This window comes from Mesoplodon mirus, assembly GCF_964341445.2.
Source record: "Mesoplodon mirus genome assembly, chromosome: 1".
Taxonomy (NCBI): Eukaryota; Metazoa; Chordata; class Mammalia; order Artiodactyla; family Ziphiidae; genus Mesoplodon; species Mesoplodon mirus.
The window spans coordinates 212,784,501-212,928,679 of NC_138976.1; positions in this window are offsets into that span (position 1 = coordinate 212,784,501).

Below are 144,179 nucleotides of genomic sequence, written 5' to 3' on the forward strand. Positions count from 1 at the left end.
TTAGTGGGTGTTTGTTTGGCCAAGGAGGGTGGCCTGATTCGGGAGGTCTTAGGGGTGTGGACAAATGGCAATGCTATAATAAGTCTGGCAGGCAGCTGAAACCACCTTATGGCAGGAGCATCTATAGGGTCCTCCAGGCAGCCACTGTCTTTTGGCATCCTTTCCTCTCACTGGCCTGTTCTAGCTGCTCCTTACTTGTCCTCTGGGCCCTTCCCCCTACCCACCCCCCCACACACACACACACTGAAGTCTATCACCAGGTAGCCACACTGTGGGCTCCTCCTAGAATATCTGGTTTTTCTCCTCACTGCTTAGAAATGTCTGCTCCATCCGCGCTGTCAAAGAGGAAGATCCCACCCCCTTATCTGCAGGACATTCTGCAAAAAAAAGCCCGGCTGCTGAGCTTGGGAGAGGCTGGCTACCACCCTGCCACTCTAAACCCTCCTCCTCAACTTCCATGTATCCACAGTCATCTCAGCCACTCTCTCTGCTCTCCAACTGCCTGCCGGCATCCTCTGATCTCTGCCACTGCCCACCAGTCTGCTATCTTTCCCCCCTTTCCTGCTCATCCCTCCCCATGGCATTACTCACTTCTGGACGTCTGCACACAATGTCTTGGCTTTTATTGTTATTTCCTCCAAGGAGTATGGGGATTTCCTGCATGACCAGCCTGTATCCTGTTTTGTGTTATCTCTGGCTCTTCAGTCGTTTCCGGATCAGCTTCCTACTTTCTCTGGGGCCAAATACCTTTCTTTTTTTTTTTCCTTTATTTAGAAGTTTCTGGCTTCTGAACCCTTGGGTTTGCTAGAAAGCTGACTTCCAGACGGCTGGGGGGATGATAATAATATCTCAAATGTATCTGGTTTCTTTCTCTTAGAGGTTTGCATGCATTCCATACGTGTGATCTCATTAGCCTCCCAGCATCTCTGCAAACCAGGGAAGTGACAGGTGTTTACAGGGAGGGCACCAGCCTTAAGTAATATCTGCTCAATCATGGGGCGAGTCACAAGGACTTAAATAGAAACTGCTTGAGTTGCACTTCAGTTCTTTTTCCACTCAGTTGATGGGCAAAGGGTTATAGCTGTTTTTTTGTTTTGTTTTTGTTTTTTAACCAACAAATAGATGTTTACACTACCCAGATAAGCATGTTCCAAAATCTCCAGTGGTTCACCCACTGGGACCAGATGAAATCAGCATTCTTTTGCCCGGTAGAGTGGGTTCCCTACATAATAGCTGCTTTGTGCATGACAGGCCAGCCCATTTTTCTTGGCCTTTCACCCTCCGTTGAATTATGTGTAATTTTCAGGGCTTGTTGATGCATATAGATATGCTGCCCCTGGCTTGGGAGAGTGGCAAACTTCAGCTCCAATGCTAAGTATGACCTTTCTCTTCCAGACTCATTCTCCTTTTCTCCCTCTATCTACCTCTGTACATGATCCCCAGAAAGTCACAATGATTTTATTTGATTATAATTCTTTCTTTCCATTGTTCTAGTTATTAAGCTGAGAGGAGAGAATACACCCTTTAATCTGTATTTCCAGCTTGAGTAGTGTTCAACTACAGCTGTATAACAAAGTACTTACATGCTTAAAGCCACCATGATTTCTGAGGCAGGAGTTTGGAAAGAGAGGGTCTCTTGTGGGGCCAGAGTCAGATGTCATCCAGTGGACTGGCCATTCATGAAGTCTCATTCACATGGCTGGCAGGTGATGTTGGCTGTTAGGTGACAGCTGAGCTGGGTTGTCAACTAAATTGTGTACTCATGACCACTTTGGCATGGTGGTCTTGGCATAATCATACTTCTTACATGGAGCCTTCCTGTAGGCTACAGACTTCCTGTAGAGCTAGGGTCCCCGAAGAACCAGGCAGAAGTCATGGCTTTGATGGCCTCACCATGGGAGTCAAACAGCATCACTTCTACCACATTCTATTGGTCACAAGTGAGTCATGAGGGCAGCCCAGATCAAGGGCGGGAATTAGACTCAACCTCTGGACAGGAGAAGTGTCAAGTTCACCTTGCAGAAGAGCACATGGGATGGGAGATATTGTTGCAGCCTTCTTTAGTAATACAACCTATAACAAGTGGCATGGTACTTTTGCTAGGAACTACTCCATAGATAATATTGAATGACCATAAATGAAGCCGATTTCTACTCTGGCACTCAAAATGACTTAAAACCATGGTCACAGCAGTCCCAGAAGGTGCTTGGGCAGCATTTCTCAGTGTTGCTCCTTGAACCTCCATCAGTAACCCCAAGATGCTTGTTAAAAAGGGAGATTTCAGGGGCCCTATCCAAATGGAATCTCTGAGGGTAGCATCAAATGTGTGTATTTTAAGCAAGCCTCCACCCCAGGACAATACTAAAACGCTATACAAGGAAGTTGGAGAAAAAGGTCTTAAGGGGTTCTATTAGTTACCATACATAAAACGTTCCACCAGAACTCAGTGATTGAAAGCAACAACCATGTATTACCTCACTGTGCCTGTGGGTCAGGACTCAGGGTGCGGTGTTGAGGTGTCTCTCACTCAGGATCTCACACAGGCTGCAGTCAGAGTGTTGGCTGGGCTGTAGTCACCACAAGGCTTGCTTTGGAAAGGATCAGCTTCTGACATCATGCATGTGGCTGCTGGCAGGTCCACACGCAAGTTGTGAAGACCGAAAGAGAGAACAAGATGTAAGTCACTGTCTTTTATACAACGTAATCTCAGAAGTTTCATCCCAACACTTTTGCCGTATTCTATTTGCTAGAAGCAAGCCACCAGTCCCGCCCACACTCAAGGGGATGGGATTACACAGGAGTGTGAAGAGCAGACGGTGAGTGTTATTGGGCCAACCTAGAGGCTACCTGTCACAGGTTGCAGAAGTGGGGATTGAGTGCAGACCATCAAGATGTTGTTTGTAAGAGACTAGAGGGATGAGCAAAGGAGGGCATGACCGAGGGTGCACTTGATCAGTGCTGATAACAAAGCACTGAGGATCATAGAAACTGCCCCATCCAGGGCCTTCCCACAGCCTCAAGTTACAAGGAAGTCTTGACTATGATTTTGAGAAGAAGTAAGGACTGGAATAGGCAGAGAGGAGAGGGAAGAAAAAGGAGCAGTCTCATTCATCTTATTAGGACTGCTTTCCAGATCATAGGTGGGAAGTTTATTAAAATGGAAACATTTCACTGAATTGTGACAAATATGACCCAGCAGCTCCTTGGCCAGGAGGAGCCCATTGTATACTAAAATTTGTGGTCCAAGTACCCCCCCCATCCTCTACATTCTAAAATAGATCCCATGAGGAATTTACTATTATAGGGTAGGAGAGTAAAGTGAAGCCAATCTCAAATTTAACCCAACCTCCTAACCTAGCACCATGAACAGCAAGTGGCTTCAGAAAGAGAGACGAGAGTCAGAGAGAGAGACACAGAGAGTGCAAAGAGAAATGGCTGTTTCCAACCTGCCCAGCTTGAATTTTTGGAGTTCAATGCAACTCTCAACTTTTTCTCAATATTGTTCTCAACATCATTAAAATATTATTATAATCCCCAATTGGAGAGAAACAGCTCAACATGCCATTTGTTCAAACTTTCTACAGAAGAGGATGGAGAAAACCAAAGGGAAGAGCAGAGGGAAAGGAAACTGCAGGCCCAAAAAACCAAAATAATCTAATCTGGAAGAAAAGACAATCTGAGGACAGGCTGTGTCACGAATATTCTGGACCACATTTAACACATTTCGTTTGCAACGAGGATTCAGAGAACACACACCTTGCACCAGGAACATGTCAACCATCATGAGGAATAAGAATTATACAACATGGACCTGTGCTCAATGTTAAAACTCCACTTGACCTAGCCCACCCCACAGAGTCCTGAGTGAGAGCAGAGCCTGGCTGCTGACGGCAGCTCACTTCCTTCTCAAGCTCATCCAAGAGAAGAAACTGTTCTGTGACTGTCCCCATGCAGAGAGAGGAACTGGAAGCCAGGGATCATGTAGGTGCTTCACACATGAACCCCTCTTAAGCTTTGGGACCCTTGGTCCTCCATCCTATACACTTTGACCTCAGAAAGAACCAGTGAGGAAATGTAAGGCAGCACATGGACCTCACCGACCTTCCTCAACTTACTAATCATTAAGAATGACCAACTTTCCTCAGGGGAAAAGTGGACCCCTTCCCTCCATCTGCATCCCCCACAAAGCTCCCACCTTTCTGGAAGATCTATCATAGATTGCAAGCTTCTCAAGCATTCTCAATCAATATTCAATATTAGGATCATTCAGACTCCCAAATGAGTTCTTAGGATGTGCCTTCCTCCCTGCAGATGGATCATCCAGAATAACAGAGCTGCCCACCACTTTCCCTCGTGGCCTGAGATACCCCAGGTCAGGAGCAACCTCTGTGGCATATGTCAGAGGAACAGAGAACTGCTGGGTAGCCCCAGCTTCCTCCAAGGAACAGGCACGGTCCTGGCTCCTCACCCCTCTGATGCCTTCCTCTGCCCTCTGAATCCAGGCCACCTGCTCTCATAAGAGCCTGGAGGGATCTTTCCATGTCTTTGCCTATGTGGTGATAAATTATACTCAATTTCCATTTGTTCTTTTCATCACAGTACTTGACTTTCTCCAAATAAGAAACCTAAGGTCACTTCAGTTTAAAGCTGATGAAAAATTAGCTCCAAACACATGTCATCCTTTATCCAACAAGCCACAACCAAGGTTCAGGAATAAAGTTTCCCTCCTTGGTGAGAAAGGGTCAGTTAAGATGTGTTGCTTGGCTCATGGATGGTGTCAATTTATGCCAGGGGTGCATTCTGTTGTTTAGAATGAACATTGTTTCAGAAGACAGCAAACTGTGTGTGGTTTCTAGCGCCCAGTGATGGAGGGAATGCCTGTTTCTCTTCAACTCCGCGTTCCCAGCACACACCTGCTTCAGGCAGAACTGCCATCGCCTCGGTGTTTGTCCCCACGAGGCAAGAATTAAGGAAACGGAACACTTTTCTGCACATCTTAGGGACCCGCCCCACATTCTGTTTCATCTCCAGTGTAAAATGGAGACATCTTAAAGTGCCTCTGCCACTCCAAAGACAAGTAAAAGGAAGAAACATGAACTGGGAGTAAAAGACTCTGTAAACTGGAGTAAAAATGTCTGTGGATACCTTGCCATTTGTGTTACTTTGAGGATCCAATGAGGTAATTGGGTAAATTTGCCAGGGAACAATAAAGCACCACACAAACAAAAGCTAATGTGGAAACACCACCCGGATTTTAGAAGAGCTGGGCTTTGTCCTAGTTTTGAACCATCATGTGATCTTGGGCAAGGTTAGTACAGTCTCCAGGGCCCCAGTTTTCTCAGCATGTGGTTCTCCTGGCTGCATGATGCTCACCACGCTGGTCTCGCTGGAGTGGGCTCTTAACACATCTCGGCTTTGGCACTTGGCTCTGAACCGCCCTCTGTTTTCCAGCTACAGATTTCCTAGACCACGTGGTGCCCATCAGAGGCCCTCTCTGGGTGCTGGCACTGACAAAGAGATTCAGCTCCAGGCCCCAGTGTCCTTGACCATCTTCATAAGGTCACGAAAGGAAGCAACATCAAAGAAAGGGTCCATTTAAAGAGCTGTTGCTACTGACTGGAATGGGTCCTTTGGGATAGAAGCAGACTTTGAAAGCAGGGTCCTCACCTGACCAGGCTCCCTGTTAATGCATGTTTCACTCATGCATTAACTTGAGTTACTCTCTTAACCTGCTAGATCTCTTGCCTTTGCAACTAATTTTTTGCTCTCTTGGGCAGTTGCCAACTCTCAAAGCACATGGCTCCCTACCAGGTGTGATCACAGACAGTCCATTTATTTCAGCGAGGGATGGAAGTAAAACATCTCCTCCCACGAGATTTCAACCACAGGCGCCTAAAGAATGAAGACCTCTCAGTCCAGTGGGGTCCAGTGGGGTCCAGTGGGGCATCTTGGCCAAAAGAGCACCTGGGGCCGGGCCATTCCCAGAGCAGGCTATGGACCTGGGAGGGCCAGCAGGGAATGGCTCCATGATATGGAAACTGGCAAAATCACAATTCAGGTTTGTGGGCCCTAAAACCCTGACTATGATGACTTGGTGATGTGACCTTGAATCTGGGGTTTGGAAGATGACATTCCTGCGATACCTCACAGAGATATGCCTCCTTGTGTTAGCATCACTCGCCCTCTCTGTCTCCTTTCCTCTCTTCAAACACTGCCTGTTTCTTGTATGCTCAGGGCATCAGGGTTCCCCACAATGTGGACAGTCCCTGGAACAAAAGATCAATGGGCATCTGAACTTAGAGTTGAAAGAGCCCAGTGGCAGGGAGATGGGGTGGGGGTGTGTGATGCGGCAGCTAATGCAGAGCTAAGCAGGGAGGATAAGCTCTCCCCACCCCCCAGAGGGTGTGGGGCTGCCGAGTTCACATGTGACCCAGTGCTCCTCTGGGGGGCCAGGTGACAAGGAGGAAAGTGCACCGAGCAACAGGTAGAGGTGGAGGATGGTTGCATTTCCTTGGATTTCTCAGGGTCTCACCCATAAGCCTTTCCCTGGGAATGATCTATGCTGCATTTCTGTGTGTAAAATAAGTTCTGAAATTGGAGGAGTTCTCCATCACCAGCCACAGGTATGTCTCACAACAGCTTCCCCCGGCCATGGAGAAGACCCTGCAGGTAGTAATGCCCAAACCCACTCAGCTCACAATGCAAGCAAGAATGTGACTTGTTCCCTCCCATTTAGGACACCACAGTGCAGTGAGTAGAGTTCCCTGTGCTATACAGTATGTTCCCCTCAGCTGACTATTTTATACATAGTATCAATAGTGTTTTTGTGTCAATCCCAATCTCCCAATTCCTCCCACCAAAAGGGTGGAGATATATGTATATGTATAGCTGATTCATTTTGCTGTGCTAGAAGTAGAAGCTAACACAACATTATAAAGCAACTAGAAATTAATTAAAAAAAAAAAGAATGTGACTTGTTCATTCAGGTTTTACAGAAAAATCCCAGAGTCATTTCCCCCTGTTGTCACACCCTTTTTAGAAATGTTTCTCTGTACTTGGCCACTAGTACAGAAAGTGAGCTTCAGTCTCAGACAAGAAGATGCTCTGAGTACCAAAGTCTTTTTATATTTGGACAGTAATAAACAAACAAACACCAATAAGTAAATAAATAAAGTAACCAGCACTATAAGTTACGATAAGAGCAAATTGCATCTCAGTCAGCACGAGTGCAAGCTTTTGCGGTCAATGACCCGAGTTGTTAGTAAAACAGAAACATTTTGTACCAGCACATGCTCAGGCCAGCTCAGTCCACTCACTTGTTTTGAGGAAAATTTGGTCAGAGCACAAACCCCTGGGCTCTGTGTGTGCTGCTTCACTAGAAATGTGCCTTGGCTTGAAACCAAGGAAGAGATTAGGGCAAAACCTTCTGTTGAATGAATGTGCTTGTCAAAGCTCTACAAAGCATGAGAGAGGAAAAAAATGTCCTTGCTTGAGGCTTAACTTCCCTGCCCTTCTCCAAGGCTGCAGTGTTCCCTTTCTGATCACCAGCACACTACCCCATAGCCTCAGGCACTTCTTTCTTCTGTGAACTTTCTCTCCTCTTCCCTTTCTTAAAGTGGCTGTTCCCTGAGAACACCACTCCCCCTGCATCCACTTCCAGTTGCAGCTGTGAATGTTCTCCCTCCTACTCGTGACCATGGGCTGGGAGGTAGAGCTGGTGTTTTCCAAGCAGGTGCTTTGGCTCTACTTCCAGATGAGTAGTTAGCCTTTAGCCTCTTGGGAAAGCCTTTGATTCACACCCCATTCATCTCCACAACCCTCCCCCCCCTTTTTATGGCATCAGACACCCCTCCTTATAGTATAATCTAAACAAGTCCACCTAAGGGCCTTGGTTGGTGGTGGGAGGATAAGGAAAGGGATAAGAGAAGGATGAGGTCAGTGACTAGCGCTTTCTGTGCCTGGCTCAGGTCATGAGGCCATTTCTCCCTCCCCGGGTAAAGCCCCCAGAGCTCCCGCACGCTGAGAAAACCCTCAGAAAGAGTTGATTTCACTGCCAACCAAATAAAGACAATGAAAGCGAGGTGTGGAGCCAGCGATACCACACACACAAAAGGCTCCATCCAGGGATGAGCCTGCACGCACGTAGGTGAAACACACGTCTCATCTGGTGTGTCACCTCCGGTAGGTAGGTAGTGGTTGTCCAGTGTCCTATGCTGAGGATTCAAGGACACCATGGCCTTCAGAGGGTTCAGGCAGTGAGACTGTCCTCTGGTAAGATAGGACAATGGGGACATATGGGTTTGTGGTTGCTATTCCTGGTTTAGAGACACATAAGAGATGTTCCAGACTGATGGTGTATCCCGCCCACTCCCCGCAGTCCCCTCCTGCCCGAATCCATGTCAGTACGCATTCCCTTCTTTTCCACTCCCACCTCATCTGACTCCAGGCTCCCCACGTTCTGAAATATGCCTACTGGTGGGATCAATAACTATTCTTCATTATGACTTCAGCTATTTATAGTAGAGTGGTTGGCTGTATGGGACGATGACGACAAAGCTACTCACCATTGCCCTTAACCCGTGTCCGTTTAGGGAGAGGACACGACTCCTTCACTTGTTCCCAGTCGGTCTGGCCAACATGATTCCAGAACCAAGACAAAGGTAGGGCAGGATGGTGACGGGAATCCCAGACACATAAGAAGCATATCCAGGACAACCTGTGAGTCTAGCCTCCACCCCATCACAGGGCCAATAATGCTGCTGCCCTGGCCACCCCCTGTTTCCAAAACAGAAAGCTGGACAGGGGCTCCTCATTTCCCACAGGACAAATCACCATGCTGCGGTCTGTCATGCTCTGACCTCCAATCGCCTTTTGTGTGCACTGCCACAAGACCAAACTGTCTGAAGTGACACTTTCCCTTGGCCTGTCTGTGCCCTTGATGCACACCTCCATGGCTTTGCACAGAGTTCCTCTTTCCACTCTCCCTCTTGACCGTCCTCTCTTCTCCTGTCTGAGAAATGCAGACCTTCCTCTTGACTCCTACTGCCCCTGTTTATGTGTCTCCCTGTAGGGGACTTAGTTTATCTCTTTACACATCTGTGCTCCATTGGCCTGTGATGGCAGGGGCTATGGAATTTTCCCTCTCCATATGACCAGAGTGCTTGATATCTAGTAGGTAGCCAATGGTTAAGTAATTGGACAAGATACTGAATGCATCAATAAATCAGTCTTTTCAGTTGTGGAAGAAACAGATGCAAAATTAGGCCATGTTCTGGTATTAACTTCCTGTGAGCTTTCTCCCCCAGGTGCCCGCACTGTGGAAGGGAACAGCTCTGGGATGACCGACAGGTCTTTATTGGTACTTTCTAGGGGACCGTACAGACATAATGGTGGATGAAAACAGACCTGGTCAGGGGGGTCATGGCGATTACTACCTAGGGGGAAAGGCTAGCATTAATAACAAACTTTAGATCGAGGAGTAGAAAAAGTGCCAGAAGAAAGGAGGTTATAGCAGAGAGCAGAGGACAGGCAGTGAGAAGGAGAGAAGGTAAATTAGAGAGAGATTTCCTAGGATGAAGAGAGAAGGAAAAGGAGACAATAAGGACAGTGTCTAGGTTTCTATTTGCATACTTGCTGGGCATGGACACCACTCACTGCAGTACAGAAGGTGCGAGAGTAATAGGTTTAAGGGGACAGATTATAACGTAGCCTTTATGCCTATTGAATTAAAGGAGTCCTCCAGATAACTGTGTAGTGATTCCAAGTCAGCCCTTAGCTTTATGAATCTGAAACTCTGAGGATTAGTCGGGCATAGTGACATTGAGGTGTGTATACTTTGTAAGTAAACACTACTTGAAGCCAAGAGAGCATAGAAATATCTGCAAGTAACAAAAACCTCAACTTAGAATGATGTTGACAATAAAAGTATGTATTACCTCACATTACAAGGAGGGTGATGGCAAAGCAGTTACAGAGCTGGTTAATCTCACCATGGCATAAATAACCCATCTTTCTGTATTTCTGTTCTGCAGTCTCAACCCTTTGACTGGATTTGCAGGAGGCAAAGGAGGCAGGGTGGCCAGAGTAGAACAGGCTTCAGATATCAGGTCAACTCGTCCTGGTATCTCTTACTAAGAGTGAGAAAAAGAGCTCTCAAAACATACCCAGCAGAAGGATAGTCACATCTCATTGGATAAAATCAGATTCCATGCAAAGAGAAGGGAATTACTGTGACTGCCTTGATTGAATTGGAACGGACTGCCAAGTCACTTGAGGGGGTGGACCAGTTTGGAGCCCCAGGGAAAAAGAAGAATGAGGAAGTGGATGTTAAGGGAAAAGTGTTTGCTCCATCTAAGGAGAATATGCAGAGTGAGTGAAAAAGGACTTGAGAAATACACATGCTTCATGGTTGGAGGATGAACCTGCAAAGGGATTAAGGTACAGCCAAAGAGCAGGAGGAAAGCCAGGAGAAGGTTTTTACTGAACCTGAGGGTAGAACAGGTCTCATGAAGTAGGTCGTGCTCATTTGCAGAATGCAGCTGAAAGGTCAGACGACAACATGGAGATCATGAGTTACCTGAGTCAGAGATGTTTTAATGACATGGTCAGGGCAGAAGCTGGATTAGAAAGGCTGAGAAGTGATTGGGAGGTGAGAAGTGGAGACATAAAATATAGGCAAGTCTTGTGAGAAATTTCTATAAATGCAAAGTGAAATGATAGACAGTAGCTGTAGAGTTTTATATTTTCGCTCATGTTTTGGTGTGTAACAGAAATTTGAGGCTGTTTTATATTTTACTGCAAGAATTCATCTGATAGGGTGAACAGAAAAGAGATCCAAAGTGTCTGTGGATATTCGGTGGAATGGAGCTGTGATTTGCTTTAGATAGGGAGAGGGCAGCTCTTCACTGGATAGCTTGGGAAGAAGGGTAGGTTGTGAAGTTTATATAGAAATGTGTGTTGGATGTTTAGGGGATGGAGGATTTACTGTCTGCTGGCTTCTATTTTTCTCTGTAAAGGGGAATACGAGGTAATCAGCTGAGACCAAACACTGTTGTGTTCTTTGCTAGGGCTCCCAATAAATGCCATCCACGTTTCCCACCATGAGTTCTGAGTCATTGAGAAATAAGTCAAAGGTATAAGCATATGGAAGCCAAAACATCACATGTATGACTGATACAGCCAACCTTGAGAATGTGGTGTGTATCTGCAGTCAAGTGGGCTCACTGATACTCAACCCAAGAATTGTTGACTTAAGGAGACAGTGCAGTGCTGGCCAGGACAAACACACACCAAGATAGTCATCGCAGACAAGAAGACCTCTAGTCATCCAAATGGAAAAACCACCTCAATAAATGACAGAAACAGAAAAAGTTTGCCCCCCCAACAAACTCTAAAATGGTTAATTTAATTAACTTAATTAATGTATTAATTAAATTAGCTCCAAGACCACCCTGTATCCAAGACAGAACACTTGTTCTTGGATCTGTTTTTCTTTCACCAATTATGTACACTTCTATCATTCAGTATAGTTCAGCAGGAGTCCTCAATAAGAGTAAATGGAAAAATTAAATGCCCCGAATAATTTGAAAAAATCTAAGCATGTCTCAAATTTAAGGAAATATTTTCTCCCATTGCCAAGTCCCCAGAGAGAAATTAAATTCTCTGGTAACTTCAAATTCAAAGACCAAAGGAAGTAAAGGCCAAAATCAAATGAGCTTGCCCTTGAATGTTAAAAGTTTAAAGAAGTGAAAGGCCCTCTTGGTTCTTACTCTGCTTGGTATCAGCATCACGGCCTCTGGATACCTGGGTGGCATTCATGTTTTTGTAACCTGGGCTGTCTTTCATGGGAAATGGGTAGAACCTTCAAGACCTCAGAATTTGAATCCTCCCCGTGCCACACCTGTGATGTGGCTCCCTTGTTAAAGAGGACGAGTGTATGAGATGCATGAGATGATCAAGAGCCTCACACAGCCCACTTTAGTAATCCAGCCAATTGCCAGCACCTAGTACAATAATATGGGCAAAAAATAATAATAGCAGACTTGTTATTACCAGGAGACGTGAGTCACCCAGATAAAGCTTGGTTCTCACCTTACCAGGAAGCCAGTCAATTGATACCAGCTGCCCCTAACATACATTCTGTGAACTTCGATCTAACTGAGAGAAGTCTCTCAGCAATTTTGGCACAGTGCACTTATCCTATCTGGGAGAAAAATTCACCTGTGTGAAAGTAGCAGCGAGCCTTCAAGATGCCCCTGTGATCTTTACTATGTACATTAATAGTTCCTTCCCATGATGAATCAGGTCTGACCTATGTGACCAATAGAATATTTGTAGAAGTGATAGTATGTGACAGTGACGGTGAGTGACTTCTGAGTCTAGATTAAGGACATTACAACTTCTGCTTGACCTCTTGGACTATTTGCTCTGGGGGGAGCTAGATATTGTATCTATTAAAATAGCTGAAATCCAAAAAACTGAATCTATGACATGCTGGCGAACACGTTGAGCCGCAGGAACTTTTTTCCATTGATTGCTGGTGGAAGATAACCACAGAAACATGGTATTCCTGGGTACAATTTATGTTTTATTGAGATATCATTTACATGGAGTAAGATGCACAAAACTGAGTACAGTTCCATCAATTTTGACAACTGTATACACCTCTGTAAGTACCACCCAACTCGAGTTATAGAACATGTCCATCTCCCCAGAAAGTTGTCTTATGGCTCTGCCCAGTCAACACTCACCCTGTTCCTCTACCAGCAGTAACCATCCCTCTGAGTTGTCTATCCATTTGTTCACCTGTTCTTAACCTTCACACAGTGGACTCATACAGGGCATGCTGCTTTGTGTTTGGCCTCTTTCATTTAGATATTTATCCATGTGGCTGTTGCACGTATCAGGACCTTATTCTTTTTTTCTTCTTAATTTTGCTTTTTATTCCATTGAGTGAATTGGTTTATCCATTCTCCTGTTATTGGATGTGTTGTTTCCAGTTTTTAATTACAATGAATAAAGCTTCTGTGAGCATTGTTGAACAAGTTTTCATGAAAATATATATTCTTTTCTCTTAAGAATACACCTTGGAGTCAATTGCTGGTTCCCAGGATATTCATGTGCTTACTTTAATGGAAACTGCCAGAGAGTTTTCCAAAGTGGATCTAGTATTGTCAGACTCCCCGTGTGAGATCCATTTTTTTTCCACCCTCACCAGCACTTGGTACTGAAGCCTGTTTTATTTCAGCCACACTGGCAGGCATGCGATGGGACCCACTGGGGCTTCATTTGTCTTTCTCTGATGAGTAGCAATGATGAGCACTTGTTCATATGTTTATTGTCCATTTGGATCTCCTCCTGGATGAATGACTAAGTCTTTTGCCCATTTTATAATTGGATTTTTGTCTTTCATGTATTGAATCATAGAAGTATCTTGCCTGTTCTGGGTATGATCCTTTATGAAATAGATGGCAGGGTGGATTGAACCTCCAGGAAGACTCCCTGGAGGGAGCAGCCCCTAGGTGGGGGTGGGTGGGCTTTATCTCACTCCACAGGCATGTGGGTGGGCCTAAAACAGAGAGGAGAAAAGGACAAAAACCCTCTCTTGTCCCACCTGCCCCCGTTTTCATCTGCTGTATCCCTGATCATCCTGGCACAGGCCCGGTGTGGGGACAGGCTATCTGTGGGGAGCGTATGTGAGGCTGGGATTTCTGCATTCTCCCAGATGGCCAGCCTCACCCCTTGGTCTGGCTGCAAGTGGAGTCTAAACAGGTTTATTCCTCCAAAGCAGTCTTAGCCTTTGCCCAAAGCAGATGGACAGTTGTGTATCTTTATGGATCCTATTGATCATTAATGGCACTTGGTGGGAAAACTGGCAGGTCCTTCAGAAGAGCTACAGAGAAATGGCTCGTGTCCTGGCTCCTTCTAGGAGTGCTCAATCCCAGAAATAGGAGCTGGGGAGCCCAGCCTTTGTCAGATGTGGCCTTTGAGTATCTTCTGAGCGTCAGCACAGTGAAGAGTGGGGGCGAGCAACATTGTGGGGGGGCAGACCCAGTCTCAAACATCAGTTCCCCAGGTCACCATCCACGGGGCTGGGACCATCTACATTCTCCAAGCCCTTGTTTTCTCCCCTATGCAACAGGAAGAGAAGCATTAACAATGTCTAGTATGAAAGTTGTTGTGCCAATTCCATGAAATTAACAAGGTCGTATGCATGCAAGTTGCCTTGACATAGAGACATGAGGAGCATCCTGCTCCGTCTCCTTGTTCATGCATGCGTGACCTCTGCCTCCCTCAGATCTCAGTGGAGTTCTTATCTGACCTGAGGCTGTGTGAGTGAAGGTGGTGCCAGCCTGAACCCACGGTCACTCCAGCTGTAAATTCTCAAAGCAACAGCAGGTTTCACACCCTGAGCCCTCCCTGCTGATCCCAGGATCACATGGAACTGACCGCCCCTCCTATAGACTTCTCAGGAGTGATAGATTCTGAACACTGCCTTTGCAGTAGTGCATAGAGTGGCAACAGGACAGCCGCTGTGATAATGTAGTTTATAATAAGAAATATATATATTTCTGTCTTCATCTCTGTTTCTGGCACAGTGCTCCTAAAACCCTTGGAATTTCTGAAGTGAGGAAAGCATGAAGATGTCTTTTGTTGTGTTAATAAGGTTATGTTTTGGACCACAGCTAAGCACTGGAATATTCAGCAGAAGAACTTGATAAGAGGGTTGGAACTTTCAGTTCGACCTCCACCTTCCGGGAGGTTAGAGGGGCTGGAGTTTGGATCAATTGCCAATGGCCAATGGCTTCAATAATCACACCAGTGTCATAAAGCTTCCAGAAAACCCCAAAGGGAGAGGGCTCAGAGAGTTTCTGGGTTGGTGATTTGGGGAGGGCGGTGCACTCAGAAAGAGCATGGAAGCTCCCTCACCCTTTCCCCAAACCTCACCCTATCCACCTCTTCCATCTGGTCATTCTTGAATGATATCCTTTTATAATAAATCAGTAATCTAGTAAGTAGAACGTTCCCCTGAGTTCTGTTGAGTCATTCTAGCAAATTAATTAAGCCCAAGGAGGGGGTCATGGGAACCTCTGATTTATAGCCAGTCGATTAGAAGCCCAGGGGACAACCTGGACTGTCAATTGGTGTCTGGAGTTGTGTGTGTGTGCGGTGTTGTTCTTGTGGGGCCAGGATCCAAACCTGTGGGATGTGATGCTACTTCTGGGTGGGTAGTGTCAAAATTGAGTTGAATTGCAGGACGTTCACCTGCTGTCAGAGAACTGCTTGGTGGTGTGAGGAAACCACACACACATGTTGGAATGGGGCACGGAACACTGAGCCACCCACCTCTCTGTGTTTACATGTTGGTGGAGGAGACAATGAATCACCAGAGGTCACAGTTTAAGAGCAAGGAATATTAAGAGCAAAGACATACACGTCTCTGAGGACATGGCATTTGAGAGAACCTTCCAGAAGCCTGAGGGAAGCATTCCCACCTGAGAGCTGGGACACAAATGAGTCCATGGTCTGAAGAGGAGCAGGGAGACGGGCGTTTCTGAGAAGGAGTAGATAATGGTTGGAAGACCGGTCAGCAGGGCCAGACTTCAGAGTTTGAATTTTATTCTAAGTATGAGGTGGAGCAGGTGAGGCTCCAGGAAGGAGGGGGCCCTCGGGCTGCGGGGTGGGTGGGAGTGGACTCTGGGGGGCTGTGACGAGTCTCTGCAGGGGTTGGGGGCTTTGGAGGAAGAAATGGTGTCAGGGTGATTGGGGTCTTGTGGCAGTGACAGACCTAACACCTCAACAGCAGAGATGACAAGGTGCATCTGCTGTCCACACTGTCTATTGCCATCAGCAGGGGCGCCACCCTGTGTCATCTGTTCTCTAGGACATAGCTGACAGCAGCTCAAATCTGGAACATGCCCAGTGACCAGATGAGGGGTCCACTGCTCTCCCATTCCCTGAGCACTGGCCAGAGCTAATGATACCACCACCCCAGGGGGGCAGGAGGTGCCCAGGAGCGGGACTGAATTCATGAAACCCCATCTGTCCTGGTGTCAGTGCTGAGGCCAGAAATGGGGGGAGATGAGGTCCCCGGTGAAGGCAGCAGTGACAGTACATGCTGGGCCTGGAGTTAAGCCCCGGACTCCTGAGCATAAATGTGGGTGTTCGGAGGGGTTGGGTTGCAACCCCCGATTGCAAGGAAGGTGTCTGCGGCACCCACAGACCCACACGGGGTGAGTGTTCAAATGCACCAGGAGTGACAGCCTTGTGACACAGAACTGCTTCCCAGGAACACACGGCTGGTAAAGAATCCCTGCTCAGCAGGTCAGGCACAGGCCTCTGTGTGTGCTCGTCCCCATTCAAATGAGGCCCCTTTTGGTGAAAGCAGCCTTGCCCAGGACCGCGGCCCCCTGGGTGGGTTCCACGCACTCTCTGGAGGTGCCTACTGACATCTGCTCCCAACATTCTACTCTTCTGGGAGGTTTCAAACTGCTTCAGGTGAACCATGGCTTCCCTCTGAAGACACTGTATTTAAGTTGTAGTTAAATGAAGTCATGACCATTTCTAGCTGGAGACCCTTCCCTTTCTAGATTCCTCGAGAACCTCTGTGGGCTAGGTTGTCCGAAAAGGAGGAGATTTGGCCCAAGCATCTTGTTGTTTCAGAAAGACTGTGACTTCCTCTGCCTGCTTGGAAATCAGTAACAAGCCCATCAGAACTTCCTGTTACGTGGCTTGAACCTGTGACCTCTGGGTCCTGCATCAACAAGGGCTTCTCCAACAAGCATCCTGGGGGACTCTGAGGGAGGGAAGCAGACGAGGGGCTGCCGTGGCCCAACTCAGACCAGGTCACCTCTGTCCCCTGAGCCTCCTCTGAGCACAGCACACGCCACAGGCTCAACCTTTATTGTTTCCCTGGACCCATCTTCAGAGAACTCTCTTGTCTGCACACCTGAAACATGCAAAGTGAGCATTTCCAGGGAAGCACCAGGGTCATCCTTTGGAAAACATTTTTGTTGAAGTTGTGGGTGCAGTGGCGGCTGCAGGGGCAGGGAGGTGCAAAGCATGACATGCTGAATTTTCACAAACTGAACACACCTGTGAATCCAGCACTAGATAAAGAAACACAAAACTCAGAGCCCCCGCCTGCCCCCTTCCAGGAACCAAGCCCAGAATAATAGCTCCCCTGACTTTGCACGGCATGTATCTGCTTTGCCTGTTTTGCAGTTTATATAAATAGACTCATAGAGTATGTGCTCTTTCCCAACTGGCTTCCAACATTACCTTTCAACGCAATCTATGCTGTTCCCTTCTTAAAACAATCCACATCTTGATTCGGGAGTGGTCCCATGTGGGGTCTTGCTGTCCAGGTGCTCAGGCTCTGGGGGCACCACCCACATCCCCTGCATTGCAGTCCATCGCCCCTCAGAGTAAGGTCCTGGCGTGACACTCTTGCTCAGTCACAGAGAAATCTGGATAGAGTCTTAGAGCCAGGGTGGCTTCACTGTTTTTTCAAGACCCGAGGTGAGACCCTAGGGCACTGTAGGAGTTGGAACCCAGAGAGGAAAATAGTGAATATAAAAGGAATATGCCCAGCCCTCCGACGGCCCCCTGGACCACAATGTTAGAACAACCCGGAACCCCAAACAGGAAGACTCACCTCTTTCCCTCCCTCCTTCCAGCTCAATCCAGTCTCCTCCTGCTCTGTGCCTTCTCCCTCCTGACTTCCTTCCTTCGTTCATGGTCTCCCTCCTGGCCCAGCTGCCAGAAGCCCTACACACAGGCTGCCCTGCTCCAGACCTGTCCCTCTCCGGTCCATTCTCCACAGTGTGCCCAGACAGATTTTTTGAGACAAAAATCTTACCATGCTACTAGACCATTAAACACTTTAATAGTTCCCCTGGCCCTTACTTGTGACCTCACCATCTTTAAGTGATCAGGTCATCACGGCTTCTGTGCTTCCCCTGCCTCTTTCTCTCCCAGATGCCCCTCGTGCTCTATGCTCGGCCACACTGAGCTCCTTGGGCCCCATTTTGGGCCTTGGAGAGGCCACTTCCTCTGCCCAGCAGTCTCCCTTCCCTCAGCTCCTCCCTGGGAAGCTCCCTGCCCACCCCACCCCTCCCACGGTCTCTGCATTCTAGGGGCCCCGAACCCAATGCTCACCATGTGGGGCTATACCTACTCGTCTCCGATGGACCACACACTCTGTGAGGGCAGGGACTAGGCTTCTATGGCTCATGGATTTTTCCTCCAAGAAAATTTCTGATGTATATTAAACAGGAAAGAAACATTAATTGAATGAATGAATGAATTACAATAACCCATTGTGGTAGATCAGTACCAATCTATGCCCAATCCAATCAGACCTTACTCCATGGGCCTTCTACCTAAGAAGGATTCCATAAGATGCACCTAATTGCACCAAAAGTTATCAGAGTAAAATCAGGACCTTGGTAACAGAAAAAGAAGTAGTCTTGAGATAGCTGCTGATTTCCAAGAGACAGAGGAGGCCCTGGGTGCTGAGATAAATGGAGTAAGGTTTGTTCCATGATTTCCAAAGATGACCAGCCAGCCAGTATCTGTGGGCACCCTTCCTGTGCAGCAGCACCATAGACACAGGCAGAAAGGACATCACACAGGATGACTGCCAGGGACAGTCATCCACTTCTGTGGATGAGGGAGTCAACTGCCCCTATATTGTGCAGCAAGTGGGGCATGAGCCCCAGAGAAGCTTCAGGGAAGAAAGGGCAAGAACAGACATGCATTTCTACAGTTGCATGCCTGTGACCAATGGTAGGTGTCTGACCCTATCCTTTTCCTAGGATTTCATCTCATTTTCTCCAATTTTCTCCATTCCAGGAAGCAGGACTTGCAGCCAGAGGGGGTGGCACCTTTGGCATTTCTTCCACCCAGCTCTTTTTTTCCCCAAGGATGGCATAAAAGCAGTGACTATTCCAGCAAATAAGCTAACATCAAAAGTCGGATAAATGTCTCAAATTCATAAGCAAATTCATAGATCACCCGTCCCGGAAGGGCATTGCGGAAATCGCAGCTGTGTAGCGGAAGGCTGAGCGGTGACTTCTGTGCTAATGCTTCTCTCCTCCCTTTACCACCCCCTGCTCAGTTTGACCTCTGCTGGCATTTGAGACCTGGATGTAATGAATCAATCGCTTTTGTAGACAACAATCTTAGAGTCTTTGCTTGTGATCAAAGCTTGCCTGTTGACCTCACCAGTACAACAAATTACCTTAAGATCCGAAGCCTGGAGTTTATGGCAACCCCTGATCCTCTTTCCCCAGACTCTCTTCCGTAAAGAGCAAGGCCCCCAGCCCCCAACGCCTACACAAACACTCTGCAGCTGGTTCTGTCTTTCCTGGGAACCCTCACCGGTGAGTGAAAAAGTTGGGAAACATTCCAAATGGTTGGCCTGTGTCACTGGGGCACCTTTTTTTCTTAGGTTGGGTTTGCATTTGGAGGAACACTTTTCAGAGCCTTTGAGTCTTGGCCCAGTGATTCTTCAGAGTGGCGGTCACATCAATATTGACCTCCCCAGAGGCAGCTACACAGCCTAGTCTCTCTCTAGCAGTGAAGACACACAAGAGAAGATCACCCACACCTTGGCTTCATCTCTCAAGGAGTGGCCCAAAGAATACTCAGAAACAACAGACTACATGGTGCAGGGGTCGGGGACAACTTCTGGGAGGCTGTCATTCTAACTTACACCTCTGCTTGTTGTGCAAGCAGGAACCTGACAGTTTAGGACAAGGCCAGAAAACTGCCTGGTCCGCGAGGGAAGACTGGTGCCAGGCCCAGCTCCCTACACCAAGCACCATGATGCTGTGCTGCTCTATGCTCAGCTTGGTCAAGCTGGAGGCTCCTGTCCCAGACTACTCTTCTCCCCATGGTTTGGGGGTGAGCTGGCCACAAGGAACCCTTGGCCTGAGATCTGGGAAGCCAAGGGCTATGCACATCTCTGGTGGGCAATGGAGAAGGTCCTTGCTCTCCTTGGGTCAGTGTGCGGCAGCCCCAGGGTACCACCAGACATCCACTGCCCCACTGTGGGGCTGCACCGAAGTGGATGCGGCCATGGCCTCCCCACCTGTGCACCTTTGAGAACATGCCCAGAGTTCTCTGCAAGCTCAGATGTGGCCACCCAGGCCAGCAGTTTGACAGTTCTAACTGGTGATCTCCTGACTGTCCATCTTCCCAGCTTCTTCCCCACCATGAGTCCAGGTCCTATCATCATCCTTCATGTGTGATTCCATGGTTCCTTCTTCCCCAGAGTGAGCTTCTTCCCCAGAGTGAGCTCCAGTTTCCACGAGCATGGTTCTTTCTTCTGCAGTGTGAGCTCCAGGTACTGTGGCATCCTCCTAGTGTAGTACCTTCTTCCACAGTGTGCGCTATAGTTCTATAAGTGCCCTTCCTGCATGGTCCCCTCTTCTCTCCAATGTGAGCTCCAGGTCCTATAAGCACCGTCTGTGTGTGGTTTGTTTGGGGCTCAGCTTCCTATATTGCACCTTGATGAAAACAGATCCTCACCCATCCCTGGAGATGAACAAGTGGGGACTTTGGGGGATTGTTTGGATTATCTTAGATCCATTCTGCAGGAGGGACATCCTCCACCTCCTTCCCATGCACACTTTGGTCCACTTCTCCCAAAACTTGTTTCCAAAACCTCAGGCTCTTTGCAGGGGTGGTTCTCTGATCTTGGGCTTCTCTTGGACAGGTACTTGTGTGGTTCACACTCCCATATTGCCAAGTCTCTGCTCAAACACAGCCGACTAGAGCTGGACAAGAGATGTCTTCACTTCACCAAAGCTGAAGGTCAGGGGAGGTCAGGGGTGAGCACAGAGCTGCCCACACCACTGTCAACCAGGAAGCTGGCAGGACTCTAACCTGCCCACAGGCTGCACCCATGCCTTCTGCCAGCTCCCTTCCTGGGACCCCATACCCAATGTAACCCCTCCAACCTTCTGTAATGGTCAACCTCCACAGTCTCTTTGCAGCCTTTTAAAATGTTTTGTGTTACTATTTTTTTCAAAATAGGCTTGAATTTGGAAAAGTTGAATGTTCCAGAGGTCCGGGATTTACTTCATTTGATATGACATGGTCTACACATGAGTTCTCTGAAAGGCCATTCAAAGAAATTGTTCACTTTGCCTAAAGTTTGCTTCATTTAATGTTCTAATGCTCTGATATTTCTTTAGCCTTCCCATCCCAGGCTGCAAAGTTACCCAAGTAAGAGCAAAGTATGTCCCCTGATAGTTGTGTCTAAAAAGGAGGAAAGGTGGCCAGGATCCAGAATCCTGAAACCCTGAAGGAGCCAGAACACAGAAATTGCAGGAAATGCACTCACTGCTTGTAGCAGAGGCGTCGGTATTCCTTCCTGACCCCTTTGCCTGGTTGGCTGCTCTGGACCTGCCTGATTCCTCCAGGCTGTGTCCAGTCTTGCTACTCCAACCAACCAGCATTGGCATTCATCTTCCATTTACTCTTTCTCCCCAAAGCAGCTTCCGTGTGTGTCATGGGTCTCCCCTCTGCCTAAGGCAAGTTTGGGAGGGGGCAATTGGTGGGGTAAGGGCTGCAGACTTGATGTTCCCATAAATATCCCTCTCCCTGCACAGGCACTGTCTCTCCTCTGATGGGAAGACAGTTGGAGGACATGATAATGAGAATACCAGAAGGGAGGACATGGAGAGAGCCATTCCAGGAAGCCCCAAAGGTGAGCAAAGCATGGGGTGCAGACTCACAGACTCGAAAATGCTGAGGTGAGCAGGAGGGGCGATGAAACCAGGAGCCTCTCAGTAGATACTGAAAATAATGGCCAAACTGTCCATGACCCTAAGAGCTGAGGTTTCTAACAGCCCACAATCTCTTACTAATTAAGTTCCTCAATGGAGAATGGCAGCTCTATCAGAACCAACAGAGAACTGCTGTTTCCTTTCTCACCTTGTGACAAGGGCTCCCAGGTCTTCTGAGCTGCCCGCCCCTGCAGGGAACAGCATAGTTGTCACTCACCTCAGGAATGAGCAGTGCTAGGTGTTAGAACTGTAAGCAGCCTGTCACAAAAGCATTTTCAAAGAGAGGGTGACAGATGGAGTGATATGGCCCCAAGGAACAAGAAGGGTTTCCTCCCAGTTCTGGCAGCATAAATACAAAACCCTATTGGCCTGTCTCACTAATAAAAAGGCAACACAAAATCCTGCCAGAAGACTTTCACTGTTTCTAAGCCTCTGGGAGCTGTGTGTACACATTCTTCTACTCTCCTTTTTGCTGTAAAATCTTTTCTATTTTTAGCAAAGTACATCCACATAGTAAAATCAAAGAGTTCTAAGTAGCTTATATTGAAAAAATATTGGGCCCAGTGCCCAAACCTCTACTGCTGCTTTAGAGGAAGGCACTATCAACTTCTGAAGATTTTTTCTGATATTTATTTCCGTATTTTCATGTAACATAAAATCCTGCTATTTCTTGATTAATCAATACTCTAGAGTACTGTATGGACTCTCTATTAAGGGAGGTGAGAAGTCATTCTCTCCATCACCCCCATGCCCCACCTCCCCACCTCCTCCCCTCCCAACAGACAGAGTTTACATTAATCACATGGGGTACATATGTTCCCAATGCATGGAGTGAACATGCCTCCATTCTCACACAGCTTTTATGGGTTTTCTTCCAGAAGCTAAAAATTACCTTATGTTTTCACTTGCTCAGTGTTCCATGTACTTCTTAGTAAAAGTTTTTAAAGTTTGAATGCATGCGTTAAATACCTCAAAACTCTTCCAAGTATTCAGAGAGCATTTTTCTCTTAGAGACTTTTGAGCTTTCCCCACCTCCCTCCTGCATTGGGGCCTCTGTTCCCAGAATTCCATCTTATCTAGTTTTCTTCCTTATTTTACTGAAGTGCATTATCCAGTAGTTTTAAAAGAAAGCGTTCAAGGGAAAGATAGATAGATAATAGATTACCGACAGAGAGATAGGTGATAGATGAACAGACTATATAGATAGATAAGTAGGTAGATGATAGCTGGGTGAATGAATGTATACATGGTTGGATGGATGGCTGACTGGCTAGCTGGTTGGATGATGAATGGATGGATGGATGATGGATGAAAGGATTGTTGGATGGATGGGTGGATGGATGGTTGGATGGATGGCTAGATGGATGGATGGATAGTTTGAGAAACTGATTGATCAGTAGATGAGAGATGGATGTGCAGATAGATTGGTCTTGCTTTCATGTCTAAAATATCTACATTCTACCTTCCCTATTGACCAATAATTAGTAATTCTTCTTTCATAGCATATTGTTCTTTATATATCGATGCAATTCCATCTTGATCTCTAAGAATATTAACTCTTATATTTCAGTCCTCTTTTGGCTGGTAATTGTTTCTTCTGCCTATTGGCATTCTGATTTTTCTCTTCTGAGTCTCAGTCTTCCATGTAGGCACTCTCTGTCCAGTGTCTGTGATCCTTGGCTGTCCATTCATATCTCAGAAGGAAGCATTAAACTGCTGGATGCGATTTGGGCAGATGGGAGCTGGGGAGGTCTTGCAGACTTATGCAATAAGATGATCCAGACACAACTGAGAAACCACCAAATACCAATACCTGGTGACATTTTCTTTGGGAATGTCTAATCTTCTCCCTGGGCGAGCGCAAGGTGGGCCTGGCTGCTCTCCCTGTGAAAGTAGAACGGGACAGGGGACTGAGGACGCAGAGTCCTGTAGGCTGACATTCACTCAATCCTGCCTTTTCAGCCCCACAGCGCTCTCCAGCTCTCTGCTAGGTCTGGTGTCCCTGAGGTGAAGATTCTCTGTTCTTTCAGCCGGTAAACTCCCCACCATATTATAAGTTGAATTGTGTGCCCCCCAAATTCATATGTTGAAGTCCTAACCCCCAACACCTCAGAATGTGACACTATTTGGAGATAGGTTCCTTGCAGATGTAATTAGTTAAAATGGGATCATTTAGATGGGCCCTAATTCTATGTGACTGATGTTCTTATAAAAATTGGGGCACAGACATGCACATGAGGAGAACACCCTGTGCAATTTGGAGTTATGCTTCCACAAGCCAAGGAACTACCAACAACTGGAGAGAGGCTTGGGACAGATCCTTCCTTAGTGTCTTCAGAGGGAACCTGGCCCTGCCAGCACCTGATCTCAGACACCCGGCATCCAGAGCTGTGAAACAGTACACTTCTGCTGTTCTCAGCTACCGACTCTGTGGTCCTCTGTTATGGCAGCTCCAGGAAACTAATACCTACTTTGTTTGGGTGATGATTGCCAGAGTAACCCCTCTCTGCACAGGGTGGGAGAGGAACGTGAGATGCTGGAGGGTCTCCATGTAGACACTCACCCCAGCCCTGTTACGGGCCCCTCCAGCCCCCTGATCCATTGGCCTTTGCACTGCTTGACTCTTCCCAGTAGGATGGCCAGAAAGGGGACCACTGCTTGTTAGTAGCTACTCAGCTGAGTCATCCCAAAATGTGTGAGGTTACTTCATCCCTGGCTTCAACCCGCTCTCTTTTTCTCTATGAGGTAATCAGGTTTTCATTCCTTTCCTGTCATTTTAGTGGGGCAAGTAGAGAGAAGTGAGGCATGAGCATGGTCAATCTGCTATCCCCTGACTGCAAGTCCCCTTGGGTCTTTGTACGGTACAGCTTTCCACGGCTGTTAACGAGCAGTCCCTCTAGCTTTCTATCTGGATGGGGCAGACATATCCCCTGAGAAGACCGTCAAAGTTGTTACAGATAAAAATGTCACCTTCTTATAGAAGGAAAGGCAACTTCCTAACTAGTTTAATAATAATAATAATTAACAATAATGCTGTGAGCAACACTTTCTAATTAGTGTGGTAAATTTAACATAACCTCACAAATTCTGGGACACTTGCCCCTCCAGGAGTTGGCATTTCACTTCTCTCCTCTTGAGCCTGGGCTGGACTGAGTGACTCTCTTGTAACAAAAATATGGCAAAGGAAAAACAGTCACTTGTCAGTGGAGAAACCTGGCAGACACCGACTTAACCGACAGACCCAGGTGAGCATCACCAGGAAGAAACCTAGTTGAGGTCATACATGCCCTGATGTGGAGTGAGAAAGATGCATCACCTCTGTGATATTCTGCACAGAAATCTCTAACCACAATCTAATCACGGAAAAACATCAAACAAACTCAGCTGGGGGGGGGGGAAACTCTACAAAATAACTAACCAGCACTCTTCAAAAGTGCCAAGATTATAAAAGACAAGGAGACACTGAGGGGTCATTGCAGATTGGAGAGGACCAAAGAGACAGGACATCTTAACGTGACTTGGTGTGCTGGATTGGGTCCCAGTGGAAAAGGGGGTCCAAACAGAGCCTCTAGTTTAATTAACAGGATTTGACCAATGATCATTTCTCAGTTTTGACAAATGGACTGTGGTTATGTAAGAGGTTAACATGAAAGGAAGCCAAGTGGACTGTATATGCAAACTCTATCCTTGCAGCTCTTCTGGAAATCCAAAATCATTTCAAAGCATAAGTTTAGAAAAGTAAAATGAAAAGCAGAGCATGACCCTGATGCTATCTTTCACAGTTGCTGCTCCCTGTGCAGACCCAGCACCCTCCCCTTCCAATCTCCCTCTTCCAGACACCCCTCCATCCCCACTGTGGTCTCCTCTGCTCTGCGGTCTAGAACCCCTGATTCTTCTGCTCTTTCCAGAGTTTTCTGGAACCCCCTGCACACCTCCTCATCGCGACCTCTACATTCAGAGAAGGAATATCTTGCACACAAGACCCGCAGACTCCTCACACCACCCTGAGCAGCCCACGGACGTCCTTGTCTTGGACACACCTCCATGTCCCCACCGCGGTCCTCCCTGCTGCTCTCCACCCTCTGCAGACACCGTCACGGGCTGGCGTTCCTACTGCATCAGCATCAGCCGTTCTCCTGCTCCCGGGTCTTTGCTCCTCCCGGGTTTCCATCACTGTGACCGTCCCCCTCACCAACATGTTCTCAGCATCCTGCCAACGCAGACCCCAAGCCCCATGCAAACAGGGCCGTGCCTACTCTTTCAGTCCGCATCCCACCCCCACTTCCTTGCAGGACTCGGAAGAGCTCCTGGTGCATCACAGATGCCAGAAATGTGGTGAATGAACAACTGCCAGAAAAAGAGACTGACATGTCCTCTCCTTATCAGTGTCCTCAGGAGGGGCCCTTCCTGAGGAGGAAACCTCGAAGGCTTTGCTTCAGGAATCCCTTTGATGGTAAGGATCAGGGAAGTCACTAAGAAAACACTGGTTGGACTGCAGGTGTGGGGTATATGTTGGTGGAGGGGAGTGGTGTGTGTGTGTGTGCGTGTGCGTGTGTGTGTAGGGTGTGTGCGTGGCACAGTGTCTGTGCATGTGGTGTGATGTGTGTGTGTGTGGTGCGGTATTTGTACATGTGGTGCGGGAAGTGGGGGGAATGGGATGCGAAGCCAGGGACAGTGTCGCCAGGTGTGGTTGCCTGGGGTCCCCCATGGACTCACTCAGCCAAGGAAGAGTTAATCAGAAACTCAAGGATGCTGCGGCCTCCCCAGAGACCTGTGAGGAACAGGCCAGTCTGGCTCCAAGAGCAAACAGACGTGGGACAAGCTCCGGCCCGGCAAACATTTCTGTCCACACTTCCAGCTGGACTTGGGATTACCCAGCCAGGGATGAAGCACGCAGGCTTCGCCTGAAACAAGGGCCCTGAGAGGATAAACAACCCAGCCATCTGCTCTATCTGCACCGGCACTTGAAGCCCATCCCATTAGGAGGGGAAAGAGCTGAAGACACCCAGATACAAAGGCGTTTCTCAGGCACCCTGGCAAAGCTGCATCCTGCTCATTAGTTGCAAACTGCCTTTGTGGAATGGTCTGGATGGTGACCACTTGGATTAATCCAAAGATGATACAGTTACTGAATGTGTTGACCACACCTCATGTATTTATTTTATTAAAAGGTTAGGAAAAGAAAATGCCATTTATGTTGAACAATACCTTGATGATAATTGGATCTTTTTGTCATTTGGAGGTGTAGCCATACCTGCAATGCCTGAAGTGCGTTATTATGAATGTCACATCCAAGGACTAGCAAAAATTCTTGGATAAATGGGAGGGCAAAGAGTTTAACTAAAGTGTCCTCAAAATACCAATGTACTTTCAAATCAGGCTTAAACAATAAAGTTTATTACTTGCAAATAAAATATTGTTTTGATATTACCCACTTAAAGCCCAATACTTGAGGAAAAGATTAATTTTTTTTCAGTTTTTAAAGTGGAATCCAGAAAAAGGAAGGAGGTAGTGTTTCCATACTTGAAAGCTCTTGCATCCAATCAGAAATAAATGTATTTTGCAATTCCCACTTCATTTGAAACAGCTTTTTTTAAAAGAGTATGAAGGATGCAAATATGCCACATCTCTAAAGGACCTCACATTTTCACCTGTGCACGTGGCTATGATCCTGGACACTACCTGACTGGACAGGCTAAACCCACCTTGTAGTGTCTGTTTCCAGTGGTGGAGTGCCACTTCCTGTACCATTACTTTTGGTGGTGCTCTTTCTGTTGACATTCAGAAGGGAACGTAAAATCCATGGACGGGGTCTGAGAACGAGAGGACAAGCATACGTGGACCTCCCGTTTGGCCTCTCAGAGAGAGGCTTTTGTTTGAAGAGGAAATCACACGTCTCTTCACCCCTCATCCTTTAAAACAAAGCACCTTCTGCACACCACCCCTGCCATCTTAAGATAGTGACCTCAAACACCCACGGTACATACTTGTTTCCAAAAGCAAAGTTCGACCGTAAAGGCCAAGTAGTCCTTTCATTGCCCTCCTGTTTTGGAAGGATTGAAAATGCTCCATCCCCAAGCAATATGGCATTTGTCCTCAAAAGCAGGACAGAACCCTCCCCGGTGGGAAGACCTGTTTCTGGGACACCACCCCAAGAGTGTCTGGAAGCATGGCCACCACATGAGCAGAGCCACAGCCGTCAGCAGGGACAGCTTAGGTGGAGGTAGTCTGAGTGCTTTCATACTGCTTGCCTCTCATCAGTTCACAAAAGCTGTTTCACGAACAAATGTTGGGTCAGTGGAAGTTCAAATAGGAGGCTCAGGGCCATCCCTGCCCCAGGGATACTTCCACCATTCCTGGAATTAGTGTGCTCAGGCTGCCATAACAAAACTCCACAAACTGAGGGGATTAAACAAGAGACATTTCTTTCTTGTAGTTCTGGAGGCTGGAAGTCCAAGATGAAGGTCTTCCCCAGGTTGGTTTCTGGGGAGAGCTCTCTTCCTGGCTTGCAGACGGCCGTCTTCTAGCTGTGCGTTCACATCATGGAGAGAGAGCTTTGACGTCTCTTCCTCTTCCTTAGGGTACCAGTTCTAGCGAATCAGGACCCCACCCTTATAACCTCATGTAACCTCATGTAATTTACTTCCTGAAAATCTTGTCTTCAGATACAGTCACATTGGGGGTTAAGCTTCAACAGATGAATGGGAAGGGGCACATTGGGTCCACAGCAGTGGTCGTGTGATCTGCTCTGTTTGACACTATTCACCACACCCCTTTTCTCTACTCACTCCACGTGGGCTTCTCAGACCACACTCTCCCCAGGTCTCCTTCCTACCTCTCCAGCCCCTCCACAGTTTCCATCGTGGACACTGGACCTCCTTCCTGCTCTCTGTCCCCTGCTGTCTCCTTGTCTCACTCTTCACTCTACCCCAGATGAGGTCATCCCTATGCACAGCTTTATTGATGACTGGTTCCCAGTTCACAGAAGGAGTGATGAGCCTGGGAGCCAAACATCAGCTCGAGTCCCAGATCTGCCACTTTCTAACTCTGCGGTCTCCGGCACATCACATCCCTACACCCAGCATCTGTACCAGTAAGATGGGTAGGATTTACTCACCAATCATCCAGCCCAGTTTCTGTCCCCACTCTTCTACCTGTCACCTGCCCAAACCCCTGGGCTGTTGCTTTCTTTCCATTTTATTTCTCAAATGTTTGGTTTTGCCATCCTTCCCTTGTTTGTCTTTTCTAATTTTTACTACAAACATATACATTCCTAAAAGTATATATTGTTTACTTTTGCACACTTTTGAACTTGAACAAAATGGTGTTACTGAGTATACATTCTTCTGTGATACTGCGGAGCTGGGGCTATGGATGGGGTGTCCATGCAGGAATGAGATTAGAGTGAAGAATGTGTGCTGAAGGGTGTGGAAAAGGCAGGGACCATGTGACAGCCCGGGATGGTGGGAGGGGAGGGGCCGAAGTGGGCTGGGCTGGATTTCCACTAACTGCGGAGATGGCAGCATCCCAAGAGAGTCTGGCACAATCGTGTTTGTACTTTAGGAACTTTCCTCCCCACTCCAACTGCCGCATTGGGCATAGGCTTGGTGGGGGATTGGGGGTGCAGGAGGAAGACCTCCCTCCCTCCTCAGCAGGACCCTGATCCTAATACCTACTGCTTGCTGTTGATGGGGCTCCTTCTGTGTGCTGGACACATACTCACATCGATTACCTGTCTTGATGCTCTTAGAAAGTCTCCACGTTCATATAGAACTCTTCCTCTCCCTACGTTAACAATGGGATGGGGCTGAGTCTGAGAGTTATTCCACCTGTAACCCACACCCCGTAACTGGTACATGGGAGACTAGGAACTGGTTGTAAAGCTTGAATTCTGAGCCTCTCTTGAATGCACTCCTCTGGTTAAGGAAAGAGGGGTGGATTTGTGAGATATGAGGGGCTGACACAGATGGGCTCTGCAGCTGATAGAGAAGGGAGAGGGAGGGGTTTCGCCTGCTTTGTGTGGCCGATAGTGATTTATCAGGAGAGAGAAGGGGGTGGTTAGAGAATGAGATGATGAATTTGAGGGGCCTGAAATCTTCTCTGTTAAAATGAAGAATGTATATATATATATATATATATATATATACAGCACAGTGATTCATATATATATATGAATCACTGTACTGTACACCTGAAACTAACATGACATTGTAAATCAACTATACTTCAATAAAATAGAAATTTAAATAGTTGAAAAAATCAAAAGAATAGTAATATTTCATGACATAAAAATTAGAATAAATTGATATATCTATGTATAACTGAATCACTTTGTTGTACACCTGAAACTAACACAACATTTTGAATCAACTACACTTCATTTTTTTTAATTAGAATAAATTGAAATAAATAAGAAATAAATAAATAATAAATAAATAAATAAATTTCAGTGTCAATTTAAAAAAATAGAAGAGTCTGGACGTGAGACCTGTGACCTCTGTGGCCTCTCCCTCCTCCATCACTCTGGTGGTATTTGGATGCAGTCCTTGCATAGCAATGCTGGGTGTCACTTTACTGAACGGGTGTCACTTTACTGAACCCCACATCCTAAGAGAGAAGCCTTACCCTCCATTCATTCATTGATGCCACAGTATGTGTTGGCCTCCCGCCATGTGTCAGGCACTGCTCTAGGATCAGGGCACAGAGCTATCAACAAGGCAGGCAGGACCCGAACTCAGGCTCTTACAGTTCTGCGGTTCCTGCTGTGAGAACACCAGCTCCATTGCAACATCATCTTTAAAGGCTGTGTGTCACTGTAGATGGCATGACAGCAATAACAGGAGATTTTCATTCAAAAAATCTGAAATATTGACCTTCAAATTTTTTCTAAACCTAAAATCATAGAAAATAATGCAGGTTTCCTACCTCCATGCATGTTACCCTAAAAGGAAAACACTAAACCTCTTCGCTGGCAGAATCACTTTTGAAGATGGTGGTAGAGCCCAGGGTGGGGCAGCCAGTGGGAAATAGTACTAGTGCCATGGCAGAGTGGACATGGTAGGGGCCAACAGGAACCACGAACTTGGGGCAGGGTGCAACGGAGATCCAAACTTGAATTCATGTTATCAACAAACTCCACACTCTTACCAAATAAAAGAAACAATTTGAAAGAAAGAATTTGCACATTATGTGAGAATGTAGACTGGATTGATAATTCTGGCACTTTTCCCCCCTTATTTAGAAAAAAAAAGAACGCCTTCCCAAGGAAGTCCATGAATTTTCCAAACAGCCTTAATACAGGAAGCTGTTCCATGAATTCTTTTGTTTATTCAATGCCTGGAAGAATTCAACAGTGGAAGGGGCAGCCACATATAGTGACTTGGTCCTGTGGAAAGAAAATTCAAAAGGAATGAGGTCACACCCTGATTTGTCCTGTCATTGGTGGAACTGCAGAGAACAATCATCTAGGGGTACCCCATTCTGCACTGCATTGTCCTTGTGTGAATCACGCAGATGTTACTGAGAAACTGGACAACTGGATGCCTAGAGCACGGCATAAACCCAGGTACAGCACTTGGGCATTACAAGCTAAGATCAAATAAATAAATGATAGGAGAGGCTTCCTAAACCAGGTGCCATGTAGGAAATACTGGACATACTTTTTTAATTTAAAATTTTAATAATTGAAAGAATTTAACATTTTAATAATTCTTTACACCAAAAACACAATAACTAAAATATTTTTTAAAAGCTGGACTGAAAACTCCTCTTGCACATTGAATAGAGAGAGAGTTGGTGGTATAATAATTCACTCCTACAACATTAATAAGAAAAAGTGGGCAAAGGAGACCAGTCTGCAAATTCACAGAAGCAGGGCAAATGCTCCATTAACTATGCTAACCATCCCATGCAAGGATGATTAACCTTGCAGTGTCCACAGAAGTTCAAGCCTATGTTGGTGAGACTTATGAAAACAAGTCTTCATGTACCTTGAGTGAGAAGATTAATTATTGCAACTTTCCAGGGTATAAATGGGCAAAATTTGCTAAAATCCCCTGACCCAGCATTCCTACTTCTAGAAGAGCTTTTTAGAAATAAAAGGGGCTATTTCCTAGAAAGAAATAAGAATGGTCCTCATACGAATGTTGCCAACAACAAAAACCTGGCAGCACGTAAATGACCATTGATAGAAAAGATGGTTGAAGGAATTATGACAACACATGATACGAGATTATTTAATCAGGAAAACGAGTAAGGAAGGCTTCTATGTATTGAATAGGAAATATTTCATATATATATATGTGTGTGTGTGTGTGTGTGTGTGTGTGAAAAATTCTCAGAACAATTTATATATCAGGCTTCTATTTTTGTGAAGAAATAAATGGCTCTGTCACCATCTCCCTGTGTAAATCTACATACAACATGTGTGGAGATGTAGAAATGTTTCCTTTGGGACAAGAAGAGAAAATTTATGGAAGGTTCACACAAACCTGTTGACTTTGGCACCCTTAAGCATTTAGAGAAAAAGAGAGACAGCGATTAATATTCATTAATGCTCCCTTCTGCCCCTGGGTGGCTCACACTATTACCACAGCCATATATTACTTTTATCGCTTAAACCATGAAAGAAACTATGAACAAAAATGGTATATGTGCATACAATTAAAACCAGAGACTCATGTTCCTATCTGAGAGTGGCATCTGCAGGCCCTTCCTGGTGCTGGTGAGCAGAGGACATCAGGGGACATTATTGTCACATGGCCACCTGGTACCTGCAAACACCCCACAGTTTCCAATGGGCTGGGGGTGGTCGAGGACAGGTGTCCTCATTCATTCACCCACCTTTGCTCAGACAACGCTGTGCATGTGCTCGCTGCTAACACCACACTTGTTCCTTGAAGAAGACGGCACACACATCCTCAGGTGCTGTGCAGCCTGCTGACAAGCAGCCCTTTCCCGACAATTCCAAGTTTCCTCACCACTGGAGGCAAGGTGCTTTTGAAATAGTCTTCACCTGAGGCAGCACGTTTGGGCTGACTCAATATTGAGCTGGCTTAGGGAACCTCTTCTGGGAGTAGAAAATTAATAGACTTTTGAAGAGCAGTCCTACTCTACGAGAAAGAGTGCTTATAGGCAGAGGAATCAGGAAGGATCCTAAAGCCTGTCCAGTCCAATCCTCCATGTTTGGAAGCCCAAGAAATAAGACTTGGAGAGACGAAGTCACCAAAACAGGTGCAGAACTAGAATTTGAACCCATGTCTCCTGCCACCAGACTTACTTCCTTCTGCTGCCCTTGGTCAGGCCACCCTCCCAGGCTCCTTTGCAGTCTGGAATGTGAGTGGGGGTGTGCTCACCACTTTTAGAACTGGTCCATCGAAAGCCTCTATACAGACTACTCCTGCACTTCCTCTGACTTGTCCTTGGAAGGCAGGTGTTCAAGATGGCAGAGCACAACTTCACATGAGCAAGAAATAAACTTGTGTGGTGTCAGTGCTGACCCTGGAGAGTTCGCCCATCATGACTGCAGCGAATCCCCCCATATTTCTCCCAGACTACACCAGGTCTCTTCCAATATGACATTTTTTGCTTTATTCAAATACATGCTTTCTACATGAGCCATTATGACCAGTAAGAGGTGGGATGACAGAAGAGGTCTTGACTGTGTTTATAGAAGTGATTCTGACTGTAGAAGCAAAGAAGGCTAACTCAGCCACTCTAGAGACCTGGCCTCAGGCTCATCGGCAACCACATAGACACTGACACCTACAGCATGAAGGAATATGGTGGCAAGATGGGCCAAAGTGAGACCATTTGGGTAGACTTACAAAGAAGGGAAGCAGGGCTTCCCTGGTGGTGCAGTGGTTGAGAGTCCGCCTGCTGATGCAGGGGACATGGGTTCGTGCCCTGGTCCGGGAAGATCCCACATGCCACGAAGCGGCTGGGCCCGTGAGCCATGGCCAATGGGCCTGTGTGTCTGGAGCCTGTGCTCCGCAATGGGAGAGGCCACAACAGTGAGAGGCCCGCATACCGCAAAAAAAAAAAAAAAAGAAGAAGAAGGGGAAATACGGTGGAAAAATCCTCACCAAACAAACAATGATGAATATGAGAATAAATACTGTAGCACACAAGATTAAGAAAAATACCAAACGGCCCTGTTACCTTGGAACCCCCATATCTCATGATCACAAGTCATTTCAGGAGGTGGGAAATGAGGTCAGAGCAGCGGAGTTGTCATGCTCTCCTGGGGGCACACAGAGAGGCTCCAGCAACGATACAGAGCCCCCAGGAGGGTAGCTTATTTCCTCCTCTTTTCTCAACCCAATAACACCAAGAGGGAGGAATTAAGCTCCTCTGTTCTTGCTCTCTAGTGCCCTCAGCTCCCTGCCATGGGGTCCTCCTGGTTCCCAGCCATGATTCACTCTCTTCCTTCCAAGCAGAATGTAAAATGAGAGTCAGTGAGTTGAGAAAAGTCCTTAGTTCCAGAGCTGGACAAGACAAAGATAAAAAATAAAAGCAGGAACTAACAAGAGTGCTGGGAGTGACCCCCAACAGGAAGAGGTATTGGTTGGGCAGAAAGGGAGTGAACACCAGGAAGGGGAGCCATGACCTGCTGTGACCTGTTGAACTATGACCTGACTGTTGCTGACCCCAGCATCACAGAGGGGAGGCGGGACTGTGTTCCCTGGGTGAGTTCTGCCCCAATGGCCAGTGCTCACACATGTGTGGGTGAAACTTCCTAAGCAGTACTTGTTACCTGAGCATATGTGACTTGCAGAGCTGCCGTTGGGCACCTCAGTCCACTCACAGCCCCGCAGGAGGAATGACCAAGCGTTCTGTGGTTGTGGGCTGTGAGGTCCGGTCTATAGCAGCAGACAGAAGTGGAAGAAGCAACTCAAGTTTGTATCAAAGCAATAATCTCCAGGGCCTGCAGAGTCGATCTCCTCCCTCTGGGTCCCTGTCCAGTCTCCCACTTCCCACCTTTCCCAGGGCGCAAGTGGACTCAAGGAAAGGCATTCCCATCACAAAGCTAACAGTTATTTCAATTTCTTCCTTCCCCCACCCTACATGGTTCTTGGAGAGACAGTGAAGAGAAACATTTGGAGAGCTGCAGGAAGGGTATTTCTCCAGAGCCCACACCAGGCAGCAGGGAAACCAAAGGTGACAGTGTTACCAGCTTGGCTTAGACTAACTCTCCACCCTCAGAATTCTCACCTGGGACCCCACCAGCCCAGAGCACCAGCACCTAGCACAGCTTTGCATTGGGAAACAATGTCAAAGTCACCATTCACTGTTCTTTCATCAAGAATGTTTTCCAATATTTCCAAGAATATATCTTTCTACTACCATATTGAAAATTCCCGGCAGACATTGAAATGGATAAGACAGATGTGCTTGAACTGACTAGAAAGATACTCAAGGTCCACTGTTCTTTGACAAAAGAGGTTTGTAGAACAGCATGGGTAGTATCATTTTGTTTGAGGATAGGTAGATAGATAGATAGACAGACAGACAGATAAGTGATAGCTTGGTTATGAAGTTAGATGATCAATCAATCAATAGATAGATAGTCTTTAATGTGTAAAAAAAATGTGTGGAAGGAAAATGTATCACACTTTTCATGGTAGGCAGCTGGAAAGACATTTGTTATAGAGTGAAAATGTCACTTATGTCAATCACTTCCAAATACTTTATATTTTTTCTACTATATTTGCTATCATGGCTTATAAAAGCAGTAAATACTGGTTGTCAAAAATTCAAAAGGAACATAAGATTGTAAAGTGAAAGATAAAATTCTCCTTTCCTCCTAGGTAAAAGCATCACTAACATTCTCTTGTGTGTCTTTTTATAAGATATACATCATGCAATCTTTACATACACACATCCTTTAAAAAATTGCATATTTGGTTATATATAAACCATACTGTTCAACTTTCTATTTTAATTAATAATATATCTTAAACATTTTCCAAATCAACACAAAAAGATCTACACTTCTTTTTTTTTAAGTTGCTAATATTTCATTTTATGGATGTAATACTTTATTTAAGCAGTCTCTTAGACACGTACATTTTGATGGTTTCCAGAATCTAATTTTTCAAAAAATTATGGAAAAAAAATTCCTTACACTTAACCATAGGGTTTCAGGAGGAGAAGGATTTGCACGAGTCAAATACATTTCAAATGTATTTTAACTCATGGAATCTGCAGGATTAAAGTAGTACACATTCTTAAATTTGATAGCAATTGAAGAATGCTCTTCCAAAAATGTTACACTGAATTACATCCCACCCACACTATATCATGTGTCTTTGATTTCCAGTTGTTTAGCTTGAAATGTAGATCTGTGCCTCTTTAGATATTCAGTGACTATATGCATTGCTTTTTCAACAATATTTTGGCACCCCAAAAGAAAATCTGAGTGAGATGTAACTCAGTATTATCCAATGTCTGTGTGTGCCTGTATGTGTCTGAGAGTTTCCTCAAGTTTTACAGATAGTTGTACTCTTTTTTTGTGGTCACATTTACAACTTTAAATAATCTACTACAAGCTCTTTCTTGATTTTTAAAATGTGAGAGCCCTGGGCCGGGTAATTGGACAAGCTCATAGCAAAGGACTCTAGTGCCTTCTATAGGTCACCTGGGTCCTTGGGGTCAGATGCAGTGAAAGAGAGGCATGGATGTCTACTTGGCCCTCATGAGTCCCAGTTTTTATCCTAGGGGTCCCTGAGTTTCCCCTCATAGGTTGCAGTGTGTCTTATTCTCCCTCTAACCATGTTTGAAGTTATTCCTTCAAAAGACCCGCAGGCCAGCCACCAGCCTGAGCCACAGAGGTGACATGGGAGCACAGACTTCTTCCCTGTGGTCCTGTCTAATATTCTGATCCTCAAACTGGACTCTCCCAGACTATTATTCTTTTGTCAGTGACTCCTACAAGTGCCTAGGGTCCAATGCTCACACATATACACACATATTCCTTATTTCATATCACTCCAAGCAGTTCTGTTTCTCTGATCAAACCTAACTAATAAAGATCTATATTATTAATCACAAAATGCATCACCTTAAATCACAAAGCTCTGTCTGGCCTCTCAATCATGGTGCCTTCCCACTCATATTATGAGCAGAGGACACACTTATATTTACAACAGCCATAGAAACCCCAATTTCCTTCATCACTGTACTGTGAAGTTGGGTGACATCACACTTCAAGAGGCACACCTGAATGCCTCCAGAGCAAAGGGATGAAGGACTGGGGAGAGATGAGTCACCCTCTTGTGCTCTCTCTCCATCCTTTCCAGCCCACCCTCTTCTCCCACCACTGTTCTCAGTGGGAAGCCGCCCTCTGCCTCTTATGTTCCTCCACATCACCTGGAACCAGACGGCTCTCCATATCCCCAGCTGGGAAGGAAAAACATAACATTCAGCCCTGCTCTAAAGCGGATTCGGCCCAGGGGCTGATAGAACAGTCCAATTCTTTCTGGGCGACACCAGTTTCTATGCTCACTTTTCTTTTTCCCATTTATTTATAAGCCTGTAAACATTTAGTGAGGAAATAAAAGTGAAAAAAGAAGGATGAGCATAGGGAGAGAGACTAACATAAGAATGAGATCATTGCTGGTCAGCGATCATTAATCACACGGGACTCTCACCTACAGGCCTCAGCCTATTTCCAAGAAAATTTTCTCAGGCTGTCAGTTTCCTTGAATTGTAGCTTTGGTCATGTGACCTTGATACTTGACTAGAACCATATCCTTCCCAAGTAGGAAATGTCACCACATCTCATAAAATATGTAAGGGATCAAGAACCGAATGGAGCAGCCCCAGAACAGGGCTGGGGAGTGGGGAGCAATTCTGGGTTTCTGCTTCATAAGCTTTAACAAAGATAATGACACAATTAAATAGTATTTTATGGAGGAATATTTAACAACATAGGAAAATATACACCATACACTAAGTTTTAAAAACCTAACAAAATCATTATAAAATTTATAAATAATGTACACAATGTGTATGTTGTTTATAAAGCCTCAAATATTATTATTCATTATTTCTGAGTAGTCAGATTCGACTTATTTTTTTTTCTTTCTTGGATTTTTTCAAACACTTTATGATAACTATATACTGTTTTTATGATTAGAAAAACTAAGAAATAGAGCTACCATATGATCCAGCAATCCCACTCCTGAGTATATATCCAGAGAAAACCATGGTTCGAAAGAATACATGCACCCCAATGTTCATTGCAGTGCTGTTTACAATAGCCAAGACATGGAAGCAACCTAAATGTTCATCAAAACATGAATGGATAAAGAAGATGTAGTATATATATACAATGCAATAATACTCCACCATGTAAAAGAATGAAATAATACCATTTGCAGCAACATGGATGGGCCTGAAGATTATCATACTAAATAAAGTAAGTCAGATAAAGAAAGACAAACATCATATGATATCACTTATATGTGGAATCTAAAAAAAAAATGATGCAAATGAACTTATTTACAAAACAGAACCACTCACAGACTTAGAGAAAAAACTTAGGGTTACCAGGGGAGAAGGGTTGTGGGAGGAGGGCTAGACTGGGAGTTTAGGATTGACATGTACACACTACTATATTTAAGATAGATAACCAACAAGGACCTACTATATAACACAGGGAACTCGGCTCAATATTCTGTAATTAAGTAAATGGGAAAATAATTTGAAAAAGAATGGATACTTGGTATAACTGAATTACTTTGCTGTACACCTGTAACTAACACATCATAGTTAATCAACTATACTCCAATATAAAATAAAAAATATATACCATAAAATACTCATCAGAAAAAAAATAGACAAAATGTACACTGAGTTTGAAAAAAACAAATATATAAGAAAAAAAATCCCAAAATTTTACTGCAAAATACACCAAGGTATAAAGGCATTAGTAGAAAAATATAAGACATCATATAATAAAAGAAACAATTTCCAGGATATCAGTATCACAAGTTTGTATACACCTAATAACACTGCCTCAAAATATACAAAGCCAACTCCATGGAAACCTAAAGGAGATTTTAACACATTTCTATCAGAAAGTTATAGATCAAGCATATGAAATAGCATCAATTAGCTTAAACTAATAATTATTTATAGACTCTTGAGCTAAGAGAACATACAAACGTGTTGAAGCTCACATAAAATATTTACAAATTTGACCAAGTAATAACCCAGAAAAAGAAGTATTCACATATTTCAAAGAGTAAAAACACACAGAACATATTTATCACATGCAATTAAATTAGGAATCAACAACTAAAATGTGGTATCATTTTTATTTTTAGAAATTAAAAGTGATCTTCTAAAAAGCAATGAATTAAAGAGGAAACCATAATAAAATTATGTTTTAAACTTAACAACAATAAATAGTTTTTTTAAAAAAGAAAGGAAAAATAATATGTTCTCTTTCGTAAAAGAGAGATGTTTAACTGGGTAGAAATAGGACCTCACCCCTAGTTTGGGCTTAGTATCACAATAATGTATCCTGAAAGTGCCAGAAGCTATGCTCTGAACTCAACTTGTTCAAAGTCAAACTCATGTTCATTCCTCCCAAACTTGATCTTCTTCAATTCTTTTCTATTTCAGTGATTACCTTTCCACTCACTGAGTTAAGCCAAAACACCTCGTTCTCTCTACTGCCCCTTAGTCAATGCAACACCATCCTGGAAGTTGACATCCTAAAATATCTCTCAACTCTATCCACTTCTCTGCTTACCTCCAGCCAGCACACTCTTCCACCCCCTGCTCCAAGTACAACCCACATCATTCCTCTATCTTAGACTACTCCAGGACCTTAAAATCTGCTTTATCCACTTTCCTCTGCTCAACTTCATTCCCAAACCATTCTGCTTCCCAGGTTGAGGCCAGTACTGATAGCCATTCTCTACTGAATAGCCATTCTAATAGACATGTCAAATATAATCCAGAATTGAAAATCTGGATTTCCACCCATCAAATCTGTTACCTCCCTGGCCTTCACCATCTTAGGAAATAATAATATCATTCAATTAACTCATCACCAAACCCTGGAGGCATCCAGTTAATTCATCAGTGGAAAAGCCTCATCAACCACAGCTCCACAATATAGCTTGAATTCTTCATTCCACCTACATTGCTACAACCAGAGCCCCAGCCAGCATCATCTCTTGTGTACAGTACTGCAATCACCTCCTGACTGGTCTCCCTGTTTTTATTCTTCACCCTACAATCTATTATCTGCAATAACCCAGAGAGATTTTTAAATCAAAGCAGAACAAACACCTGGTAAAATTCCCCGGAGGATTTGCACTGCACATAGGAACAAAATGGACTCCTTCTCTTGCACAATTATGGCTACCCACTTCTTAGAGCTCACGTTTTAATTACCCTTTGGCTTGCCATGTTCCTAACACACTGGGCACTTTCTATTGCTCAAGCAGACCTCAGGTGATTACAGCTCAAAAACTTGGTGCTTTCTGTTTCTACTGCCAGGAATGTTTCCCTCTGGCTGTTGTACAGTCTGTCCCTCCTTATCTTGCAAAGCTCAGAGCATACATAACTTTCTAACAGAGTTTTTCCTGGTTACCAGTATAGACAAGTAACCAATTCCAGCTTGGTATCCCTTTGATCTAGTTTTATTTCCTCCTTTGCATTTATCTGAAATAGTCATCTTTACTAATGACCTTGGATGTTACTTATCAATCTCCCTCCACTGGAAAGTAAATTCCACTGTCTGCTTTTTTTTGCTTGTTTGTTTTGTTTTGTTTTGTTTTTACTGCTCTTTCCCAGTGTCTAAGAATGTGCTATGGTTATTAAATTTTTGTTGACCAGATAAATGAATGAATCTCCAGGACTTTCTCATCGTTTCTACATGAGTATATATCACTGTCTCTGTGAGATTAAGTCCCTGTCATAATCTAAGATTTCATAGTTCACACTTAAATTAACTATTGATAAGATGATTACCTTGCCAAGTTTGCTAGAAATTAAACTGCCTCACTGCTGTGGGAGTGGGTGAAGGCCCTCAAATCATGATGGTGCATTCGTGAAAGCAAGCTCAGCCTCCATGAAAGCATCAGAGCTGGGCAGTCCTCTTTCCGAGTGGCCTGAGGACACCATTTGCCACTCTCTGGCATCTCTGGTACGTGCTGGAGGAAGCAAGCAGCTGCCACATGATAGATCAGGAAGCAGAGGAAAGGCCTCACTTTCTGCCAGTGTGTTTCTGTCCTGATCTGGGAGGGACTCTGTCCTTCAGAGTAGAAAAATTCAAAGGCTTTCCAAAAGAGGGGAAAATATAGACAGGTGGGAGTTGTTAGGACAGAACTACATTACTTCTCTTCTGTCTGACCCATCCTCACACTCCAATCATCAAAGTATTCATGTTAGTGTTAGCATCACGTACCCACCAAACAGCTCAGGTCCTGCCCACACTCAGATTGGACAAGCCGTGTGTAACCTGTAACTCAGGGACACTGACTTCCCATGTCCTGTCTGTCCTCAGGGAGCAGCTCTTAGAGGGGTACTTTTTTTTTTTTTTTTTTTTTTTTTTTTTTTTGTGGTACGTGGGCCTCTCACTGTTGTGGCCTCTCCCGTTGTGGAGCACAGGCTCCGGACGCGCAGGCTCAGCAGCCATGGCTCACGGGCCCAGCCACTCCACGGCACGTGGGATCTTCCCGGACTGGGGCACGAACCCGTGTCCCCTGCATTGGCAGGCAGACTCTCAACCACTGCACCACCAGGGAAGCCCTAGAGGGGTACTCTTGACAGCAATGACCACTGTTCAACTGCAGCATATCGAGTTGACATGGCTAATCATGATTCACACAGCCCAAATGAACAAAGCCCATCTTTTTTTAAATCATTTTCCTCCAATGTCTTACAGTGTACTTTTGAACCCCAGGTGTTCTGGGCTCTGTGCCTCTCTCTGACAGTGAGACAGTCTAGTGTAAAAACTGTGAGAAAGTCCTGGGGATTTAGAAGGTGGAAGTGGCCTGGTGTGTGAGAACAGAACATCCGTGGTAGAGAACCAGACACTAAGGTCAGAGAATCATCTGGGTGACAGACTTGCCTCATTCTCCAGAGTGAATCAGATCTTGCCTTGCTGATGCTGTGAATCACGAAATTAATAGCTCTGCTTGCACACCATTGGAGGGTGGGAGCGAACATTAAGGCAGCATCACATGCTACAGAGTAAGAACTTGTGGATAGATCAGTTGGCCCAAAGGGACTTTCTTTCCCCTCTTCTACCTAGTATACCCCAAGGATCACAGTCAAAATACAAAGAATATCTCTTGGAAAAGTAGATTGAGGGGCAGAGGTAGAGGCAGTTTTCCTAGATAGGCAGGGTTACCTAAACTCAAGTCCACACTTGGACACCAGAGCCTCTCCCCCAGGGAAATGTTAGCTCCTTTTTAAAATCACCAGTACAGGCAGAAATCCAAACCATGGCCTCATCCCATTCTCCGAGACAAATAATCTCATTCAGGGTAGCTGGCCCCTTGAAATCTGAGTTCACAAGGTGGGGAAGAGGAGACAACTGAGCAGAATAGCCAATAATAAAAGTAATAAATTGAACAATCTACATCAGATGAAGACAAATTAAGAGACTAAGACAGATAAAGAACTTAAAATATAATAAGTATTCTTGAAGAGATAAAATAGGATATCCCTTCCATGAAATAGAGACAGAAGAAGTTTTTAAGAAGAACCAAGTAAAAATACTGGAAGTGAAAAGATAACTAAAACTTTTAAAAGTCAGTATATGGGATTAATTGTTGAATAGATAAAGCCAGAGAAGGAATGTGTGAGCTGAAAGACCCAGTGAAGAACTTCTCCCAGAGACATCTAGAAGGAGCAAAAGGATGGCAAATCTAAATGAAAACTGAATAAATGTGATGGCTATATAATATCCATAAACTACAAGTCTAATAAAAAGAGAGGAAGATTTATTAGAAGAAATAAGAAATTAAAATTTTACTAAATTAAAGAAAGATGAAAACCTTCAAGTTGAAAGGCCTAACCAGGTACCACAAAGATGGATAAGGAAAAATCTATAGTGGAAACATTATAGGGATATTTAACAATATTAGAGCCAAATAAAAATTCTAAAAATGTTCAGTGAGTAGGGGTTAATAATTTCCAAAATAAAAAAAATCAGAATCTGAATGTCATCAATGTTTTAATAATAACATGGAGAATTAGAAGACAATAGAGTGACATTCAAATAACTGAAGAAAAATAACTCCAAAACTAGAGTTTTATGTTCAGCTACATTGTCGTTAAATGAAGAATGAATCCAGGAAGAAAAAAAGGTGATAAACAGAAGTAACATTAAGGAAATAGCAATAAATTGTTGTTTTCTAATAAATTGGGTACACAAGATTACCTCTAATATTCCAAAGCTAAAATTGAGAGGTACTTGATGGATTTCAGGCAGCCACTGTAACAGGCCACAGTACCTGTGGTTTCTGCAGACCATGCCAATCTTCCACCTCACCTCACCTCCATCATACAGAAACAAGAGGCAGCAATCCAGTGCTCACGCTCAGCAGAGTCCGGCAGGCTGAGCCTGGAGCTCACCTTCATTTCCTGCTCAGCAGAAGCAGGTGGTGGCACTTTGATTTTCCTAGAGGGTGGAAGCAGCAGTACTGAGAAGCAGCTGAACTTTCATTCCACACCAGGCAGAAGCAGGTGATGCTCTGATTCCTCACCAGGGTGGTGGTGTAGGGCAGGGAAAAGGGAAGAGTCCAGCAAGCTAAGCCTCCACCCCTGTCCAATATCAGCCAGACCAAATGAGGCCATGCAAGTGAGGTCTAGGCAGCACACTATTTTCTCCCACCCCTGGTCTCAGCAGGTTCAAGTGGAGAACTGTGCCTCTGCCTTCATCCAGCATTATTGAGGTGAAATGAAGTAGTGGATAGGGGGGCTGGTTGTCATCCCCTGGGGTCTGTGGAGTCATGCAAGGAGCTGAACTTCCATTCCCCATGTGCAACAGCAAATTTGTGGGGCTCAGCCCTCCATGGACCCTTACCTGGTGTCAGCAGGGTCCAGTGGGAGCTGAGCTTACTCCTGCCCACATAGGGGCAATGAGGTGGTGCCAGTCAGTGACCCCATTGGTCAGAGCGGCTGAGAGAAATGCTGAATTTTCATCTCATCATTCTACAAAGAAGCTGTGTAAGTTTGCACTCATTTTTCGGCAGAGTGGTGTTAGCTGAGACCTGCACGAAGCTGGATGTATGGGTCCACCCATTCCTCATGCACACCTCACCAGGGGACTAGCTCCAGATTATATAGGTCCCAGAGTCTCATCACACAGTATGTCCAGGACACAACTGAAAACCACTCATCATACCCAAAATCAGGAAAATCACAACTTGAGTAAGAAAAATCAATCAATAGACACTGACACTGAAATGAATCAGATGTTCATTTTATTGAAATTCTGACAAGAATTTTTAAGCAGCCATCCTAAAAATGTTGCAACAAGAAATTATGAGTTCTCTTAAAACAAATGAAAAAAAACAGAAAATATCAACAAAGATTCAAAGATACAAAGAACCAAGTGAAAATTATAGAACTGAAAAACGCAATCACCAAAATAAAAAACTCAGTGGAAGGGCTTTATAGTAGAGTAGAAATGATAGAGAATCCAATCAGGGAAGTTGAGGACAGATAAATAGAATTTACCCAATCTGCACAGCAGAAAGAAAACAGACTCAAAACAGTACAGTACAGACACAAAAACAGACACATAGATGGATGGAAAAGGTTAGAGAGCCCAGAAATAAACCCAAACACTTATGGTCAATTAATCCATGACAAAGGAGGCAAGAATATACAATGGAGAAAAGACAGTCTCTTCAATAAGTGGTGCTGGGACACCACTGTCTAGCTACAAGTAAAGGACAAGTAAACTGGACAGCTACAAGTAAAGGAATTAGAACATTCTCTAACACCATATACAAAAATAAACTCAAAATGAATTAAAGACCTAAATGTAAGACAGAATATTATAAAACTCCTACAGGAAAACACAGGAAGAACACTCTTTGACATAAATGGCAGAAATATTTTGGGGGTCCATCTCCTAAAGTAAAGGAACTAAAAGCAAAAATAAACAAATGGGACCTAATTAAACTTAAAAGCTTTTGCACAGCAAAGGAAATCATCAACAAAACAGAAAGACAACCTACTGAATGGGACAAAATATTTGTAAAGGATATGACCAATAAGGGATTAATATCCAACATATATAAACAGCTCATACAATTCAACATCAAAAAAACAAAAAAACTTGATTAAAAAAGGAACAGAAGAACTGAATAGACATTTTTCCAAAGAGAAAATTAAAATGGCCAACAGGCACGTGAAAAGATGCTCAACATTGCTAATCATCAGGGAAATGCAAATCAAAACCACAATGAGATATCACCTCACACCTGTCAGAATTGTTATCATCAAAAAGCACACAAATAACAAATGTTGGTGAAGATGTAGAGAAAAGGGAACCCTCATACACTGTTGGTGGGAATGTAAATTGATGCAGCCACTGTGGAAAAGAGTATGAAAGTTTCTCAAAAAACTAAAAATAGAACACCACATGACCCAGCAATTCCATTCCTGGGTACACGTCAAAAAAACCAATAACACCAATTTGAAAAGATAATGCATCCCAATATTCATAGCAACATTATTTACAATTGCTAAGATATGGAAGCAACCTAAGTATCCTTTATAAGATGAATAGATAAAGAAGATGTAGTATATATAAAATGTAATACTATTCAGACATAAAAAAACAAAATTTTGCCATTTGTAGGAACATGGGTGGACTTTGAGGGCATTATGTTAAGTGAAGTAAGTCAGAGAGAGAAAGACAAATACTGCATGTTATTGCTTATATGTGAAATCTAAAAAATAAAACAAACTAGCAAATATAATAAAAAAAAGAAACAGACTCACAAGTATAGAGAACAAACTAGTGGTTGCCATGGGGTGGGGGGGTGCAACAGAGAGATAGGAGATTAAGAGGTACAAACTATTAGGTATAAAATAGGTTACAAGGATATATTGTACAACATGGGGAATATAATCAATATCTTAAAATAACTGTAAATGGAATATAACCTTTAAAAATTGTGAATCACTATATAGCACACATGTAACACATGATATTATACAACTACTATACTTCAATTTAAAAAAAGAAAGGAAAATAATAGAGTGAAAAAATCAACAATCTCAAAGATCTGGAAATCAACAACAAAAGAACTCATGATATCATCAGAGTCAGAGAAAGAAAGGAGAGAAAGAGTGAGACTGAATAGGTATTTGAAGAAATAATGACTAAACATTTTCCAATTTAAATTGTTAATGATGTAGGCTTACAGATTCAAGAGGTTGAGAAAAACCCAAGAAGGATAAACCCTAAGAAATACACATTAACACAAACCACAATTAAACTTGGAGAAACTAAAGACAAAGTCTTTAAAAAACGGCCAGAGAAAGACAACACATTCCTTATAGGAAAATGCCAATTAAATGCAGTGGATTTCTCATCTGAAACCATAGAAGTAAGATGGAAGTGACACCATGTTTTTCAATAACTGAAAGGAAAAAAAAAACTGTCAACCCCAAATATTGTATCTGGTAAAAACACCTTATAGTAATGAAGAATATTCATAAATATAAGAAAACTAAACGAATTTGATGCTGGGATCCCTACCTTTAAAGAGTGGTTAAGGGGGGAGACCTTCAAGGTGGTGGAGGAGTAAGACGTGGAGATCACCTTCCTCCCCACAAATACATCAGAAATACATCTACATGTGGAACAACTCCTACAGAATACCTACTGAACACTGGCAGAAGACCCCAGACTTCCCAAAAGACAAGAAAACCCCCACGTACCTGAGTAGGGCAAAGGAAAAAAAAAAAACAGAGACAAAAGAATAGGGATGGGACCCGCACCTCTGGGAGGGAGCTGTGAAGGAGGAAAATTTTCTACACACTAGGAAGCCCCTTCACTGGCGGAGACAGTGCGCGGCAGGTGGGAAGCTTCGGAGCCACGGAGGAGAGCGCAGCAACAGTGGTGCGGAGGGCAAAGTGAAGAGATTCCCGCAGAGAGGATTGGTGCCAACCAGCACTCACCAGCCTGAGAGGCTTGTCTGCTCACCTGCCGGGGTGGGTGGGGGCTGGGAGCTGAGGCTAGGTCTTTGGAGGTCAGATCCCAGGGAAAGGACTGAGGTTGGCTGTGTGAACACAGCCTGAAGGGGGTTAGTGCGCCACAGCTAGCCAGGAGGGAGTCCAGGAAAAAGTCTACAACTGCCTAAGAGGCAAGAGACCATTGTTTCGGGATGCGCGAGGAGAGGGGATTCAGAGCACTGCCTAAATGAGCTCCAGAGATGGGCGTGAGCTGCAGCTATCAGTGTGGACACTAGAGATGGGCATGAGATGCTAAGGCTGCTGCTGCAGCCACCAAGAAGCCTGTGTGAAAGCGCAGGTCACTATCCACATCTCCCCTCCTGGGAGCCTGTGCAGCCCACAACTGCCAGGGTCCCATGATCCAGGGTCAACTTCCCAGGGAGAACACAGGCTGTTACAAGGTCATCCTGGCCTCTGCTGCCACAGGCTCACCCTGCATTCCATACCCCTCCCTACCCCCAGCCTGAGTGAGCCAGAGCCCCCTAATCAGCTGCTACTTTAACCCCATCCTGTCTGAGTGAAGAACAGAGGCCCTCAGGTGACCTATATGCAGAGGCGGGGCCAAATCCAAAGCTGAACCCCAGGAGCTGTGCAAACAAAGAAGAGAAAGGGAAATTTCTTCCAGCAGCCTCAGGAGCAGCAGATTAAATCTCCACAATCAACTTGATGTACGCTGCATCTCTGGAATATCTGAATAGACAACGAATCATCCCAAAATTGAGGTAGTGGACTTTGGGAGAAACTGTAGATTGGGGTTTGCTTTCAGTATCTAATTTGTTTCTGGTTTTATGTTTATCTTAGTTTAGTATTTAGAGTTTATTATCATTGGTAGATTTGTTTATGGATTTGGTTGCTCTCTTCCACCTTTTTTAACTTTTTTATATATAGATATATTTTTTTTCTTCCTTTTTCTGTTTTTGTGAGTGTGTATGTGTATGCTTCTTTGTGTGATTTTGTCTGTACAGCTTTGCTTTTACCATTTGTCCTCAGGTTCTGTCTGTCCAGTTTTTTTTTTGTTGTTTCTTTTTTTTAGTACAGCTTTTAGAGCTTGTTATCATTGGTGGATTTATTTTTTGGTTGGATGCTCTCTTCTTTCTTTCTTTCTCTTTTTTTAAATTACTTTTTAATACTTTTATTTTTAATAATTTTTTATTTTAATAACTTTATTTTATTTTTTAACTTCTTTCTTTCTTTTTTTCTCCCTTTTCTTCTGAGCCATGTAGCTGACACGGTCTTGGTGCTCTGGCCAGGTGTCAAGCCTGTGCCTCTGAGTTGGGAGATCCTAGTTCAGGACATTGGTCCACCAGAGACCTCCTGGCTCCACATAATATCAAATGGTGAAAGCTCTCCCAGAGATCTCCATCTCAATGTTAAAACCCAGCTCCACTCAATGACCAGCAACCTACAGTGCTGAACACCCTATGACAAACAACTAGCAAGACAGGAACACAGCCCCACCCATTAGCAGAGAGGCTGTCTAAAATCATAATAAGGTCACTGACACCCCAAAACATACCCTTGGACACGGTCCTGCCCACCAGAAAGACAAGATCCAGCATCATCTACCAGAACACAGGCACCAGTCCCCTCCACCGGGAGGCCTACACAGCACACTGAACCAACCTTACCCACTGGGGACAGATGTACAAAACAATGGGAACTATAAATCTGCAGCCTGCAAAAAGGAGACCCCAAACACAGTAAGTTAAGCAAAATGAGAAGACAGAGAAACACGCAGCAAATGAAGGAACAAGGTAAAAACCCACCACACCAAACAAATTAAGAGGAAATAGGCAGTCTACCTGAAAAAGAATTCAGCATAATGATAGTAAAGATGATACAAAATCTTGGAAATAGAATGGAGAAAATACAAGAAACGCTTAACGAGGACCTAGAAGAACCAAGAGCAAACAAACAATGATGGACAACACAATAAATGAAATCAAATATTCTCTAGAAGGAATCAGTAGCAGAATAACTGAGGCAGAAGAATGGATAAGTGACCAGGACGATAAAATAGTGGAAATAACTACTGCAGAGCAGAATAAAGAAAAAAGAATGAAAAGAATTGAGGACAGTTTTACAGACATCTGGGACAACATTAAATGCACCAACATTCAAATTATAGGGATTCCAGAAGAAGAAAGAAAGAAAGGGACTGAGAAACTATTTGAAGAGATTATAGTTGAAAACTTCCCTAATATGGGAAAGGAAAGAGTTAATCAAGTCCAGGAAGGACAGAAAGGCCCATACAGGATAAATCCAAGGAGAAACATGCCAAGAAACATATTAATCAAACTATCAAAAATTAAAAACAAAGAAAAAGTATCAAAAGCAGCAAGGGAAAAACAACAAATAACATACAAGGGAATTCCCCATCAGGGTAACAGCTGACCTTTCAACAGAAACTCTGCAAGCCAGAAGGCAGTGGCAGGACATATTTAAAGTGATGAAAGGAAAACACCTACAACCAAGATTACCCCATCCAGCAAGGATCTCATTCACATTTGACAGAGAAATGAAAACCTTTACAGACAAAAGCTAAGAGACTTCAGCACCACAAAATCAGCTTGACAATAAATGCTAAAGGAACTTCTCTAGGCAGGAAACACAAGAGAAAGAAAAGACCTACAATAACAAACCCAAAACAATTAAGAAAATAGTAATAGGAACATACATATCGATAATTACCTTTAATGTAAATGGATTAAATTCTCCAACCAAAAGACATAGACTGGCTGAATGGATAAAAAAACAAGACCCATAGATATGCTGTCTACAAGAGACCCACTTCAGACCTAGGGATACATACAGACTTAAAGTGAGGGGATAGAAAATGATATTCCAGGCAAATGGAAATCAAAAGAAAGCTGGAGTAGCAATTCTCATATAAGACAAAATAGACTTTAAAATAAAGACTATTACAAGAGACAAAGAATGACACTACATAATGATCAAGGGAACAAGTCAAGAAGAAGATAAAACAATTTTAAATATTTATGCACCCAACATAGGAGCACCTCAATACATAAGACAAATACTAACAGCCATAAAAGGGGAAATTGACAGTAAAACAATCATATTAGTGAACTTTAACACCCCATTTTCACCAATGGACAGATCATCCAAAATGAAAATAAATAAGGAAACACAAACTTTAAATGATACATTAAACAAGATGGACTTAATTGATATTTATAGGACATTCCATCCAAAAACAATGGAATACACGTTCCTCTCAAGTGCTCATGGACCATTCTCCAGGATAGATCATATCCTGGGTCATAAATCAAGCGCTGGTAAATTTAAGAAAATTGAAATTGTATCAAGTATCTTTTCTGACAACAGCGCTATGAGACTAGATATCAATTACTGGAAAAAATCTGTATAAAATACAAACACATGGGCTTCCCTGGTGGCGCAGTGGTTGAGAGTCCGCCTGCCGATGCAGGGGACACGGGTTCGTGCCCTGGTCTGGGAAGATCCCACATGCTGTGGAGCGGCTGGGCCCGTGAGCCATGGCCGCTGAGCCTGTGCTCCCGGAGCCTGTGCTCCGCAACGGGAGAGGCCACAACAGTGAGAGGCCTGCGTACAGCAAAAAAAAAAAAAAACAAAAAAAAAAAACAAACACATGGAGGTTAAAAAATACACTACTTAATAACCAAGAGATCACTGAAGAAATCAAAAAAGAAATCAAAAAATACCTAGAAACAAATGGCAATGAAAACACTACGAACCAAAAACTATGAGATGCAGTAAAAGCAGTTCTAAGAAGGAAGTTTATAGCAATAAAATCCTACCTCAGGAAACAAGACACTTCTCAAATAAACAACCTAACCTTACACCTAAAGCAATTAGAGAAAGAAGAACACACACACACACACACACACACACACACACAAAACCCAAAGTTAGCAGAAGGAAAGAAATCATAAGGATCAGATCAGAAATAAATAAAAAAGATAAAGGTTCTTTGAGAAGATAAACAAAATTGATAAACCATTAGCCAGACTCATCAAGAAAAAAAGAGAGAAGACTCAAACCAAAAGAATTAGAAATGTAAAAGAAGTAACAACTGAAACTGCAGAAATCCAAAGGATCAAGAGAGATTACTAAAGCAACTATATGCCAATAAAATGGACAACTGGAAGAAATGGACAAATTCTTAGAAAAGCATAACCTTCCGAGACTCAACCAGGAAGAAATAGAAAATATAAACAGACCAATCACAAGCACTAAAATTGAGTCTGTGATTAAAAGTCTTCCAACAAACAAAAGCCCAGGACCAGATGGCTTCACAGGCGAATTCTGTCAAGCATTTAGAGAAGAGACTACACCTATCCTTCTCAAACGCTTCCAAACTATAGCAGAGGGAGGAACACTCCCAAACGCATTCTATGAGGCCACTATCACCATGATACCAAAACCATGAACGAATGTCACAAAGAAAGAAAAGTACAGGCCAATATCATTGATAAACATAGATGCAAAAATCCTCAACAAAATACTAGCAAACAGAATCCAACAGCACATTAAAAGGATCATCCACCATGATCAAGTGGAGTTTATCCCAGGAATGCAAGGATTCTTCAATTATGTGAAAATCAATCAATGTGATAAACCATATTATCAAACTGAAGGACAAAAACCATATGATCATCTCAATAGATGCAGAAAAAGTTTTTGACAAAATTCAACACCCTTTATGATAAAAACTGTCCAGAAATTAGGCATAGAGTGAACTAACCTCAACATAATGAAGGCCATATATGACAACCCCACAGCCAACATTGTTCTCAATAGTGAAAAACTTAAACCATTTCCACTAAGATCAGGAACAAGACAAGGCTGTCCATTCTCATCATTATTATTCAACATAGTTTTGGAAGTTTTAGCCACAGCAATCAGAGAAAAAAAAAGAAATAAAAGGAATCCAAATTGGTAAAGAAGAAGTAAAGCTGTCACTGTTTGCAGATGACATGATACTATACATAGAGAATCCTAAAGATGCTACCAGAAAACTACTAGAGCTAATCAATGAATTTGGTAAAGTAGCAGGATACAAAATTAATGCACAGAAATCTCTTGCATTCCTATATAGTAATGATGAAATATCTGAAAGAGAAGTTAAGGATACATTCTCATTTACCATTGCAACAAAAAGAATAAAATACCTAGGAATAAACCTACCTAAGGAGACAAAAGACCTATATGCAGAAAACTATAAGACACTGATGAAAGTAATTAAATGTTATACAACAGATGGAGAGATATACCATGATCTTGGATTGGAAGAATAAAAATTGTGATAATGACAATACTACCCAAAGCAATCTACATATTCAATGCAATCCCTATCAAACTACCACTGGCATTTTTCACAGAACTAGAACAAAAAATTTCACAATTTGTATGGAAACACAAAAGACCCCGAATAGCAAAAGAAATCTTAAGAAAGAAAAATGGAGCTGGAGGAATCAGGCTCCTGGACTTCAGACTATACTACAAAGCTACACTAAGCAAGACAGTATGGTACTGGCACAAAAACAGAAATATAGATCAGTGGAACAGGATAGAAAGCCCAGAGATAAACCCACACACATATGGTCACCTTATCTTTAATAAAAGAAACAAGAATATACAATGGAGAAAGCACAGTCCCTTCAATAAGTGGTGCTGGGAAAACTGGACAGCTACATGTAAAAGAATGAAATTAGAATGCTCCCTAACACCATACACAAAAATAAACTCAAAATGGATTAAAGACCTAAATGTAAGGCCAGACACTATAAAACTCTTAGAGGAAAACATAGGCAGCACACTCTATGACATACATAGCAGCAAGATCCTTTTTGACCCTAGAGAAATGGAAATAAAAATAAAAATAAACAAATGGGACCTAATGAAACTTAAAACATTTTGCACAGCAAAGGAAAACATAAACAAGACAAAAAGACAGCCCTCAGAATGTGAGAACATATTTACAAATGAAGCAAATGACAAAGGATTAATCTCCAAAATTTACAAGCAGCTCATGCAGCTCAATATCAAAAAAACAAACAGCCGTATCCAAAAATGGGCAGAATACCTAAGTAGACATTTCTCCAAAAAAGACATACAGATGACCATGAAGCACATGAAAAACTGCTCAACATCACTAATTATTAGAGAAATATAAATCAAAAATACAATGCGGTATCACCTCACACCAGTTAAAATGGGCATCATCAGAAAATCTACAAACAACAAATGCTGGAGAGGGTGGGGAGAAAAGGGAACCCTCTTGCACTGTTGGTGGGAATGTAAATTGATACAGCCTCTATGAGGAATAGTATAGAGGTTCCTTTAAAATCTAAAAATAGAACTACCATATGACAATCCCACTACTGGGCATATACCCTGAGAAAACCATAATCCAGAAAGAGTCATGTACCACAATGTTCATTGCAGCTCTATTTACAATAGGCAGGACATGGAAGCAACCTAAGTGTCCATCGACCAATGAATGAATAAAGAAGATGTGGCACATATATACAATGGGATATTACTCAGCTATAAAAAGAAACAAAACTGAGTTATTTGTAATGAGGTGGACGGACCTAGAGTCTGTCATACAGAGTGAAGTAAATCAGAAAGAGAAAAACATATACCGTATGCTAACTCATATGTATGGAATCTTAAAAAAAAAAAAAAAAGTTTCTGAAGAACCTAGAGGCAGGACAGGAATAAAGACGCAGACATAGAGAATGGACTTGAGGACACGGGGAGGGGGATGTGTAAGCTGGGACAAAGTGAGAGAGTGGCATGGACTTATATATACTATCAAATGTAAAATAGATAGGTAGTGGGAAGCAGCAGCATAGCACAGGGAAAGCAGCTCAGTGCTTTGTGACCACCTACAGGGGTGGGATAGGGAGGGTGGGAGGGAGACACAAGAGGGAGGGGATATGGGGATATATGTATATGTATGGCTGATTCACTTTGTTATAAAGCTTCTGCTTTATAACACACCATTGTAAAGCATTTATACTCCAATTAAGTTGTTAAAATAAATAAATAAATTAATTAATTATTAAAATAGAAAAAATATAAACAGAGTGGTTAAATGAATTCTCTAAACAGAAAGGGAATAATAACAGAAGAAAGCTTGGAACTTAAAAAATAAAGAACATCAGAATGGATAAAAGTAGGGATAAATATAAGAGACACTTCTTGTAAGTTTCTTAAGTCATATTTGGTAGTGGAAGCAAACATAGGGTTCACTTTAAATTGTGCATATAATATATAATAGAATTATACCAAAAGGGGGCAGAGTAAAATGTCCTAAATGGAAGTAAGGTTTCTACACTTCATGCAAAGTGGTAAAACATCAACTCCAGCAGATTATGATAAGTTATTAATGTATATTGTAATACCTGGAGCCATCACCAAGAGATGATACAACTAAACAAAGAGATATACTCAAAATCACCCTAAATCAATCAAGATTAAATCCTAAAAAATGTTCAAGTAACCCAAAGGAATGTAAATAAATAAAAACAGATGAAGGAGAAATTAAGGAAACAGAAAGTAAGTAATAAAATTAAAATGGCAATCCTAACATATCAGTTCCTTAAATATAAATGGACTAAATAACAACAATGAAAACACAGAGCTTGGCAGAATGGAGTAAAAAAAAAAAAAAAAAAGAAAAAGAAAAAAGAAAATTTAATGCTATCTATAAGAAACTCACTTCAAACACAACCATATAGATTTTAAAAATCAGCACTGGATATATTAATATCAGGTAAGGTAGATTTCAAAGAAAATAAAATTACTAGATACAAATAGGGATGTTACAAAATGAGAAAAGGATCAATCAATCAGTGATTGACCAATGACTCTAAATATGAATGTACCAAAATGCAAGAACCTCAAAATACAAGAAATAAAAACTGATACTAGTATTAGGCATTAGGGAAATGCAAATTACAACTGCAATGAGATAGCACTCCCCATCCATCACGATAAATAACATTTTTAAATGATGATAACATCAAATGCTGGTGAGTATGTGGAGAAGTGGGATCATTCATACATAGCTGGTGGGAATGTAAGTAGATACCACCACTCTGAGAAAGAGTATGGTAATTTCTTACAAAACTAAACATGCTCTTATCATATTGCTCGGCAATTGTGTTCTTGGACATTTACCCTAGACAAGTGAAAAATTATTTTCACACTAAAACCTGTACACAAATGACAAAGCAGCTTTATTTATAATAACCCAAAACTGGAAACAACTCAGGTGTCCTTCAATGTGTGAATGGTGGTCCATCTACACAATGGAATATTAAAAGGAAATGAACCCAAAGCAATTTGGATGGATCTCAAGGGATTTATGTTGATTTGAAAAAGCCAGTGTCAAAAAGATGCGTAGTATAAGATTCAATTGAATAGCATTCTTGACCCGACAAAATTACAGAAATGGGAAACAGATTAGGGGTTTCCAGGGAAAAAGGGAGGCAGGAAGGAAGAAAGGTAACTGTGTCTATAAAAGGGAGCACAAGGGATCCTTGTAGAGATGGAACTGTCCTGTATCTTATGGTGGGGCGGCCGTAGGAATCTGCATATGTAATTAAGTTGCATAGAACTAAACACACATACACAGATACACACACACACAGGTATTGATACATGCAAAACTGATTAAATCTGAATAAGTTCAATGGATTGTTTCAATATAAGTTCCCTGGCTGTGATTTTTCTGCTATAGTTATGCAAGATGGTACTATTAGGGAAAATTGAGTGAAGGGTATATGGGATCTGTATTAATTCTTACAATTGCACGTCAATCTACAATTATCTAAAAATAAAATGTTAAAGAAATGAGTATATAGGCATCTAATGATATAGCCTCAAAATACGTGGCTATATAGTTTAATTAGTATAACACCATTCTTATAACAAAGAGAATAATGATTCATAAAATAAGCAAAGATATGAGTTGAATAATATAATGACTAAGCTCAGGCTAATAGTTGCACATAGAATGTATATCAACAACAACAAAAAAGAAGACATTTTTTGGTTCCATTTTATCCACCTGGTGTTCAGTGTGCTAACAGAATTTATTAACTCTAATTGTCTATCTGTGGGTAACAGATGGCAGAAGATATTGGCAAAATTTAAAACTGACCATTTGTACCTGGAATATACAAGGAGCTTCTACAAATTGGCAAAAGATACAAGTAGGCAGATCATAAATGGAGGAACACATGGCCAACCAGTATTTGAAGACATGCTCAAATTCTCTATTAATCAGAGACATGCAAATTACAGTGGTGGTGAGATCTATATATATCTCTATCTATCTATATATCTATCTGTCCACCTACCTATATATGTCTATATATACCTCAGATTGGCAAAAACTAGCAAACTGAGCAATATCGGTGAAAGATCTGGGGAGATGGGAACCATCACACTCATGTGCAAAGCCTTCTAGTGACCTTGCACAAGCATGCTGGAAGTACCCAGGCATTGCTTGGTAAAGCCAAGCTGTTTATAACCCATAAGTCATCAATTCCACAGATGTACCCCGGAGATGTCACCAACAAGTCCCTGCCCAGGAGGTCTGAGGATTTTCATGATTGCCTTGTCTGTGATTGGTGAAATTGAAGGGTGCGGGCGAGCAGACTGTATAATACCTGCTGCAGTCAGAAGCATCAAGGCAGATGTGCAGAGAGCCTGGCAGAGAGAGCTCACCCCAACCTGACTGCCTAAAAAGCGAGACAGAACAAGGATCTAGCACACACATTCTATGTGGATTAAAAACAAACATAAAGACACAAAACATTTTACAAACACACCTCTGTCTTTAAGGCATGTGGCATATAGGAACATGTGACTCTGGAGGGGGGATTGAAATAGGAGTAGAGTGGGGAGTTAGAAATAAATAGGGTAAAATATAAAACCAGAGGGGCTTCCCTGGTGGCGCAGTGGTTGAGAGTCCGCCTGCCGATGCAGGGGACACGGGTTCGTGCCCCGGTGCGGGAAGATCCCACATGCCGTGGAGCAGCTGGGCCCGTGAGCCATGGCCGCTGAGCCTGCGCGTCCGGAGACTGTGCTCCGCAACAAGAGAGGACACAACAGTGAGAGGCCCGCATACAGCCAAAAAAAAAAAAAAACTATATATATATATATATATATATATATATATAAAAAACCAGAAAAAGTCTCTTCATGAAATGATGAAAAGAATGATAATGGCTTAACCTACAAATAAAGAGAAAATAACCTAAGACTATCATGTCGCAGCAGGGTGGTGAGAGAAATAAAGCAGGAAGCTTTCCTAGAGGTCACCTCTGCGTGCAGCTGAGGTGGACAGGTCAGACAGGAAAGGCACTGCTGCCATTCTAAGAGCCTCTTTTCTTCTCTTTTTTTAAAACCATGAGCATGTATTACTTTGGTGAAAATAGAAAAAGAGAGAAGAAGCAGAGAATGGTAAATGCAGACAAGTTGAAAGCTGGTAACACTCTCAGGACCAGCTTCTGCCTCGACTTCCCCTCTACTCTGAGGCCCCCACTGTCTTGTGTTTTGAACGCCGCCAACTCCCAGGAGCCCGGAGCGCAGGCATCACCTGCTCTTCCCAGTCTGGTCCTTCCACTGGGTGTTTTCACTTTGGTCCCAGCAGCCATGTTTCCTCTTCAGGATTTCTGTCAGGTAGAGAAAGGCTAAGATGCTGAGTGGTTTCTAGCTCGGCGTCCAGCCTCTCTCCTGATGCATATGCTGCTCATTCTCTGGGGCTCAGAGGATGTGCTCTTTCCAGGGAAGGGAGCCAGGCAGCTGGGGTCAGGGGTTTGGGGTACAGACTAGCTGTGGACCCGCGTGGAGCGGATGGGCAGGCCTGCTTCATGGCCTTTCCCTTTCTCACGGACAGGGTCGACAGACAGCCCCATTGTGGAGCCCGGGCGTGCGGGCATGTCTGCCCAGGGATGGGGGGCCTGCCAAAGCTAAGCTGCCTGGGATCCCCATGTTGCTTCCTGGGGAAAATGCAACCATTGTTCCTACACAAAACAGTCCTCTGTCCCTGATCAGGCCGGTCCCTAGAAACTGATTTCCACAAAACCCTGAAGGCTGCAAAAAAATGCTCTCTGGCTCCATCTCCTGTAGAGAGCTCTTAGCCAAGTACAGTGACACTCTTAGCATAACGGCTAAAAGGTCCTCGAGAAGGACAGTGAGACACAGTCAGCATGAGCTGCCCACTGAGTCCTCGTCCTCTGGCTTGGGAGCCATCCCTTGTCACAATCCCACACGAAGCCTTGGCAGCCACTACCGCTGAGTTTAGTTCTCCCCAGGAGCCAGACGATCACAATCAAACCTTTGGGCAAATGGGTCCTGGGCATGCCCTCCCCAAGCTCAGGCTTCTCCAAAGATTTCCAAGGTCTTTGAGTTCCCACTCAGCTCCTTGTCCCCAAGCCTCCCTCCATGACCCCTTTGACAGACCATGGCCTCCACCAAATCTCCCGAGAAGATGGAACTGAGCTTCCCTCCTCCTGGCCAGCCTGGTGGTGGTGAGAGGCATAAGGCAACACTTCTCAGCCCCAGCCAGGCCAGCAGGCTCCTCTCCACCCTTGTCCCCATCCCTGTGGGCCCCTAGCCAAGCAGAGCCCTATGAGCAATCCCTATGCGCTAGAAGTCTCCTGCTATCATGACGAGCCAAATAAACAAAATTATTATTGAGTCCCACTAATAATTTTTACTTTAAATACTAAATCTTAAACTAGGAAAGTTTGCATTTCAGTTTGGAATGAGACATTCTAGTAGCATTTTGTGAAAGGCCTTGGCCTTTGGCAGTCACTCCCTTCTCTTACAAACACCAAGGCCACTTTTCGTTATGTAGGTCATGCCTCAAACGGGACTTCCATCATGACTGTGGATGCCACTCCCTAACACACAGGTGCATGCTACATGCCCTGTCCCGCTGTTCCTGGAGCTGTGGGACCTACAGACCCCCAGATGCCCGGACAGACAGAGGGGTTGAATCTAGAGCCATGTGGCCTCAGGGCCTCGGGAATGTGTGGCATCAACCAGGTGCAACCAGTTTACGGGCAATCAAATATGGCCGACTTGTCCTTCCCCATCTGGTAGCCATCTTGGAGGGGCATTTGAGCCATGCTCCCTGGATATGGCCAAAGACTTGGCCGGAGCCTAAGCTGGGGTTGGGACATTGAGAAGGGCCACACTGTGATTGGCAGGGCTCCCCGTCTGGGATGCAGCAGGCGCTCTGGGCTGGGCCCCAGTAGCCCCAGAGACAGGAGCACAGAGGGGCTCCTGGGGGTTGGAATGGGGCCATTCGAGGTCCCTTGATCCTCTGCTTACAAGAGCAGCTTGTAAGTCTGATTCTCAAAAACATAACCCTGGAAGCACTGATGCATTATTTTGTTCTTGAACGGGCTACTCTGCTCTCATGAATGCCTGGGTTGGAAGCCTGCACAGCAGAAACCTCAGCAGCCGGCTGTTTGCTTTTCTAATGACTCCAGAGTTTGGACAATCAGATCCTCTGACGCCAAGACCCAACTCCAGTGCTTCTCCGGCAGGACGTCTGCCGCCTGAGCTGATGACTGCGGCTCTCACCCAGCCTGGGGCATTCCTTGAGAAAACGACTCCAGTGAAAAATGTAAGTGTTTCCTTTTGCCCACCTTGGTTTTAATGCATATTTTCCGCCTTGTGGAGTCTGGGAGACATGTTTTCCTCTCAGTCTCATCTCTACAAACTCTTTCTCTCTCTAAATTATTTCTTTTCACCACAAAAGCATCACCTTCCCAGAAAGAGCTGATAAGCCAGTAGGGCAGCTGCCCATCTAGGGCCTTGAAGGAAAAAGGAATAGGAAGAAGGGTTGGGGTTTACACGGCTCTTGTGGGAGCAGCTGGTGAACAGCATCCGTCCCTTACTCTGCCTTGACCATTTGGAGTCTCCTAGACCTGGGACAGAGCAGGTCTACTAGTTTGTTTGTGCTGCCATGACAGTGCCACAGATGGGATGGTTTAAACAGCACCGATCTGTCTTCTCACAGTCCTGGAGGCAAGAAGTCCAAGATCAAGGTGGTATTTAGCAGGGTTGGTTCCTCCTGAGGCCTCTCTCTTTGGCTTATAGACGGCCGTCTCCTCCCTCTGTCTTCACATGGTGTTCCCTCCATGCATGTCTGTGCCCTAATCTCTTCTGATAAAGACACCAGTCACGTTGGATGAGGGCCAACCCTAATGGCCTCATTTTACTTTAATCACTTCTTTAAAGCCTTGTCTCCTAATAGAGTCACATTCTGAGGTCCTGGTGGTTAAGACTTTAGTGTATGGATCTGGGGGGACATGACTCAGCTCATAACAGATGGTGTCTTCCAGCAGCACACCCTGCTGTTCTAACCTCTCCAGTAAGGTGACAAGGGCTGGAGCAGGATGCTTTATAATCAGTTTAAGAGTGGAGACATTCTGCAAAGTCACTGAGAAAAAAATCAACTTGGCAGAACTTGACCCTAGAGAGTCTTTTCTCATCTTGTTCACTAAGGTAGGGATCAACAAACTACTACCTGGGCCAAATCCCACCAACAGGCTGGCCACCTGGTTTTGTAGAGGAATCTGTACTGGGCATAGCCACCCCAATGCATGAGTGTCGTGTCTGTGGATGCTTTTGCAGAGTTCAGTAGCTGCAACAGAGACCACATGACTGCCAAAGCCTAAAATGTTTATGGAAAACATGTGCCAACCCCACACTAGAAGTCAGATCCCTCTGGCAGGGACTTTTGTCTCCTGCTTGGAGCTGTATCCCCAGCACCTACAACTCTGCATGGTACCTAGTAGGGCTGAAGCAATGCTTGTTGGATGAGCAGGTGAACCTGTGCTCATGAAACTGAAGGTGTGGTGAAGTCAAGCCCTGGAAACCCTTGGAATAATCCAATAAAATGCATCAGGCTAACGTTCATCCCTTGTGCCCAGCAAGATCACAGCAAGGATGAGCAGGCTTTTCTGTCAGGAAGGGCCTAGCCATTGCCTCCCTTACCCAACTGCCCCTTTGTCCACAGGATCTGTTGTTGAAACTTTCTGCCCTACTTAGTATAGAGGACTCACTTCCCCCACGATCATCACCGCTGCCTTTCTGGCTTCTGACACAGTGATGTTTGCTGTACTCTGTAGGTTCTAAGACACCACTGAGAACCCAAATCAAAGTGTGAAAGGTGTTGGCCACATCATCAGCCTGATCAATCACTTGCAACAAGGGGCCTGACCAACCTTCTTCCCACTAAGGAGTAAGGCCCCCCTGATTTCTCCCTAAAATCCCAGTCTCACAGTGTCCTTAGGACTTGTCACCACTCCCAAAGAAAACCACGGCCTGGGGGACATAGTACTCTGCCCTCCCTGACCCACAGCTATCGTTAGGTTTGAGTGGTCCTGATGCCCCCTCGACCCCAGGTGGGCTCGGAGTTCCTAAGGATGCCCTTTCATTTCTAGGGAGTCTGGGACACCCCACTGCAATAACAAAATCCTCCCCATACATCCATGCACTGACACAGCTGTGCAGCTGCAAATCAATTCCCAGGCATAGCCTCAGGCATCCCATAATTCCCCAAAGTGCAATTGCAAAATAAACTCTAATGTGCCCTGGTTCCAGGAGCCTTTGGGCACGCTTTTGAGAGACAAGAGGAAGAGGAGAGAGCAGGCAGAAGAAGCAGTTCCCCAGGCCGGTGTAGAATTCGGCTTCCTGGAAGTGGGACGTGGATGTGATCCAGATGTACCCCCTGGGTCCTGCAGCGCCTCCCATCACTTCCTTAGAAAGTTCTGTAGAAGTGAGGCTGCGAGCCGGCCTTCCAACATCGGAGACCTGAGTGGGAACACTGGTTCTCATTCTTCCCGGGCGAGGAACCGCTGGAAAGCCTCACTGCCCACATATGTAAAATGAACTAAATAATACTGACTTCATAGACCTCTCGAGAGAATTAGAAGCAATAAAACGCATAAGCACTTATCACAGGTACCTGGCACGTAGGAGGAGATCAATCAATACCAAACCTATGTGAAACCTGGGGAACAGGATGAGAGGGGAAAACAGGCAAGAAATACTAAAGAATAAAAGGAAAGGAAAAATGTATATTTTCTAAATGTCCTAGGACTATTTTTTTTTCAAAAGTTCTAGCAGGAAAACTAGAAACATATAGTTGAGTTTTGTCCCCCAGGCTGACACTTACACAGACAGAAATATGCATAGACTACATAGGTGGATGATTGTTCCCATAGTAACAGGATGCAGACAATATTCTGGTTGGGATGCAATCTACCTTGATACTTTGCCATAAAGCCTGTCTGCCACACACATCCAAGAGATCAACCCGAGAAATATTTTCTGTTTCAGCTCTCAGATCGACCCCATCTTAGCTTAGAGAACCACACAGTGAGCTTATTTTAAGTCACGGTTTAGCCTGATGAGGAGTGGTGCCAACTGTTCCTGCCAAGAGTGCCAGGAGTGTGCTGGGGCACCTCAAATGCAATCTTCAGATACCTTCACTTCTACCTGGCTCCTTCACAGGTAAAGTACCTCGTCTATGGAGACCAAGCCATGACTGCATAGTTAAGTTTAGCGTGAATGTGTGAATGCAAAGTGCTTCTATTATTAAACTATCACAAGAGAGAAATATTTCTCCAGTGACATCTAGCAGCTCCTGGCATCCAGGGACTCCTTTCCCCAAATCCTTTCCAAATAGGGAACAGCGCTCTAAAATTGAACCAAGGAGACCCCAAAGAATTTGTGGATTTGAAAATATTCTATGCATACTCGAAATACCTTTCGCCTTTGGTATTCAGAAAGACCTGTGGACTCTGAAATACGAAGCTCTCGTGACCACAGAAGGTGCAAAAGTGCCAACTGCACTGAAATCCCTCTCAGGATCCCTGGCCATGTGTGTTTTTGGAAACTGCATTAACACCTTCCATCAACTCGTGTATTCTCAGGACACTTACATTTTCAGTTTCAGCTTTTAAAAGAACTCTGATTCCATCTCAGAAACTCTCACTCATTGGGGAACACAGGATATATTGCTTTTCCAGGAAGACATATTTTAAAATGTCAAGAGTAATGAATGTCCTGAAAATTCAGAGAAAGTGAAACAGTATAATACGTAGCATTTATTGAGTGCTATGTTCTGGGCATTGGGTTTGGATTATTTTATTTGATCTCACCACAACTCAATGACATAAGGATGGTTATCCATTTCATTTTCCATTCATTCCTTCAAAAATAACAAATATTTATTGAGCATCTACTGTGTACCAGGCTTTATTCTAGCTGCTAGGCAGATGGCAGGGAAGTAGACAATGGCCCTTCCCAGATGGAGTTGATAACCTAACGACAGAGACAGACCACAGCGAAAATCACATAGCTATAATATGACATCACGTAGTGATGAGTATCTCAAAGAAAGATGAAGCAGGGTTAAGGGTCCAGATGAAAGGAGCAAGGTCAAGAATGACTTCTAAGAGGAGCTGACATCTGGGCATCAACCTGAGTAGAGGGATGGCGTGGCCAGTCAAAATTCGAGGAAAAGTCCTCCACACATAGGAAACAAAGCAAGGGGGTCACTGGGGGTGGAGGGAAGGGAGGGAGATACAAGGGGCTATTGACGTCAGAGAGGTAGGCAGGCCCTGAGCATCAGGACCTGATGGGAATGCATAACATCTTGGTTTTGAAGTTGGATGGGAAACAAATAGAGGGTTTAGTGCACTCTGATATCTCCTATTCCATTCCTATTTCACATTTTTAAAAAATGTTAGTCACACTTCACTAAGTTGATTTCACAACCCACTGAGTTTAAAAGCCACACTCCAGTGGGTATCTCTTACTTCTGAATTATCCTTATCAAAAGAGAGATAGTAAAAAAGACACTTATCATCACAAGGAAAAAAAAATTTAACTATGTGTGGTGATTGGTTGTTACTAGATTTATTGTGTTGATCGTTTCACAGTATATACATATATCAAATCGTTCTACACCTGAAACTAATGTAGTGTTATGTTATATATATCTCAACTTCAAAAGCATCCCCCCAAAAAGAAAAAGAGATCTAGCAAGTTTGACTGTACTATCTACACAATCAGAAGAATTAACCGCAAAGTGATTGTGTAAGTGGAATCAAATGGCAACCCTTCTGGATTTTACCTTTTGTGTGTTTATTTTATCTTAGAGTTAAGGAAGCCAAAATGCCCATGAATGGCAATGCAGGGCTGCCTGTTCCCCCAGGAAGCCATGAGATATTGGATCCACCAGCCCTGTCTCTGAAGGCAGCTGACTGCAGAACCGCTGCCCCCTCAGCTGCCAGCTGGAGTGCAACGCCGGGCATGTGTTGGCACCAGCCCGCAACAGCAGGGCAGAGGAATGCAGATTCACAAGGCTCTTACGGGGAAAGACTCCCTTGAGTCTTACATGTCCAATTCTGGTTGGGTTTGTGGCTTCTCTTCTTATCTCAAGATGGCATTCCTGTCTGTGCCTTTTAATCACAGATTAAATCTGTGATTAAATCACAGAATTCCTGGGTATTAAAAGCACATGTGAAGTCACGTCCTGGGTCCCCACGCTGCCATGCCATGGAGGATCGTGCCTCAATCCCCTGGAGCAGGCAGACAGACACCCTCCCCAGACTGGGTCGCAGCACCCATCAAGGCACGGGTCCGGTGTCTCGCCACCTTGTCATAAAGTTTTTTCTAGAAGCTGGTTCTGCCACTCCCCCATTAAATCTGTTCCCACTTCTGGGAACCAGGCAGTCATAAGCGCCCCCCCCCCGATCCTCCCCTTTCTAGAACGATCCAATTCTCGCTCCTCTCATTGGCACCATGCAGGGCTTAAGTTTAGGACCAAAAGACCTGTGGGTTGCAGCCCCCAGGCTCATGACCTTGACCTTGAAGGTCTCCTCCAGCACGGAGGAGCCTGGGGCCTGAGGTGTCAGTTGCTGGCTGTCATGGAGCACTCTCCCTTGTCTGGGGAGGTGACCAGTGCTGGGAAAAGCCAGGGAGCAGGCTGTTGGCAGAACTCTCTTCTTCAGATTCTTCAGCCATTACTGCATCAGGCGAAGCAGCCAGCAGGCCTTGGGAACACGTCATCCACTTCGGTATTTTCAGACACAACTTCCACTGGACCTGCCTGCGCTCACGCTCAGCCTTGATTCACCTTCGCTGTGAACCCTGCTCTGGGTGTAGACCCCCTTCCTCTGTCAGCTGGCATCCAGAACACACGGGGTTTCCAAGCTGCTGCTCCACTCGCCTCCCTGCCAGAGTCTGTGTCTTAGCAATTCATGAGGGACGAATCGTCCTGGGTATGTCTTGACCCTGCACAGGTGACTGGCAGTGGGGGCCTTCAGCACCCTCCAGAGCCCCCCTCAGCCCCAAATCGGGGTGTTGTTGTGACTGCAGCTGCACCCCTACTCTATCATGTTCTCCCTGCAGCCCCACAGCAATGTCCCTATGTGTAAGGACACGGTGACAACAAAATAAAGATCATCAGTTAAGATCCAAAGCACATGCTGCCCACCTGTTCCAGCGGTGGGAGGGATCGGCCGCCTGCCTGCCTGGAGGGAGCAGGGCCCGTGGGAAGACTGTTCTCTTAATCGGCAGGGCTTTGCTCCTGCTTTCATTTGGTGATGTTGTTCAAGGCTTACCAAGTTATTTTTAAGAACTCCTCCTGGACATATATACACTACCAAACGTAGGGTGGGTAGCTAGTGGGAAGCAGCTGCATAGCACAGGGAGATCAGCGCGGTGCTTTGTGACCAGCTAGAGGGGTGGGGTAGGGAGGGTGGGAGGGAGAAGCAAGAGGGAGGAGATATGGGGAAATATGTATACGTATAGCTGATTCACTTTGTTATAAAGCAGAAACTAACACACCATTGTAGAGCAATTATACTCCAATAAAGATGTAAAAAATAAATAAATAAATAAAAATTAAAAAAAAAAAAGAACTCCTCCTGGGTTTCTTTGGATATTTTTTTTCCTGCTTATTTAGTAAGTTGATTCATTGTCATTATCAGCCATGTGGAGTTTCTCAATTGGATACCAAAATGTGCATCTAACGTGGTAGTTGAACTGAATTCCCAAGAGTCTATATGTGTGTATCTTATAAATGTGGGTGTGCAAGCCTATGGGGTCAATATTGTCACTTTTTCAATACCTACATACACATAAGCACATGAAATGCAGGACAGAATATATATGTAATGCCCCCTCTCACGTGTCATATTCTAATGAAAACTTCCTGTGAGCCTGTGTGTGTGTGTGTGTCAGTCTGTCTGTCTGTCTGTGTGTGTATTGGTGAATAAATTACTAAGCCTCTTTTCTGAACACACTGAATGACCCCAGCAGTCCTTGAGCTGGAAAAAGTAAATTCAAGAGCTGGAAGGAAAGCGGTAATTCCTTTCCCATCCTTAGAATTGTCTGAGGGTACCGTTATCCACCCCAGAGAGTACCTTCTTCTGGCAGGCCCAGGCCGAGCTCACAACTTGCGTCACTGTCACTCTTCTTACAGCTGCCTTCACAGACCTCTTCAGTCACTCCCTGCAAGCCCTTGGCTTTATGTCCTCATAGTCAAGAATGTGGGAAATTGATTATAACTTTAAAAAATGTTCTCTTATAAAACAGATTACTTCTCTTCAAGGTGGTACCTTGGGCTCATACTTTAAACTCCCTCTTCTATCCCAACTACATTGGCATACTTTTAAAACAAATTTTATATATATATATATATATATATATATATATATATATATATATATATATACACACACACACACACACACGCATGTATACATGTGCATATGCACACACATGCACACGCACACACACACACACACACACACACACACCAACCCATCTCAGGGTACAGAAATCTGGAACCTTCCCAGAAAACCTTGTGTTTCTGAGCACATCTCTGATGCCCCATGTAATGTAGTGAAGTCATACCTTGCATGGTGCAGATCTGTACTGGGCCTTTCAGGAGCAGCCCCAGCACCCCTGCTCCCCACCACAGCTCTCTGACCACAGACTACTGCATTGCCAGAGATGCTGGTCCAAAGGATGCTGCCCAAGCCCCAGGCCACACCCACCAAACAGAACCCCTGTGGACTGGGCCATGAGTCTGAGCTTTAACAAGATCCTGATGGGTTCTTGGGGCCACTGCTTGAGCTCCAAGGGCCTCCACTACAGCCAGAGGCAAATGTCACAGTCATCCCCTGGGAAGCTCAGCAAACTGCAGAGATGGGGGAGAGTCCTGTTTCTCACTTTCCCTAAACCTGAAGGAGAGTGGCCCCTGCCCAGACTGCATGCTTTAGAGGGGCACCATTCAGTCTCCCTTCATCACTTGAGGCCCACACCCCATCTTTCTAAAGAAGCACTCCACAATTCTCTGCGTAAATGCTCTCGGGCTGTGTCCTGACCTGTTCAGGCCTTTTCTGTGTTCAGACATGCCTTGGGCATGTACAATTATAGATCCATTGGGTGATCAAGAGGCAGCTGTTTCCAGGGGTGTAGACAGAGCTTGGATGTGCCCATAAGGTACCCCATGGTAAGAAGTGCAAAGGTCAGACCCAAGGCCAGAATCTACAAACAGGAAGTCCCCATGCCACCACGTTCCAGCAGGATGACCAAGGGGTCTAGAGAATCTAAACGTAACTTAACTTCCAGGACATAATGAAGGTATATTATTGTTATGGACTGAATGTTTGTGTCCCCCCAGAATTCATATGTTGGAGCCCTAACCCCTAATGTGATGATATTTGGAGGTGGGACTTTGAGGAGGTGATTAGGTTTAGATGAGCTCATGTGGGTGGGACCCCATGATGGGATTAGTGCCCTCAAAAAGAAAGGAAAACAGACCAGAGTTTCATCTCTTTCTGTCATGGGAGGACACAGTGAGAGGTGGCTGTCTACAAGTCAGAAAGTGAGCTCTAGGTGGGACCAGTTCAGTCAGCACCTTGATCTTGGGCTTCCAGCCTCCAGAACTGCAAAAAATAAATGTCTGTGGTTTAAGTCTCCCAGTCAATGGTGTTTTGTTATTGCAGCCTGAGCAGACTAATACAGCAGTCAAGGTGGGAAGACAGAACCAATCTTATCTATCACATTATGAGACCATTGCATCATTGTTAAGCACTTGGGACTGTGGTAGGAGAGCTCTGTTTTCTCTCTTGCACAGACCTTGTTTGGGACAGCCTGTTGGTCCACCCTCCTCACCTTTGGACCCTTGAGAAACATGGCCCTATGCTTCTCTTAGCTCTTCTTCCTAGACCATTTATTCCCTTAGAGTCCTGAAATATTTCCACAGTGGCTTCCTAGGCTGCAGAGAAGCTGGGTGGCACCCTCACTTATATGTTCGTAGACAATGAACAGCCTGCACAGGCTTTATGGAGACAGGCCTCTCTTCTGAGGAGTGAGTGTCTGGAGGGCCGGGCCAAGGTGTTACATAACAGGGAGAATTTGTGAGATTTACTTAGGGGCCCAGCTCTGCATCCAGGCCCAGCTGTGGATGTGGACATGACCCACCACGGCTCCCAAGGGTGCTGTTACAGGTTGAATTGTGTCTCCTCAAAAAGGTATGTTCAAGTCCTAACCCCACAGTACCTCAGAATGTGGCTTTATTTAGAGATAGTGTTTTTACAGAGGTAATTAAGGTTAAATGAGGTCATCAGGGTGAGCTCTAATCCAATATAACCAGTGCCCTTATAAAAAGGGAAGATTTGAACACAGAAATGGACAGGCACAGAGGGAAGACGATGAGAAGACATAGGAAGGAGGTGGCCTCATGACCGGAGTGATGCTTCCACAAGCAAAAGAACACCAAGGATGGCTGGCAACGCCTGAAGCTAGAAGAGGCAAGGGAGGATTTTTCCATAGAACTGCTGGAGGGAGCATGGCCCAGCTGACACCTTGATATTTATTTTTCTTCTTTTTTTTTTAACATCTTTATTGGAGTATAATTGCTTTACAATGGTGTGTTAGTTTCTGCTTTATAACAAAGTGAATCAACTATACATATACATATATCCCCATATTTCCTCCTCATTGCATCTCCCTCCCACCCTCCCTATCCCACCCCTCTAGGTGGTCACAAAGCACCAAGCTGATCTCCCTGTGCTATGCAGCTGCTTCCCACTAGCTATCTATTTTACGTTTGGTAGTGTGTATATGTCCATGCCACTCTCTCACTTCGTCCCAGCTTACCCTTCCCACTCCCCATGTCCTCAAGTCCATTATTTAAGTCTGTGTCTTTATTCCTGTCCTGCCCCTAGGTTCTTCAGACATTTTTTTTTAGATTCCATATATATGCGTTAGCATACGGTATTTGTTTTCCCCTTTCTGACTTACTTCACTCTGTATGACAGACTCTAGGTCCATCCACCTCATTACAAATAACTAAGTTTCATTTCTTTTTATGGCCGAGTAATATTCCATTGTATATATGTGCCACATCTTCTTTATCCATTCATCTGTCGATGGACACTTAGGTTGCTTCCATGTCCTGGCTATTGTAAATAGAGCTGCAATGAACATTGTGGTTCATGACTCTTTGAATTATGGTTTTCTCAGGGTATATGCTCAGTAGTGGGATTGCTGCGTCATATGGTAATTCTCTTTTTAGTTTATTAAGGAACCTCCATACTGTTCTCCATAGTGACACCTTGATTTTAGATGTCTGGCCTCCAGAACTGGGAGAGAATAAATTCTTGTTTTTTCCCACCCAGTGTGTGATATTCCGTTACAACAGACTGAGGCCAACCCACATGCATGGGCTCTCCTGCCATTTCACATGATTTGTCCTGCTCCACAGCAACAGTTCTGGAAAATGTCGTCCCAGACCAGCACCATCAACATCACCTAAGACTCTGTGCAAAGCAAAATGCAGGCCCCACCCAAACCTACTAATTCAGAAATTAGGTGGATGGGACCAGCACCTGTCTTTTAACCAGCCCTCTGGGGAGTCTGATGTCACTCCATTTGGAGCATCCCTGGGGGGGGGGAGGACAAATATCAAGGAATGGGGAGTACTGAGCCCCAGAGGATGGACCTGCAGTGGGTCCACTGCTCCTCCCAGCCAGCATTCCTGGACAGCCCTGGTAGGTAGGATTGTTGGCAAATGCATGGTGGGAGAGCTCAAGGGGGTGTGAACACACCCCCACAATGTGTGACCCACAATGTATCTTGGGCCCAGAAAGTTGGGGGACCCCAAGATTGAAGAACTCCTGTGATCTCCCTTGTGAGAACTAGAGAATAATCACAGCCCACAGCTGCTTTGCAGGGCAGGCAAAGTGGTGTCACAGCCAAGGCCTGCCCATGTCCTTCCCAGATGATCCCTGTAAGATAAACCCCCAAAGCTCCCGCAGCTCCAATGGCACACCCGGGCAGGCATCACTCCAGCTGCTGCCCAGAGCCCCATGCCTCTGCACACACTATTCCCGTCCTCTGGAGTGTGCTGTCCACACTGACTCATCCTGTAAAGCCGTGTTCCCACGTCACCCTCCTAATCCTCTCCACTCTCTCTATGCACACAGCCTTGGGTCCTCACTCTAACAGCCTCCAGCACATGGCCCTTTATTGACCATTGACACATGAGTCTCCTTCCTGGATTGCTTCATTGTGGAACATTCCTGCATGTTCCATTGCATGGATATACCACATTTTGTTTATCCATTCATCTGTCAGTGGACATTTAAGATATTTCCATTTTGGGGCTATTGTGAATAATGCTGCTGCAGACATGGCTGTACAAGGTTGTAACAAAGAGTCAGACTCCTTTTTTGATGTTTGATCACTGACAGCTTTGAAGCCCACCCCTAATCTCTGCTCCAGAGTAAACACCAGGTTTTTAAACCATTAAAGCTATTTCCACCCCCTCACCATTCACGTAGCCCTCTTCTCTGTCATAAGTGATATTTTACATCACAGATCCCATTTTTTCCTCTCTCTGGGACTTACTAGAAGGACAGGGGTCTGTAAGAAAGGCTTCCTGAAACTTGAGATGATCCCGCCAAGCAGTCACAGGTCAAGGCTGTGAAAGGCCATCACCCCTGGTAGTCCAGTGCAGACGCGCTACCCACAGCCCTCCACGTGACCCATCACTCAGGGCCCAGGCAGCAGGCACTGAACATCCAGCCTGTGCCCCAGACTGTGGGAAGGAAGGTGTGGACAGCTTTAGCTTGGTGACAAAAACAACTCTAAATGCCCTCTAGCTTCTTCCAACTTTAGACTGAAGAATCGGAAGAGACGCCATGCAGCCTGAGACCCAGTTTTTACCAAAAAAAAAGTCCTTTAATTGTGAAAATCTCATATGAAGAGACACACACAGGAGAGCAGTCCCACAGGGCACTGAAACCCTTGGTAACCAATGGTGGAAAAAATGGGGGCAGACGGCCCTGTGAAGCCTCCGGTAGGAGCCTGGAGGGAGAGTCTCCTCCCCTACAGGCATTTCTATCGAATGTGGCGGGTGGGAGATAAATTAGGAGCTTGGGATGAACATACACACACTACTCTATATAAGATAGATAACCAACAAGGACCGACTGTACAGCACAGGGAGCTCTACTCAGTATTCTGTAATAACCTATATGCGTAAAGAATCTGAAAAAGAATGAATATATATATGTGTGTATAACTGAATCACTTTGCTATACACCTGAAACTAACAAAAAGAATGAATATATATGTGTGTGTATAACTGCATCACTTTGCTATATACCTGAAACTAACACAACATTGTAAATCAACTATACTCTAATTTTAAAAAACAAACAGGAACAGAGCCAGGAGTTGCTGGGCCCTGGGATGTGCCGGACCCTGTCAAGACTAAGCCATCAAGTGCTCACAGCATCCCAGGTGCTAGCTACTATGTGTGTCTCCCTTTTAAAGGTGGGGAAACTGAGGCAGAAAAGTGTGACCTGGCTAGAGAGAGGAGCTGGGTGGCACCCATGTAGGACTGCAGCCAGGTGGGGGTGGGGGTGGGGGTTCCTCCTGACATGCGGACAGCAGTCTCCACCCAAACACGTGTGCTCCCTGGGGAGGACTTGGACCCGGAGGGCCAAGAGGAATGAAGGAGAGCTCGCTCCCAAGGGACTTGGTTTTCCATTGGAGGGAACTTGTGGTTTTCTGTTTGTTTTTTAACTCGTGTTTTTTATTATTATTACTACTATTATTATTATCATTATTTTAATCTTCTGTCACCTTGCTGCTTCCCTCTGGTTATTGTTATCTTAGTACTTAGGGACCCTGCTGGCTCCCTGGTCAGTTGGTCCGAGTGCCTTTTGTTCCCCTCTGGCCCTAGTCAGGACTGCTGGGCTGTCACCTCACCCAGGTTCTGCTGTCCCTTTCTCCAAACCCATTATAGCAGCATGGGAACCCAGCAGCCCAGGCCTGAACTTCCAAGGACACGCCCACTGTCCTCAGTCAAGCCAGAGGGAGGTGACCCCCAAGGTGTGTTCCCTGCTGAAAAGTGACCCCCTTACGAACAGAGACCACAAAGCATAAGCATGGAAGGACCCTGGCCTTCCTCCACAGAAGCAGCAATTGTGAGACAGCTTTGGGGAACGTTAGGCTGAATTTCTTTGTCTGCCATCAGCGTGGACATGGCAGATGGGAAATCCAGCCGGCTGAGGTTCTTAAACAAACATCTGATGTCTCCTGGAGGTAAGAGAGCTTTGCAGGCAGCATGACTCTCAGAGCTGGTGGCTGTTTCTTAATGGAAAAAGATAAAAGAAATAAAAAGAGTGAGGCCCCAAAAAAGATCTGCGTGGAAGCAGCTCGGCAGCTTTTCTCTATGTTTGCAAAACAATAGAAGAGGGAAGAGTTTCCATTAGAAGCAGGATTTCGGGCACATGGACGGAAGGACTCCTTGGTCTCCATGATGCTCTCACTGGGAAGGGAGCAGGTGCTAAATCCCGAGCTGGGCACAGGGCTTCGGGGAGCAGTGAGGGGCTGGATGCCCGGGGCTGGGAGCTGGCCGGCCCACATGCCTCTAGACATGGGTGGCTCCACGAGGCCCTTGCTTGCAATGTTCCCAAGGTAAACCTAAACAAGCCTGGGGTTGAGGGAAGTCACGTCCAAGTCCTAACAGAAACTTGGCAGTCATTTTTTTTTTATAGTTAGTAATAATCATTTTTTTAATTTAATTTTATTTATTTTTTTTTTACATCTTTATTGGAGTATAATTGCTTTACAATGGTGTGTTAGTTTCTGCTTTATAACAGAAGATGGAGTGCTGAGCCCTGGGAACTCAGACCCTGGGATTTACACAACAAAGGGGACGTGCCCAAACCTGGCTGTCTGTCTGGTGTGTCCTTTGAAATGTAGAATTCAGGCTGCAGCCCAGAGGGCTCCAAACACCCACCCCCGGGCCGACTCACTCTGTGGAGGAGACGCCACCCGTCCTGGCTTCACTTTCTCCCCACACTGATGCTGAGAGCAGCGGCCTCCACGTGCTCTGCCCTTTGCTTTCACTAGGTCTGCCCGGAGTTGGATGGCTCGAGGTACGGCTTTCCCGCCAGGTCCCGCTGCCCAGATCCCTCTGCCAGCGGCTTCCCGGAGGGGAGGGGAGTGAGGGGAGGAGAGGGTTCCCGGAAAGCCCTCAGCAGGAGGCAGGATTGGTTACAGGTATGGACCTTGCCCTGCATGCAGCTTCTGTCCCTCCTGCACGTGGTTAATTATAGCTGTTTACTGAGTGAAGGATGGGTGTCAGGGGCTGCAGGAGACGCTCGGGTGGGAGAAGCAGTTCCCGGCTCTCCTGCTGTTTACACAGCAGTGGGAGAAGGGAGGAAGGCAGTGCCAGGCCGGAGATGCCTAGCTCCAGAGAAGAGAGGTGTCAGCGACCACAGGGGGTCCAGAGGAAGCAAGGCAAACCCAAGCTGCCCCCGTGCCAAGGCATACTCAAGTAGTTCTGAACTGACACCTCCAGGTCAACGTTCAGGCCAATGAATTCTGAAGAACTCATTCCCGGAGGTCTTCAGAGCTTTCAGGCAGGACTGGGGTGCCCTGAGTTCACCTGGTTTGGCAGAGACGTGCCGAGGCATCAGGATGGGGGCATCAGAACTCGTGAGCCCTCACAGGATTAGAGCCACGAGGTCCCAGAGAACAATCCGTGCCCAGCTGGGCATTCACCCAATTTACCACCTCAAGGTGCCTCTGAGCGCCACGGTAAGCACTGAGGAGGGGTATTCTCACATATCACAGACAGAAACCCAGCTCAGAGTGGTCCAGGCAAAGCTCAGGGGCACACAACCAAAGGGCTCACAGCCAGAGCCCATGATGGCTCTGCCCCAAGGAGCCACTCTGGGATCAAGACGGAGCTCCAGAGAACACACTGGGCGGCCTGCTGATCCCTACAAGGCTACAGTCCTATGAGATAAGAAATGTTGACCGACTGGGAAACTAAGGTGTAGTGGAATTAAATGAACTGCTCTCATCACCCAGAAAAGGATGTTTAGGAGACTGGAGCCCAGGAGTCTTGGGGACCACAGTCTGCACTCTGCCCTCCCAGAAGACACAAACGTGGCCTGTAGCAGCCGGGTGGGAGACCTGGCATTTCCCCAACAGACCCTGACACTCTTTGGCACAGGCCTGTGGTTCTCAGAGCCCAGTCCCCAGACCTGCAGCATCAGGTGAGACATGTAAACCCCAGGCTCCAACCCAAATCTACTCAATCTGCGACTCTGGGGTGGGCCCAGTGGTCTGTGTGGTCGCAAGCCCTCCAAGGGCTGTGACACTCCTCCAGGTGAGAAAGGCAGGTGCCCTGGAGGCACAGTCCATGCGGCTGGGGCAGGACATTCCTAGAAAGGAAAGGCACAGCCTGTGCAGGGCCCACACAGACCCCTCCCTCAGCCTTACCTTGGGCCACAGAGAGAACGGGGCAGGGTCTGTGTCCGCCTCAGGGTGTGCGTGCCTGATGGGTCAGCACGGGTGGGAGGTGAAAGGGAGAGCTGAGAACTGACCTGCATCTGACCTGGCCTGGGGGCCGGACTCCACCATTACCTCACCTGGACCCTGGAGGGGAAGGACACTGGCTCGTGGCCCCAGCTAGGGATATCTGATCATCTCTGCTCTGTACTGTCCACAGGGTGGAGTGTAGGACAGACAATTCCAGGGAGGTGACCTTTTCAATTAGGCGGTGAAGTCAATGTGAACTTCAAACAGGTTAAAAATAGGATTCTAAAAGTATCTCTGTGGAAACAGGAAGTGCAGCGGGAAAGTTCCTGGTGAGGCTGGGCAGGGTAGTTCCCACACAGCCTCCATGCCAGAGGAGAAAGCTGTGTCTGACCCCCAGCAGGCCACCAGACAGAGAGAAATGCAAAACATCTGGGTGGTGTGTGAGGAGTGTTGTGATGGGGAAAGGGCTTGGGGCTTGGGGGGCTGAGCCTGCCTCATTTATGTTACCTCAGCGTTCGTTGATTGATGGTCCTTTAAATTCTACATATAGGTTTGGGTATGCTCCTGTGTGTATGAGCTAGCTAATATGTATATAAACATACATGTTCACATTTTTTACCAGATTCGTTTCCTGCCAGATCTTCCAGACCAGAACATCAGCTTCACCACCCCCAGACCCTCTGAGTAATAATCTGCATGTTTCCACGTCCCTGGGCGTCTCGGGGTCCAGGAAAGGCTGAGAAGCTCTGGTCCAAGTTCCTGGAGGCCTGCCTTAAATGCCAGGTCAGGATTGAGCATTCTGTGGGAGTCTTCCTAGGGTCAAGGTCTCAGCACACGGGGCTGCTATAGGTAAGAGGGCTCCCTGCAGCCACAGAGGACGGCAGGTGTGAAGGCTGTTGGCTGAGTGAGGCCCAGGAGTCACTCTGCCTGGACAGAGCACGCTGAGAATCTGGTCCAGACACCTCCTCAGGGCTCCTGTCCACATGTGGGCAGGTGCCAAGCAGGGCTGTGGATGCCTGCCATCACTGCTGGGACACCTGAGGTCACTGTGACCATGGGGTCTCCTCCTGCCTCCCTGTCCACCCAGAAAAAGTCCAGTTCCATGGGTCCCTCCACTACACTTCATAAAGCTCCTACTATGCTCCAGGCCAGGGTCCCCACAGGGAGTGAGAATTGGTCCTGCCCTCTAAGACTTGCAGACCTGCTGGGGACAGATACACAAAGCAGGAAATGACAAAGTAATGTGGAAGCAGAGGGGCGAAGCTGGACTCAGGTGTTGCCAGCGCACAGAGAAGGACCAGCCAGGTGACTGGTCCCGTGTGGACATCTGGCCAGCCTGGAGTTGGTGAGTCCATATACAAGGGTTAATGTTTCTATTTCTCTAAATAGATCTTTCTCCTTTCTTGGAATTATTCGTTTTTGTTTGTTTGTTTGTTTGTTTTTACATCTTTATTGGAGTATAATTGCTTTACAATGGTGTGTTAGTTTCTGCTTTATAACAAAGTAAATCAGTTATACATATGCATAGGTTCCCATATCTCTTCCCTCTTGCGTCTCCCTCCCTCCCACCCTCCCTATCCCACCCCTCTAGGTGGTCACACAGCACCGAGCTGATCTCCCTGTGCTATGCAGCTGCTTCCCACTAGCTACCTATTTTACGTTTGGTAGTGTATATATGTCCGATGGAAACAACCTAAGTGTCCATCATCGGATGAATGGATAAAGAAGATGTGGCACATATATACAATGGACTATTACTCAGCCATAAAAAGAAATGAAATTGAGCTATTTGTAATGAGGTAGATGGACCTAGAGTCTGTCATACAGAGTGAAGTAAGTCAGAAAGAGAAAGAATTATTAGTTTGTTAAAGTACATTTACATACAGAACAAGGCACTAATCTTACGGGTGCAGTTTAGTCTCGACAAGAATATACGCTTGTGTCATGGCCCCCACATCAATGCATGGAATATTTTGCCACTCCAGAAGTTCTCTCCAGAGATGGCCACTGTTCTGCTTCCACCACCAGTGGTTGTCCTTTCATGTTCTTGACTTTCAGATGAACAGACACACGTGGTGTGAGCATGCTGTGTCCCAGCACAAGGCCTGTGAGATGCACCCATGTTTGAATTTACATACATTGTCCTTGCTGTGTAGGATGTCAGCATGTGGATAAAATACACTTTATTCGGAGACTGGTGGACATTTTTGTCATTTCCAGTTTGGAACTACTATTAATAAAGCTGATGGGCAGTTTTGTTCATTTATTTTTTTTTAATTTATTGAAGTGAAATTCACATAACATAAAACGCATTATTTTAAAGTGAACAGTTCAGTGACATTTAGTACATTCACAATGCTTTGCAATCACTAACTTCTATTTAGTTCCAAAACATTTCCATCACTCCAAAATGAAAGCCCTGACCCATCGAGTAGTTTCTCCCCACTCTCCCTCACTACCAGCCCCACCTGAAGCCTCTGGCCACCACCAGTCTACATTCTGTCTCTGTGAATTTACCCATTCTAGATGGTTCACATCAGTGGAATCATAGAATATGTGACCTTTTATGTCAGCTTCTTTCATTGAGCATCGTGCTGTCCAGGTTCATGCATGTGGTAGTGTGTCAGCACTTCACTCTTTTTACAGCCAGAGTCTATTACATAGTGTGGAATGACCACAATTTGTGCTACAGACACTTGAGTTCATCTTTTTTTTGGATACAGAGTACGTACGTATCTAGAGTACGTATCAAGGAGCTAGATGGCTAGGTCAGGGAGTGTTTGCAGCAGGTGTTTGGTTAGCCCTTACTAGACACTACCAAACAGCTTTGCCCCGAGGAGTGCACAGTTCTGGGGTCCTAAGCAATGGGGAAGGTTAGGGGTGGGTCCTGTGAGGGCTGATTGGCCTTCATGGTCAATGTGGACATCATGCTCCATTATCCAAGCCTACATGGGGACAGCCACGGGCCCAGGCTGGGAGCCTGTCCTCCAACCTCCTGAGCCCCATGAAACCATTATTCTCTGAAGCCCTGTCCCTTTCGGGACCCCTTGAGGATCTTGGGAATCACCCTGAAAATTTGAACAAAGCAGCACCCAGGCCCCAGCTCAGAGGTCAGGATTGAGTTGAATGTGTGGTCAGGGCTTGGACTCACCAGACTCCCCACCTTGCTCCAGCCTGCTGGCTGTATCCTGCAAGCGTCCGTGCATTAATGCCTTCAACAGACAGCTGGTCCCTCCACCGTAAGTAGGGCGACGAAAGAGCCATCACCAATCTCCTTGAAGAGTCGGCACGTAATTCCTCACCCTCAGCCAGAGGCCCACCTCCCTGGCCCACTACAGGGCCCTCTCCTGGGTTACTGCCCTTGCACCACAGGGCCTCGCAGCAGGAGACCGTTCACAGGGAAAAGGTGATTCAAAGTGGCCCTGTGAGGCCTGGCCAGATTCTCTCATGTCCTGTTGCATTTCCCTGGTTGTGTGTTGCTTTCTGGTGCAGCTCCAAGGCAGGTGATGGAAATGCCTCCTGCACAGCCACACAATGAGTGCAGTGCTGCATCTGGGCCATGGCAGCTGGCACCTGTCTGCTCAAGTAAGGGGGCACCGAGCAGGTCCTTCCTGACCAGAGCGCCTCTCTCATTGTGCCAGTTTGGGAATGCACACGCTCTTCCAATTCCTCGTATTCCCTGAGGGTCCAATTCTTGGATTTCCTTTTCAGTAGAACATATATTCCGAGGAAACAGACACACAAGATCTAATACAATACAAGGTGTTTTCTGCATGATTTCTTTGGTAGTACTTAAGTAAATAAATCATCAGCCTCTAAGTACTTTCCACTGGGGGAAAAAATAGCTAAGTAAATACAGCACCTGCCACAGGACAGGAGGAAGACAGGGACATCCGGCCAAGTCACAGTCATTTATCACTGATACCCAGAAAGCTTCCCAAGCTAAACAATCCCAGGGGCTGTGGCCTACATGAAAAATCAACAGGACTTGGGTTGGTTTTTAAGGTCATTTAGAGAGCTGTTTTCTCCTCCTTCTTTTATGTTTTCATGCATGTACGACCATGCCTACACACCAAGAAAACAGAACACAAGTACAATAGAGTCTCTGGGGGCTAATTTGTCCCCTACAGAGAGGCAAAGGGTTGAATTGAGGTGGACAATTCCAGGCTGACATCACCAGTTCATTCTTCCCGAGAAGCAGCTGGGATCTGTGTTGAGAAAAGGTGTTCAACCAACATTTCCTGAGCATCTGAATGGCGCACAGCAGGGAATTTGATGTTTAGGGTTTCATGGCCCAGGATCCTTGCCTTCCAAGATGAAGCAAAATCAAAAGGAAAATAAATCAATTTATGAATTACTTTCTAATTGTCTAACGGATCATTCAAGGTTTGTTTCAAAACTAGAGAGATGCCCCCTCAACACCATCTCACATTTACTGAGTACCTTCAGCCACAGACATTTTCATACCAGTCACCTACTTCCCAGGGAAGGGGGCTTTTCTTAACAGGTTATGTGTGCAATGCAGAAGTCTGAACCATATGTCACTGATAAGACCGATAGGATGGAAAGTTAAATTACTGATAGAGAAAATTATTCTAAAATGCAATTATCAAAGGAAATATAAAGTACTTTTTAAAAAATAGCTAAAATTCATCAAATATTTTCTCTGTGTGAAGCTCCTTAATTGCCTTACCAGCATCACGTTTGAAATAACATCTGGAAGGATGCTTTTCTTCCAGCCATCCTCAGCATCCCAGCATCTCCTAAATGTCTGTGAATAACTCTGGGAGCTATGACTAGCTCTGCAGGCGTCTTTACATCTTTGTGCTACGTCTTTGCTTGTAATCTCCCCTCCAGCAGACAGTCATTGGCCATGTCGAAAGTGAATTAAATGACCAGAAATGGCTTTACTCCCAAGATGGATCTGTAGGGAGAGTGCAGTTTATCTGGAAGCCTTAACAAATCAGGCTCGAGGAGGAAGAGCAAAGGGAGAGGAGCTCCAGGGCAGAGACTGAAGCAGGGTCCTAAGGACCCCTCATGTGTGGGAGAAACAGGAGGGCCACAGACTTCTCCTTGAAGGGGAATCTGATGTCAACACACTTCAAACCGTCGCATACCTTTAACACGAGGGGTTAAACAGGAGCCGTGGGCCTTCCCGCTTACAATTCCTGGCTTCCCCATTTGGCCTATTCCTAAGTTCCCATGAGTCTTCTCAACAGTCCTGTTGGTCATGAAATGCTGAGGACCCCTTGTGAGGAAGTAGGAGCTGTAGGTGCAGAGCTGGCTTGTTCTAGAACATTCTACCTCCCTCCACACTCTCCATCGGGGGCTCAGGCAGAACCATTCTTACCAAACTGACACTTGGTAAGCACAGTCTGGGCCAGGGAGCCATGCCACTGTGGACTATGGGGACCAGATCCTGCTTTGCCAGCTGTTCTGTAATCAGGAGACCCGTGCATTAATGTGCAGTGAGGGGCACAGGGTGGCCACAAGGAAGAAAGGAATGGTGAGGCCACCACATGGAAAAGGGACTGCCGCAGAGCTGGGCCACTTACCCGTGCCATGATCTTCATCACCAGGTCACTCCTGCACTACTGACAACCTGGCACTGCCTTCCTCAGAACTTGGCCATCCCAGAAGAAGAGGGAAGCACATCTGGCTCAGTGTCTGGACCTCATTACCCCTAACATGCCTCCCATTCACTCTGGGATGAAGCTGGAGTGGGGGGGATTAAAGATAGTTCCCATTTCTTTGACACACACACACCCCCATAGACAGGTGGTTGTCTGTGTCCCTCCCCAGTGAATCTGGGTGACTCTGGGTCTCCTTTGACCAATAAAATATGGCTGACATGACAGGACATGATACCAGGTTCTGGGCTCAGGCATTATGAAATAACTGCATTCTTTTCCCATCTCCTGGGACCCTCTGGGAGAACCCTGAAGCACCATTAGGCAGCCTGCCACCCTCAGGTGCTCTGCTGAAGCCCTCTGAGCCGTTGCCCTAGCCGGGTGTAGCCTACAACCACCTCCGCCAATGTGCCAGGTATGGGAACAAAGAGCTCGGATGCCCAGACACCTCTTGGCCAGTAGATGACCACCAAGTTAGCTCAGCCCATGCTACCTGGAGCTGAAAAGTCACCCAGCCATGCCCTGACAGAATCCCTGGCCCAAGGTAGCCATAAGATCTAACAAGTTGTCTCCAGTCGCTGAGTTCTGAGGAGATGTCATGCAGCAGATAACCAGCCAGAGCACAAGCAACCATGATGTCTTCCTCACACTATTTCCAGCTCCCGCTGGACTGACCATGAGGTCCCCCTTCACCGCTTTAGAGCAGAACAGGGTCCCCCTTACAGCCCCTGGGGCACACCCACACACCTAGTGTGCCTGGAGCTCTCTGGTGCTTGGGGTCCAGTCTTTGGGGACATAGGGAGCTACACAAGGAGGAAAGGCAGCAGCTGTGGCCAATGAGCCAGCCTCGGAGCCTTGGCAGGACACCCAGAGCTCTCCTCTCCTCCTTAGAACCTCAGCATGAGGCCCGGCCACATGGAAACTCTCTCAGTCCACTAAGTAGAACCAGCCCTCCAGACGGCCACTCAGAACAGTTTCTCGACCTCGGCACCATGGACCTTTGGGGTCGGGTGATGTCATGGGGCTGCCCTTTGCCCTGGAGGACATTTGGCAGCTTCCTGGCCTCTTACCAGTTGTGACAACCAGATGTACCTCCAGCATCACCTAATGTTCCCTGGGGACAAAATGGCCCCAGGTCCAGAACCTGTGCCCTCGAGTGTTCTGACGTGGCCAGAAAGAAACAATCCCCACTGCACTAGAACTTGCAACCCCAGCAGGCCATATGTCACTCAATTTATTCCTGCAGATGCCACCTTGGGAAACATCTGCCCTGTTTGGATCACCTGACTATTACAGATTTCCCCTTTGCATGTGGTCCTGGAGGGAGAGAGATTCCCAGTGACCGCCTTCCCCTGGGTCACAGCCAGGACCAGGAGGTGATGTACACTCACCCACTGAGGCCTCTCTCCTTCCACCTGCACCTTTGAGCTGGAAGTGAGGACACAGATGCAGGGAGAGGAGCGTCCAGAACCCAGGGCCCCAGCCCAGGTGCCAGCATGCCCAGGCCTCTGCGCACCTGCCACCAGCCCCCAGGCAATCCTGCTTCCAGGGAGGTCACTCCAGCTTAGGTGAGGCTCTCCCAGCACATCCCGTGGGTACTACTCCTCGTCAGAAGGCGAAAGGCAGAGAAGGCCCATCTCCGGCCATTTAAATTTGTAGTGGCAATAAAAATCCTCCAACTCAACCTGAGTAGATAAAAGTTGTGAGAAATGCATTCTCCCTGCCACAAAAAAAAGAGAACAACCTGTTGGCCTTCAGAGTAATTCAATTGTTCAGCAAATATGTAACAACTACATCTCTCAAGCCAGGGTGATAGCCGGAAGGGATCCTAAGAGAAGGTGCATCATGAAGAAATGGGGGCCATGGGGATGCCCTGAAGGTGCCTACTTGGATGTAGATGCATGAAGTCCCAGGTGGCCTGAGTAGGAGCTGAGTGTGTTCTCTCTTGGGGGTGGGAGGATCTGGATGGGAGTGGACTGGGGAGGGGAAGGTGCTGAGAAAGTCCGTTCTCTCACGAATCTCATGAGAATGAGAGAGAAGAGATGGGGAGTATATGTGGGGCAGGCTGGGGGAAGGGAGGTGTTTGTTTAAAAGGAGACTCTTGACTATATTTAAAAGCAGTGAGAAAGACCCAGTGGTGGGGACAGTGGGGACTCCTGGTGAGAGGAGTCATGTTGGAGATGGAAGGGCCTGTAGACACAAGTGGATGGAGAGATGGATGGATGGATGGCAAGTCTAGGTGAGTAGCTGCCCTGCAGGGCACACCCACCCGTCCCAGAAATGGCCTCAGGTCCAAGATGGCGGCTCCATCACTACTCCTCATGTCGGGTACAGTGGCCTCTGTAGCCGTGGGGACGAAGCCCAGGACGTCTGCCCCACCTAACCACCGTGATGCACTTTACTTGCCTCTTGATGGTGGAAATAAAAACTTAGGAATATCTTTGCATCCAGTACTTCTTCATCTGAAACTCAGTGCCCCAAGCAAAGTAGCCACAGCCAAGTCCAGCTGGAGGAAGGACCACTCACCCCTTTAGTATTTGTAAAATGCATGACCGGGAGGGGCTACAGGAGTCATCCAGCTCAGAGCCAGAAGAAATGAACACACAGGGGATGGGCTTGTACATGCAGGGGCTTCAACAAGAAGTTCCGGTACCCTCTGCCGAGCATAGCTGAGGGGGGTGTCATGGAAGAGACTAAGGGAGTGTGAACCAGGCCCCCTACTTTATCTAGAGGGTCAGGGAAATGACACCTAAGCCACATTCCTAAAGGACGACATGGGTGGCCAGTCACAGCAGGGGCACCCACAGGCCAGTCCACTCCAGCATTGGCCTTGCTGGTGTTCCCATGAAGGAAAGCCACCCGAACTTTTGTCACAATCTCCTCTGCAGCCATCTCGGCACATCAGTGTCACAAAGCTCTTAATAGCCAGACTGGCTGCTTCCTGCCCAACTCCAGGGCTATTTCCTCTCAGTCTTTTTTATCTTAATTTCTCTTGCTGCCATTGACTGCACAGAACTTGATCCCTGACTCAGGGATGCTACTGAAGGAGGAATTTTGTGAACTGTGATATCACAGCATGATAGGGTGCCATAGTTTTCTACATACAGGTTTTCTGGACAGAGGTATTTAAACTCACGCCGTCTGCTTTCATCTGAAGGTGAGTTACTACTCCAGAAATAAATACATAGCCAATTTCAAAATCCAAATTTTACTTACAAAGTGACACTTAAAATGATCCAACATAAACTGTGAAATCTCAAATAAAAATGGTGCCTTGATCAGTAACCTAAAGTTGTCAAAGGATTTTTTCACAGCTTCATTTACAATATTGATTAGATTCCCCTGAGACAAAAGTACATTTATTTCGTGTATTCAGGATTTAGATATAGAGCAATTCCAAGGTATAAGATTACTGAAAATGCATTTCCACGCATATTCGAATATTTACACATTTGTGCATTGAAGCGTCATCCCCAGGTATTCAATTTCTTTGCTTTTCGTAAATACAAAACTGAGATTCACATGTATACTCTTTTATACTCCAAGTATACATTTGAGTAGTTTCCATGCTAATGAAGACAGAAGACTGAATTTGCCACGTTCAACCTTTAGCACCTCCCCCTCACTCTGCACTTTATACCACTTTACAGGGCCCTATATGGCCCCCCCACACACACACACCAGTCCACCGTGCAGTGGAAAGAGAGGGGCAGAGGGCATGCTGCTCACCTGACCTGAAGAAAATCCCACCCAGTCATGGTGGCAGCTCTTGCAGGGCCCTTGGCTCCATCCTCCCCACCAGAGATAGCCTTGCCCTGAGTGCACCTCCTGTAACCTAGGCAGGTCCGTCCAGAGGTGGGGCCATGCATGACACCATGCCCAGAGACACTTGGCAGTCAAGAGCCATCTGTCACAGCACCTGAGGCCATGAACCACCCAGGCACCTCCTATTCCATGTGGAGACTTGCGTGTTTAGAGGCAGAATCCAGAATTTGGGACACCTTAGTCCTCTTTCCACAGCTTTGTCATCCAGTTTCCATCTCCCCAGAAGCAGCACCATTTCCACAGGGAGACCGTGTCAGAGGCGTTGTAGTTCATCACCTTTGATTCAGTGCTGGCTGAGAAAGCCTGGTCTTTTCAAATAGCAATAGCTGAAGCAGGTGCACTCTCTCCAAGTCAGCTTTCCCAGGGCTACAAGTTATTTGTTTTTGGCCAACAAGTATTAATACTGTCTTCCTGGTGCCATCAGGGAGTGGGAAACTGCCCCCGGGAAGCAAAGTCACACTCCTCTCCTCCTCAGTCCTAACCTTATTCCGTAATCATCCAACAGGAAGAGTGTCTCGGGTTCTCCGAAGAGAAAACAGACGATTATTTCTCCCAATGAGCTCCTCAAAGTCACGGATGCACCTTTTAGCCCCGCAAAGAGCTCAGGGGAGTCTGGGGAAGGACCAGCGAGCTCCCCAGGCCATGGTGTCATGAAAGCGATAATAATAGACATTTTTTGAGCACTTACAATATGCCAGGCACTGGGTGCTCTTCTGTTACGACACATCACTCCCTAGAGGGGAGATGCTGTCCAGAGGAAGAGAGTCATGTAACCAAGATGCTTCCTGGAGCTGGGGTCCACTCACATGCTGCCTCACCCAGATCTCTCAGGCTCAACATCCGCTCTCCTGCCTCGCTAGAGCCCACACCCTGCAGAGAACCATGGGGAGACAGAGCCATCAGGCAAAGATAGTGCCATTAGGAATAGGAAGACATCCCCACAGCTTCGGCACAAGGGGAAGTGGCACAATGGGAGAACAAGAAGGAAACCAGGGAGGAGGGACCCTTGGGCCCCCAGAAGCTCAAGGCCAATGCCACAGAGACCAGGAGTCACCTGCTGGTGAGAGGCAGATTCAAAAGGTACTTTGCACTGCTCTCTGGATGCCCATGGGTCCATGATCAGCTGCTGACAAGACGGCCTTATTTGAGGAGATGGATTGTATCTGCAAGCTCCCCAGCGCTGAGGACCAGAGGGAACTCTTACACACACACTCGTGAGCCAGAATACCCCATACCCCCAACTTGATAGATGCCCAGAGAAAGGGACGGATGGATCCATGGTACCAGATTGAAGGCCAAAATAGACTAGCCCTAGAACGCCAGCCCCAATATCTTGTCCAGAGTATGCTCTGAGTATAGAAGACCCCAGAACACACTCTGCTATCTTCCCAGCTGCTGTGGAGGTCGTAGCAATAACATTTTTCCCGGATGGGAAAGAAGGAAGCAGCAGCTGCCTGCATCTCCGGGAAACCCTGCCAAGGGCCAGATGTTGAAGCAGACTTCCCAACACAAAGTCAACCCTCCCCAGGGTGCAAGTCACAGCTTCCAACTTGGAGAATTATTAACTCTGTGTTATGAAAAGCAGCCGCTTGCATTCAGCCCTAAAAATCGTCAAAGCATGGAGCTCACAGTGTACAGACTGCTATCTTGCCAGGTCACGTGATAGACAAGAACACCATCATCAAGGTCAGAACCCATATCACAGAGCCCATAAAAGCGGGTAATTAAAGTATAAGGAAGCCTCTCTCAGAGAGGCAGGTGGTTTCAGTTCTGCTGAGCCTGGAGCAGGCAGGGAGGGAACATCCAGGAAATGGATCGCTTGGGGTTGTTTATGCAATGATGCTAGTCTTATGAGTGGGTACTAAATCTACCTCAGGTGGCTTCTTGTAAACCTTGCAGCACAAGTGTAAACAGACCAGACCAGGTGTCCAGACCCCACAATGGACACAGACATCACCCTGCCGGCCACAGGCTAGCTGATCACTTTGCTTCCAGTACCTATTGATAGCCCCCTGCCTTTTCCCTGGAACAGTGGTGCTCAAAGTGGGGTCCTGGAGCAGCAGCATTGGCATCACCTGTGAGCTTATTAGGAATGCACATTCTCAGGTTCTTCCTAGACCCACTGAATGTGAGTGGGTGGTGACAGCCTACACTTACACCCTAAATAAGCTCTCTAGCTATTCCAATGCCCCTGGACCTTTGAGAACCATGGATCTCTAGGCTAACTCCTGAGCCCCTGCCCCCAGAGAGTCCTTCCTTTAACCCATGCTTTCTACATACAAAGAATTACCACTATCAAGCCTCAGAGGCCAAGTCATTCCCTCACTTGGATTCTGGAGGCCTTTCCATTGCCTCCTTGATAAATTCCCTCATTCCCATGGTTTTGTGGGTCCTTCACTTTTTTTAAAATTTTTATTTTACATTGGAGTATAGTTGACTAACAATGTTGTGTTAGTTTCAGGTATAAAGCAAAGTGATTCAGTTATACGTATACATATATCTATTCTTTTTCAAATTATTTTCACATTTAGGTTATTACAGAGTGTTGAGCAGAGTTCCCCATGCTATACAGTAGGTCCTTGTCAGTTATCTATTTTAAATACAGCAATCCTTCACGTTTTTTTAATTGTGGTAAAATACACATAAAAAATTACCTTCCTTACCATTTTTAAGTGTGAGGTTCAGTAGTATTAAGTACATTCACATTGCTGTGTAAGCCTAGCCATCTTCCATCTCTAGAACTCTTTTCATCTTGGAAAACTGAAAGTCTGTACGCATTTAACAATTCTCCATTCTCCTCTCCCCTCAGCCTCTGGCAACCGCCATGCTACTTTCTATCTCTATAAATTTGACTACTCTAAGCCCTTCATATGAGTGGAATCATACGGTGCATGTCTATTGTGGCTGGCTCATTTCACTTGGCATAATGTCTTCAGGTTCATCCATGTTATAGCATGTGTCAGATTTACTTTCTTTCTGAGGTTGCATAATATTACATCCCATGTATTTACCACACTGTGTTTATCCATTCAGTCAATGATGGACACTTGGGTGGTTTTCCACATTTTGGCCACTGTGAGTAGTTTTGGTATGAACATGGATGTATGAATATCACTTTGAGAAACTGCTTTCAATTTTTTAGTTATGTACCCAAAAACACAATTGCTGGATCATATGGTAATTCTCTTTTAATTTTTTTAGGAAATGCCATATTATTTTCCACTGGAATTGTACCACTTTACCTTCCCACCAGCAATGCACAAGTGCTCCACTGTTTCCACATTCTTGCCAAAACTTATTGTCTATACTAAATAGTAGCCAATCTAGTTGGTGTGAAGTAGTATCTCATTAAGGTTTTTTTGTTTGTTTGTTTTTTGTGTTTTTTTGGGGGGTTTTTTGTTTGTTTGTTTTTTGTTTTTTGCTTTTTTTTGCAGTATGCGGGCCTGTCACTGTTGTGGCCTCTCCCGTTGTGGAGCACAGGCTCTGGACGCACAGGCCCAGCGGCCTTGGCTCACGCGGGCCTCTCACTGTTGTGCCCTCTCCCGTTGCGGAGCACAGGCTCTGGACGCGCAGGCCCAGCGGCCATGGCTCACGGGCCCAGCTGCTCTGCGGCATGTGGGATCCTCCCGGACCGGGGCACAAACCCATGACCCCTGCATCGGCAGGCGGACTCTCAACCACTGCGCCACCAGGGAAGCCCTCATTATGGTTTTGATTTGCATTTCTATAATGATTAAAGATGCTGGGCACCATTTTGCATTATATATCTTCCTTGAAGAAATGGCTATTCAAGTCCTTTGCCCGTTTTTTAAATCAAGTTGTTTGTTTTTATGTCTTTGGGTTGTAGTGTTCTTCATATATTCTAGATATCAATCCCTTTTCAGACATACGCTTTGCAAGCATTTTCTTCCATTCTGCAGGTTGCCTTTTCATTCTGCTATGTCCTTTGGTGCACAGACGTTTTTATTTTGATGTAGTCCAATTTATTTGTTGTTTCTTTTACTGCCTGTGGTTTTGGTGTCATAGTCGAAAAATCATTGGTAAATTCAATGTCGTGAAGATTTTCCCCTATGTTCTCCTCTAACACTTTTACAGTTTTAAGCCTCACATCTAGGTCTTTGATCTTTTTTGAGTTAGCTTTTGTGTATGGTGTTAGGTAAGGTTGAACTTCTTTCTTTTGCATGTGGATATTCAAATTTCCCAACATTTGTTCAAGACTGTTCTTTCATCATTGAATGATCTTGGTACTCTTGTCAAAAATCACTTGCCCATAAATGTGGGGGCTTATTACTGGGGACTCTATTAAATTCCATTTGTCTATGTGTCTGCCTTTATGCCAATACCTCACTGTTCTGATTACTGTGTTTCTGTAATAAGTTTTGAAATCATGAACTATCAGACCTCCAAATTTGCTCTCCTTTTTTCAAAATTCTTTTGGTTTGATTGATTGAGATTCATTCCATACGAATTTGGGGATGGATTTTTCTACTTACGCAAAAAAAAAAAAAAAGCCATTGGGATTTTAATATGGATTGCACTATATCTGTAGATAACTTTGAGTAGTGTTAACATCTTAACAAGATTACATCTTCCAATCCATGAACAAAGAATATCTTTTTATTGATTTGTGTCTTCTTTAGTTTTATTCAATAGTATTGTGGGGTTTAATGTATAAGACTTTCACCTCCTTGGTTAAGTTTATCCCTAAGTTGTTTATTCTTTTTAATGCTATTGTAAAAGGGATAGTTTTCTTAATTTCTTTTTTGGATTGTCCAATGCTAATATATGGAAATGCAACTGATTTTCTTTTTAACATCTTTATTGGAGTATAATTGCTTTACAATTGTGTGTTAGTTTCTGCTTTATAACAAAGTGAATCAGTTATACATATACATATGTTCCCATATCTCTTCCCTCTTGCATCTCCCTCCCTCCCACCCTCCCTATCCCACCACTCTAGGTGGTCACAAACCACCGAGCTGATCTCCCTGTGCTATGCGGCTGCTTCCCACTAGCTATCTATTTTACGTTTGGTAGTGTATATATGTCCATGCCACTCTCTCACTTTGTCACAGCTTACCCTTCCCCCTCCCCATATCTTCAAGTCCATTCTCTACTAGGTCTGTGTCTTTATTCCTGTCTTACCCCTAGGTTCTTCATGACCTTTTTTTTTTCTTAGATTCCATATATATATATGTTAACATACGGTATTTGTTTTTCTCTTTCTGACTTCACTCTGTATGACAGACTCTAGGTCCATCCACCTCACAACAAATAACTATCAAACTCTTAGAGGAAAACATAGGCAGAACACTCTATGACATAAATCACAGCAAGATCCTAGAGAAATGGAAATAAAACCAAAAATAAACAAATGGGACCTAATGAAACTTAAAAGCTTCTGCACAGCAAAGGAAACCATAAACAAGACCAAAAGCAACTGACAAAGGATTAATCTCCAAAACTTACAAGCAGCTCATGCAGCTCAATAACAAAAAACAAACAACCCAGTCCAAAAATGGGCAGAAGACCTAAATCGACATTTCTCCAAAGAAGATATACAGATTGCCAACAAGCACATGAAAGAATGCTCAACATCATTAATCATCAGAGAAATGCAAATCAAAACTACAATGATATCATCTCACACCAGTCAGAATGGTCATCATCAAAAAATCTAGAAACAATAAATGCTGGAGAGGGTGTGGAGAAAAGGGAACACTCTTGCACTGTTGGTGGGAATGTAAATTGATACAGCCACTATGGAGAACAGTATGGAGGTTCCTTAAAAATCTACAAATAGAACAACCATACGACCCAGTAATCCCACTACTGGGCATATACCCTGAGAAAACCATAATTCAAAAAGAGTCATGTACCAATATGTTCATTGCAGCTCTATTTACAATAGCCAGGATATGGAAGCAACCTAAGTGTCCATCAACAGATGAATGGATAAAGAAGATGTGGCACATATATACAATGGAATATTACTCAGCCATAAAAAGATGCAACTGATTTTTGTGTGCTGATTTTACATTTATAAACTTTGCTGAATTTATTTATTAGTTCTAAGTGTTTTGTAGACTTTTTAAGATTTTCTACATATAAGTGCAAGGTTTTCTACATATAAGTCATCTGAGAACAAATAGTTTTGCTTCTTCCTTTTCAATTTGGATGATTTTTATTTCTTTTTCTTGTCTAATTGCTCTGGCTAGGACTTCTAATACTATGCTGAGTAGAATCAGTGAAAGCAGTCATCCTTGTCTTTTTCCTAATCATAGAGGAAAATATTTCAGTCTTACATCATTAGTAACATGTTATGTGAGGGCTTTTTATATATGGCCTTTATTATCTTGAGGTAGTTTTTGTCTATTCCTAGTTTGTTAGGTGTTTTTAAAATTATTATTATGAAAGGGTACTGAATTTTATCAAATGCTATTTCTGCATCAGTTGAGGTGATCGTATTTTTTCCTTCATTCTGTTAATGAAGTGTTTTACATTGACTGATTTTTATATGTTAAATCATCTTGCATTTCAAGAATAAATTCCACATTGCCATGATGTATAATCATTTGAATGTGCTTTTGAACTTGGTTTGCTAGTATTTTTTTGAGGATTTTTGCACCAATATCCATAAAGAGCATTGACCTGTAGTTTTCTTTTCTTGTAGTGATTTTGTCTGGCTTTGATATCAGGGTAATTCTGGCCTCATAGAATGAGTTTGGAAATGTTCCTTCCTCTTGAATATTTTGGAAGAGTTTGAGGAGGATTGATGTTAATTCTTCCTCAAATGTTTGGTAGACTTAACCAGTAAAGCCATCTTGTCCTGGGTTTTACTTTGTTGGAAGATTTGTGATTACTGATTCAATCTCCTTACTGGCTATAGTTCTGTTCATATTTTCTATTTCTTTATGACTCAATCTTAGTAGGTTTGTGTTTCTAGAAATTTTTGCATTTCATCAAAGTTATCCAGATTGTTGGCATACAATTTTTCACAATTTTCTCTCATAATCCTTTCTATTTCTATAAAATTAATTGTAATGTCTTTGCTTTTATTTCCATTTTTAGTTATTTGAGTCTTCTCTCTTTTTTCCATTGTCAACTTTGTTGATCTTTTTGAAGAATTGACTCTTGGTTTCATTGATTTCTCTATTGTTTTCTGAGTTTTTATTTTAATCTCTGTGCTAATCTTCATATTTCCTTCCTCTGTTAGCTTTAGATTTAGTTTGTCCTTCTTTTTCTAGTTCCTTAAGTAGTAAATTTAGATTGTTGGTTTGAGATCTTTCTTCTTTTAAAATGTGAACTTTTACAGGTATAAGTTTTCCTCTTTTCACTGTTTTTGCTGCATCCCATAAGTTTTGGTATGCTGTTCTTTCATTTTTACTTGTCTCAAGATACTTTCTAATTTCCACTATGATTTCTTCTTTTATTAATTTGTTCTTTCAGAATGTATTGCTTAATTTCCATATGTTTGTGATTTTCTAGTTTTCCTTCTGCTATTGATGTCTAGTTTCACTCTATTGTAATTGGAAAAGATAGTTTGTAAGATTTTATTCCTTTTAAATGTATCAAGACTTATTTTGTGATCTAAAATATGGTCTATTCTACAGAAGGTTCCATATGCACTTGAGAAAAAAATACATAAATTCTGCTACTGTTGGTGAAGTATTTTGCATATGTCTGTGAGGTCCAATTGTTTTATAGTGTTGTCTTCTTTTCCTTATCGATCTTCTGTCTGATTCTTCTATCCAGTATTGAAAGTGCGATATTGAAGTCTTCTATTATTATGGCTCTTTCTTATGTGACTCTTTCTACTATTATTCTAGAGCTGTCTGTTTCTCCATTCAATTCTGTCAATGGCTGCTTCATATATTTAGGAAATCTGATGTGTGGTATATATATATATATATTTATACTTGTTATATCTTTGTGGTGAATTGACCCTTTTATTTTTATATAATATCTTTCTTTGTCTCCTGTAACAGTTTTTGATTTAAGTATAATTTAGCCTGGTATTAGTATAGCCACCCCTGCTCTCATTTGAGTACTATTTACATAGAATATCTTTTCCCAACCTTTCACTTCCAAGCTGTGCATGTCCTTAAATCTAAAGTGAGTCTTTAACTGGTTTCTACAGTTCCCACAAGGTCGCTTTGGTCTGCATGTTGTTATTTACTTGATGTTTCTGTAGAAGAGTGAGGACCTGGAACTAGTTTGTCATCTTGCTGACATTGCTTCCATATAGCCCTTGATTTTTACTAAATCAAATATTGCCCTGTTTCACCCCCTGGGATTTAACCTGCACCATCCCATTCCTAGAGCCCTGTGAAAACATCTTTTTCATAACACATGCCTTATTTTGTATGAGAATAATTTCTCTTCCTCATCTGAGTATGAGAATCCCTGTGGACTTGCTGGAAACTGATTCCCAGGATCATCTCCTTGTGAATCTGGGTCAGAACATTTCAGGTGGACCCCAGGAATTTCTATCTTTAACAAGTGCCCTAGGTGGTGCTTAACCAGACAACTTTGAAAAATAACGTAGTACATGCTGTCATCGATATGGGAGCTGCCACTAAAATTTTCAGTGTTAGTATTTCCCACACTTAATGAAATGCTACTAGATAAAATAGTAATATCTAACATTTTTTCCCACTTACTGCAGGCCAGACACTGTTCTGTACACTAGATATATATTAACTAATTTCATCTTTCAATTACCTATGAGATTGTTATTATTATCACTCCATTTTACAGATGAGGAAACTGAGATATGGAAAATATGAGCCATTTTCCAAGGTCACACATATGGTTAGTTGTGGAGCCTGATTTGAGTACAGGTCATATGGCTCTTCACTCTTTGTGCAGGTGCCCAGGCAGCTGTCACTCTTATTATGTATGTTTTCAATGTTTTATTACTTGAGGAAATCTCCTCACAGACAACATGACTTGCCAACTGGCATTAGCCACCTGAACTTCAGACATGCCTCAACTCCATCTTTTAGTTTTATCCTTGACGGTTTCCCAAAATGCTCCCACAGGACTTTCCTGCATGTAAACCAAAAGTCAGTTTTTGTTCTTTTTTTTTTTTTTTTTTTTTTTTTTTTTTGCAGTACGCGGGCCTCTCACTGCTGTGGCCTCTCCCATTGCAGAGCACAGGCTCCGGATGCACAGGCCCAGCAGCCATGTGTCACGGGCCCAGCCGCTCCGTGGCATGTGGGATCCTCCTGGACCGGGGCACGAACCCGTGTCCCCTGCATCGGCAGGTGGACTCTCAACTACTGCACCACCAGGGAAGCCCCAAAAGTCAGTTTTAATTCCTTCTTTATCCTTGTGTAGCATTTGGCACTGTTGGCCACAGGCTTTTCCAGAGAACTCTCATGTTCAGACTCTGTGTTCTCTGGCTTCTCTTATTGCTCTGTTTTTGTGGGTGCTTTTCACCCATTAAATGATGGATCACCTTGGAGCTTGTTTTCAAACCCTCTTCTCCTGGGCATCCTCACTATCAATATGCTTACAATTCCCAGTCCTAGGTCTTCATGCAATACCCAATTACTGGGCCATTTGTCTACATGCTATTTCCCTTTAGATAGCTCTCTGGCTCACCCAACTCAGTGCACACAAAACTGAGCTCGTCATCCACCCCACAGAGCTGCTTTCTTCTCAGCTCTCCACTACATTATACAGCCAGGTGCCCAACCAGACCTGCCTGAGTTCTTAAGGCTCTGAGAGCCAGTCTGTTCCATAAGTACTTATAATCAATCAGGCTAATTTTCTACCAAACACACAACTTGCAGTGTCTGGACACAACAAAACTTCATTTCACATTCACACAGTCTCCTATGGATGTTTCTTGCCATGGGGCCATGTCTCAACAAAGTGCCAGTGGTCCTGACCCCACCTCCCATGCCCCTCACCCCAGCCCTGCTCCAGATCTCCGGGATAACTTCTTTTCATCTCCAAAGCTCTGATCAGATGCCCCCTCCTCTAGAGGTGGCTTCATGGCCCCTACATCAAAATGGTGAGTTGTGAAACAGGGACAATAGGGGCCACTTTGCAGAGCTGCTGGAATTTTATGAAAAGAAGATGGCTGTACATCCCCAGGACAATGCTCCAGGGGATGTATGCTTCTTTTGTCTCTGCTCTACCTGTACCGGCACTCCACGTTCACAGCCCTGACTCTGCACAACAAGAGTTGGAGTGTTTGCCACCCTCCCAAGACTGTCAAACTTTCAAAGTCAAGGATTTTGTCCCTTATCTTTGTCTCTCTAGAGCCCAGCATAATGCTGCTCTCATGGTGGAAGCTCAATAAACATGCATTCAAGAATTAAATGCAGAGGATAGAATGAGAAAAATGGAAGAAATTCTAGGCCAATAGTTCTCAAAATTTAGCGTGCATCAAAATCCCCTGGAAAGCTTGTTAAAAAGCAGGGTTCTGATTCAGTAGGTCCTATGGGACCATCAACTGCTGGTTCTCCCACCTCCCTTTGATAGCCCCATTCTGAGGATTGTCTGCTCCAAGCCACCCTTGTGATAGATGCTGAGGTAGAAGGTATAAGATGTTAAGAAATCTTCCTAAAATCCCTGAGTCACTTCTGGTCACCCACCTTCAATTTCAGCTGACACTGCTGTGGCCAGTTCCAGAAAGTTCAGAGTCTTCTTGTGCTGGACAAGTCCCACCTGAGCTCTACACATCTTCTGGCTTCCTAATGGCCTCCAGCAATGGCCAGTGGTCATGACTATCCTCAAGGAGGGCCAACCACCACCCATACTAACAACTTTAACATGGAAGAATGGAAACAAAAGCAGAAGCTCTCTAGGAAAAAATGATCCTGAATTGGTTTGGTACATGACTCACTGACGTTTGCTAGGTACCTACTATATACAAACACGGAGGTAAGGGTTAAGGGACCAGAGAGGAGTCTGATGTTCTGAGGACCCTGACCCCCACCCCATCTACAAGGGAGGGAGAATGTAAGTAAACATGTTCAGAAAAGCACTAGAAACACAATGGGAAAGGTGTGAGCAAGACACAGGAATGGGAAATTAACATTTGTTTCCACGAAGAGGGGAAATCAAAGAGACACTCTGGGCAATATGAATTCCAGCCTGGACCAGACACATGAAGATGCTTGGAATGCTGGTCACAAAGACACCTGGAGCAGCCCCAGCAGCAGCTCAGACCTACCCCATCACTTCCTGCCACGGGCAGTCTGGCTCCAGGCATAGAGGGACAGTGTCTGCCTGTTTGCTTTGCTGTCTTCTCAGAAATACACTTCATTCTGAGATGCCTGCTAGATCTAGGGATTTAATAAAAAATATATTTGTTCAAAGCTAAGAAGGTGAATTTCCTATTTCTTGTCTGTTTTTACATGTTTTATATTGCATTTTCCCTTTCTTATTCCTCAGTCAAAACACGTGCTGTGGAGAGACTGAGGTCTTCATTTCATGAGGTTATTTCCAAGAGGTGTCCAGCACCCCTCAGAGGAGGTGGTCTCCTGCTGACTTTTACATTATCCGTCCATCTCTCCCAAAGCCACTGACTAGCGTTGATGAGGCAGGATCACCAGCTCGATCACAGACCCAGGTTGTTCTGCGTTTTAACCTGGTTGCACATTCCTATCACCCGGGTAAGTTTCTAATCCTCCAATGCCCAGGACTCACTCCAATGAATTAAATGTGTATCTGTAGGTTTAGCATCTAGACTTTGGCATTCTGTAAACTCCCCCAATGATGGACAGTCATGTGTAGCCAGGGCAGGAGCAACAGCTCTTTCCCAGGGATGACCACCATCCCACAAGCGTGTGCAATGGGTCCCCACAGGGACAGGGCAGGGAACACACATCATTTAGCAGAATTCCGTCCTTCCATGCACAGAGACCAGCTGGAACACCTTTGTGTACCCACCGCAGACTCACACAACATTTTTCAGCAGATCACCCAAGCAGTGTTTGCCAAACCTGAACAAAAACAACATCCCCTTTAAAAGAAAAAAACCTCATCATGGATCTCCTGTCTTGACTTAATTATTCTCATTGTAATGTGACTTAAATATGTAACAACATGAAATTACGTATAAATTTCGTGTGCTTTTCAGCTTTTATATAACTATAATAATTTTCAAATCAAGGACCATAAAACTGCAGACCTCATAAAATACAAATAGGCCACATTAATTTAATGTGACAGGTGATGTCGTTTGGCAGAAACTAATTTGCCAGTATTGGGTTTAGAGCAGGAAGCTGTCACCTCTGGGCTTGTTTTAGAGATGATGTTTCTGGATTATAATTTCAATTAAAAAAAATACAGGGGATGTCTGTCCCATAACGATGTTGTTCTGAAGATATTAATAATTCCAAGGCCTCATTTGCTGGCTCAGGACGGCTTGTCCCTTCAAGCCCGGGCGCATCCTCTATGGAAACACTTCTGTCTTAGGTCTTCAGTCAACGATCTAGGCAGCACCCTTGGTTCTTCTCTGCCCTCACTTAATGCTGGGCAAGTCCTGTCAGCTCTCTTTCCAAAATACGCCCCAGCATCTCCGTGTCTGTCCTCTGTCATGCCCTGCTGCACTAAGGCCCTGTCTGCTCGCCAGCCTCCTGCCTCCCACGGCTGCTGGCCACCACCCACTGTCCACCTACACCTAAGCCATCCTTCACACGTGTAAACAGAACCCTGCCCTGTGGCACCCTGTAGGAGTCCCAGTGTGCACTTGGAATAAAATCCACTCTCCGCTTTGTTCTACCCAAGACCCCTGCTCTGACCCCTGCCCACTTCTCCATCGTCTTTAGCTACTGCTCTACCCACCTTGGCTGATAACAGCACAGCCTTGGCCTCTTTCTGCTCCTCAAACACTCCAGACACCTCAAACCTCAGGCCCTTGTGCCAGCCCGTGTCTCTGCCCGGAAGGCTTATGTCAGCTTCAGGCTGCCTCCTGGGAGAGGTGACAGAAACACCCACATGGCCAGCCAGTCACTCTCCAGCTCCCCGAGGTCTACGTAGAACTTGGGGCTCTCTGCTATTGTGCATCTTCATTTCTTTGTGATTTGGGGGAGGTATTTATTTAGCTAATGCAAGCTACTGTAACAAATAAGCCCCCAAAATCTCCTGGCTTATCCAGCTATAATTAAAGTTTACTTTGAACACATATGAAATTAAAAATAATTGTTCTGATGGGCAGGTAGATCTCCTCCAGGCAGTGGCTCAGGGACCCAGCCCCACCCATCTCAAGCTTTCTCTACCTTGGTTTCGTGTCAGAGACAGGGAAGTGGACCCGGCATCAGCCCTCAAGCAGCAGACTCTGTTTTGGGCATGCCCACATCAGCATGTGCCGTGTGCAGAGTTCATTCCCCCACTACCATTCTCTTTACTAAATTCTTGTCAGCTATTCACTTTCCTGGCCTTTCAGTCTTCATTTAGTGGAGTAATGACATAAGTCCATATTCAGATGCAGGTATAGAAGTCATGGTTCATGTCTGTGTGATGGACAGCCGGGTCATTCTTGATATGCTTCTATTAACCTTTGAAAGTTTTTATCAAACCCAAAGCGCAAAATGAGTGTGTGTGTGTGTGTGTGTGTGTGTAAAATAAATGAAGTCCACCCAAATGAGAAGGACCAAATGTTATTTATTCAAAGCTTGCTTTGGCAAGGGAGTCAGCCACCATTGCTGCCTTTGACAGAGACTCAAATCCTCACACAGAACAAGAAGGGAAAGTGTCACATGCACTGAGCTGAGACAATGGGTCTGGGGAAGCTGCGGGAGGGCTAACAAGAAGGGACATCCCGTGCAATTGGTTAGGGAGCACATTTGACTTTCTCTGGTTGGTCCAGTGTTAGAAACAGGACAAGAAAAAGGGAAGCCAGTGGTCATCAACCCAGTTTCAACCATCCTGGGCTGGTTGCTATGGAGATCCCAGGTCAGAATTCTGCTGCCATATGTGGTCTAGCCATTGTCTGTTTGCCTATTCAATATATCACTGCTTATTCAGTGTATCAATACCTATGCATATGTACATGTACAAATATACACACCCTTTTCCTCTATTGATGGACCTTCTACTTAAAAAACTTTGCATAGAAAAAAGTTGTATTTCTCAGCACCTGTAATACTGTATTCACTCAACTGGTATTTATTGATGGTCAGGATATAAGGGCAGCAAGAAATTGGGCTACACTCATTTGCAGAAGCAAATGAGACACACATTGTCTCCAACCTCAAGAAGCATGTGGTCTTATGGAAAAGCCTAATTGCTTAGATGGTAATGACTTATGATGTCACAGTACAGCGGCCTGTCCTCCAGGAGGGCAAGTGTCGTCTGCTGTGAAAGCACTGGGGGCAGGGGCAGGGGTCAGGAAAGGCACAGAACCAGGCCAGGTCGAGCGACCCCCTGAAGATGAGACCTGAAGGAGTGGCTTGGGGCAGGTGCATAGCCCAGAGGTGACCCTCCAGGGCCACTGGGGGAGCCTCATGAGTGCCAGATGCAAGGAGGGAAGGCTTCCAATGAAAAGGTGTCAAAACAGCCTGAAAAACAGAGACAGCAAACCGTTCACACTGACCTCTGGGCAGAGGCTTCCCTCCTGTCCACCGGGTCATCCATCCCACAATATTTAGTCCTGAAGTCATTGTCCTGAGCCAGGGACCAGGGGTTGAGGACCAGCTGTGGCCAAGAGACAAGAGATCTAAGCTTTGATGGAAGGAATACTCTTAGGGTGAAACTGACAGCCAACCAATACATTTAAAATATACACACTCACATTCGCATGCACTAACTCACACTCACACACACTCATATAACCATAGACACACATACTTACCCAGATACATACACTCACAAAAACTACACGCACACACACACACACACACACACACACACAGTGCTGCATACGGTGACAACCACTGTGGAAAAGTGTAAGAGAGGAAGATAGAGAATGGAAGGTTGTGGCAGATCACAGTTTTCAATCATGTGATCTGAGAAGATGAGATCCGACACATGATCTGAAGTGGTGGAAACAAACCAAGACCTGAGACATGTGTTCCAGACAGAGGGAGCAGCAAGTGGAAAGGGCTGGAGGCTCAGCTTGACATAATGAAGGAAGAGCCATGAGGTCAGAGTGGCTGGAGCAGGGCAATCACAGGGGTCAGGTGAGGTCAGGAAGAAAACAGTCAGGATTTGAAAACCCGGTCAGGTCTTGTGAACAACTATAAGCACGTGGCTTTGCTCAGAGGGAAATGGGGAGCATTGGAGTGTTTGGGGCTGAGAGGTAACATGACCTGTCTTTGGTTTCCAGAAACTCTCTCTGAGTGCTGCGTGAAGAACTGAAGGTGAGGGAGCAAGGGTAGCCTCAGGGAGCCCATGGGGACGCTGTTGCACTGATCCATGCAGGACATGGCAGTGGCTTGGCCCAGGATGGCAGCCATGCAAGTGGGAGGGGAGCCAACCCGTCATGAGGTTGTGGAGATTCGACCTCCACAAAGTCCCTTACATATGCCCACCTCTCCCACCTGGACCTCCCCAATGCAGAGCAAGCTCGCCAGGGCTGCCTCCACATGGAGCTGCTCTAGCCATTTCCACTCTGGCCAGGAGGATCCCCTCAAATTACACGTGGCCCACCAGCCAGGCCCCAACCCCCAAACTCTTCACACAGCAGACAATACTGGCACCCACGGCATCCCCTTATCACGTGTTTGGCACATACTAGGTATTCAGCAAAAATATGTGGAAGGAATAAATGAATTTCATATAAGGGTATCAAATCAGCTAATAAGAGCAAGAGAAGCCACTAATGTCTAATCAATGCCTGTAACCAATAAATATAATTTACCGACTCAGCAAAGTAGTAAAAATCCATCAGCAGTCTTTAGCCCTGTGTACATAGTCTGCAGTAGAGCAATCCCTCTGACAGCAGTAACAGGAGGTTCCATAAGGCAGTCACCAGCTCTGGGAACATAGGTGAATGTATGCGCAATGGTTCATCCATGTTAGTTTCTAAATAAAATAACGTTACCCTTATTTCCAGACTTTACGACCACCCTGCAGATATCCAAGTAACAAGGTGACTTTAGATTCTAATTTCATACCCATTCCAAACAATGGAAATCAGCTAAGATCCTCTCCTCTGTTGAGGAAAGGACAGAAATACTTAATCTGACCAAGTGTCAAAATCAGCCTAGATGAACTAAGGACAGGAGGACAGGATGACGTAGACCAGTGAATTCTATGAGAACTCATGGTTAAATGTTCACTCCATGCAGTTATATCATTGCAGAAGTGAGCTGCTAGGTGTCTTAGGTACCTCTTGCTGCTGTAACAAATTACCATAAACTGTGTGGCTTAAAACAACATGAATGTATTATAATTCTGGAGGTCCAAAGCCCTAAGTCCATTTCACTGGGCTAGACTGAAGATGCCAGTAGGCCTGCCTTCCTTCTGAAGACTCCAGGGAAACACCTGTCTCCTTGTCTTTTCCAGCTTCAGAGGCTCTCCCTTTTCTTGGCTCATGGCCCCTTCTTCCATCATCAAAACACATTGCCCCAGACTCTGCTTCCATCCTTGCATCTTTGCTCTCCAGCTCCACCTCCGATTCTCCTGCCCCCTCTCTGATAAGAAACCTGGTGATAACACTGGGCTCACCCAGATATTCCAGGACAATCTCTCCATGTCAAGATTTTCAAGTCAATTCCATCTTCAGAGAAACTTTTGCTATGTAATGTAACACATCTGCAGGCTCTAGGTGTGAGGATGTGAACATCTTTGGGGGGCCATTATCCAGCCAACCATACTAAATAAATTCCAAATAAAAGCGTGGTTTAGATCAATCTGCGCATTCCTTGGAGAATCACTATTTTCCTTAAAACTCTTCAGGGACTCCTGCTGGAGGTAAAGTGAGCACTTTAATCTCCTGGCAATTTGATTTCCACATGGGCAGTTAGGAGCAAGAAGCAATTGGAAAAAGGCTCCAGTAGGTCCACAGAGCGCTCAGCTCCTGGACGACAGCTGAGCCGGCTGGCGGGCACCGTGGAAACACTCTTTCTCTGCAGCTGCTTGTGAGGCACCTGCTCAGTGGATTAAGGAGTGACTAGATTTCCTTGGACTTGGAAGCCTCTCAAGCCCTCCTTAAAATAGATATTTCCAGAAAAGTAAAATGGAAAAAAGTGTGTATCTATTAAACTTTTATAATGGCCCTAAGACATGGATCACTGCCTGGATCCATGGGAACAAGAGGAGACGTCAGAAAGATGAATTAATACCATGTGGCATCTTTTTCCCTTCAAGTTGAACCTCTTCCCACACCTCCCCACCAGCCTCCATTCCAGTGAATTTTAAAATCTCTAGGTTTTGAGCTCCCCAAAACTCCAAGGAGACCCCTGCAATCTTTATTTAAGTGACTTTTCTGCACATCGGTTGTTATCTTTGAGATGTTCTGGCCATTGTTGACAACAGTGGCCACCCAGAGGCAAATGTGCGTGACTCCAATGCAGAGTCTTCCCTGGTTCTCAGCATTTCCTTTTCCACATGCAAAGTCCATCACAAAGCCTGCCAACTCCACCTCCGAACCACGTCTCAAACCTGCCTCAAGCTCTCCATGCCCATTGCCAATGGGCCAGTGCAAACTGCACTGCCATTGCCTGGACCACATGACAGCACCCTAACTGGCCTCCCGCAGCTTCCTCCCTCCTGGCCTCTTCTCCACCAGCTCCATCTGGGGTGATCCAGCCCCAGTTCTCCAGCCTCTACTCCATCCTCCCTTTCATTCACTCTGCTGTGATCTTGGCTTTCTTTATGTTTCCCAGCACATGCCACCACCCTCTCTCACACTGCAAAGCCCTGCACACGCTGTTCCCTGCACCTCAACACCTTTCCCTTCACTCTCAGCAATGACAGCTCCCGGTCCATTAACCTAAATATCTCCTTAACTACCCCGGGTGAAGCAAGGGCTCTCCAACAACTCTCCTCCTCCCCTGTGCACTGCTTGTTTCCTTCACGCTGCTTATCACAACCTGCAACTGTGATCAACCAATTGATTGATTCGCTCTTTCACTTGTTTCACTTCTGTGCCCCTAATTAGACTCTACAGGGAAGGGTGTGCTGCTTCCTCTTCCTGAAGCTTGCGCCCACGTGCAAGGAGCTGCACCAGGAGTGACGCTCTTGGTGACTCTCCATCTCTCCTGACTCACTCCTTCAAAGGGAGAATGAGGGACTTTTTCTGGGAGAGAAATTAGGAATGCTTCATGTCAGGAGCCCACCCTCTTGACAGAGGGCCCATGATCTGCTCTGTGCCCCTTTCACAAGCATTGAGGGTACAACTGGTGCCTGGTCACAGGTGAGTGAGTCCATCTCCTGGGTGTCCAGGACCAGCATCTCTTGCCTCACATATAACTTAGACTTGTCACTTTCAAGGCCAATATTCTAACTATCATATGCGTGACTCTTTGTCTTAGTTGTCAAATACTGTAGTGGAGATAGGATCCCCTAAAGTGTTTTTTATTACCCACTCCTCATGCCAAAACAACAACCAACCAAGCCTTGGCTGAGGGCTCAGCACATGCCCACCGCAGGTCTTTGTTCCTTGTGGTGATCAACAAGTCGGCATTGAACAAATGCAGTGAGGGTTTGAAAGGATTCCTGAGCGAGTGAGTGGGTGAGAAGTGATGGGTAGAAAAGCTTCTTGAGCAGGACAACAGCCTTGAAGGCAGAGAGAACATTCAGAGCTTACACAGAAGCGTGGGGTGGGGTGGGAGGCCTGCTGCCCTCTGGAGCGGGTTGCTTTAGTTTTTCATTGATTGTGCCCCCAGGGAGGAATCCTGCACCTGCTAAAGTGGGTGGCAGTCCCATGGGGTCCTGGCTGGCTCAGCCAGGTCAGAAGCATCTGGCTGTAGGCCTGCTTCCTGTGGATGAGAGCCTGGTGTGAGTGGTCAGTGGGAGCTGATGAATGTCCTCACTGCCCCTCACCTCTTTATTGACTTGGTCCTGTGATATTATTTGATTCCATGTGTCTTAGTCAATGCCGGCTGCCATAACAAAATGCCACAGGGTAAGGTGGCTTCATCAACAAACATTACATCTCACAGTGCTTGATGCTGGAGGTCTGAGATCAAGATGCCAGCAGATCCAGTGAGAGCCCTGATTCTGGTTTGCCTATGGCCATCTTCCTGCTGTCCTCACATGGTCTTGCCTCTTGCATAGGCACAGAGAAAGAGAGCAGGCTGACTGGGTCTCTTCTCATAGGCCCACCAATCCTGTTGGATTAGGGCTCCACCCTTATGACCTCACTTAACCCTAACTATATCCTTAAAGGCTATATCTAAATACAGTCACATTGGGGGTTGGGGCTTCACCAGATGAATCTGGGGGGACACAATTTGGTTCATAACATAACATGAGATGCCCTCACTACCTTTCCTCAACCCAAATCAAGTGAAGTACAGCCCACGAGTAGGTCCATTTCACCACAGGAATGTGATAACAAAGGAAAGACAGCTCTTTCCAGGGAAACCAATCAGAGGATACTCCGAAGATGACATTTTACATGGAAACCAATCAGAGCATACTGCGAAGATGACATTTTAGATCCTTTTTAATTGTCCTTGTATTTCTCCTTGAGACCGACTTGAACCTAGATTGGAAAATGGGCCCATCTGCTCCTCCCTTCATTTCTTTGTCTGGTCTAATTTCACCACAAGGATCCAGGGAGCTTCCATAGAAACCTGCACGGATAATGATGTGTTCTTAAATACCACATCCTCAAAGAAAAATCCAATTTAACATGGAGAGCCATAACCATATCCTCAGGAATTGGGAACTGACCTCCGATGAATGTATATTTTTCAGATTATTATTTTGCCCTGAAACTTTGGATCCCTGCCTCTGTCCTCCCAAGGGACCAGAGTGCAGCCATGAATGCCTGTCCCACAAATAGAAGCGGAGGTGTTCCTCCAGCCAGGGGTCAACCGAATGGGCCAGCAGGGGTCAGGAAATAGCCCTGCTGTGCAGGTGCTCATAGGATATGCTGCTTCCATAATAAGGTTCCCACGAGTGTGCCAGGGTTAAAGCCAAACTCCAAGACGATTTCCTTAAGCAAACCCATTCCAGGAAGTCAGAGATGAAAAAAACATTTCAAGAGAACAGCTCAACCCGTGCAGAGCAGGAACTAGGAGATCCTGGATGCTTTAAGAAGACAAAAAAGTGCATTTGAATCTCTAAACTCTGTCTAAATATTTAAGGATATGAAATAAAGCTATGTGGCTTTTAAGACATTTACAAAGAGATGAGGCTTTTTCTCCAGTTTTACTCGGTGTTCTATTGATGTTTGTACTACAAATGTTTTTAAAGAACTGTTCAAACCTTTTCCATCAGAGTGAGAGCTACAGTCGGCCTCCTGAGCATACAGGATCAGGCTGGTATCAGGGTGCTCATCATCTCATAAGAGTCACCTCTGGTAGGGCATCCATGGTGCCATGTTCACAGGTTGGGCTGTTAACCTAAGTCCATACGGTGGTCCCCAGACTCTTCCTGCTTCCTTCCACCCCACTGACCATGCTCCAGAGTCCCTGAGAATCTCTGCTGTTCCTCCAACATTCCAAGCGAGTTCCCGCCTCATGCTCTTTGCATTCTCATGTCCCCGCCTGGAACACTCTCTCCCCAGAAACCCACATGGCTGTCTCACTCATGTTACTTATGGTCTCTGCTTAAATACCTTCTTTCATGAGGCATCTCTGACCATACTTTGATACTCTTCCTCATAGATCTTAGCACCATATGCCATGTAGATATGCCATGTACTGTTGACTGTCCTGTATCCCACCCAGGAAGTGAGGGCTTCAGAACAAAGGCTTCCTTCAATCGATTCCGTTGCCTGCTGTATCCCAGGTGCCCGGAACGTAGCCTGTGCATAGCAGACACTCAATAAATACTTGCTGAGTGAATGAATGACCATATCACAGGCCCCATCGTATCAGGAACTCCTAGAAAGCAGGCATGGTCTCATTTATATTCATTTATATTCACATGCTCAACAAATGCTTGGACTTGATTGCCTGCAGCTCTTCTCTAACTGCATATGTGATGGCTTTGGGTGTGTTCATCTTATCTCAGCTACAGACAGGACTGGACTCTGCCTTGGACCTCTGTAATCAGCCTCGTAGGTAAGACATGTGTCGGATACGTGATGGACACTTGCATACAGAGATCAAATGTTAGTGAATCTTTAGTGCTTTAGAAGTCACATCCAGAATGTTTAGGAACTCAGGATCTTCATTTTCTCTTGTTCTATACTTGGGGAGCTGGAGGTCTGGGAGTGTGGAAAGGTTCCTATCTGCTTAGATAGAGGGAAAAAAACCCAAATATGCCCTCTTTTTCTGAAAAGCTCTCTTAGGTGTTACATACGTCATGACAGGCCGATTATGCTGTGGTAACGACCCAGCTCACATCTCAGTGGCTTCGCACAGCCAGCATTCATTTTGCAGTCATCTCAAGCCTGCCAGGGGACCAGGTATTTCTCTGCCTGTGGGACTGGCATTCTGAGCCACCAACGGTGTCTCCATATCAATACATGCTTCCTGGATCAGGGAGGCAGGGGAAGGAAGAGAGGCAAGCACTGGTAAATAAATATCTCCAGGCCTGGAAGGGACGTCATTTCCACTCATGTTTCACTTGATCACAGTAAATCCAAGAGTCCAGGAGGTACCACTCTCTCAGGCAGGTACAATGTAGATCTCCACGTTTGGGAAAAGCAGTGATATCTGCCATGGGACCATTCCATTTCTCTTTAACTTTAGAGAGACCACCGTGGTGTACAGACCCCTCTTAAATCCTTTGGGGAAGAAGCCCCGTCCTTCTGAACCACAGAACAGTTACCTATAGGTGCATCCAGGATAGCATTGCCTCATGGCAACTATGACCCCACCCGACCTGCCCCAGGCCTTGACATCTGTGTGCCACTCTAAGCCACAGTACTAGATTAGATGATCTAGAAGAAGCTGTGGACAGAAAAGAGCCAAGGATCGTGCCCTGGGAAGTGACAATGTGTAGACACTGGGCGTGTGCAAGGATCCAGGAAAGTTGCTGAGAACAAGCAGCTAGTGAGATGGGAGATGCAGAGAGTGCATCCAGGAAGGCACTGAAGACTGTGTTTCAAAGGGGAGGGAGGGACTCACCATGCCAAACGCTCTTCTACAATATGACCTTGTCACCCTTTCAGAGGCAAAGTTCATTTTTCAACCTCCCTCTTGAATCCGAATGGTTCCAGTGACACTTTGACCATCAAAACCCAGCAAAAGGAGCCTGCACCTGCTTAGGTGGAGCCCATACGTGACCTGGCAGTTTCTGTTTTTTGTCTCCTGAATGCTCACCTTTGGAATACTCTCTCGTGGAAACCACGCCACTCAATGAGAAGCCCAAGCCACATGGAGAGGCCACGTGCAGGTGCTATGGTCAAGGGTCACGCTGAGCTCCCAGCCCACAGGCAACACCGACTGCTAGCTGGGTGAGTGTGCCATCTTGGATGCACAGCCCAATCTCGCCTTTGGGGGCCATCTGACTGCAACCACACAAAAAGCCCATCTAGAACCATCCAGTGGGCCCAGTCAACCAACAAAATCATAATGATTCATAGCAATATATTGTTGTTTAAATTGGGGGCACCTTGTCATGCAGCAATAGATAGCTGGAGCCAGGACTGACCACTGGATTTAGCTACGTCAAGGTCAAAGGTGACTTTGAAGGGGAAAAAAATCAGACTGGAATGGACTCAAGGGAGAATGGGAAGAGAAGTGAAAACAGAGAATCATTCAAGAAGTTTTGCTGTAAAGAGGAGCAGAGAAATGAGGTAGCATCTGGAAAGAGTGGTTAGGAGATTTATCATGGCATGTTTATACGCTAATGGGAATGATTCCGCAGATAGGAAAATTGATGGTGCAAGAGTAAAGGGGAAATGGCTACCGCAAAGTTAAGGAGAGCAAATGAGTGTGGAAGATGATGGAGACTCTGTCCTTCTGTAGGAGCACTGATGACTCACCCCAGTGATGAAGGCTGTCCTCACCCCGTGGGAGGCTGAAGCATCACCCAGGAGAGAGGACGGCACCCCGGGCTACACACAGAGGCTGGCCGATGTGGCAGGGAGCTTGTGAAGGCTCATATCTGGAGGCTTGTGTTTTCTCTATGGAAGATATGTCATATCTTCAGTAGAGAGTGGGAAGGGAAAGGAAGGGTGGAAGGTGTGAGGAGAGAGAACTTCAGGGAGCCAGGCAGGGAAGCAGAGGGGACTGTGTGTACTGTGACTGCCGGAGGAACACAGATAAGGGCTCCCTGCCCACGAGGATGCTGGAGGGCTTCACGAGGAAGTAACATTTACAGGGAATTTTAGACAAAGAAGAAGAATTTGCTGGGTGGATGCAGGTGGAGGGGTGGGGTGCAGCTTTGAGAAAAGAAAATGTGGGGAAACACGGAAACAGGAAGAAACAAAAGTGCTATAATGCAGGGACTGGCATGATCAACCTGTGCTGGGTCAGGACCTTTCCCAGCCTTAGCGACAGGCAGGATTTGCACAGGTGCAGAGGACAAACACTGGTGTCAAATATACTGCAATAAATCTATGATTTTGGATATATGATAAGTGTTAATGAACCAGGGTATTTATTCATTCATCCAACAGACAATTACCATGTTCTACAGTAGTTTAAATTAGTTTGGGCTTTAAATACAAAGACATATAACATTAGCTTAAAAGAAATAAAAGTTTCTCTTTTGTGTAAAAGACAGTAAAACTAGTAAAAGAAGTGTTGAGGTCACCAGTTCAGTTAACTAGTAGTGTAACTTCAAAATGCTATCAGGAACACGAGCTTTGTTCTAGATTACAGAGCCATTGTTAACATTTTGCCCTCTTCCTTGGGCTTCCAAATAGCTACCAGAGCTCCAGCCATCACATCTGCATTCCAGGGCACGCTCACTCCTTTTAAGGAGATGTGTTAAACCCAGCTTTTGTCCTTCCCTAGATTTGCTAGGGCTTGGCTGCTGCTCTATCACTTCCTCTCCTAGACTGGCTGTCTCAACTGTCTCTGAGGTACAGGCAGGCTGCATCACAGCTTCTATTGTTTCCACCATAGAGGATGATAGCGACTCTGGTACCCAAAAAGCCTCTGACACTTCTCCTCACTTCTGGGCTCAGAGGAAGCCTCACACCATCAGTGGTGGAACCTGGCCTTCCCCAAGGCTACCTCAGCAGTGATACAAACAGGACAGGAGGTAGGGGGTTGTATCCCATGGGTCAAAATTTGAAAAATAAGAGGTTTGAGACAGGACGCTGGCAGATACACTGGTCTCCCTCCCTCCCTTAGATGGACGGTTCTGTTGGAGAGGAGTTCCATATGACCAAGGAAATTGCCACGCTTCTCTGGGAAGCTGTGGACAGCTCAGTAAGGCATCTCCCGTGTTTGCCATCTGTCTCTCCTGCTGCAGAGTCCATTTTCCTGAATCCCACTGCCCTGGGCTGACACGTCCCAATAAAGCCTCTGTATGTATGCTTTGCAGGCTGTTCCCCAGGGAAGCTGGGCTGAGCCAGGGGCTCCTCCAGAGTCCACACAATGCTTGGGGCCACATCTCATGGAGGAGGATGTAGGAACGGGGTCACACGTAGCCATAAAGAAGCTGAGAAACATGGTCTTTCACTGACTGCCGTAATGAGCCCAGATAAAACTTTGAGCTCTTGTTTCTAAGGAGGAATAGAGAATGGATGTCGGGGGAGGTAACCAGCAGGCACATGTTCAGTGAGTGAGCCTGCCTCATCTAGAAATTTAAGACATTACAAGGAATTTATGCTATGGACTGATATTTAACACAGCGAACTCATTCTGGTAAGCATGTAACTGGGCTTTCAATTCAGACCTCCCTTTATTTATAAAGCAACATCAAGACAAGTCTTCCTGTAGCCCTGTCTGGCAGATGCCAGAGTGACCCTGGTGATTTCCAAGGAACCAGTGAAGGAGAGGGAGCTGTAAACATACACAAGAGCTCCACAACCATACCAGGAATGACACATTTCCAGGGAAAGCTTAAGGCACAAATTACTTGTATTTGTTGGCAGTTAAACCCACGCAAATATCAATCCCTTTTTCAGGAAAAGCAATACTGTCCTGGTAACAGGAAGCTGGAGCTTGTGAGTTCCCACAGCTCTGCACAAACACAGGGTGTCCCCCCAAGAACCTCTGCACACCCCCAAACACAGGGTGCCCCCAGTAACCTCTGCACACCCCCAAACACAGGGTGCCCCCAGTAACCCCTGCAGACCCCCAGACGCAGGGTGCCACCAGTAACCCCTGCACACCCCCAAATGCAGGGTGCCCCCAGTAACCACTGCACACCCCGAAACACAGGGTGCCCCCAGTAACCCCTGCACACCCCGAAACACAGGGTGCCTCCAGTAACCCCTGCACACCCCCAAACACAGGGTGCCCCCAGTAACCTCTGCAGACACTCAGACGGAGGGTGCCCCAGTAACCCCTGCAGACTCCCAAACACAGGGTGCCCCCAGTGATCTCTGCACACCCCCAAACACAGGGTGCCCCCAGTAACCTCTGCAGACACTCAGACGCAGGGTGCCCCCAGTAACCCCTGCACACCCCGAAACACAGGGTGCCTCCAGTAACCCCTGCACACCCCCAAACACAGGGTGCCTCCAGTAACCCCTGCACACCCCCAAACACAGGGTGCCCCCAGTAACCTCTGCAGACACTCAGACGCAGGGTGCCCCCAGTAACCCCTGCAGACCCCCAAATACAGGGTGCCCCCAGTAACCTCTGCAGACACTCAGACGCAGGGTGCCCCCAGTAACCCCTGCACACCCTCAAACACAGGGTGCCCCCAGTAACCCCTGCAGACCCCCAAACACAGGGTGCCCCATGGTAACCTATGAGACAGCCAGTGTTCCTGAGGAGAAAAAAATTCCTGGTAAAAGCCAATCGAAATGCATTTAGAAGAAGGAAGGAGAAAAAGATTCAAGCAATTAACCAGCATTTTTACTCTTCTGCTAACCAAATTACATGCCACTTGCAGACAAACTCTGAAGCCTGTGACATTCAACTTTCTGGGATAAAGTGCTGCTCGATGGCGTTGGTTGATTTAACTGTTTCTGGATTTGAAGCTAAAATCTCTTGACAGTTTTCACTAGAAGTCCTTTATTGGGATTTGGAAGTTTTCTAGTCAGATATAACAAATACATGAAGTTTCCATTCATGTAAAACTTGGAGTCCGTGAAATGGGAGCTGAATAAAATTACTTTCAGTGTACTGGGACCTAACTGCAGAGGAAAATATGTAAGATGACCCAGGCTTTCTGTTCCACAGGAAAAGGCATTTCAGGGAAGCTGGACAACAGTGGTGGAATAAATCCATCTGGTGTCAACCCAATTGTGTGGAAGGGATGAGCAATGCTCACCAATTATCATCATTTCACAGACCCAGCAATCAACTTTGTCAAGGAAAGATTCCCATCCCCTATTTACAGATGAAGAAACTGAGTCTCAGGAGGTGCAAGGAGCTTGTTTGGGCTAGGCAAACACAAATTTGCCGTTTGGTCACTTTTAGTTCAAATCCAACAATCTTTCCACCGTGATCTAAAAACAAGCTTTAGGCAAAATAAATTCATTTGTGTCCATCTCTTTCCAAAGGAGACCACTGACCCATATTTCTGCAGGATCCATGGAGTATTCTTAGAAGTTTCAAGCTCCGGCCCGAGGAGACTTCAGACCTTTCTTTTGTGTCTCCATTTCCAGCAGCAGAAAAGTAGTCCAGCAAGTAGTTAGTGGTCAGGACAGGGTATCCTTCACCATCCAAACTTCAGTATCGAAGCAGGAACCAAATATCGTTAGCCCCTGAGGGACAGATCTGCCCATGTTGAGTGGAAGGCATAGGTGTGAATGCTGAGGAAGGAAGAATAGAACTTTCCATGCACAAAGAGGTCCGCTTTGCTTGCCTGCATCGATTGACATATCATCAGCTTCAACGCAGTGTGATTCTTGTACTGAACAAAAAGGGACAAAGTCAGGCTGGTCACGGTCATATTTTGCATTGGACCCCTGCTCGCCCATGAACAAGCCGTTACTGAGAACCTAGCAGGTGCTGCATAGGATGGAGGGGAAATGGAGGTGAGTCTGAAAGAGCCCGGCACAGAGGAGAGCTGGTGATCCAAGAACTGTGCTGCTTGGAACCACAAAGCGTGTCTTAAACAGCCATTCTAGGAGGTCTGACCTGCTGTCAAGTTCATTGTCTAGCCTCAGGTGCCGGATGCTGAGCACATTCCCACCTCTCCTCCTGGTGGTATCCTTTGACCCACAGCGCATTCCCACAAAGTAGGCATCCCTGGATCCTGAGCTGGCCTGCTGAGGAAGCAAGGTTGTAATAAACTCAAACAAATGTACCAGGATCACACCTCAATACTGGGCCTGGGACTTTCACCTACATCTTTCGTATCCAGGTCTAGTGTTTGTTCCCTTTCACCAACGCCCTTTCCTGAATTCTAAATTTTGTGAAGTCTCTAAGCAACAGTTACTAGGTCAGAAAATCTCTCGGGGTTTTTTTCTTGCAAATGCACCATTTATACAGAGCTGTGATGAGCACATCACCAGCTGGCTCCTTAGAAACCATATGCTGGGTGAGGCCACAGGACACATCAGCATCCGCTATGGATATGCATAGTCCATTGCTACTTGACACCTACATTTGAGAAGACCTTTGTACTATTAAAATGAGAGGGAAATGTGATCTGCCAAAGTCCCACTAAAGTGGCCCTTGTTCCCAGGAAGAAGTAAGAGATTTTGAGTCTGTCTGCTAGGGCCTCTGCCTTTTTAAGTTTGGGGAAAAACAAAATAGAAACGTGGAACATTTACATACAACCACTTGTAATTAAGAACAGAGGGACCCATCAGCCCCTAATCAGTACTAAAACATGTCAGAGGAAACAGCACACACTGAAAAGAAAAGAATACAGGGCTTTGTGTTCACGTCTGGGAAGAGTCCCAGAGACCTTCATTGCTCCATCCACCCAGGCTCACCAGTGGGTCAAGTGTTATCCCAAATGACCCCCAGGCACTGCTTGGCACGGATATCTCTGAAGGCAAGAGTCTGCGGTTCCTTCAGAGGACAATAGAGTTTGATGATAAGGAAGCATGAGTTATTTATTAGTAATGTTCTTAAAAAGGTCTTTTTTAAAAAGTGACCTGATAAAGAATGGGAAGATGGAAGAGAAGACTCCAGCCAAGACACCTGGCAAGTGCTCAGAAGGAGACACAACTCTCCCTCCATGAGGGCAAAGCCACACACCAGGAGCCCACATCACGCTGAGGCAGGTGTTTAAAGAATGGACACAGGTCGCCCACCTAGCCTCTTGGAGGTAAGAAGGTCCATGCAGGTCACTGTACATGATGTGTGAAATGTCACGGAGGTGTCTTTCTCCCACACAGGGAATCAGCTGGGAGCCAGCACCCCAGGAGAAACACCTGCTCCTCACGCCCCTCTCTCATGGATAAAATGCGACCCCATCAGAGATACAAAAAGCTAGAGACCGTAGAATTTTATGGTGCCCTCATTAATAAGAAGGTGGAAGGGGGAACGGATTTTTAAATGCTGCATATGACTGTCTCAAAAACCTCTAGCCTAGGGGCTTCCCTGGTGGCACAGTGGTTGAGAGTCCGCCTGCCGATGCAGGGGACACGGGTTCGTGCCCCAGTGTGGGAAGATCCCACATGCCGCGGAGTGGCTGGGCCCATGAGCCATGGCCACTGAGCCTGCACATCCAGAGCCTGTGCTCCACAACGGGAGAGCCCACAACAGTGAGAGGCCCGCGAACAGCAAAAAAAAAAAAAAAAAAAAAAAAAAAACCTCTAGCCCAGCTCAGAAGAGAAAAGAGTCAGTCCTTAGGTACCAGAAATGAAGCAGAGAGACTCGAACAGGAGCAAAAACCTATGCTCCTCCATGCCCCACAACCTGGAAACAGGCCCAGTGATATTCTGGGTGGGAGGTAGGATGTGGACCCACCCAGGCGACCAAGATCCCAGCATCTAGCTGTGAGAACGGAAGGGCTATCCATAAATGACCATCCCTCTCTATGAAAAGAGGAGGTTAGAGGAATTCCAGCTGCCAGTCCTGGGATGTGTCATGCAGGATTGCCATCTGCCTGGGGCTCTGAATGGGAAGAAAAAGGTTTCCCATGAGAAATCAAACCCTCAAGCTGTACCACATGCCTGTAAGGATTCCAAATTTGCACTGTTCCTATGGTTCAGGGGATCTTAAGCCAAGAAATGAATGTAAAAACTTGCCCTGGATGGGTGAAACCTGGGGCCCCCCAGCAGAAGAAAAACAAAGCCATTCCGTGGGAATATTTTCACAACCCAGGATACACGTGACTCAGGCCTCCCACGTGTGATCTGGGCTCCCAGTCTGCTCAGGCTTGGTCTCCACATGCCACTTCCATTTTCTTGTTAAAACTCTGCTAAGCATGCAGATTGCAATCTCTGAATTACCCACTAAAAAGGACCAAGACTCCTTGAGGAATGGCTGACTCCACACCTGGGGCAGCAATTGTACAAGATGGGACAGGAACAACTGTTCTTATCTGAAAGCAAGAATGCTAATAAAACTAGGAGGGTTGTGCAAAAAAGAATCAGGAGCCATTGAGAATGGGATCTCATGGCCATAGAAGGGACAGTGAGAGCAACAACAAAGATCATAAGGGCTGTAGATTAAAACACAACAAGGTATTTAAATCCTTGAATACATAATGGTATTTTTTTCAAAAGTTATTACAGGAATTAACTCATTATCTTGAAAACTGGTAAATAAAGGGAAAGCATCAAAGATTTATCCTGCCTTCCCTATATAAACTTTTCACTGGGTATCAAGTAGCTAATGAGAGAAAATTTCCTCTTTATAGAAATATTCCAGCTAATGAATGATGAAAGAATGTTGGAAATAGAAATCAAATTTTGTACCATTAATGAGGTTATGTATTGGGGAAATGAACTTCAGTGGCTTTTGATATCACAAAGAGAGACAAGTAGATATCATGTACTGTCTGATGGAAGCACACACCATCTGTGAAATAGCCTCTCCCCCAAACAAATCAATCAATTCAATCTAAAGGTAAAATAAGCCTCTGAATTCAACTACCAATATATAGGAAATACCAAAGACAGAAGAACAAGGTAAATAAAAATATGGGGAAGAAATCAACAAGATCCTAACTGTTGGGAATTCTATAAGGCAAATAACTAAATTTGAGAAAATAAGCAAGAAAGATAAAGAGGGAAGCTATAGATTAAAAGAGAGTTATAAGGCATAGAGATCTTTTCCAACGTAAGAACATTATTTGAATAGTCATTCAAATAATTGATAAAAATTTTAATTGTAGAACATGGCCAAGTGAGATTGTGAGGTACACAAGACTGATTCAATATTAGAAAATCAATTAATATAATCTACCACATCAACAGGCAAAAGAAGAAAAAATATATGAACATATCAATTGATGCAGAAAAAGCATTAAAAAAACCCACATCCATCCATGATAAAAAAAAAAAAAATTTCAGCATCGTAGGAGTAAAGTAGAACTTCCTCACCTTGATAAAGAACATGTACCAAACACACACACACACACACACACACACACAAACAAAACAAAAAGCCACTATAGCTAATATCATAGTTAATGGTGAGAAACTAGATGCTTTCTCCCTAAGATGTGAGATAAGGCAAAGATGTCTCCTCTTACCACTCCTACTCAATATTGTACTGGAAGTGCTAACTAGTGCAATAGGAGAAGAAAAGGAAATAAAAGATATATGAATTAGGAAGAAAGAAATAAAACTGATTTGCTCACAGGTAACATAATTGTCTATGCAGAAAATCCCTAAGAATAAACAACAACAATGGAAAAACACACCTCTTGGAGGTAATAATTGAGCAGAGCAAAGTTTCAGGATACAAGGCTAATATAAAAGTCAATCACTTTCCTATACCAGCAATGAACAATTAGAAGTTGAAATTAAAAACACAGTGTCATTTACAATAGCAATACAAATGGATTTAGAAATAAATCTAACAAAAATGTATAGGATCTATATGCAGAAAACGACAAACTATTAGGGAAAAAATAAAAGATCCTGGTTGGAAGACTCGATATTGTTAAGAGGTCAGTTCTTCACATCTTGATTATAGATTTGATGAAATAGCAATAAAATGTCAGCAAACTATAGTGTCTGAGTCTAAAGTTTATAGGGAATAGCAAAAGATCTAAAATAGCCAAAACAGTATTTAACACGAAAGAGGAGGAAGAGGAAGTAGAGGACGAGGAGCGGCAGAAGAAGAACAAAGTTGAAGGACTGATAATACTTGATTTAAATACTTACTATAGAGCTACTGTAATCAAGACAGCATGGTACTGCTGAAAGAATAGACAAAATCAATGGAACAGAATAGAGAGCCTAGAAATAGCTGACACAAATATAGTCAACTGGTCTTTAATAAATTACCAAAGGGATTTAGTGGAGAAATGATAGTCTTTTTTAACAAATGATGCTGAAACAACTGGATGTTCATTAATGAAATCTAACATACACAAAAAATGATGAAACTAACACATACCTTACACCTTTCACAAAAATTAACACAAAGATCAAAGACCTAAAATGTAAGACTATAAAATTTCTAGTAGAAAAGATAAGAAAAATTCTAGGTGATATGGGGTTTGGTAATGAGTTTTTAGATAGACCAAAAGCATAACCTATGAAAAAAAAAAACTTACACTATATTAAAATTTAAAACTTCTGCTCTGCAAAAGACATTGGTAAGAGAGTAACAGATGAACCGTTTGCAAAACACATGTCTGGTAAAGGACTCAAACTCCAAACACAGGCATACCTTTGAAATATTACAAGTTCCATTCCAGACCATCCCAATAAAGCAAATATAGCAATAAAGTCAGTCACAAGAACTTTTTGGTTTCCCAGTGCACATAGAAGTTATGTAGTCTATTAAGTGTGTAACAGTGTTATGTCTAAATAGAGAATATACATACTTTAATTAAAAATACTTTCTTGCTAAAAATGTTATCATTTGAGCATTAGTGAGCCAATCCTTTTGCAATAGTGACATCAAAGATCTCCGATCACAGATCACTGTAACAAATATAATAATGATGAAAAAGTTTGAAATGTTGCAAGAATTACCAAATTGTCACACAGACACATGAAGTGAGCAAATGATGTTGGAAACATGGCACCAATATACTTGCTCGGAGCCCAGTTGCCACAAACCTTCAATTCATAAAAAATGCAATATCTGCAAAGCTCAATAAAGTAAAGCACAATAAAATGAGGTATGCTTGTATACCCAAAAATTCTCTTAAAATTCAGTATTAATAAAACAAACTACTTGTTTAAAAATGACTACAGACATCTCACGAAGGAAGATATACAGATGGCAAATAAGCATATGAAAAGATGATCAACATAATTTGTCATCATAGAATTACAAATTAAAATAACCATAAGACTACACACCTATTAAAATAGCTAAAATCCAAATGGTGGTGAGGATGTGGAACAACAGACACTCTCATTCATTGTTGGTGGGAATGCAAAATGGCACAGCCACTTTGGAAGACAGTTTAACAGTTTCTTATAAAGCTAATCATAGTTACATGAGCCTGCTGGGGCTCCCATAACAGAATACCACAGACTGAAGAATAACAGAATACCACAGTCTGGGTAGCTCAGACACTATAGACAGTAAAGCAAAAGAGTAATAAACAGTCTTAACTTAATTATAAAAAGAATAACGTCCCAAGAATTTATAATACTACTATCCTTGGGAAGAGCTAACAGTATAGCCTCAAAAGAATTAAAAAAAAACACTAACATAATTTCCAGAAGAAAGTGAAAAGTACACAATCATACTAAGAGATTGTATCACTCTCTCAGAAAATGAAGCAGACCAAAAAAAAAAAAAAAAAAAAAAAGTTAGGATTTCGTTTTGAATCCTGCTGAGTATACCAATCTAGGAGACATATGCAGGACCCTGCATCCAACAACTGGAAAATGCAACATGCATTTCAAGTATGCATGAAATGTTTTCTAAAAGAGACCACCCACTGGACCACAAAAGAAATCTCAACACACACTCCAAAATCAATATCATGTAGACCACATTCTCTGTCAATCAGATGACAAAATCAGAAATCAATGCCAATAAAATAACTGAAAATATGCCTTATATCTAAAAATGTTAAAGCATATTTCAAAAAAAAAAATATGTGTATCACCAGGTCATTTTGCCTTTTGCCATGTCAACCCACCATAGGCTTGCTGACTTTCAATTCTAAGCTCCTCTCTCTGTTCCCAGCGAGATGAATGGGAAACTTCTACAACTCACTCATGGTGATGGGACCAAGGGTACAGTGGGCAGGAGAGGGGTGGGTGGGAGGTGGTATTGCCCACATCATCTCTCACAGCCTAAACATGCAAAACTGACATTTCCCCTCTACTGAAGCTTTCCCAGTTTTATGCAAGGCCCTCCTTGGATGGTATCCTCCAAAAGACCCAAAAGACCTAAAAGGAATTGGGATCCACTCTTCTGAGAGCCCCTAACCGGCATCATTTTTATCTGGAGAGAACAAAGCCAGAAAACACATAGCTGAACAACTGCTCTTCCTTTTCCCTCAGGCCATTTTCCTGAAATCAGGTCTATCTGATTCTTCTTTCAGGCAACTGGAAACTTCTCTATGCCATGCCCTCTCTTGAAACAATTCTCTCCTTTCCCAGTGAAAAAGACTTATAGCTTAAAATTAATGTGTAAGGGTTACAACATGATTGATAAGAATTATTAGTTTTACTAATTATTAATTACTAGAAATTTTTAAATCTCATTCATGTTTTCAAACTATATCCACACTGGACAGGGACGAAAGTCTACACATGGTGATGGAGGAATGAAAGATGAGAAGGGGTAAAGGTGAGCTAATTTGCTAATGCTTTTTAGTGAGGTTTCAATAAATACTTTTGTTCTTGTTGCTGCTTCTAACAATGGTAACTCAAAATATAGACATTTTGACATCATTTAAAGACAACCAAAATAAGAAAAATGTATTCTAAATTACCAAAGTAAACGAAAAGACAAAGAAGACTATGGAACAAAAGACAGAAAGCAAAAGAAACTTTTTAAAGTAAACAGTAGATATGAGATAAAATTAAGACCAAATTGATTTGATATGTTCATAAACGTGAGATAAACTTATTTGTTTAAAATAAAAAGAAGTTCAGAATGTGTTAATTAGGAAAACCCAACTATACGTTACCAAAAAATCATACAAAATAATATTCAGAGAAAAATTTGTAAGCCATTCATATTTATATTACTAAACAGAAGTAATAATTTTATGAGATGGATCAATTAGTCTACTGTAGAATAGACTATGATTTAGTTAAACATATATTTGCCAAAGTGACCTCAAAAGAAATTGGAAACCTAATAAGTCAATAACCATGGAAGAAATTGCAGAAGCTAGCTAAAACCTACCTGGACCCCAAAATGCCTTATTTAGATAGTTTTATGTGGGAAATCTTGAAAATTTTCAAGGAATAAATAATTTCACTAACACTTAATCTTTTCTAGAATACAACAAAGAAAGAAATCTTCCAGATTCTTTTTTTCAAGGTCATCAAGATACTAATACTTAAGTTTGACTAATATGAAACAGAAATAGACCAGGCTTACATAAGAAAGCAATGTCAACATCTTAGCAAATATAATTCAGTAGTATTTTAGAAGGAGAACACACTCTACCCAAGTTGAGTTCATTCCAGTAATGCAAAAATGGTTCAGTGTTAGGAAATCCACTTATGTAATTCACTGTATCGGTCAGGGTTCAGTTACAAAAACTAGAATCCTCTCTAGTTGGTTTAGTACAGAAAAAGATTCATCATGGGCTGTTGAGTGGCTTACAGAAGCCCAGGCAGGACTGGAGAAACAGACACCAGGATGAGCTTTTGGGAACAACACCCAACTGCCAACAACTTTGGGAACAAAGCAGCATAGCTGACTGGGTCAGGGAGGGGCTGCTGCCCCCTCCACAATCAGAAAGCACCACCCTGCCACCGCCAAGATGGAGAAGGCCACAACCAAGAAGCTGCCTCCATTGGAAAGCCACTAGGATCAGGACGTGGTCTGACTGGGAAGACAGCTGCCACTTGCAGGGTCACACTGCCCTGCTGTGACCTGTCGAATGGGTGCCCTGTATCCTGCCGGTCAGTCTTCACAATCCCAGAGACTGGACCCTGCCCTGCTCATCCCGCCGCCAGCAAGGCAACGTCTCCACCGCCATGATTCTCAGCAGAAACAGCAGATGCAGCAGAAGTGCAGCCTTCACAGCCCTCTGTGTTGCAAATCTAAGGCCAAAGCGTCTGACATTTAAACCTAAGTGGAACAGAGAAGCCCACCTCGAAAGGGATCTCAGAATCATGCATTTGAGCTTTCGTCTCTGCTGTGCAGGAAGACAGTCTAGGAAGGGAGAGTGGAGTCATCATATGCACCCAGCCACCCTGTGGCTTCTCAACATCCTTCTGTGCCATTCCCACAGCAGTCACACTCCAAACAACGGCACTGATCTGCCTCTCCTTTGAAATGCGACCCTCCCCACATCAAAGGAAGACACCCGCCTCTCCCTTGAAGTGAAGACCCCGGTCCCATCTGTCACTGCATCATGGCTGAGAGATGTTCTCTCCTCGTCTAGCTCCATAAAAACCCAGACTCAGTATCCTGTAATAATCTAAGGGCTAAATTATAGCGTTAACACCGGTAGCACAGCCTAAATAAAACAGTTGGGGGAAAAGCAGAGGAAAGCTGGTAAACATACATAAATACAAACCATCCAATGAGAAAACATGTATGGGAAACAGTCCTAAGTTCAGCAACTGGTCGTGAGGCCAGTGTTGACACAAGATGGATAGATAGACAGATTGATAGACAGAAATAGATAGATGTTAGGTCAGTTTATTATGAATTATCATGTATAGCAACTTGTTGAGATATAATTCACGTACCATATAATTCACTCCTTTTAACAGAACAGTTCAGTGGTTTTTAGTATATTCACAGGCTTGTGCAAACATTATCACAATCACTTTGAGAACATTTTCATTATCCCCAAAAGAAATCCCATATCCATCAGCAGTCCCTAAACATTTTGCCCTAAACGCTCCCAGCCCAGCCCTAGACAACCATTATTCTATTTTCTGACTCTTTAGACTCACCCATTCTGGATGTTTCATGTAAATTGACTATCCAATATGTGGTCTTTCTGGACTAACTTCTTTCACTTGGCATAATCTCTTCAAGATTCGTCTATGCTGAGAGAGAGCTTCAATATGGCGGAAGAGTAAGACGTGGAGATCACCTGCCTCCCCACAGATACATCAGAAATACATCGACACGTGGAACAGCTCCTACAGAACACCTACTGAACGCTGGCAGAAGACCTCAGACCTCCCAAAAGGCAAGAAACTCCCCCCACGTACCTGGGTAGAGCAAAACAGAAAAAAAGAAAAAACAGAGACAAAAGAATAGGGACGGGACCTGCACCAGAGGGAGGGAGCCGTGAAGGAGGAAAAGTTTCCACACACTAGGAAGCCCTTCGCAGGCGGAGACTGCGGGTGGTGGAGGGGGAAGCTTCGGAGCCGCGGAGGAGAGCTCAGCAACAGGGGTGCGGAGGGCAAAGCGGAGAGATTCCCGCACAGAGGATCGGTGCCCTCAGGCACTCACCAGCCCGAGAGGCTTGTCTGCTCAGCTGCCGGGGCGGGCGGGGCTGGGAGCTGAGGCTTGGGCTTCGGTTGGAGCGCAGGGAGAGGACTGGGGTTGGCGGTGTGAACACACCCTGCAGGGGTTTAGTGCACCACAGCTAGCTGGGAGGGAGTCTGGGGAAAAGTCTGGAGCTGCCGAAGAGGCAAGAGCCTTTTTCTTCCCTCTTTGTTTCCTGGTGTGCGAGGAGAGGGGATTAAGCGCACCGCTTAAAGGAGCTCCAGAGACGGGCGCAAGCCGCGGCTAAAAGCGCGGACCCCAGAGACGGGCATGAGCCGCTAAGGCTGCTGCTGCCGCCACCAAGAAGCCTGTGTGTGAGCACAGGTCATTATCCACACCTCCCTTCTGGGGAGCCTGTGCAGCCCGCCACTGCCAGGGTCCCGTGATCCAGGGACAGCTTCCCCGGGAAAGCGCATGGCGCGCCTCAAGCTGGTGCAAGGTCACGCCGGCTCGCCCCGCCTCCATACCCCTCCCTACCCCCGGCCTGAGTGAGCCAGAGCCGCCATATCAGCTGCTCCTTTAACCCCGTCCTGTCTGAGCGAAGAACAGACGCCCTCAGGCGACCTACACTCAGAGGTGGGTCCAAATCCAAAGCTGAACCTCAGGAGCTGAGAGAACAAAGAAGAGAAAGGGAAATTTCTCCCAGCAGCCTCAGAAGCAGTGGATTAAAGCTCCACAATCAACTTGATGTACCCTGCATCTGTGGAATACCTGAATAGACAACGAATCATCCCAAATTGAGGAGGTGGACTTTGGGAGCAAAGATATATTATTTCCCCCCCTTTTTTTTTTTCTCTTTTTGTGTGTATGTGTATGCTTCTGTGTGTTATTTTGTCTGTATAGCTTTGCTTTCACCATCTGGCCTAGGGTTCTGTCTGTCTGGTTTTCTTTTCTTTTTTTTTTTACTTAAAAATTTTTTTTTCTTAATAATTATTTTTTATTTTTTAATTTAATAACTTTATTTTATTTACTTTCTTTTCTTTTCTTTTCTTTTATCCTCTTTCTTTCTTTCTTTCTATTTTATCTCCCTTTTATTCTGAGCTGTGTGGATGAAAGGCTCTTGGTGCTGCAGCCAGGAGTCAGTGCTGTGCCTATGAGGTGGGAGAGCCAACTTCAGGACACTAGTCCACAAGAGACCTCCCAGCTCCACGTAATATCAAATGGCAAAAATCTCCCAGAGATCTCCATCTCAATGCCAAGACCCAGCTTCACTCAACAACCAGCAAGCTACAGTGCTGGACACCCTATGCTAAACAACCAGGAAGACAGGAACACGGCCCCATCCATTAGGAGAGAGGCTGCCTAAAATCATAATAAGGCCACAGACACCCCAAAACACACCACCAGACGTGGACATGCACACCAGAAAGACAATATCCAGCCTCATCCACCAGAACACAGGCACTAGTCCCCTCCACCAGGAAGCTTACACAACCCACTGAACCAACCTTTGCCACTGGGGACAGACACCAAAACAACGGGAACTACGAAACTGTAGCCTGTGAAAAGGAGACCCCAAACACAGTAAGTTAAGCAAAATGAGAAGACAGAAAAAAAAAACACCAGATGAAGGAGCAAGATAAAAACCCACCAGACCTAAGAAATGAAGAGGAAATAGGCAGTCTACGTGAAAAAGAATTCAGAATAATAATAGTACAGATGATCCAAAATCTTGGAAATAGAATAGAGAAAATACAAGAAACGTTTAACAAGGACCCAGAAGAACTAAAGAGCAAACAAACAATGATGAACAACACAATAAATGAAATTAAAAATTATTTAGAAGGGATCAATAGCAGAATAACTGAGGCAGAAGAACAGATAAGAGACCTGGAAGATAAAATAGTGGAAATAACTACTGCAGAGCAGAATAAAGACAAAAGAATGAAAAGAACTGAGGACAGTCTCAGAGACCTCTGGGACAACATTAACGCACCAACATTCAAATTACAGGGGTCCCAGAAGAAGAAGAGAAAAAGAGAGGGAGTAAGAAAATATTTGAAGACATTATAGTTGAAAACTTCCCTAATATTGGAAAGGAAATAGTTAATGAAGTCCAGGAAGCACAGAGAGTCCCATACAGGACAAATCCAAGGAGAAACACGCCACAACATATATTGATCAAACTATCAAAAATTAAATACAAAGAAAAAATATTAAAATCAGCAAGGGAAAAATAACACACAAGGGAATCCCCATAAGGTTAACAGCTGATCTTTCAGCAGACACTCTGCAAGCCAGAAGGGAGTGGCAGGACATATTTAAAGTGATGAAGGAGAAAAACCTACAACCAAGATTACTCTACCCAGCAAGGATCCCATTCAGACTTGATGGAGAAACTAAAACCTTTACAGACAAACAAAAGCTAAGAGAATTCAGCACCACCAAACTAGCTTTAAAACAAATGCTAAAGGAACTTTTCAAGGCAGGAAACACAACAGAAGGAAAAGACCTACAATAACAAACCCAAAACAATTAAGAAAATGGGAATAAGAACATACATATCGATAATTACCTTAAATGTAAGTGGATTAAATGCTCCAACCAAAGATATAGACAGGCTGAATGGATAAAAAAACAAGACCCATATATATGCTGTCTACAAGAGACCCACTTCAGACCTAGAGACACATACAGACTGAAAGTGAGGGGATGGAAAAAGATATTCCATGCAAATGGAAATCAAAAGAAAGCTTGAGTAGCAATTCTCATATCAGGCAAAATAGACTTTAAAATAAAGACTATTACGAGACAAAGAAGGACACTACATAACGATCAAGGGATCGATTCAAGAAGAAGAGATAACAATTGTAAATATTTATGCACCCAACATAGGAGCACCTCAATACATAAGGCAAATACTAACAGCCATAAAAGGGGAAATTGACAGTAACACAATCATAGTAGTGGAATTTAACACCCCATTTTCACCAATGGACAGATCATCCAAAATGAAAATAAATAAGGAAACACAAGCTTTAAATGATACATTAAACATGATGGACTTAATTGATATTTATAGGACATTCCATCCAAAAGCAACAGAATACACATTCTTCTCAAGTGCTCATGGAACATTCTCCAGGATAGATCATATCTTGGGTCACAAATCAAGCCTTGGTAAATTTAAGAAAATTGAAATCATATCAAGTATCTTTTCTGACCACAATGCTATGAGACTAGATATCAATTACAGAAAAAAATCTGTAAAAAATGCAAACACATGGAGGCTAAACAGTACACTACTTAATAACCAAGTGATCACTGGAGAAATCAAAGAGGAGATCAAAAAATACCTAGAAACAAATGACAATAGAGAAACAACGACCCAAAACCTATGGGATGCAGCAAAAGCAGTTCTAAGGGGGAAGTTTATAGCAATACAATCCCACCTTAAGAAACAGGAAACATCTCAAATAAACAACCTAACCTTGCACCCAAAGCAATTAGAGAAATAAGATAAAAAAAAAACCCAAGTTAGCACAAGAAAAGAAATCATAAAGACCAGATCAGAAATAAATAAAAAGAAATGAAGGAAACAATAACAAAGATCAATAAAACTAAAAGCTGGTTCTTTCAGTAGATAAACAAAATTGATAAACCATTATCCAGACTCATCAAGAAAAAAAGGAAGAAGACTCAAATCAATAGATTTAGAAATGAAAAAGGAGAAGTAACAACTGACACTGCAGAAATACAAAAGATTGTGAGAGATTACTATAAGCAATTCTATGCCAATAAAATGGACAACTGGAAGAAATGGACAAATTCTTAGAAATGCACAACCTGCCGAGACTGAACCAGGAAGAAATAGAAAATATGAACAGACCAATCACAAGCACTGAAATTGAAACTGTGATTAAAAGTCTTCCAACAAACGAAAGCCCAGGACCAGATGGCTTCACAGGCGAATTCTATCAAACATTTAGAGAAGAGATAACACCTATCCTTCTCAAACTCTTCCAAAATATAGCAGAGGAAGGAGAACTCCCAAACTCATTCTACAAAGCCACCATCACCCTGATACCAAAACCGGACAAAGATGTCACAAAGAAAGAAAACTACAGGCCAATATCACTGATGAACATAGATGCAAAAATCCTCAACAAAATACTAGCAAACAGAATCCAACAGCACATTAAAAGGATCATACACCATGATCAAGTGGGGTTTATTCCAGGAATGCAAGGATTCTTCAATATATGCAAATCAATCAATGTGATACACCACATTAACAAATTGAAGGAGAAAAACCATATGATCATCTCAATAGACGCAGAGAAAGCTTTTGACAAAATTCAACACCCATTTATGATAAAAACCCTGCAGAAAGTAGGCATAGAGGGAACTTTCCTCAACATAATAAAGGCCATATATGACAAACCAACAACCAACATCTTCCTCAATGGTGAAAAATTGAAACCATTTCCACTAAGATCAGGAACAAGACAAGGTTGCCCACTCTCACCACTATTATTCAACATAGTTTTGGAAGTTCTCACAACAGCAGTCAGAGAAGAAAAAGAAATAAAAGGAATCCAAATTGGAAAAGAAGAAGTAAAGCTGTCACTGTTTGCAGATGACATGATACTTTACATAGAGAATCCTAAAGATGCTACCAGAAAACTAGTAGAGCTAATCAATGAATTTGTTAAAGTAGCAGGATACAAAATTAATGCACAGAAATCTCTGGCATTCCTAAACACTAATGATGAAAAATCTGAAAGTGAAATTAAGAAAACACTCCCATTTGCCATTGCAACAAAAAGAATAAAATACCTAGGAATAAACCTACCTAAGGAGACCTGTATGCAGAAAATTATGACACTGATGAAAGAAATTAAAGATGATACAAATAGATGGAGAGATATACCACGTTCTTGGATTGGAAGAATCAACATTGTGAAAATGACTACCTAAAGCAATCTACAGATTCAATGCAATCCCTATCAAACTACCACTGGCATTTTTCACAGAACTAGAACAAAATATTTCACAATTTGCATGGAAACACAAAAGACTCTGAATAGCCAAAGCAATCTTGAGAAAGAAAAATGGAGCTGGAGGAATCAGGCTCCCTGACTTCAGACTATACTACAAAGCTACAGTAATCAAGACAGTATGGTACTGGCACAAAAACAGAAATATAGATCAATGTAAGAGGATAGAAAGCCCAGAGATAAACCCACGCACATATGGTCACCTTATATTTGATAAAAGAAGCAAGAATATACAGTGGAGAAATGATAGCCTCTTCAATAAGTGGTGCTGGGAAAACTGGACAGGTACATGTAAAAGTATGAAATTAGAACACTCCCTAACACCATACACAAAAATAAACTCAAAATGGATTAAAGACCTAAATGTAAGGCCAGACACTATAATACTCTTAGAGGAAAACATAGGCAAAACACTCTATGACATAAATCACAGCAAGATCCTTTTTGACCTACTTCCTAGAGAAATGGAAATAAAAATAAAAATAAACAAATGGGACCTAATGAAACTTCAAAGCTTTTGCACAGCAAAGGAAACCGTAACCAAGACCAAAAGACACCCTTCAGAATGGGAGAAAAGATTTGCAAGTGAAGCAACTGATAAAGGATTAATCTCCAAAATTTACAAGCAGCTCATGCAGCTCAATATCAAAAAAAGAAACAACCCAATCCACAAATGGGCAGAAGACCTAAATAGACATTTCTCTAAAGTAGATATACAGATTGCCAACAAACACATGAAAGAATGCTCAACATCATTAATCATTAGAGAAATGCAAATCAAAACTACAGTGAGATATCATCTCACAATGGTCAGAATGGCCATCATCAAAAAATCTAGAAATTATTAATGCTGGAGAGGGTGTGGAAAAAGGAACACTCTTGCACTGTTGGTGGGAATGTAAATTGATACAGCCACTATGGAGAACAGTATGGAGGTTCCTTAAAAAACTAAAAATAGAACTGCCATACGACCCATCAATCCCACTACTGGGCATATACCCTGAGAAAACCATAATTCAAAAAGAGTCATGTACCAAAATGTCCATTGCATCTCTATTTACAATAGCCAGGACCTGGAAGCAACCTAAGTGTCCATCAACAGATGAATGGATAAAGAAGATGTGGCACATATATACAATGGAATATTACTCAGCCATAAAAAGAAACGAAATTGAGTTATTTGTAGTGAGGTGGATGGACCTAGAGTCTGTCATACAGAGTGAAGTAAGTCAGAAAGAGGAAAACAAATACCATATGCTAACACATATATATGGAATCTAAGGGAAAAAAAAAGGTCATGAAGAACCTAGGGGCAAGATGGGAATAAAGACACAGACCTAGTAGAGAATGGACTTGAGGATATGGGAAGGGGGAAGGGGGAAGGGTAAGCTGTGACAAAGTGAGAGAGTGGCATGGACATATATACACTAACAAACGTAAAATAGATAGCTAGTGGGAAGCCGCCGCATAGCACAGGGAGATCAGCTAGGTGGTTTTTGACCACCTAGAGGGGTGGGATAGGGAGGGTGGGAGGAAGGAGATGCAAGAAGGAAGAGATATGGGAACATATGTATATGTGTAACTGATTCACTTTGTTATAAAGCAGAAACTAACACACTGTTGTAAAGCAATTATACTCCAATAAAGATGTTAAAAAATAATAATAATAAATAAATAAATAAATAAATACATGCACTAGGAAAAAAAAAGAAAAGATTCATCCATGCTGTAGCGTGTAGCAGTGCTTCATTAATTTTTATTTCTGAATAATACACCATCATATGAGCGTGCCACATTTTACTTATCCATCCATCAGTTGAGTCACTTCCCCTTTTTGTCTGTTCTGAATAATCCTGCTACTAACAGGGGTGTACACATTTTTGTGTGGACATGTGTTTCCTTTCTCTTGCATGTAGCCTCAGAAGTGAAATTGACTGGTCACATGTTAACTCTATGTTCAACCTTTTGAGGAACCGCCAGACTGTTTTCCAGAGCAGCTGTACCATTGTGTATTCCCACTAGCAGGGAATGATGATCCAATTTCTCTGTGTCCTCACCAACATTTGTTATTATCTGTCTTTTTGATGACAGTCATCCTTGCGGGTGTGAAGTGATAGCTCATTGTGATTTTGATTTGCATTTCCCTGTTAGCTAATGACATTGAGCATCTTTTCATGTGTTTATTGATCACTTTTATATCTTCACTGGAGAAATATTTAGTCAGATCCTTCCCTCATATTTTAATTGGGTTGTTTAATGTCTTTATAAGAAGAAGAGAGATCACGTATATAGTAATGGAATGGTTCTATTAACCCTTTACTCCCCATTTCATGATTCTGCATTTGTTCCTGTGGATCTGAGTTACCATCTGGTATCATTTCCTTACTTCAGAACAATTTTGTGATCTTACTGTCAAATATATCACATTTCTGCTGGAGACAAGTAGACAGACATCCATCCAGGGAAGACTGGATAAATAAATCACAATCCATACTATAGAATACACTGTTGTCTCTTAAGAAACCAGATGAATCAACATGTGCTGATGTGGAACCGTGTCCAGCACATACTGTGATGTAAAAAAAAAAGTGCAGAGCTCAAAACAGTACCCACCTATGGCTTCCATCTGTGCAAAAGTACATACACACCGAGACATCCCCTAAGTGCTATACACTGAGCTAGTAAGTGACTCCCTCTGGCCATGGCCAGACGCTTATATACCCTTCATAGGAATCACTGCTGTTTCTGGGTTTATAAGGAGCATGAAATTCCTTTATTTACCTTTTTAAACCTGATAGATAGAGACACAGGCAGCCATGTCCTGAAAGGCATGACTTCTCAGTGATGAGAGACCACACTGCCACAGACTGTGTGCTGAGCTCAGGAGGGGCCGTTCAGAGTCTCAGCAGGAAGAAAGAGTCTTCAGATTTGTGGTCCTGATGAGAAATGACCAGTTTCTTGGGGAGACTTGGGTTTCCCTTTCCAGGACAGCTGTTTCAGTCAGAAGGATTGAATAGTAAGGTCAATAAGAAAAGTCATTTCAAAGTCATTTCACTCACAGGGAAAAGCTTCAAGGATAGGGGATGGCCCAGAGCTGGCCTTCCCGGTGCCTGCCAAGGGGAGAGCTCTTGCTTCTTACAGGATGTCACGCCCCTCTGCAGGTCCCCACAACTCAGGCTCCCAAATCCATCCGCTCTCCTCCTGTCCCATCCCATGTGCTCCTGGGTGAAGCCGCTCTCAGGAGAAACAACCAGTTCGTTCATTAGAGTCATTCACAACCTTGTGAAAATGAGAGACTCAACTCCTCCAGGACATATATTTTACTTTAAAAAAACTCAACTCAGAGGGTCTTCCCTGGTGGCGCAATGGTTGAGAGTCCGCCTGCCGATGCAGGGGATGCGGGTTCATGCCCCAGTCCGGGAAGATCCCACATGCCGCGGAGCGGCTGGGCCCGTGAGCCGTGGCCGCTGAGCCTGCGCGTCCGGAGCCTGTGCTCCACAGTGGGAGAGGCCACAGCAGTGATAGGCCTGTGTACCGCAAAAAAACAAAACAAAACAACAACAACAAAAAAAACTCAACTCAGAAACTACACCAAGATGGTAAAATGGGCATTTGTAAGATCACACACACATATACACACCCTTGTAAAACACACAACGGGTCCTCCAGGTGGACTTGAGTTGTGAGAAATTCTCCAGAGGTAGAAGCCGTTGGGGTCAGAATGTCAGGAGCTGGGGAAGCCCCACACCAGAGCACAGGCAGGACGCAGCAGCTGCTGGGACACAGGGGACCACAGGCTGCCCCCAATGTCAACAACAGCCAAGGCACTTTCTTGGCTGCATCACAGGCAGGATGCAGCCCCGGACTCAAACTGGGAAGAAAATGAATCCAGTGCCTGAGAGGGCAGCCAGACTGTGAATTGACACAAGGGACACAGAGAGCAAAACAGACATCCCAGCTTCTCTGCTCTTGGCCCGGGGTGGTGGGGAGAGGGGGGAGAACACGGGGGCACGTGCAGGCCAGGCCCTCTGTACTGCTCCCTGCTCCAAGCAGGGCCTGCTCACTGGAGGCCTGGCCCAGCCCACAGGAGCCCAGAAGTTCTGCCCAATGCTTGGGCCCATTAGAAGGCTCACAGGCTGTCACCCAAAGCCTTGTCCCTAACGTAGGCTTTGTCAGGAGAAAGATGGCAGTGAGTTTCCCATCAGCCGCGTCTGTGATTCCTCAATTTCAGAACCTGGATAGAGAGGAGGGTGGGCCCCTTGGGCACCTGACACTTCACTTTCACGACCTCCTAAAAGAGGCAGGGCCCATGGCCCTACTGAGCTGGCCGAGAGGTGCACCCTGGCCTCAGAGGAAGAGGCCCTTGTTCCAACCCCCGAGACACCTCCTGAGGGACAGGAAGCACTGGCCTAAGTCTGCAGTTTTCAAGTGTGGCCTGGGAGTCCCTGGGGGCTCCCTGAGAATTTCTCAGGGCTGGATAAAGTCAAGACTGTTTTCATAATAATAGTACGTGATATGGCCCTTTCATTCTCACATGAGTGTGCACAGGTGGGCAGTGGACATTCCAGAGGCCACATGATGTGTTAACAAGTCCATCACTCCACCAAGCAAGTGCATGTAAGTGAATTCTCGTGTTTTTAGATTGTTTTAGTTTTGATAGCTCATGTAGTAAATATTGTTAGATACACCCACACAAACAAAAGTCTCAGGGTTCTTCATGGTTTTTAAGAATGAGCCCAAGAAGTTTGGGAGTCAGATATGCAGAGGTCTCTACCTGAGCATCCTCACCTGCTCAATGTTCACTCCTCAGGGAGATGGGTGAGTCCAATTCGACATCCCCGTGGCCCCTGCTTCAACTCTCACACTCCATTCTCAACAAGAGAGACCATAAATGTCTTGAATCAGAGCACGTCCCTCTCCCATTAAAATCCATTTAGAACAAGATTCAGATGCTGACATGGCTGAGAAGGTCCCGGGGGTGCCATCCACTCATTCACTGCAGGAGGCTGGGAGCCCTCAGCCCTGGATCTATAAGAAGTGTCTTGTTTTGATGTCATCCACCTGCTCCTGTGGTGATGCCTGGGGACTCTGCCCACCGCTCCCACCTCCTTGAGCCACCCTCCTTCTCGCCAACTCTAATCCACAATGCTGGCCCTGTTGGCACAGCTGAGATAAGGTGGGGCCCAGGCTCCATCGCTCCCCGACTGTGCCCTTGCCGGGAGTGCACATGCCCTTACGGACCTGCTCAGAGGTCACCTCTCCAGGGGGCCTGCCCTGACCCGTTACAACTCTCTAACTGTCTGAATTACATCACCCACACCTGGGCCTGGTCACGGCAATATGCTCAGTGAGGCAGGGTGTCTAACAAAGGGGTCAGCGTGCTCTGGTCTGGGGGGATCCGAAAAGGGACGGTCCCATGAAGAGGATGCATTTCTTATGATCAGAGCTAAAGATTGGGGGTATCTTCTCTTACAGGACCTGCTGAGCTTTTCCAGCAAATTAATTTCATCCAAAAACTATTTAAATTTTTTATTTTATCAAGTTAAAATATGCATGTAGTATTTGGAAAAGAAGACTGAAAGCTACAAAATAATACTGAAAGAAATTGAAGAAAAGTTAAATAAATGAGAGATATACCAGATTTTGAGGACAGAAGATTCAACACTGTTACTGTGATGACTCTCCCCAAACTGAAATGTGGATTCAATGCAAGAGATTCCAGAATTCTCCATCATGAGCCCTGATTTCTTCTTGTAAGTCATCTCCAAATTCCCCATGGTCTGCAGGCAGCCCACACTGGCACAGCCCACCTGACCTCAACACAAGTTTCCACGGCTCCCACCATCAGCTGCAGCTCCACTGTCACCCTGTGGGCCTGAGGTCACCTTCTGGGGTCTTCCTTCTGGGAAGCCCTGGTCATCCTGAAGCTGCCCGTCCCGCTCTTATTTCCACAGATGCTAAGGTCTGTCCTTTATTTTCTTGAAAGTCCTTTCCCATGACCCTTCCTCAGTATTCCCACTGCTTCACCAAGACCATGTCTGCCAGACTGAACCCCCCAGAGCTCTCCCTGGCATGCCTGTCCCATCTGCAGAGGGCCCACCTCACTAACTTCTGAGAACTCCGCTGTGGGTATCCTTTAAGTAAAGCACTAAGTATGGCCCCAGTGTCCTTCTGAAATCCCTGTCTTCCCAACTTCCCCAACACATACCCTGTCCTCCAGAAAGATTGGTGCCCCTATAGCCCAATCAGCCCACAGCAAACTTTCATCCAAATTCCGGCTTGGTGCAGGCAGTTCCTTCTGTCAATTTTGCATGTTTTTTCCTCTTCACTGTCCCCCTTATGCAAACCTTCCTTGGTCTTCAAGGCCTATAGCTTGGATGTCAGCCTATAGGTCTTTCCATTTCTGGAATCCTGATCCTGTTTCATTCTGTAGCACATGCTTTGAAGTCAACGTTCCTTTAGTAATAACATTCATTGCGCCTTTGACATAAGATTTTCTTACATGTCACAATGGCCAAGGGAGGGAGACATTTTTTTTGTCCCTGAGGAACAGCCCCAAGGTGGCATTTTTATTTGCAAAGATAAATACTAAGTGTGCTGCTCATGTGTTTGTACATGAAAATTAAAGGATGCTCAACATCACTAATCATTAGAGAAATGCAAATCAAAACTACAGTGAGGTATCACCTCACACCGGTCAGAATGGCCATCATCAAAAAATCTAGAAACAATAAATGCTGGAGAGGGTGTGGAGAAAAGGGAACACTCTTGCACTGTTGGTGGGAATGTAAGTTGATACAGTCACTATGGAGAACAGTATGGAGGTTCCTTAAAAAACTAAAAATAGAACTACCATACGACCCAGCAATCCCACTACTGAGCATATACCCTGAGAAAACCATAATTCAAAAAGAGACATGTACCAAAATGTTCACTGCAGCACTATTTACAAGAGCCAGGACATGGAAGCAACCTAAGTGTCCATCGACATATGAATGGATAAAGAAGATGTGGCCCATATATACAATGGAATATTACTCAGCCATAAAAAGAAACGAAATTGAGTTATTTGTAGTGAGGTGGATGGACCTAGAGTCTGTCATACAGAGTGAAGTAAGTCAGAAAGAGAAAGAAAAAAACCATATGCTAACACATATATATGGAATCTAAAAAAAAACGGTTCTGAAGAAACTAGGGGCAGGACAGGAATAAAGATGCAGATGCAGAGAGTGGACTTGAGGACACAGGGAGGGAGAAGGGTAAGCTGGGATGAAGTGAGAGAGTGGCGTGGACATATACACACTACCAAATGTAAAATAGATAGCTAGTGGGAAGCAGCCGCATAGCACAGGGAGATCAGCTCGGTGCTTTGTGACCACCTAGAGGGGTGTGATAGGGAGGGTGGGCGGGAGACACAAGAGGGTGGAGATATGGGGATATATGTATATGTATAGCTGATTCACTTTGTTATAAAGCAGAAACTAACACACAATTATAAAGCAGTCATACTCCAATAAAGACGTTAAAAAGAGAAAAAGAAAGGCCCTGACTCAGGACGGGGATACAGAATTGAACAGGATGTAAGCTGTGGCCCAAGCTTGCTTACTTGACGATCTCCATGTAAAACCCGTATTTGGGCAACAGACCTTTCTACGAGAGCAGTTTATGACACTGCAGACGACAGGGTGAGCGACAGGAGACTTTGGGGGTTCTGGTGACACCACGGCTATCAGAGAAAAGTGAGCCTGAGAACTGCCAGCATGAATGCAAAAGTCAAAATGAGAGCCAAGGGCTGGCTCCATCTTCAGTCAGATCAGAATGGAAAGGTTGGGGCATTTCCATGCCCAAGGCCTGTGACTTTGCGGCCATCCTCAGAGCACCCTCCTGCCCTCCCTCAGGGCATTTATTTCACTCTCACTGACCCAGAACTACTACCCTGAGAGCTTTGGTCTGCCTTTTATACCACTGTTTTCTTTCCCTGCCTTGTGTGATGGAAAGGAAGGTCCCTAGCATTTATTAGAGGTCTCCAATAGAAGGGACATTGGCTAGGTGAGTTACAGGCACGGCCTGCCATCATCCTAGCCACGGCTCTCTGAAGCAGAGTCTACCTCCAAATTGTGAATGAGAAACTAAGAAAATTCACATATGCATTCATAGTCAGAAAATATGAGCCCGCCATCTGTGCCTGGCAGGGGGTGAGGTGCCAGATAAACATTGGCGACTTAGAGACAGCCCCGACGCCCTTTAAGCTGATGAGCTTATAGGTGAGAATCAATGCAGTTACCATAGAAAATGAATACAAATTGTGATCAGTCCTATTAAAGAAATAAAGAATGTGGTGAACCAGTACAATAGAGGAAAGCTAACAGATAGGGAGCCAGCTAGGCCTCTTCAGGAAAGGGCTTGGTTGTGGGGCAGGGGTGTTCTGAGCTGAGGAAGGGCTGGCCATGCGAAGGTCCCAGCCCCACCCCTGAGGTTCCCACTCAGCAGGTGGGTGGGTCCGAGAACATGCCACGCCACATCAAATGCCCCTCTCCAGTCTCCTCTCCAGTTTAGGATTTCCTTCTTAAATGTCAAAAGGTGAACAGCAGTGAATGTGGACTGGAGATAAGTCATCTTCTCCCGACAGAAGCCCCCGCCCCATGTCACTTCTACAGGTGGCTGGGCAGTGGCTTCCGTGCAGTGAGGACTGTCCCTGGGGGCAGCGGCTCCTGGAGTGATTGTTTCATCCATCTGACATTACGGTTGCTCCAGCTTTCCAGGAACTGGCCTTTTCTCCTCACATAAAAATAGCCATTTCTCATAAACTATTTAGTGGGAATCAGTGCACAGCAGGAACCAACGGCCTCACAAAACAGGAGCTTTGCTGGTGGCTGGAGGAAGTGACGAGAAGGGCACAACCAAGGCCAAAGTCAGGCTTCCCTCTTGTTATATTTCAGGGAAGGAGGTATTTTAGCTCTGGGTCAGTGAGAGTGAACTAAATGCCCTGAGGGAGGGCAGGAGGGTGCTCTGAGGATGGCCACAAAGTCACAGGCCTGGGCACAGAAATGCCCAGAGCTTTCCATTCTGATCTGACTGAAGATGGAGCCAACCCTCGGCTCTCCCTTTGACTTTTGCATTCATGGTGGAAGTTCTCAGGCTCACTTTTCTCTGATAGCCGTGGTGTCACCAGAGCCCCCAAAGTCTCCTGTCGCTCACCCTATCGTCTGCAGTGTCATAAACTGCTCTCGTAGAAGGGTCTGTTACCCAAATACAGGTTTTACATGGAGATCGTCACAAGTTCCCAGACTCACATCACCGTGTGCCTGCAAACTTCAAATGCTTTTAGAAGTTCAATATCGACGCATAAATAGTATAGGTGGGCTATGTATGTGTGCATGCATGTGTGCGTGTGTGTGCGTGCGTGTGTGCGCGCATGTGTGCGTGTGCACGTGTGTGCGTGTGCGCGTGTGAGAGAGAGCATGTGTGTGTGTGCGTGTATGTGTGTTTGTGTTCGTGTGTGTGCACGTGTTGGTGTGTGTGCGTGTGTGTGCATGCGCGTTTGTGTGCATGCACATTCGTGTGTGTGCATGCGTGTGTGTGCGCATATGCATGCGTGGGTGTTTGTGTGTGTGTGCATGTGTGTGCGCGCATATGCGTGCGTGCGTATGTGTGTGTGTGTGCATGTGTGTGTGTGTGCATGTGCACGTGTGTGTGTGTTAATGTCGTACACAGCTCCTCCGGAAAGGATTTCCAAGAATATTCTTTCTAAATGTGAAGGCTGCTGGACCTGCCACCCCCACAACCCCAACTTTCAGGTTCAAATATACATGTTTTTGTTTCCTTTGCTTTTAGACAGATCTTGTCTCAAACTCACGTGGTGCATTAGCACCTCTTTAAAATAAAAATTTTTGTCAACCCCAATCATTCCCTTTCCTTTCCACCCCTCCATACCCAGGAAATAACCTGACTAACACCATCTGAGACTCAAATTGTGCAGGAGTAAAAGGACTCTCAGCTCTCCATCCAAAATACATCTAAACACCTCTGCTAAGCTATCCTATTTTAGGCTTCTCCCAAGAAATCCAAATTAACCTTAGGTCATCAGTTAGTGAAAATGTCTTTGCTAGGATTTAAAATGCTCTATAAGCCCTTAAACATGCAGGGGTGTCAGCTAAGTATTGCTCCTGCCACGACTGGGCCTGCAGTGACCTCCCACATAAAGCCGTGCCTTGTTATGGGGTGACCAGGCCTGTCCACTGTCCCATCCTAATGCCTGAGCATAAAGGGCAGCTTTGCATCTTTGTCCCAAGTCCCAGCAGGGAGCAGGCACGAGGGCCATGAATCTCAGTGATGGAGAATACTGAGTTCATTAACCAGGGATCTTCAGAGAAACAGAACCAATAGGGTATAGGCGCACATACAGAAAGAGTTTTATTATAAGGAATTGGCTCATGTGATCATGGAGGCTGACAAGACCCAAGATCTGCAGACAGCTAGCTAGAGACCCAGGAGGGCTGATGTTGTAGTTCTGGTCTGAGTCCCAAGAAAAGCGATGGTGGAAGTTCCAGTCTGAATGTTGACAGGCTCAAGACCCAAGAAGAGCCAATGTTTCAGTCCGAGTCCAAAGGCAAAAAAAAAAGACTAATGTCCCAGCCCAATAATCAGGCCAGAGAAATTCTCTCTTACTTTGCCTTTTTGTTCTATCAGGCCTTCAGCTGATTGGATGAGGCCTACCCATACTGGGGAGGGCAACCTGCTTTTCTCAGCCTAGATTCAAATGTTAATCTTATCCAGAAATACCCTCCCAGAAACACCGGGAACCATGTTTGACCAAGTATATGGGCACACCCTGGCCCAGTTAAACTAACACATAAAATTAACTGTATGTGAAAGATCACAAGAGGCTTCCTTGTGCAATGCCCTGGGCAGGGCTGTGCGAACAGCTGGACATCTGAGGGCAGCCGGTGTATTCACTGCTGCAGACTCTGGTAAGGGAGCAAAAGGCCAAAAGCACATGGCCCCAGATAGTGCCCATGGAGCTGCAGCCACACACCCATGGCCACCTCACCAGGCCCAGCTACATTTATACAGATGTCCCAGCCTGTTCACTGGAGACAGGCCAGGAGTGCTTGCATTACCAGGTGCTCCTCTGAGCTGTGCTTCCCCCTGAAAGTGACTGTACACCACATCAGCACTCAGATCCCAGGGGCCGTGGCTCAGCTTGGAGCCAGAACTCAGCTCCATCAGACCCTGACCACACCCATTCGTTTGCTCCCCTGTGCCCATCTCTGGTCCTGGAAACATCAGAGTTGGGGGATGCTCTCTGCCACTCTGCCTGAAGGTGCTCAACCTCTTACAGAATTTGGAGCTTTTCAGGTCCAATCCCTTCCTCCCAGTCATCTCCTAACACAGACCTCTCAGGGCCCGCCATGTATGTTGTCTGGATGAATGAGGATGTCACCTCCCCAGATTTCTTTGAGGCTCCACCCCGCATCCAGCAAAGGAGTGAAATTTACCCTGCAAAGGAGACAGTCATAATTCAAGAGGCAGCATGGCTTTCCCAAACCTGGAATGTTTCCTCCCAAGTGGAGATGAACTTGTTGAGAAGGACACCAAGGAGCCACTTTCCTCCCGGGGGGGCCAAGCTGCTTCCTGTCAGTCAGGAGGGACACCGACCCACCTGCTCGGGAGAAGGAGGCCTGTCCTCCAGCAGGACGTGAGGTCAGAGCAGCACCACAAAGCTGGGCCATGACCACCTGCAGCCCTTGTACTGGGAAGAGCACCACTGGCCTCTGTGGCCAGACCCCAGGACACCAGGGCCACCTGCAGAGCCTGTGCCCGAGACCCGCTGAGTCTAGGCACAGCAGAGGCCCATGGGTCAGGGCAGGTGGGCTTTCTGCAGAGAAAGGACCCAACCCTGAGCCTCCACCTCATGGGCCCACCACCTCACCCACGCCTCAGCTGTCAATGACTGTGAAATCTGCTTCCCTTCTGTGCTGTCCTGAGAGTTCTGCATCTACTTTCCCAGTTGCCCTTTAAGTCACAGAACATGCAGGTGGAAAGGAAATGGAGATTGTCAGGCTTGTCTTAGACAGGGCTGTCTTGCCTGGGCTTAGAAATGCCCCCACCCTGTCCTCCTTCCTCCCCTCATCCACCTCCTCTACCTCCATCTATGCCCCCATTTCCTCCCCCACCTTCCCCACTTCCCCCCAATTTCCCCCTCTCCTCCCTCACTCTACCTCTCCCATCCACCTCCCCGTCCCTGTCCCATCTCCCCCACCCCATCTTCTCCATCCCCATCCCACCCCTATCACCTGCCCTAACTTCCCCTCCCATCCACTTCCCCTACATTCCCCATCTCCTCTTCCCCATACGCCCCTCCCCCATTCCATCTCTCCCACATCCCCACCCCACACTATTGGGTTCCCTGCCAGCCACAGTGGCAAAACTACTAGAAAAGAAAGGCCATGCTGTGCCCACATCGTGGGATTCCTGACGGTCTCCAGGGCCAGCCTCGCTCATGCTCTGAAAATGGCACTACGGAGCTTCCTCTTCAGCCACCAGGCCCTGTGTGCTCTCTGCAGTCAAGGACCCTGGTGAGAGGGCCACCCAACCTCTGTGGTGGCCTCCAGTGGCTGCCCTTGAAGGCAAGGCCTGCTTCCCCCAGCTGTCACTCCCCCAAGTCTGGAACTGGCCCTTCCGCATGTGTGTTCTTCTATTCCCCATGCCCCAAGCCAACCAGCAAGTTCCTCTGGGGCCCAGCTTCTGGCCGCTTTCCCAGAGGAAGGCCACGTCCCCACAGAGCCCTCCTTCCCTAGAGGCCAGGCCCATGAACTGCCCCCTCAGCTTAGCCCTGCAGCCCTGGGAGTGGAGGCCCCTCCCAGGGCAAATCCCAGGCCCTTCCCTGGAATTCAGGAGCTGCTTGAGATGATTCAAGTGGCAGTCCATCCATCTGGAAAGCTCACTTGAGTTCCAGTCTTCACTAAGCAACCCCAGAGGAGGAGACCCAGAGCCAGAGGGGAGAGGCCATTTGCTCAAGACCCCACACTCAGGGAGCACAGGGCAGCTCCGGCCTCAGTTCAGGCCTCTCTGTGACTCCCCAACAAAGAAACACATCTCCCACAGGAATTCAAACATGTGTCCCTAATTCAGGGGAGCAGGGAGCCCCTCACCTGACTGGAGATGCTGAATGTGGCTGAACAGACAGACTCGCTCCTCCCAGATCACCCCAGCCAGCTCCACGCGTGGGATTTGGCTTCGAGACACTGGCCATCCTGTCCCAAGGCCGATGATCTGAGCTACTTTTTAAAAAACTAAAATAAAATCAAGACAGGTTTCCTAGCACACTTCAGAGTGGGTAACTCTATCCATCTTCCATTTGCCAGGCATCATTCTCCAGCAGCTGGGTGGGGAAGAAAGCTTAATCTCTTTGAACCTACCTAATATCCACACCCTATGACTATATAAAGGTACAGCTGGGCAAAATGTCATGAAAACTTCAATTCTAGGTAATGGGGTGTCAGATGCCTCGCATGCTTTCTCACATTTCCAGGACATGCTCCAAGGAAACCCCTGGCGTGCTGACGCCACGTGCCGCACAGAAGACACAGCAGCCAGGCCCTCGGAAAGATGAAGCATTTTCAGTCTTTATCATGGGGGGCGCAGTGGTGGGAGAGATACAGAATGCCTGGAAATGTGGTGATGGAGGTAATGAACTAGGAAACACTTGGGGTCTAAAAAGTTGCTTGAGAGGTGGGGATTCTTACAGATCCCTGCATTTCTTTGAATCCCTATGGAACTCGTATATCTGTGTTTCCCCCAAAGCTCTCTTTCCTCCAACCGTTTGCTTTTTCTTTGTTATTTCTAGAGGCAGGCCTGACTACTGCTATAAACAGTTTTCACAAATCACTGTGGAGCTAAAACTAACAGAGGGAAAACGTGCCCAGGAACAGAGGCCCTGTTGCCCTTGATGACAATCGTGTGCTTCTTGTTCACTGAGTTCCTTCCACACACCAGGCTCTCATGCATCCTCCTTTAAAGGAAGATGAGAAGGGGTCATGCTAGGGGTCATGCTGGGGCCCATGGCCAGTCAGCTCCCACTACTTTAGATAAGATGGTTGAATGAGTCACTTAGTGATTTAAAACAACAATAATCCTTTATTACCTCTCCCAGTTCCTGTGGGTCAGGAGTTCAAACAGGGAGCATCAAGTGGCTTGTCTCTGCCCTGTGGTGTCTGGGGCCTCTGCTGGGGACTCAAATCGGGGCAGGGACCACCTGAAGACCATTCCCTCCTAGGTCTGGTGGTCCACGCAGACCCAGCAGGACTTTCAGCTGGAACCCCCAAACGTGGCCTCTGCATGTGCCCCCAGCTTCCTCCCAAGATGGTAGTGAGGCTTCTAGAGCAAGTGTCCCAAGAACAAGAGAGCCAAGAGACCAGGGCAGAAACTGTTAGGACCTTTGTGATCTGGTTTCCAAAGACACCTGGCACCACTTCCACCATGTTCTATTGATGGAAACAGTCACAAAGGCCTGCAGGGTCCAAAGAGAGGGAACACAGAGGACTCCCTTCAGTGCAGAAGCCCATGTCTTACTGTAAGAAGGGTGTGGAGGATGGGATGTAGAGAGATGAGCATCTCTGGAAAATATCTTCCATGATGATGGGAAGGCAGGTGCTACTGAGGATCCCATCCTCTGCAGTCAGCACTGTGAAGCCACAAAGCCTATCAAGCTTTGCTTCATTTCTTTCCCTGTCTAGTTAGGAAGCCCAGCTCTGAGTCAAGAAAACAATTCTCTATATGATTTCACCCAATTAAGTATGCTTCACCTGGCCTCTCTCTTAGGATTGCTTTTGTGTTTTCTATAAGATTCATATCCAGAATTTTTTAAATGGAAGAACAATAACCAGGATTTCAAGGTGGCCCCTGTCAATCATTCCTGACAGTTTCTTGGCTGAGGATGGCAGCCGGTAAGTTGGGATTCCTGCCAGTTTACAGCAGGAGCCATCAGGAGTGATTGCTGGCATATTGCTTTACCAAGCTCAAGGTTGATTCAGAGGAGATAGCTCATCAAGAGCTTGTCACCCACTGAGAGAGGCCCGTGATGACCCACGGTGGGGAGCTGCGTCTGCAGCAGGGAAGGAGCTGGCTCTGGGCTAAGCTGTTCTATCGGCACCAGCCCATCAGCTAAAATTATTGCTTACTGTCCTTGCCAGGCGTGGATCAGGAGGGTGGGCTGGCATGACCCAAGGCCCCAGGCCCACTTCCTGTGATGCTCCGTGCACACTGGCCATGCCCAGCTGATCTGGAAAAGCCCAGCCCCAAGTGATGAGACTTTTCTGTCCACCCACTAATTGCACTTTTCCATTAGCTGTATCTGGCCACAGTTCCATTCTGACACCTCCACCGAGTCCTCCAGCTCCAACGCAGGGGTCTTTCTGTACTGCTTGTCAGTTTACAGGATCAGCTACACAGGCAGACAGATCCCAGCCACGTACAGTCTTCATGAAAATTGCGAGGTTGGAGGCCTCGGTCTTGCATGGGGCAGACTGCACTTGGGCCACTCTGGGCCCTTCACGGAGGCATGGCTCTGGGTGCACAAACACTCAAATTATGGCTCCACATTCTACAGAAGCAAGTCTGCGAGTCCCAAGGCGGAGGGCCCAGTGCCAGGGAGAATTTATCATTCTTTCTGGCAGAGTCTTATTTGCCTTGAAGAAGCCAACACAGGGCTGCTGCATGGAGGGGCCACATGCTGTCAGGCATTAATCTGCTCTCCAGAAAGCCCACCAAGGACACACTCTGTTGCAAGGGGACAGCTTTGAACTCCAGCTGCCACAGCTGGGGGAACATTTGATAGCGGAAAATGATCACAGCCAGAGAAGGGAGGTCATCTGGCTGAGAATATTCATGAACGTTCCCCAGGAGGCTTTAGCAGGAAAAACACTTCTATCTAATCGTCTCTCTTCCTGAATTGTCAGCTTCTGCAGGATGCTGACTAGGAGCAGAAAAAAGGAGGTCAGGAACGAGAGAGAGATGAGGCTGGGACCCTCCGTTCTTTTTTTGTTTGTTTATTATTGAGGTAAGGTTGAAATACAAAGTTATGTAAGTTTCAAGTGTACAACATGGTGATTCACAAATTTTAAAGCTTATACTCCATTTATAGTTATTATAAAATATTGGCTATATTCCCTGTGTTGTATAATATATCCTTGCAACTTATTTATTTTATACATAGTAGTTTGTACCTCTTAATCCCCCACCCTTATCTTGCCCTTCCCCCTTGAGACCCTCCATTCTTTAAAGGGTTTTGAACAACGACCCAGAGCCACAAAGAATTCCCTGTGATTCTTCTGTCAGGAAGTGACCGACCTGCATAGGTTGCAGAGAAAATTCATCCAGGGGCGCAAGACCAAGCCCAGGCCCCATCTGCCTCAGGTTCATTGAGCTCCCAGAGGTGGAGTGCTAAGATGCTTGAGGGTCCAACAGCACATGCTGATGATGGTAAACAACACAGTACTGTGTCTACAAAGTTGGGATTTCTTTCTGGGAAAACTGCATTGTTGGCAGGACTTTGGCAGAACAACACCCTCTTGCATGCAGTTCACTGTTTTCTGAGGGGTTACTGAAGTTAACAAGACCTGTCCTCCACTCTCTGCAGGAGAGGCCCCAGAGAGGAGGAGAGCGATGAGGGTTCTAACGCAGGACTGAACAAGTACCGAAGGAGCTCCGGGGAGAGACAATAAAATCCAGTGGGGGTGGTCCTGTCCCCATGCCAACACCCCACAGCCCTGATCTTAGAACCCAAGGTTCATCAACAACTTATAGTTTACTGTCAGCAATGTGTTTTCTCTTACTGTATATATATTTATTGTTTCTAGCAATTTAACCTGTAGACTTGAAATAACCTGATGAAGAGCATTTTAAGAGGCAGTTTTTGGTCAGCACAAGGGCGCATCTCCTTACTCAGGCATCCTTTCCCACGCGATCTGATTTGATGACATAAAGACATCATCACTTTGGCACCAAAGGGTCTGCAGTGCAATCATGACACACTAGTTACCCGGGATGAGGTCAGACTTTACAGGCTGAAGCATGGTCTTCCACACAGCTGCCCTCACTGCAGTCAGCAGCTGAAAATTCAGGGGTACCCAGGGCCCCTGACAGGCCTGCTACAAATTCAGGAGTTCCCTTGACCCCCTCACTTTTTATAATTTACTAGAACAACTGGCAGAATTCAGGAAAGCACTATACTTAAGATTACAGTTTTATTATAACGGATGTGAATAAAGACCAGCCAAAGGAAGAGATGTATGGAGCTCCCAGATGGGAAGCTTCTGTGTTCTCAGGACCTGTCTCCTACCAGAACATGGAGGTAAGTCCAAGCTTCAGGTGAGTAGTTTCTACTGTAGTCTCAGCATGTAGACACAATTGATTGAATGGCCCTGAGGTTGAACCAGTCTCCGTCCATGTCTGTTCCCAGAGGTTGGCCTGCTAGCCTGGGGCTTAAAGCCCCAGTGCTCTAATCCTATGGTTGGTCTTCCAGGTGAGATCACCCACCTCCTGAGTCACCTCATTAGCATAATCTCAGGTGTGGTCAGAGGCCCACCTCAAATAAGAAAGACACTGTGGAAATTCCAAGGATTTAGCAGGTACTTCCCAGGAACCCGGGACAAAGGTCAGACAAATCTGCCATACAACAAATTTCAGGTTTCAAACTCAGCGGCTATAAAGTCAAACTCTTCTTTCTTGCACTCCTTTCTCCCATGATCATAGAGAAGAAAGAGCCCGACCTGGATTTCCCCTGTCACTTTTCTGAGGCTGTTCCAGCAATCCTAACACCTCTGTCTGTAATGTCACCCATGTCTCCCAGTCCCTCACTGTCCACGCCTACAACCATCCTCAAGCCCATCTGTCACACACCCCTCTCCCCAAATCAAGGTTACTGCTTCCTGAACACCGGCTTGGACTCAC